General features: G+C 35.6%; 4 protein-coding genes across 12 annotated transcripts; 1 reads left to right on the top strand and 3 right to left on the bottom strand.

Annotated features, from left to right (window-relative positions):
- The first annotated feature begins 39,779 nt into the window (after positions 1–39,779).
- Positions 39,780–102,629, top strand: mld (molting defective). Of its 3 annotated transcripts, none has more exons than XM_017610630.1 (5): positions 39,780–39,864; positions 62,656–71,002; positions 79,363–79,533; positions 79,737–80,570; positions 101,311–102,629. In XM_017610630.1, the coding sequence occupies exons 1-5, from the start codon at positions 39,829–39,831 to the stop codon at positions 102,108–102,110; spliced, it is 10,188 nt and encodes a 3,395-aa protein (XP_017466119.1). In that variant the 5' UTR covers positions 39,780–39,828; the 3' UTR covers positions 102,111–102,629. The 3 variants fall into 3 exon arrangements, with proteins under 3 accessions (XP_017466119.1, XP_017466116.1, XP_017466125.1); XM_017610627.1 differs by lacking the exon at positions 39,780–39,864 and adding an exon at positions 40,241–40,303; XM_017610636.1 differs by lacking the exons at positions 39,780–39,864; positions 79,363–79,533 and adding an exon at positions 40,241–40,303 and having other exon boundaries at positions 62,656–70,293; positions 79,955–80,570.
- A 5,591-nt stretch (positions 102,630–108,220) lies between these two features.
- Syx18 (syntaxin 18) lies at positions 108,221–111,827 on the bottom strand. 3 transcript variants are annotated; one of them, XM_017610621.1, is made up of 3 exons: positions 110,768–111,827; positions 110,430–110,683; positions 108,221–110,364 (listed from the first exon to the last, which is right to left on the bottom strand). In XM_017610621.1, exons 1-3 carry the CDS (start codon positions 111,498–111,500, stop codon positions 110,176–110,178), a joined length of 1,176 nt encoding a protein of 391 aa, XP_017466110.1. In that variant the 5' UTR covers positions 111,501–111,827; the 3' UTR covers positions 108,221–110,175. The 3 variants fall into 3 exon arrangements, with proteins under 3 accessions (XP_017466110.1, XP_017466106.1, XP_017466099.1); XM_017610617.1 differs by having other exon boundaries at positions 108,221–109,958; positions 110,143–110,364; positions 110,430–111,826; XM_017610610.1 differs by having other exon boundaries at positions 110,430–111,825.
- Positions 111,828–113,265: 1,438 nt separating this feature from the next.
- Positions 113,266–140,716, bottom strand: RhoL (Ras-like GTP-binding protein RhoL). 5 transcript variants are annotated; one of them, XM_017610576.1, is made up of 3 exons: positions 140,122–140,716; positions 114,650–115,030; positions 113,266–114,525 (listed from the first exon to the last, which is right to left on the bottom strand). In XM_017610576.1, the coding sequence occupies exons 2-3, from the start codon at positions 114,881–114,883 to the stop codon at positions 114,202–114,204; spliced, it is 558 nt and encodes a 185-aa protein (XP_017466065.1). In that variant the 5' UTR covers positions 114,884–115,030; positions 140,122–140,716; the 3' UTR covers positions 113,266–114,201. The 5 variants fall into 5 exon arrangements, with proteins under 5 accessions (XP_017466065.1, XP_017466054.1, XP_017466074.1 ...); XM_017610565.1 differs by having other exon boundaries at positions 140,144–140,716; XM_017610585.1 differs by lacking the exon at positions 140,122–140,716 and adding an exon at positions 140,005–140,086.
- Positions 120,402–120,829, bottom strand: LOC108358753 (uncharacterized). The gene is made up of 2 exons (XM_017610227.1): positions 120,546–120,829; positions 120,402–120,468 (listed from the first exon to the last, which is right to left on the bottom strand). Exons 1-2 carry the CDS (start codon positions 120,827–120,829, stop codon positions 120,402–120,404), a joined length of 351 nt encoding a protein of 116 aa, XP_017465716.1.
- Positions 140,717–144,179: the final 3,463 nt, after the last annotated feature.

Below are 144,179 nucleotides of genomic sequence, written 5' to 3'. Positions count from 1 at the left end.
GGTGCGAGTTCCAACTGATTATTGTTTTATTGAACTCCATGCCGAAAGATTCACATTGCAGGCTTCTACTATAGCATAAAAGGAGTATAATGTACTACAAAGCTACCCAGCTCTCACGAGCTTCTAGTTGGAATACCTTGGCTCCAACTGGCTTCTCACTCCGAAGAAACTTTTGTGAATTCCCATTATTTGTTACTTGTATGTGTATGTATGTAGATATCAATGTTTAGGGTTTGAAGTATCTCACGAAGAATTTGTCCTGTTCAAACCCAGCAAGCAGCAACATTTTTGCAGGTGTCCATTCGGGCTTTGATAACCCTTGTAAAGGTTCGACCGATATTCGTATAAAATTTATTTTATTTTCAAAGAGGAGAAGAGAGGCTTAGAAAAGCATGTACCGTAGCACGTAATTTTATTTATTATTTTTTTCAATCGCTCATTTTTTTTTTTATAAAAAGGGATTTTTTATTCCATTGTCGTTTCTCCTCGATTAAAATATAATCATTTCCGAATCCCCGTTGTTTTCTTTTTTTGGGTTTTGTTTTTTTTTTTTCTTCTTCTTTACATTCCTTGTTTATTGCCAAAGGTATTACCCACTAACCACTTTTCGCAGCTTTTCGCATCAATTTTTTCCAATCTAATCCCGATCGATTCGTATTTATTTATTTTTGAAACTTTTCTCAATTGTTTGCACAATCCCTTGCGCATCAGTTCTCTCGCACAACTTTTTTCGTTGTGCCTTTTTCCAATCGCTTTCGTATTTATTTAAATGCTTAATTTGCAATCCATTCGTCTGCGTCTGTGCACTTTGTTGGTTTTTTTTTTTGCTCTATTTGTTTGTTTGTAATGCAAATATTGGCATTGACAAATTTTCCTCTTTTGTCTAATGCAAATTTGCCACGGCAAAAATTGTTTCAACCACCATTGCATCTTAGTGGCTTTCCCATTCTTTTAAGTTTTCACTACACGAATTCTTTGAGCTTCCGGCTTCGTAGGCTTCTCACTTTTCTTTTTGTTGACAAATGACCGGCGGCAATTGAATTAACATTTTGCGCTATTCCCTTGGGTAGGAAAATTTTTAGAAAAACAATTTTTTGTTAAAACTCTGGAGTATTCTATTGTAGTCGTCAATTTTTCGCACGCATATTGGATGCAGTAATTCACAGCTGAACCGCAAATTTGTTTTTGTGACAGGCAAATGTTTTTGTTTTTTATGAGGCTTAATTGTTGTTGTCTTTGGTTGGGCGGTGATGTGTGAAATAAGTTTATACTGGTGTGAAATACAACAGTCAAAATTACTAATTTGTTTCACTGTCAATATTCTATATTTTTGGTATGCATAAAATATCGATTAAGTTATCGATATATTTTCTCCATACTGTCAGCGATGTACATATTTATTTTTCCTGCCAAAGCTTTATTTACATATTTTGCCCTATTTATGTACCTTTTAAGTATCGATATTTTTATCGATAAATTTATCTTCGATTAATTATTTCGATGCATTAATATTCCTTTATGTAATAAATCGGTATTATTACCGATTAATTATCGATACTGCTGGTTATGCATAAATATGTAACTGTATTTTTTCAATATTGTTAACTACATAAAGTCACCTGAAATGCAAAAATGCTATAACTAATGATTTTATTCTTTTGCATAAAACGATGTGTGTGTGGAGTTGTACTTCGATGAAATGCGTCATATCAGATCAAAAAGTGATTTTTGAATGGTTTTTTAGTTAGGACTTTGGAATTTGGTGTGACGATATTGGCTACGGCTTTTCGCATTTCAGGTGACGATATGTATGTATTTACGTACTGTATTGCTTTCGATAAATTTATCAATTAGTCCTCCGATATGTGTATTACCGATATCCACATTGAATATTTATCGCTATCGTTATGGAAATATTTTAAGCAACTTTATCGATATTTTTTAATTTATTTGTAGTTATTCCCACTACGTACATATTTTTGTATCGGTATTCTTGTCTTATAACAGATGATTTTGGTGACAGCGCTATCGATACATTTTTTCGATACTTTTATCGTTTTATTTATAATGCCTTCGATATACATGCATATGTATGAATTAGCTTTCCGATATATGTTTTTATCGATAATCTTGTCTTCGGTTTCGTTATCGTTACGGATACTTTTATTGATATCGCCATCGATTAATTTTTTCCACACACTATTCAACATATTTATATTGGTTTCGATATAAATGAATTAGCTCTGCGGTATATGTATTCATCGATATAAGCATTGATATTTTTATAGATAACATGGATTTTGTCGCACTTTTATCGATAGTTTTTAGCGTATATTCGTGGATATATTATTTGATAGAATTGATTATCGACACCTTTTTTTATATGCAAAAATATAAGCGCGTCTAGTTTAAACTAAAGATTTTTCGCATCAATCAATCACCGAAACATATGTAGTCCAATCATTGGTTAACGATTTTCTTTACATTTGACATAATCCTTTGTAAATCATAGGTACTTACTGCTCCTTTGCACTTCTTTCTGCAATATAAATTTCTATAGCCTTCAAATTTTGTTCGAGTCATGCCATTGAGTATCGGTCTTTTCACACATCATCAAGTATTTCGTTGTCCTTTCTTGTCACTTTTTGCTTCAATGCATTTAAAACAATGAAAAGTGCTTGAAAATTTTTACAATCGCAAAATCTTTCGACTTCAAATAACTCTAAAAACTATGTTAAATAAATACTTAAACCCCCATTCCCTGCACGCTTTGTCACACTTGTCAACTTAGTCCATTTTGAAAATCACCAATTCGCCCGAAGCCCCATGACATAGCATCTAACACCTAACAGCGCAGCGCCGCCCAATCATAATTATAAAACCGATGCTAATGTGGCCTATCTTCCATATGAACTCATATCTAATCCTATCATCTCATAGTAATATGCATCTGAACAATGCTTCCTTTTACTCTCTCTCGCTGCTGTCAGTGGCTGGGGCTGAGATTTCGTTTTGTCATGTTTCACCCTCATTTTTGGCAATTTCTAACCTCAATCTACCAGCTGCTGCATGCATTGTTTAAGTTAAGTATAACAAACCCCAAAAGTTGCCAAAAATTTTTTGGCGAGTCATTTGTCTGTCTCCCCTTCCGTTACCTGGGCGTTAATCTCTTTTGACGTAATCTCCGGTTATGTATTTTATTTGACATTGAATTGTGCTGAGTAATCCGCTAAGTAGTATGCGGCCGCTCCTGCTCCTCCTGCCTTCCACCACACTCGCAACTTGCGTGCGTGCACGTCGTACGTCGTCGTTATAACTTAACATTCATTTAAATCGTCTTATCCGCTGTGCGTATTTACTCTCGTATGAATTTTGTATTGTTTGGTTTCCTTGGAGTTGCTGCACTTTATTGGTTTATTCGGCATAAATGAAATGTGGCATAAGAGCGCGTACGAAGTTTTCGTGGTGGTGATGTTGTCATTCCTTGTTTGTTGAGCATATTATTGTTTTTATACTTCAGTTGAGTTGGATGAACTTTTGTTATTTCTTGTCTCTAGTTTGATGCCATCAAGTGTTAGTAGTAGTTAGTTAGCTGTTCATACGAATGAAACTTCTAAAGTTAGCGAAGTGTAAATTTAAAGTATACTTACTTACATGAAGCTGCAAAACTTGCCATCACAGTTGAGATAAAATACGAAAAGAAAGCTACATACTAGTTCTGTAAAGTAGTTACATTCCCGAACTCCAAATGCCACATACAGCAGGCTTTTAGGGAGGTATAGTAGGTATGTATGTAAATCTTCGAGGGCATTTTTAACCCTTTAAAATACAATGGTACTGGCGATGGATGGTGGCGCCTAATTAAAGAGCGTTTGTGAAAGTTAGCTGGTTTAAGATGATTTCACGTTTTACATTGCATTTATGCCTGATCCTTTAAGCCTCTACTTAAATATATAACGGCCGGATGAAAAATTGAAATTCTCAGCTCATCAAAAATTATGGTGACGTAGACGGACTATATCCAGCCATATGACCTTCATTATCTGAAATGATGAGTAAAAAATCTTGACATGCGATGAACTTGAGCCTTTTGCAAAGAATTGGATATTAGAAATCCGTTTCAGCAGAGTAACGGTAAGAAGCTTGTTGGTGTTACAAAAGCCCAAGAAAGTGAACTTGGAGAATTTTGTGCCGATACTAGGGCCTGTTTTGTGCATTTATCTGATCAATGATTTGATCGTGAGGTGACAGTAGTTCTATGACAATCAGCTGAAAAGAACTGATGAGCACTCATTGCCTTGCCCGCGGGCGAATCTCTTCTTCAGAGCTTTCTATACATTTTGTATTGGCGCGTGCAGAGTAAAAGCTCTCTCTGCCCATCGCTAACTTAAAGCCATGATGAATCCGAAAAGGGCATTGAAGCTTTTAAATGGATCAATCTTTGTCTGGCCAATGCTGGACAGTGACGGAATATGCTCTGAAGCATAATCATCTTCAAGGAGCCGGCATTCCGACTTTGTGATCACACCTATTCGGTGCAAGTGGAATCGCAATTGGTTGTGGCCAATCAGGTAGCCAGAAAGGGTAGCCGAAGAGTCTGTCCTATCTAAGGTCCCCTTACCGCTCCTCAGTACTTACTGCGTTCAGCGTGCACCCGCTTAGTATTTATGTCTCTCGAAGAGAACCAACTGAGACCACAAAATGGTTCAAGAGAAGCCGTGGCGGACGTTTCAAGGGGGCGGATTTTCCTCTGTCGACTATTCTACCAGTCTCCTCGAATAGCTTCACATAAAATTTCGGTTGATTTTCCTTTTCGCAGCTGAATATTTTTAGGCCAATTGAGACAACACGATTTCTCAGCGAACCCCATCGCATGGTTGCAAACAATTTGCATAAAAAACTTTAAACACGGAAGCTCTGAGTAAATTTCACTATTCAAATAGCCATTTAACTAAAGTGGCTATGTATTTTATTTAAAAATATTTTTTTTTATTAGCAAGCAAACCAATTAGGCGTATAATTAAAAAAAAACAGGGTACGGCTGTTTAGGAACAAAAATTAGTTCATTTCATTAGACTAAAATTTAATGGGCTATAAAACTGCATACTCGAAAATCTTCTAGAAATTCTGAATAAAAAGTTGAAAATTTGGATGAAAATTTTTTGAATTTTTGTGAACTTTATATAAAGTGTGAAACTTTGATTTATATGATTTATATTATAAAATAAACTATATATTCATAAATAAATAATGCAAAAAATTGTTCATGAAAATAATTGTGAATATTATATTAGAACAAGGTGTACACTTTCATTTAATGCCTAGTGTATAACGTTTATTTTCGGTCCCTGCATATTTCCTTCCTTTTTGATATTGCTTATTCAAGTGTTCCAAATATAATTGAAAACAAAACGTAAAATCAGAACGGACTGCAAAAAAGAATTAGTGGTCCCAAACAGATAAGAATTGTCTTCGGGTTATTTATCTTTTTTTTGTTAAAAAAAAAATAACTTCCACTCTTAACTTCTTAACTGTTTGTTTAAATATCTGGCACTGGATGTTCTGCCAATGGGTCTTAATATTTTAGGCGGCTTTGAATTATCAGTTTCCTTATAATAAGCAGGCAACTCTATTCATCTTTTGCCCCCCATCGAGCTCAAAAATAGCTTAAATTTAATACCTCAAAATTGCGTCAAATAAAAGTAAATTACAGTCGCTTTGGGCAACCAAATTTTTTCTCCCTTCTCTATCAAAAGAATATCTACTGTCATTGCTTTGCATCCTCTATCGAATGGCATGACCTTTTTGAGCTTGAAAAAAAAAATTAAATCACTCCATAAGCTCCCCGCTGCCGTGCATACATATTTACAAAACTCTCGTACTAATCCTAATTACACGGATCTTTACACCTTTTCACCAGCTAAACAAATATTTTCATATAATTTGAAATCAGAGCAATCGCTTCAAATGCGCGCGAGACAGCAAACACGTGTGTTAAAACTTGAAAATTAAAAAAAAAAACTTTTTATGTTTTCTGATTTTATTTTTTAAACAACTGCCTGCCTGCCTGCCTGCAAATACGAATGAATATCAGTGCCGCCGCAAGCAAAAGGCTAATCAAAATTTATTTGTTTTTCACGCGTATTTCACGAGCAAAAGATTATCGCTTGGAACGATTGCAGCTGCAAAAACAACGAAAAACCACCAATGCCGGCGCACTCTGTTCTATTTTGGAAAAAGGAGGACAAAATCTCATATCCCAGGAACGAGAAGTGACAGCGAATTAAATTTAATGGTATTTTAAAGCTTTTGAGATGGAGAATTTAGGAAAAGAAATTCATTGAATGGAAGATTCATCTTGACCTTTTAAATTACCTTTCAAAATACGGGAGTTTTCGATTTTTTTCCTTTGCTGACCTGAAAACAGTATGCAATGAACTTTTTACAAAATTTTAATCGTACCATTGTCAGAAGAACCGAAAAACATTTAATTTTTTTTTTTTTTTAAGTTCAAAACACAAAAATCAAAAATTTTATTTTTGACCTCAAACAAACTCAAAAAAAAATCCAAAATTTTCGAATTTTCGATTTGAAAAAAAAATTTTTTTTTTGTTTTTTCCAACCATGAAAATTAATTTCTTCACACAATAACAGCAAAAATATGTGTTTAAAACTTAAATAAAAAAACTTGATTTCATACTGACTTCAGGCAAAAATAAGAAGAAATATAAAGTCTTTTATTTTTGAAGGTAAATTTAAAGGTCGAAGTACTTCTTCTAACCAAGGAGGCTATTTTTTCTGATCCCTACATCTCAAAATTACCTGAAAACATACTTACAAAAAATTCAAAAAAATTCGAATTTTCGTGTTGAAAAAAAATAATTCGTTTTTCTTTTTGGTTTTTTCAAACCATGCAAATTAATTCCTTCACACAATAACGGCAAAAATATGTGTTTAAAACTAAAAAAAAAGTTAATTTCATGCTGGCTCCAGGCAAAAATAAGAAGAAATTTAAAGCATTTTATTTTTGAAGGTAATTTTAAAGGTCAAAGTATTTCTTCTAACCAAGGAGGCTCTTTTTTCTGAATTCTCCATCTCACAACCTTTAGAATACCTTTACCTCGGCTACTTCTCGAAATATAAAATTTTGCCCCCTTTTTTCCCAAAATAGAACACAGTGCGCCGGCGGCAATCTCGACCAAATTGCAATAATGCCGTTTTATAACGCCATACAGAGGGATATTTTGGTTAATTTAATTATTTTAAAGTTTTTGTATTTGTTGTTTTTGCGCTGGTTTTCTTTCTACGGATTGTACTCGTAGTTTTTGCATTAGATTCCCCCCCTCCCCCAACTTATTTGATGAAGTGTTTCTACTCGTAGTAGCATTGTTGTGGGTCGTTTACAGTTTACTTCATTTGACTTAATCTTCCTAAAATCATTTTGAAGTTTATGGTAATTTGCAAATTTGGAAAAACCCTTTTCGACCGCACACACATAGTTTGTTTTCCAAGGCGTTTGCGAGTTGAGGGGGGGCATACATATATACATACATGCATATGTATAACCCTGTAGCCGCCTGCTTGCCAGTTGACCTTTGTTTGCTGTCCTGTGTCGAAGTCAATTAAAGCATAGCGCGTGCAAAGGGCATTCGAGGCAGCAAGACTTAGGTGGCTTTTTCTGTTAATTAAACGCTCGACTGCATGAACTGATACGCGCATTCATTGCCCTTCTGCCAGCCAATGTACATAGTTGAGCCTTTTAATTGCGTTTATCATTAGCGTGCACTCATACGCCCGCCCTGTGCCCTGTGCTGTCAGCGTGCACACAACACTTCAAAAAGTTTTAATTTTTTTGTTTCGTTTTATTTTCGTGATATTTTACTCTTGTTTTTTTTCAAATTCATTTGATGATATTTGATTTTTTTATATTTGTATTTTTTTCAATTTTGCTGCTTGCATGTTTGCTTTTAAAAAAAAAAAAAAAAACAGATCTTGCATGTACTTCAACCAAAACTCTTCATTTAATTGTCTGCTATTGTTTGTTCTCGCTGCTGCTTGCCTGCCTACTGCGAAATTTTGTTTGTTTCATTATCACTGTTTTGTTATCGCGCGCGCTGAGTTTTGAGCTCTGATCCTTCAACACAAAACAGCCAGCCAACCAACCAACCAACCAACCAACCAGCCAGTGAACCAAACAAGCACTCATATGTTACCGCTTTTGTCAAGCATTGTTGTTGCTATTGTCATTGTTGTACATACATACATATACGCCCCCGTCGCGTCTACCTTAACTTCTGATTTTATTGTTTTTAATACGTATAGTATTTGGAGTTGTTGTTGTTGTTGTTGTTGCTTTTGTTATTATTGTTCGACATGCACAACGCCTCTTTTGAACTTGCAACGCTTTTGTATTTATTTGTATTGTTTGTTTCCGCAGCGCCGCTCATTTCCCTTATTTGCCTGCCTGCAAGCCTGCCTGAGCGAGCTCCATCTCTGACTTCCTTGCATGACCTGACCTCCTTCCATCATTGGCATCATCGTCATACTCCTGCCAAATTTATGTACATATTTCCTGTCTTGCCTTGCCTTGGCTATCGTCGCCGCCGTGCGCGCACTAGGCTTTTATCCTGTTATCCTGCCATTCCATACGTCCTGTTTGCCCGGCTGACTGCCAGTCAGCCATATTGTGTGCTTTTTGCCATGCAATGCTTTTAACATATGTATGTATGTACGGTTATATTTACATATATGTTTGTGCGCTTGTATGTATTTGGGCAATTTGTCTGACTGCTGCTGTTTCGCCGCGTTTTTTGGCCGCTACGTTTCATGCCTAGTATTGTTATTGTTTTTTTCCATTTTGCAAGGGGTGTTGCTTGTTTTGCTTCGCTGGCCATACTGGGTGTACAAGTGCACGCTCATTCTCGCTCTCGCTCTCGCAATTTCACTCTCTTCTGCTGTCCGCCAGCTTTTGTCCTTTTTTTTAACTCACTTTCGGCCGTCTTGCTTGCAGGCTTTTGGCCATGTTCCGTGTTTTTTTTTTGTTTTTTTTTGGTCCCCTTACTTTACATATCTACTCTTCGCCCACTTTTTGTTACTCATTTCCCGTCGATACGCCCCTTTTTGGCACATCGCATCCATTGTTAGGTACAATTGCATTTGTATTCTTTTTACAATGTCGTTTTTTTTTGCTGCATTGTGTCCTATGTTGCTACATTTTACCGCATTTCTTCATGTTTTTGTGTTGTTGTAACTGTTCTGGCATCGCGCGATTGTTTTATGTTGCACAGCATGTGCTCTGCGCCATCGGTGTTGATGTATTGAAAAATGTTCCTTTGACATTTTTAACAAATATATACTCGAAATGTTTCCATGAACAATTATTGAAGCTTCTATATTCGTAGAGAGCGTTCCAGAAGTCCCCACCTTGTGGTATAAGCTCCAGGTTTTCATGGAATATACTTTCGTAGAGAGCGTTCCAGAAGTCCCCACCTTGTGGCATGGGCTCCAGGTTTGTAGAAATATTGTTCATTCTTTTATCGTGAGATCTTTTTCTTTTGAAAATTTTTTTTTCTGAGATCTTCTTTTGACGAGCTTTTTTTTGCGCCAGAGAAGAAGTACAGTTCCTTGAGCTGTTCCTTCTTCTACTGCACCCGTTTCGAATTTACTTCGATCATGGGTAACAAAGCTAAACCTTATAATTGTTGTTTCGTCTAAAACGTATATATTGGAACGCTCTTTCACTGCTCCAGAGAGTTGCCTAATAGGGCTACCAGCGTTCTCTATTTGAGACCAGAATTTGTGGGTTCGGGGAAATCTATTATTCGCTGCAGAGATGAAGTAGGCCATATCAATGTCCAGAAACATCGAAGTCCTCTTCGTTATCTGCAAGAGCGTCATGGTTTGAGTCAGCCCTTTGGGCGTTTTGGATTACTGTTATTGTGTACGGTGCGATTTCCATTCGTTCATTGCGTTCGTTAGGCATCGGGTGGTGCGTTAAGTCGGCCGACTGCTATGCCACTGGCTGGTTTTATTCGATCAAAGCTCAAGGCATAACAATAAACTTCCAAGGACAAGGCTGCGTGGACATCGCCGGTCCATTGAGGCATGTACCAACCACATCGCTAAAGGAGCTCCCAAATTATCTCCTCTTCATTACCCAGAAGAAGACATTTTAGTTTATGCCAATAACCGACCTAAACCTCGATAATGAAATCGAAGGATACAGTCCGGAAGGCGTCTACTTACCTTTATTGGTCAAAGAAACTTTGTTCCCCAGGCTGAGTTAGACGTCATAGGATATATGTTTATAAAATGATTCGGATATCAGTGTATTGGACTATTTAGCTGTTAACTTACTAACGGTAGGCCATCAGACTAGGGCTCCGTATAACAGGATCGGGCGCACAATGGCCATGTAGAACCAGTGAATTATCTTAGCTGAGAAACCCTATGTTTTTTACATGTGAAGAGCGCTGATGTGGCTGTCTTAATAAGTTCCGTTGTGTCGCTATTCCAGAACAGCTGACTGTCGAGAGCTACTCCTGGATACTTGGCAGTTCGCCTAAATTTCAGGCTTCAGCCAACGAATTTAGATGGTGTAAGAGCCGGTACCGTCTGGTAGAATGTTTTAACCGTAATGTTACATACAAAAATTTTTAGGCTTTAATACAAGGATGTAGGTGGTGCCATCTTGTGAATTCACTAGCATTTTCATTGTAATTACAGACCAGTGGCGAAAGGGTTAAAACGTCGCTATTTAGGAAAATGGCATTTATGACATGTAAAAAATATTAAAAAATATATGTCACAAAATAATTTTTAACAATGTCACCAAAATTAATGCTAACCGTTTTGCACCCAAAAAAAGAGGAAATCCCGCTGATAAATAAATAAATTCCCACACCCTAGGAGCATTTCCTCTATGCCATAATAAATTTAAAAATTTTCATTCATTTCCATCACCACACACAACCAACCAACCACCCAGCTATGGCTAGTGCATTTCACCGTCGTCGCACCACTCAAACACCCAGTTTAGCTCAGCTCGCAGCGGTTTCACCGTATTTTATGCGCCAGTTATTGCCGGCAAGTCATGCCAATCTGCTTTTCAACCCATTAGCTATGTATGTATGTAGCTGTGCAGGGTTATTGCTCTGCTTGTTGTTGGTTTGTTGCAATTTTGTTGCTAAATCTGTGTATGTATGTGTGGTGTGTGTGCGTGTAGTTGGAAATTTCGTGTTTTCAATTTTATGTTGCTGTAATTGTTTTATTGTTGTTGATGGTTTTATTATGGCTGTTGATTTTATCAGGGGCGCTATTTTTGGTGTGCTGCTGCACTTTGTGGCGACGTCGGCCAGCTCATGCTGATGCAGAAGACTGATTTATTTGCTGTTGTTGTTGTCATTGTTGTTGCTCATTGTTTTTGTTATTATTTGCTATAGCTGTTGTTTTTCGTAATTGTGTTAGTATCGTGTTTGTTGTTGTTGCTGTTATTGTTTTCTACTTTTCCACTTTATGCATTCCGCTTTTGTTTTTGTTTTTGTTTTTGTTTCTGTTTCCCCCATTTTTTTCTCGCTTCGCTTTTATGGCCACACAGCTGCTGCTGTTCACTTTGCTGTTGTTTACATTGGCGCATTGTTGTGCTACCTGTAAGCTGCACTAACACGCACACACATACACACATACACACTGCATGCCACTGTTGATATGCTACATGTTGCTGTGAGCGCGCGCCACACACATGCGGGTGTTGGCGGTGGAAGTTGCCTTGCATTGGGTTTCCGCAACATTGTTGCCGGTTGTTAGCAGCCTCGTGTGGCCTTCTGTTACTGCTGCTACTAACAACAGGCTTTTGTTATTTATTTTTTTTTTTTGGGTTTTGTTTTTGTGTTGATTTTGTTTGTTATTTCACTTTATTGCGTACGCGCTTATTCATTCATTCAACCATCATCGCTGACTGGCTGACTGGCTTTGCTTGCGTTGTGTTAATTAGCTAAACAAGTTGTTAGCCTTGCTTTGCTCTTCAACTAGCGGGTGTGCTTGGCTGCTACTACAGTTACTGTTACTGTTTTTATTGTTATTGTTTTTTCGCGTTAAAATTTTTTCGCAATGCTGTTATTCTCTACCAAATGTCATTGTTGTTTTAATTGTTACTCTACTCTGCTGCCCCATTGCTGTTGCTGTTCCTCATTTACTATTCATTCAATTTTTCGCCTCCAAGCGTAGACCTTTGATTGCCACTTGTCTTTGTTGTTGTGTATTTGTTTGCTGTATTAATTGAATTTATATGCTTTGCTGGCAGCGGCGACGGCGAGGGCTGTAGGCGGTGGTAGCTGGTAGCCAGTGGCCGTGTTTTGCTGGCCTCTTTAGTTTGGGTGGAAACCCTTGCGGCTTCTTACTGCCCACACGTCTTTTTCCACATCATTTCGATTTAGACTTCCTCCGCCTGTAGCGTTTTAAGGTTATTTGGCTTCTCACGAACGGTAATCGAATTTAGATTGGTCTGCAGAAAAGAACAGTTCTATTTTGTTATTCACTCACTTTTGCTCGCGGCGCCGCTTGTGTGTTTTAAGATTTAAGGTTATGTTATCAAATGGCACAGCTGAACCTCAAATTGTTATACCGAATGCCTTGGAATTGTGCTGATCATGTACCTTTATCGTTTGATACCCATACAAAAATATTTCGTTTAACTTTTTCATTAAATACATTTTTAATTCCTAAACAGGTGGCAACTCTATTCTGTAATATTTTACAAAATAAAGTTTTCTTAAACCTCTTTCGTCTGATACCCATATGAACATATTTCGTTTAACATATTAATTAAATTGATTTTTAATTTTCAAACAGGTGGCAACACTAAATAAAAAATATTTCCGAAATGATGCTTAATGCCCATATTGAAAAAAAAAAATCATTTCACTTTCTGGTTAAATAGATTTTAACTTTCTGAACAGGTGGCAACCCCCTTCACAAATATTTTCAAAATAAATCGTTTGTGATCCCCTTTCGTTTGTCACACACATTGTTGTATTCTTTTATTTATCTTGCCAATTTAATGAATTTAACTCTTGAAAGAGGGGGCAATTCTCTTCAATAAATATTCTATATATTAATCTTTGTTATAGCCTAGCTAAGCGTGAAAGGGCAACAAACATACTCATACTTTGAACAACGTGAATCGTTTTCGATATTTTTTTTTTAGCGGAGAGGTGGTGCCTCAAGGGTGGTCCCATACTAATTTGGTTTAGGTCCGATCATTGGACCAAGAAGAAACTAACGGTACTGGTAAATGAGCATACAAGTTTTTTTTTTTTAATTACTTGTCGTTCTACAATAGCGTCTTTTAACGAATTAAAGTCCATCTATGAAGAAAAGCTTTAAGTGAAATTTTTCTCTTCTGTATTATTATTATTATTTACTTGATTTCGTATTATACATATTTGATAACTAATTTTTTTATTTTTTTTTTTTCTTGCAGGTAAGTTGGAAAACTTCATTCTTACTGAATTTTTATGCTGAAAATGGTAAGCTTATTTAGAGGTCAGTTAAAAGCTTGTTCAAAAATCATCAACCGGAAATATTTTTGTAGTGCAGTTTAAATCTAAACTCTGTATAATCGGGGGTACGATTTAACTTGTTGTTAGGAACTACCCGTGGCAAATTGTAAGGAAGCTATAAGAAGGCTGGCACGGGCTTAAAACCATCTACCTATATTGGATCCCAGGACACAAGGTTGTGTGAGGTAATGAGAGAGCTGACGAGCCAGCCAAAGAGGGCGTCCTCTTAAACGCCCCACTAGTGACGGATATGCGTTAATGCATTGATTCATGGGTCGTTATCTTCGTCTATGTGTAAGCTTACCAAACCTAGGAAATTTATGTTCTTTTAATTAATTTTGGAATATATTTTACTTGCATAAAACAGAATAACTTCACAAACAAAAAATTTCCCGATAGGTGGCGCAAGAGTCGGGATATTTGGAAAACCCGCTTTTATGCTCCGATCATATTTAGAACGTGAATGGAAAGAACTAACTACACAAAAATTTTGCCCTAAGGTGGTGCTGCGGTCGATTTTTATTTTTTTAGTAACCCCTAATAACAGCTTTAAAGCCCAGTTCTCCACTTCTGAGTTTTTTAAAGCCTTATGCATATTCTACACCCAACTGGCGCAGCATAAAAGCTATCTCTTGCCAGCACTGCTTTCAACCAGCCCTCGCATACTCACCACAGTAGCTGGTGACCCCATGCAAATACTTTTTTGCATAAGTAAACATCTCAGTGACAGCATCATCAAACAGTTAGTTACTTTGTCACTTTTAATTGTAATCCGGTTCTTCACCCACTCGCCAACCAAATGATCACTCGTCTTTCAACCACTCTACTGTCGCTCTTTGCCATTCAATCCATGCTTTTTAACTACTTTCCGCCCTTTATGGCTAAAATTTCCTTTTAACTACATATCGTATTTATTTATCTATTGTGATTTTTTTTTTTTTTTTCTTTACTTTGTCTCTTTCCCCATTCTTCTGCAAATACTATCACACAACAGCGTAAATTGAAATTGAAAATTATTTGTCATTTCTCTTTCCTCAATTTTATTGCTTTTAAATCAAAAATGTAAATTTAAATTTATCTACACATAACCTCGTACATACATATGTACATACTCCTATATGGAGACTATACCACCAACTGTGGCTGGCAGCCAAAACCATTTTGTGCTCATTTCCTTTGCCATTATCGTACGCCACTCACTCCCCATCCGCTGCATTCATTTGTTGCTGCTCTGCCTTTGCTATTCTCTCATTGTCACTTGGCATTAAACAGTTTTTCAACTCCCACACTGCTTTTTATAATTTTTTCTTTCTTTCTTGTTTGGGTCCATACTCATTTTCTGCTCTTATACATACTTAAATACACATATTCATACATATAATGGGTGTTTTATGGCTCCATTGGGAGTCAAATGTGCGTTCTTGATTAAATTCAACACATACAAATTTTTGCCGTTAGACAGTGATTTCATGGCTGACTGTAGAAGAATAAGAGAGCAGATTGTCGCTGTGACTTTGGCTGTCAGCATGAAGGCTGGATCCATGTGGAATACTATTTTTTCTTTTCTAAGCGGTTTTTGTTTTTTTTTTGTCTGACAAATTACATTGGCAGTTTGCCGCATTTTATTCATGGCGTTATCATATTGCTTTTGCTCTATTAAAACTTTACTTGCTTTATTGTAATTGTTCTAGGTCATACGATATTCTTTTGTGTAGAATTATGTGTAAAGAAATCAGGAATTTTTGGGATTTGTGATAAACGTTTTTTTTTTGGTGCATTTCTATTTAAAGTTCGAAACTTGAAACTTGGTTTGGTCTTTTATATACAAATTTTAACAATTCAGCAAAAATTTCGTAGAGGTACATCCATTATCTCAGCATTTCAGAGACCTTAGTCTCCAAGTCTTAGTTAGCTTTTGATTTTATTAAAGTCGGTGGTTATATACACCTTCTTTCAAACTATATATTTGAGGTAAGGCATTTCTCGGCCACTAGAGCTACTACTGGGCTGGGCAAACTGATCATAAGTAAACTTAAGTATTTCCACAGCTTTATTAGATAAGATTGAGGTTAGAGGATAGAGCAAGTCCAAACTTGAAAAAGTCCAAAATCGATAATTTTTACAGATCCCAACCTCTATGGGTATATAGATCTTCGTTGATCCGGGTGTTATTAAGAAACCTGGGGAAATCTCTCAGGTATGGTGCTTTGAATTTCTCAAGTTTGACAACTGCTTCAATATGGAGTCTGCAATGATGGGTAAGCAGGCAGGAATGAAAGCTCATTAATGTTGAACTTTCTTTTTCATTCTAATAAAATGGTTACGCTTTACTGGGGACTATGTATACCGAGGAGGGGCTCCAAGTATATAAAGCCGTCAGCTGTTCCTTTCTTTGCCAAATATCAGACACTTCCTTACCCACTGAGCTACTGAGATGAGGAGCCCGTGGAGCCCACAGCTGATATGCTGTCCCATAACAGCTTAACGGTAACTGTATACGCTCTAAAGGTTTGTTTGTTTCACTGCTGTCTACATACTGCATAGGTAGTTTTTCTTCCCAGTTGAATCTTCTTGGAAAAAAGACCTTGAAATTGTGTTCGGAGTTTTACCTTGGAAGACATCTATCAACAAAGCTACCACATGGGCTGCCGTGGAAGTATTTGTCATCGATGTACTGGCTTTTGTACAGCTTTATTGAGGTGTGAGTTCATGAGAGCTTGTCGTCAAGGGTTACAACAAGATGTATTTTTTTCAAGGCTACCTCACGCCCTAACGACCGAGAGGCGTCCCAAACGGATCATTATAGAAGTGTGTTTTGGTGCTACAGAGAAACGGTCCAATTAGTTTGTCCTTTTATGTTTTCCTGGAGAAATTAATGATCCTGGTTATTTTTAAATTCACATGAAATAATATTCACTGGTAAAATAAGTGGTAAAAAAGCTCTCCTTTTTACCCCACTTGTTTGGCGATGAATACCTGAGTAATGATTGACTCAATTGCATAGGATCTGAATACTCTAGCAGATCATAGATTTTCGGTTGTCTAGCAGAGAATAGGAAAAAAGGAACTGACTTTTGAGTTAGGAAATTCCCTACTGAAATTTGCGACGTGTACTAAAATCAATTTACTTTATCTTAGATTATTCACCGAGGCCGCCGTTAGGTTGGCAACCAGCGCTACTGAAAACGTCATCTGAATTATTTTTAAGTGGCAACCCTTAAAAATTTTTTATGAGACTATTTAAAAGCAATATTGTAAATTTTGAATGAACTTTAGTTGTTTTTATAGGCGGCAACCCTATTCAAAAGTATTTATGTGTAGAGGAACGTACACACAGAAATATAAGCATTATTCTCACTCCCATGTGCATGTTTACACACTTTTCGGCCCAGTTTATTAAATTAGTTTTAGTGAAAGGTGGCAACTCTATAATTTAATTTTTTATTTTTTCAAGTATCTATTTAAAAAATTTGATTTCTTAGTTAGGTGGCAACTCTATTTGTTAATACATCCACAATAAACTGCACGCGAAAGTCTTGCGTTTAAATTCTGTATTGAAATATTACTCTATTTACTTAACAAACAAACTATCTTAATGCATTTCCAAGAGGCTGGCAACTCTGAAAAATACTTTGGCCGTCCTCTCTCGCGTTTTGTTCAACGTTGTTTTTTTTTTTACTTTTTCTACGGAAATGTGATATCTACATGGCATGTCAACGTTATTTATTTACCTTTTATGTGTTCCATTTGCCCCACCACTGCTACACTTTTCGCTTTGCTAGACTTGCAACATTTCACCCAATACAATGTACAGCTATGATTCTACCATTTCTGGATAAATGTAGAACACTCATTGTTAATGCTTTGTATTCATCTAACTACTCATAAGTGTACACATGCAGCCACCAGTTAAACTGGTTATACATATCTGCCAACAACAAATGCCAAGATGCCAAGTGATGATGTTGGTTACTTTGTTTGAACATTAATGGGTGGATGAATTGTTTGTTGCCTTGTAATGTTGAACTGCCTAAATTAGCCAGTAGCCAGTTAGTTCTCCGTGTATTTAGTCCAACCAGATGTCGTATGTTGTACGCACAGCATTAAAGAAGCGCAGAAGTAGCAGCAGCAGCAGTAAATACTTCATCATCAGCATCAGCAGCCGGAGAGACAGTAAATATGGTGTGCTGGTGTGCTAGCAGCAGCTTTACTGGTGGTGGCAGCAGACAGACAGTCAACCGAATTTTATTTACATTCATCAGCAATTAACACATTTTCAAAGTTGATACAACCACCACACCCCACCCTACCCTACACATACTCTTTACATCCTTAAGAGTTGCTCATTCATTAGCTATCCTTGCGTTTGTCTTAACTGCAAACGTTTACATACATACATAAATCAGCAGTCTTACCTGACATCCTTCCTTCCTTCCTTCTGTGCTTCGTTCTGCGCTTTTATTGTACAACATTTAATTTGTACGGCATTGGCTTTGAAATTTCTTCATTCCTTTGTTGATTTCATGCAATTACTTTTTTGTGTTGTAATTTTTTGTAGGGTATTTTTTCCAGCAATTTTGTGCATCTTTTGATCGCCTCCACCCCAACTCTGCTTCATTTCACACTTCTATTAAATATTTGTTTGCTTTTAACGCATTTAGTTTCTTGTTATTCGGCTGCTAATTACAGGTCTGCGTTGCATACCCGGAATCTGTAGACTCACCTTGCAGTACTGTGTTGCTATAACAATGCGTATACCCTGCAGGGAAATGCAAGAACGCCTTGTAGGAAATTCCATTAGTACTGAAGTTACCGAAGTTACACATTTTCGAGTGAGTTTTAAGCCAAGCACCTTTTGGAGTAGAGGTGCGACCTAACAAAAAATTAAAATTAGGCACTAAATAACTGTTTAATAAACAATATTTATGGGAGCAGTTCGTTTTATGAATTACGCTAAATTGCAACAAAATTATTTTTTCGGAAGGTAGCCAGCTATTAAAAATATGAAAGTGAATAAAATATTTAAGCTGTATTTAATATTAAAATATGTGTATCGAGCGACTGGTGTAAGAAGAAACTTTAATCTGGTCACCTTTCGGAGTAGAGTTGCCAGCTACAAAAATTTAAATTAGTAATTTTTTATTTTACGAATAATTTAAAAAATCTATAGTGTCACATGTTTTTTTGTTCAGAGTTGCCATCTTTTAAAAACCAAACTAAATAAGTACATATCGAGCACTAACCGCCAAAAAATTGCGAGCTACATTTTTTAAATTATGATTATTTTTTTATGCAGAAATGCTTCTAGATGCTCTAGGAATATATCCGCATCAAAAAGAAAATTTCGAAAAAATTTCGCTTTCATCTTTTTGGCGAAGGGGTCGATATTACAACATGTATGGGTGTCAAATGGAAACGAAATTTTTAGTTCGAAAATATAGAACATTTTTATGTTGTTTGAAGAAGGTTGCCACCTGTTCAAAAATTTAATTCCTAATTAACACTCTTATTTGTGTTTAATATGTGCATATAACAATATTGGTAGCATACAACAGGTTTTAGAATGGGCTTTAATCTACATAAACACCATTTGGAATAGATTTGCCATGCAGCAAAGAATTTAAATTAATTATTTAAAACTAATATTTTTCAAAAAAAAAATCATGAGAACATTTTATTATACGAATAACTTTGAAAACTTAATAGTATAGCAAAGATTTTTGCAGAGTTGCCACCTTTTAAAAATTACAAAAATTAATATTAGATACAATATTGGTATTAATTTACAGGTTTTCAAGCAATCCAGATAATTTATTCACTTAAGTTGCCACCTAAAATTAAAATTTACTAATAATTAAAAGTAACAAAATAAATTATATTTGTAAGTTATTATAGAAGGCTTATCAAAATCACTTTTACCCAACAAAATTTTGAGCACATTTGCCGCCTAAGCCAAAACTTTACAAACATTTTAATGATGGGTGAGGTCACCTACGCCGTTATGTGCGTAGGTATAGGGTCACTCGAAATACGACTTGAGTCTACAAAATATGCTAACCTCTCTTTTTTATTTTCGAGTTTACAAGTACATACTAAATTTACAGTAGTTTTTTGAGTGCTTGGACTCAACTTTTCCTTGTGACTATCTTTAAGAGGCTCAAACCATTAGTCTTTGGATGATTAACAACACTTAATAAGTTACTTAATCAACAAAAGCATTTCCCTACAGGGTAGTATTTATTCCAGGAACCTCCGTCTTGTCTGATTCAACAGCAATTTAGCCACTAAGTCCACATTTTTTAGTTGTTGTTTTTATTTTCTGCTATGCACATAAATTGGTTATGGTTCGTCTTACCAATATTCATAAAGGTAAATATGTTTACTTTTGCCCTTTTCAGCGCTACTTCAGCACCTTTTCCACGGCAAACTACTAAACAATTTCTACCTGCTGCGCTGTCTGTCAGTGAAGTGTTTGCGCTGTGGCTGCGGTGCGGTGCGGTGCGTTGCCTTTCGTTGCTTCAGTACATATTTTCATCAACAACGTTTTACGCAGCGGCATTTCGTTTGTTCGTTCGTTCGCTCGTTCGTTTGCTGGTTGGTTCCTTCAAAAGCCCAGCGGGCATTTATGTTTCTCCTTCATTTTCATGCCTTTCATGAGTCATCATTCCATCAATTCATAATCATAATTCATTCGTGTTTTCATTCACCAACACCTTTAGCTGACATAACCTGACATTAACTCGGTATCATTTCTCTCGTATCTATTAGATAGTCATAATTTGTAGCCGGTGCGTGATAATTACCACTATTAGCTTCGCTGCGGTTGCCATTTTTGCTTGTGTGGTGTGGTGTAGCTGCTGTTGCTACTACTACAACGAACTTCATTTTGGTTTGGCCGTTATCGTTGGGACAATTTAATTTGACTTTCATCGAAAAGTTTACCAATAGTCCCCGTTTTGTTTGTTGTTCATTTTATTCGGTTATTTGTTTCGTGTGGTTTTCATTAGTATCTACTAGTACTACTACGCGCACTCTTCCCTTCACGTTGATTAGTTTCGGCCATCAACATTGTTGGTATTGAGATTTCATCTAGCTATTATTATTATTAATTATATAATAGCAACTGACAAATTACAAATTACTTTTTATTTTATTGGCATTATTATTAAATGAACAAGGTGTGTAGAGTGGCCTTTGTTCGCGGTGCCAATTAAGGGCGAGCGTTAATGAACAGCTTGGTTGAGTGCCCACTTTGAGCTCGAGGGCATCAACTTGCTGGTAAGGTACTTTCTTTTCAGCTGTCAGTACATTTTGCCATACTTCTCTGTTTTAATTGAAATTTTCTTTTGGTGTGAGTTGCAAACTTTTCCGCGTCTAGCAAGTTCGAAATTCATAGTCCAGTGCAAAGAATCCAGGCCATACCAGGCACTTACCATTGAGACATTTCCTTAAGGCCATTTTTAGGCCAAATGGATTTTGCTCTTCCCTCCAACGCGGCTGTCTGACGTCATTTAGAGTTCGATATATGAATAACCCTTTTTAAAGAGATATGATATAAACGTATTGAAAGCTTTTTATTTGGCTTAGAAATTTAAATAATTGTAATGTTTTTACGCCCGTTATGTAGGAAATCGCTTAAGTTATTCATTTTATTTTTTGATAGCTGGTAACCCTGTACAAATTTCTACTTAAAAAATCTATATTATGGTATATTATTTTACGTTTGCATAATTTATATGCCAAACTTACTTCATGTGGCCCGAGTTTTCTGTAAGGTGGCAACCCTTTTTAATGAAATATTGTATAAACGTTTTGAAAACTTTTTATTTGGCTTAGAAATTTAATTAACGTTACATGAAGTTAATTTATAGCTGGATAAAAACAAATACTGGAAAAGTAAAATAAATGTCAAGGGCAACTCTGCGCAAAAAAATCGATGAGAGTGTTCTTTTCCACAAGTCGTTATTAAAAAGAAGGACTATTTAAATTATTAGTTAGGTGGCAACCATGTTTATTTTTTTTACTAGTGGATTTTTTAAAAAGTAAATGACTTTAATTAAATATAATAAATTTGCGCAAGGTTAAGAAATGTTTAGTCTTCAGTATCCCTTTTTTGAAAAATTAAGAATTTTTTTTTATATGTAGCGAGGTGTCATCTCTGTGTATAATTTAAAACTCCTTAAAGCTCTTGCATATATTACAAACCCCCTTCATATGTCTTTTCATATGGTTTTCCATGTGACAAAACACACATTTATCTTTTTTTTTTTTTGAATCTTGAAAAATGTTAACTCCATAATCCTTGCATTACTCTGATTTATAACACTCACCCATGTTTCTCCTCCTGCTTCACAAGTACTCAGCAGGCCGCCGCTATTTCTTAATAGCTTCCTCACCTTTGTAACCCTAATGCTGAATTTCAAAAATGCGTTCATTATTCGCTTTGCTTTTGCGCACCCTTCTCTAACCTTGGCTGCGCTGCTGTGCCGCCTGCCTTATACACTTCACGTTCTATGTTTGCTTTTCCTTAATCCATAATCCTTGACACACGTCGCCGCATGAGTTTGGTTTTACTCGCTGTACTTTGGCCGCCTTTTCTTCACAGCTCTTTCGCTTGCTCGCCGCAGTCTTTTCGTAATTATCCATTCAAAAACTATGTGTATGCCAGTCATCCGCACAAAATAATAATAAATTATCAAAATCAAAATTTTCAAACCGCAAAGCAAAGCCGAAGCCAGCAAAAACAAAGACTACTTACCGCTGAGATTAAACAATTATTTAATAGTGAACAAGATAAGCGTAGCCACAACAACGACAACAACAACAACGACAACGACAACGACAACAACGACAACGACAACAACAACAGCAACAGCAACTCCAATGAATGATAAATTATTGCGAATGACACTCCACCAATGTGAATGTGTGCTGTGCTGTGCTGTGCTGCGGTGTGGTGTTTTGCGGTGTGGTGCAGTGATTTTCGGTTTATTGTTATATAAAACACATTTTAGTACGCCGGCAACAAGCCACAATTTACTGTTTAAATACATATGTACATAATTGTACGTATTAACACACAAAAATATACTCATTCAATCATGGGTTCCCCTGCATATGCATATATGTATGTACTTTTGTAAATATGTTAGGGTGCCTCACCAAAAAAAGTTGCAGCTTTTCCATCGGAATTATGAAATTTATTATAATTTAAGACCGCCGCTAAAGTATTTTGATTTACTTTAGTGGGACCGTCTTGAAAATACCAAAAAAAAGTGAGTTTTTTTTTACACAAAATTAGTTTTAAAAAAATTTCTGACAAAAAAAGCACTACAGCTGATAAAGGAGTTTGAGCTGATGTGATTTTTTAGGGGTGAAAATTTTTTTTTAACTAATTTTATCTGTGTTTATAAAAAAAAAAAGATTTTTGGAAGTATTTTAAAATCGGCCCAGCTCACTCTAATGTTTTGGTAGACATCTTAAAATATAATACATTTTATAATTCCGATAGAAAAATAATACCGTTTTTTTTTTTTGTATGGAGAGTGATGCTCCCTAATGTACATATTTATATTTCTTGTTTAATTTTCCTGCTTTCATATTTTCAATTTAAATAAAATTTTGCGTAATCAGTCTTTTTGAGTTGAACTCTGCTAAGGTTAATAGTTTTTAGGGGCTACGAAAACATTGTTAAAAATAAATTTGTGTAAACATATGTTTGTATGTTTATACTGACACGCATACAAATATTTAACTACTGTTTTAATTTTTTAGCAGCACATGTTTTATTATAGTTTTTTTTTCTTTCAAAATTTTAAGGTTAAGCTATAGGTACTTCACAAGGTTTTCACTTATTCACATAAATAAAAAAAACAAACAAAATTATGATACTTAGACCTTGATTCTTAAAATTCGTTCGAAATCAGCCCAGGGTCATAATTTCATACAAGATAAGATCAGAGGCCTTCTTATCAGCCTCAAGTCAACAAAGTGTGGTAAATCGAAAATGACCCTTGGACCCTTGCTTTTTTCCAATAGGGAACTCTAACTAGTTGCTTCAGTCGTATATTGCAGTTATCTAACTTTCTCTAACGAACATTGTGCTTTCATGCAGATCCAAGCCATTGTGGGTGATAACTTTTTGTGAGCAGTACAAGGATTGCCTTTTGGAAGTTAGTTTTCCTCTTCGTCTCGACAGCTTCGACAGGAAACGTTTGTTAACAAGCCCTAATCCCATAATGCCCGAAGACATTTTTTTCTCCATAGCATCAGATTTGCACCGTTCGTTCGATTTTCCAAAATCAAGTGTAAAGGGTTGCCACCTGTTTCAAGAGTCGAATTAAATTAAATTATAGTTATTTGAAATATTATAATTTTGGGTGCCAAACGAAAAAGAAATCTTTACTTTGAGCATGCCCAATATTTTTGGAGTGGTTAAAGAGGGTTGCCACTTATTTAAAAAGTTAAATTCAAATTATTTAAAAAGTTAAATTAATTATTAAAAGATATATATCAATCGAAATAGTTTTGAAAAAGCTTTATTATTGAAGTATATGTAGGAGGGTTGCCACTTGTTAAAAAAAAATTAAATTCAAGTTTTCACAAAAATTATTTGAAATATGTATCACAACGTCAGATGAAAAGGATTTAAGAAGATTTATGTAAGTTCTAAAGTACTTTTGAAGTGGGTTGCCACCTGTGTGAATCGTCGAATTTAGTTAAGTAATGCACAAGCTATATGCAATTTTAAAATTTGAGTGTCTAGCGAGTTTAAAGAAAGCTTTAGTTTGCACAGATTTTTGATTAGGGTTGCCACTTATTCGAAAAGTCATTAATATCTAATTATGTAAATAAAATACTTTTTAGTGAAGATCATCAAATCTGCACCGTCGCATTCTTTCGAATGTCAAAAATAAGACGTCAATTTAAATAAGTTTTTTTTTTTTTTTAAGTTGGAACTTTTTTTAGCGGTTCAGAGTAATTTTAAATTTGATGAAATGACAAGTGCACACCATGTGGGACCTCTCTCTTCACTCAAAAACGGCTGGACAGATTAAGATGAAATTTGGCACAAAGACCGCTTTTAGCTATGACAAATATTTGGAGAGTTGCCACCTTTTAATTGAATTTTTGTCGTTGTAAAGCCATGCAGGTTCACTAGTAATACATATTAAGCCTCCGCCCTTAAGTCACTCATGCATTTATGTGCGCCAAAGCTGCTTAATTCTATAACTTAAAGAAATCAGTTATCCTATTACGAAAATCAAATAATTTCGTATTTTTTATATATTTTTTTCATTTACTCAAACTCGATTACCACATTACCGATTCTAGGTAACTAGCACATGAACTAATTTCCACTGTCACAAGTACGTATGTATTCCTGTGCTAATAGCCCATTCAACTAACTCAAATTAATGCAATATTCATTAAGTATCATTCAACTAACTGCTTGTGTAAACTATTAGCTATAAATATTTTATAATGATGGTAATATGAGCATGAAAAAGCAATTGATATCACAAATGGGGAGGTGCTACGCAAAAAAAAAAAACAAACAAAAAAAAGGGCACATAAATAAAGACTTAATTACATATCAAGGGACAAGAAAAGAGTGGCTACTCCTCAGCATTTATAATTCATTTAGTAGCAAAAAAATAAAATATGCCATAATATTTACACGACAACAACAACAACAACAATGAAAAAGTTACACACAATAGTGCTTCAGCACAGCTAACAATAACAACAACAGAGTCAACAGCCGTAGCTCGCACCCGCCTCCGCGACCACTGCAATTTTTATTCAATTGTTCGCAGATTACAGAGCAATTTTTGCTGCTGCTGTTGCTGCTGCTGCTGCTGCTGAATGAATGAATATTTAAGTAGAGCTGTAGAGCTCTAAAGCTGAGTAGACACTTGAACGACACGCACACACACACACCATGGGTGTATTTATTTGCCAAAGGAAAGCTGATATCCACTTGACGAGCTGGTAAAAACTCCTACGTAACCGTATTTACATATTATGTATTTACTGTACATATTTTATCGGCTGCAGTGTTGTAGTTTTCCAACAAATTTTGTAGTGTCGATGAGGATGATGTTGATAAGGTCAGCGGAAGAAGAGGCGTGAGTTGTTTTTTTTTTCTGCCACCTTTTGTTTAGCTTTCAAACTGCTGTAGAAATGAAGACAGACAGTTGAGTGACTGGAGCTGAGTGCGGGAGCGGGTTCCAAAGGAGGCGCGCACAACTTTTCCCTATACATTTCGATGAATTTGAAGCGAAATCCTGCTTTTTTTTTTTGTTGCCTCACTCAATTGTTAAGTCTTTTTGTTTATGGTAAATAAATATTTCAAGTATGCACTTATTTATTATGATTACTAAATTGGTATTCTTGCTGCTTACTTTTTTGTTGTTTTAGCTTCGAATGTAGGTGAATGTGTGTTTTGCTGTTGTTTATTATTTGGCATTCTGTTTGACGTTTCATCGAGTTGCGCAGTACGGACTTACAAACGTATCTACTATCATACTTTCGGTTATAATTTTGTTAAGCGTTATAGTTGTTGTTTTTGCCTTTGTTCGCTTCCATCTATATACATATAGCTTTCCATTATTATTCTTGCCAACGCGGTCACGCAACCGCCACAGCCCCCATAGCATGTCAATAGTAATTATAGGCCGCGAAAAATTCATTCTTGACACGGGTGCTTTTGTAAATTGCGTTTGTTTTTTTTTCTTTTTAATTCTTTTATTCAGATTGCGCTTCACTTCTCCCCATATAAAATTCTTGCATCTTGTACAGCATTGATGAGACATGTATTGTTTCCTTGACGCCCAAAAAAAAAAAAAAAAAAACAATCTGTAAATACAAATGTGTGCGTTAATAGCCAAGAATGTATTTAATGCTTACTTACCATGCACTTTTTCAAGAATCCATTTGCGTGTAAGAGCAGTTCTAAATTTGCCTTTCGTTGGAAAGCCTCCAACTACTAAAAATTTTAAGGAAATTTACTCAGCACTCAAAAAACAGCTCTGTAACTGCTCCAGCCCTTACTGCTTTCCGCAGCTGTCCGATATTTAGAGCCAAAATTGATGAAAGTCATTCATTTCTATTGAGTTTAACGCGGTTTGTTTTTTTTTATAAAGAAAAATATTTCATTGGTCTTACAATGTCAAAGCATACTAATGACCCTTTCATTTCTACAAAAATTTTACCTCTTCAATGCTACCTCCTTGAGTTTTTGTGCGAAGTGCGCAATAAAAAGTTAAAATTTTTCGGTGGAAATGAGAACGCTTTAAACAAGGCTAATTCCTTTTACACCATGGCTTTCCAAAGCAGCGCATACTTTACTCTTTTGCGGCAGCCACCTGCAGGAATCGCCGCTGTTAGGGTCCTAAAAAAATGTGTATGCATTCATATGGGCTGGTCCTTCAAAGCGTGGGTTTAGGCCTTTAGTCACTACATCATATCTCTATATACTCACTGTTTTATCCGTCCGCTGCGACCATGGTTGCTTTGATGCTGTCGAAATCGCCCTGACCATCCACAAAGATAGTTTGTTGGTCGCCCCGTTTGCACGGTTCTTTTCGAAGATTTGACGTATTATGATCATCTGGATCCCTCAGCTGACAAAGCGTGAGTTCTGACAGCTTTTTTTTATTAATTAGATTTGCTATTGATTTTTGAATTATCCAGCGGTTGATTTACAATTTTGTGATTGGGAGAGGAAGAAATGATGCAATGTCATCACCGATTGGTCTCCAAACCAAACTAAACTTGACAGGGAATTATGAAAATTTCATTCCAAAATACATCTCATTCTGTTAGTTGTGCATACAAAGGCACAAAGACTATATCATAACGAAGACCTGGACCAGTTCGAAATTACTCTAATATGGTACACCCATATTTGGATACATATCTACTTATTTCAATTACCCTTAATCCTAGTTGAATTTGACTTTTCAAACAGGTGGCAACCCTCCTGCATATAGTTTAGACATAAAGCCTTTTCAAACCCATTTCGTTTGCTGCCCATCATTTAACTTAATAAAAAATTTTAATTTCATTTTCTAGAAAGGCGGCAACCCTCTTCAACAACGCGAAAAATGTTCTACATTTTCAAACTAAATATCTCTTTTTCATTTGACACCAGAATTTCAATATTTCATACAATTTATGTATAATTTAATTTAATTCAATTTTTTAAACAGTGGCAACCCTCTTCGAAAGTATTTTCTAAATGATTAATGAACTGATTAACACTTTAACGTTTTCAACAGGTGGCAACCTTCCTACACATTGTTTAGAAAGAAAGCTTTTTCAAATCCATTTCGATTGATACCCATATCTCTTAATAATTTTTTTAACTCCTATAATTAAAAAAAAAAAAAACTTTTTAGCAGGTGGCCACTTTTCAGAAAATCAAACCTTTTGGCACATGTACAGGCTACGCGCACAACAAAAAAATTCCTTTGCGTATTATGTATGTAGTTATATATAAAAAAATAATAACTTCTGGGGCCTTCGACCTCATCTAATTGGATCTTATGTAGTAATATCCTTCTTCCACGGTGCTTGGCATTACTTAGCAACATTGTGCAACATGGCTTCGCTTTGCCAGTACTTTTTGCCAATTAAGAAATTATGACAAGCGTTACAAATTTGTGATATATTACCGTAGAAAGTTTTCTAACTGCCAACGCGCTAATACCTAATAAATTGAACTCTGACATTTTTCACGGACAACAAAACTGATTGCTCCACCCAGCCGCTTTGCAAATTGTAACTCACTCCAACGCATTCGACTCGCGGCCTGGCCTGCCTGCCTGGCTTATGCTCTATTATTTTTGATGCTTCACGGCCATTTATTTATCAATTCACTTTGAATGAAGCATAAATATGAACGATCATACGCCAGGATTAAATTTCACTTTTCGCTTGCTGAAGAGGGTCCAAAAAAATGCATGAATCGTGACCCGTGTGTTGTCGCACTTTGCATCGCCCTAATGCCTATATATTTATGTATAAGCTCGACTACATACACTTTAAAAGACAAACAAACAAACTTCATTATAAGTAATATTTATGGTGGCTGCTCACGACGACGACGACGACGACGACGACGACGAGTACGACGACGACGACGACGACGACGTCGACGTTCACTTACAGCCGTAACCACTTGATTTTTATGCGCTTTTCGACCGACACTTTTGGCGTTTTTGTTGCCGAACCACAACCAAAGCAGCAACAGCTATAATAGCACCAATAACAACAACAACAACGCTAGGGATATTTCGCAAAAAAATATTGCGCAAATTTACACTGCAGTAACACCCCTTCTTAGCTAATTGTTTGCAATATTTCGATAGAGTGCGCGCAAACACATAAAGTGAAGGTGGCAGCACAAAGTACAAACATAAGTATTACTGAAGTGTGTGGAAATGCGACCGACGTGTATATTGTAGCAATAAATCACCAATTACAGTAAAAACATACACCACCCAAGTAGCGGCGGCGATGATGATCAAAAAAAAAAAAAAATAAATAAAAATGAAAATGGAAATGGAAGGAAGGTGCCGCTTACTTACCTAAATGGTGGCTATCCTTGGGCACTTGCCACAAATGCGACTATTACGTGCTGAAACTCAAACAAACTGCTCGAGTATTTAATGGAGACATAAGTCGCCTGCTTTTTCTTCATCTTCTTTGACTTCCTTCGACAATGTAAGTAATAGTTAACGGCAAAAAGGTAAAAGAACTTCAAATGAACGTACATAAGCACGCACCACAAATCCAGTCAAGTTGAAATAAAGTGTTTCTCTCTGCGGCTGAAGTAAAAGTTTTTACGATGCTTCCCAGCCACACTTGCTCACACACACACACACACATACACAAACCATGGATGGCTCGATGGATGGACATTACTTAACCAATACCTCACGCGGCGCCTCACTATACACGTCGCACAGTGTAACGATTTCACGCAGGCTTTAGTTTGAATGGATATTTTGAAACCAGATCGCTTCTTGGCGTTTGGCGGAGGTCCCAATTTGTGCCGTAGGATCTTGACTGCAATGTTTGCCATTTCAGCTTTCAGTTGTTGCTTGAAACTGAGTTTTCCTCATGGCGACTTCGGCAAAGGAAGGCCTGTACATTCTAGCCTTCCTCGTATTATTGGACACAATTCAGCATTCGTTGAATGAAGAATTTGTCTTTATAGGTACGGTAGCTCCAGATATTACTTAGAACATACCAAAAAAGAAACCAAGAAATGTGTTTTGGAACGAGTTTCGGTCATTTATTGTAAACATTTTTGTAAAAATAATACTAAGAAAAAACAAATTTTTAAAAGAATTGAAAAATGTCAAAAAAGGCGAGATTGGCTGACGATATGTAATTAAAAAAAATGGAAAAATTGCGATACAAAAAATAATTTAAAAACCAAAAATAAAAAGAATTATCTACTTTAAAAAAATTTGTACAAGCAAAAATAAAAATAAATATTACATAAGTAAAAAAAAAACAAAAAATATATAATACATATCTAATTGAAAAAATTAAAATACGAAAAAATAATTTAAATAAAAAACAGAGAAATAAAAGAGTTTTTAAGCAAAAGATTATAAAAAAATAAAATTACTTTGATAAAATTTGTCCAAGCAAAAATCAAAAAATATTAGGTAATTAAAAAAATAAATAAATATAATAAAAAAACTATTAAAAATTGTGGAAAAATTACATGCAAAAAATAATTGAAATAAAAATGAGTGAAAAAGTGTCCCAAAAAATGTATGCACAAATAAAGCAAGAATTATAAATATAAAATCTAATGAAAAAAAATTCGAAAATATATAAAGAGCGAATTTGGACAAAAAAAATCGAATTAAAAAAACTCAAAATAAATAAGCAATGGAATATACCCAATTCTGTAAAAAGTTATAAAAATATCTAATCAAAGTAAAAAAAATAAAAAATAGTTTGAAAAAATTACAAATAAAATCGTTATATCTATTAAATAACAATATAAAGAAAATTAATTTGAACAATATTTTTGCGGTCGTTATTAAAAAAATCATATTATAATTATTAGTAAAAAAATAGATATAAAATAAAAATTAAGTGTGGAAGGTTACAATGCATTAAATTGTTAATACGAAAGTTAGAGGAATAAAAAACCTTGTAATGACAAAAAATAATAAACAAATAATGCAAATAATTGTTATAAGACCATAATTTAAAAAAAAAAAACAAATGATGCAAAAGTAATAAAAAATATCCATTGAAAAAATAAAAATGAGAAATAATAAACTAAATTATTTTGAACAAATTTTTTGCTAGCGATATAAAAAGACTAATAAAAAAAATTGTAAAAACGATAACAAAGAAAAGGAAAAAAATTAATATCTACAAAATTAGTGGCCCACTTCAAAAATTTTTACTTAGAAGTTATATTTAATATACATAATCCTTACATCATGGCTGAGTGGAAGATCGAACTATTTCGGCAGGCAGTTCTAAAATGCCCTATCTCAGAAAACTTTTCAAGAACGACCTATTTCATAACTTGCTTGAAGAACGCCATATCTCAAGGAATTGGTTCAAAAACGCCCTATCTCAAATGAAAATGTGCTTCGGTACGGCGATTTTGAATCGGCAATTAAGATAAGGCGTTGTTGAAAAATTTTCTGTGATAGGGCGTTTTCGAACTGGCTGCCGAGATAGGTCCACTCAGCCATCGATATGTACCATATGTCTTCAAGTCATTTACGACCGCCTCGTTACACTGTACGTACTCGATCTGATGTGTGTGTGTGTGCGAGTAAATTCGCGTGCCGTTAAACTGTGACATTGAGTTATCTGATATCGCGTATAAGCCATGATTAAGTAATTTGTTTTTTTCCTTTTTCCCTTTGTTTTACTTTGCTCACCAACCTCTTTGCCATTTCTACGGAAACAATTTTGCACACAGAAGTTGGGAGCGAGTGCACTCGAAAATTTAGCACCATTTGCCGCCGGCCTGCTTGCTTGCTTGCTTGCTTGCCTGTCAGCCAGCCTCCCAGCTAGTACTTGCCAAACAATCCACTTGTTACCACCAGCACATCTTAAGTTATTTATTTATTTGATTTGATTTGAGATTTCTCTATTATGTGCTTTACACTCACTTGACTTTTAGGCAAAGTGGGGAAGAAGGAAGTGGCGTGGCGTGGCGTAGCATGGCGTGACTGACGTAGTGTTTCTGCTGTGCAACCAAATGTTCAGAATTCTTTGTACAAAATTTACTACTAACAAACGACTATGGATTTGTAGTTGAAACACACACGCCACATTCGCCGTTCACAAGTAACCAACCGTGCAAAAAAAAAAAAAGCAACAACCCCCCTTGGAGTGGTCCTTTGCGTTTTACATAAGTTTGCTGTGAAGTGCAGTGCCCAAAGTGTGTGCTCCGTCAGCAGCACCGTCACTCGTTAGCCTGCCTGCCTGCCTTGTTCGAAAGTACTAAACACCCACCCACCGCTACTCACCTCAACTTATACATGCATACATACATAAGCGCCAGAGCATATCGCCTCATAACAGCTGTTGCTGTTGCTCAGCGTTACTCACTCAACGCCACCTCTGCCGCTTGACTATGCACACAAATTGACAAATCGTTCAATCATTAGGCATTCCGCGCCATTTAATTTCGGTAATGTAACACCTCGCATACAATAAAATTGTTGCATTCGTCTAATGGTTTTAACGACTTTACCTTCACGGAATTTGGCAAATGGAAGCTGCTGTAGGTACGCGTACAACTTGTTCAGGTACGTAGCCTAAGTACATAAGCCGTGGCACGAGCTGCGTCATCGTTGCTTCGGAAACGTGGCATGGCATGGAATGATTAGGCGTTTTTATTAGTATTTACTTAGTTACCTTTTATAAATTTTTTATCGTTTGCCAACGCTCTCCCCTCAATTTGGCGGCGTACATTTCGGTTACCATGGCTGCTGGCTGCCGGCTGCTTTTATTGCTCTTTATTTGTTTTTGTTTTTATGTACTTTAAATCTCACTCAGGTAACCGTGAATGTCTATATTGCTTTTAATTTGTTTTCTCAACTCAATTTATTTATTTTGATTTTCATTTTATGTACTTTACCTTTTTGACCTTTCCTCTCATCTGTCGTTGTTGTTGTTGCCTTCATCGCCGTCGTCGTCGTCGTCGTCGTCGTCGTCGTTGTTCATCCACATCTCACATCTTTTTCCACTTCTGATTTCTTTTCAACATTCTTTATTTAACTACTCTTTTGTATCCGCATTTAATCTCTTTTAATTGTTTCATACCTACCACCAACAGCAATAATGTAAAGAAAGATTTTAAAATATTCATTAACTTAATTGAAATACCTAGTTTTAACGTCTCATCACCGTCATTGGTTTCCATAATCCGTACGTTTTTATTGTTATAATTCTCATTGGGTTTAGGGGAGACGACGTGCAAACTGAACGGGCGAGGACGGGTTGACTCGAGTCGAGTCGTGTTGTGTTGTGTTGCGTTGCGTTTCCGTTTGTATTTGCGTTGATTTGAGTTCAAAAGCATACCATACGTTCCACATCCATGCAATCGTCGAGGCCGGTAATCGAGTTCTCTAAATTGCAGATTAACAACTACATAAACAAGTACACAAAATGATTAACATTTTCGTTTAATTTCTCAGCATTGAAGGGGCAAAAGAATGTCAAAAGCTTACTTAAGTATTCTCACAATCGGGCGATGACTTCAAGAGCGACGAGTGGCTTAGTAGAGATAAGCAGATGACGCTTTTGGTGGTCAAGAGTTTGTGAAAGATACCTGTATTTGTATGAATGTTTTAAAGCAAGTAGAAATTTAGTTACAAGTAACTGTAGAATGTGAGACTTTTGCAAAAAGTTGAAAAAAAAAAATGTGTTGCAGCGAACAGCATTACTACGTTGAGTTAAAAGTTCTGTTACTTTTAACTTTTGTAAGCTCAGTTTGTAAATGAAATGCGCAAAAATATTTGAAATTCAGAAAAAAAGGAATCTCAAATGTCGTACGCAGACAGAACTGTTGCAGGGTAATAAAATAATAGGATAAATGCCAATTCCGACAACTATCTTGAAAGCTCTTTTCTGTCTTTCATAAGATTAGTGGAAATATCTGCTAAAGAGGAGGTCTTAGTGTTATTCTTAACAAATAAGTTTTATAAAAAAAATATTTAGATATATTTGTTTCCTTTCAAAACGATAAAAACTAAAAATTAAATTAAAACAGAAATAATTTCAATTAAAAAAAAATTATAGAATAAATTCCTGAAAATTAAATGATACAAAAAATATGCTTCTTATTAAAATCATAAAATCAAAATTTTAAAGAAAATTACATTTTAACGAGGAAAAAATAATGATTAAAAAACACGAAAAAATTAAATAAGTCCACAAAAATTAAATGCAATTAAACAAAAATATTTTTCTTCTTTAAATATAAACTAAAAACTAATAAAGCATTATATAAAAAATTTAATAGATAAGAGAAAAATAAGTTCTAAAAACTAAATTAACCATAAAAAATATTTTTTCTTATTAAAACAATTACATCTAGAAATGCAAAGAGTATTGAACTAAAAAGACAAAATGCATTAAAATAGGAAGAAAATTGTTTTCTTAAAATTAAATGCAATTAAAAAATCCTTTTAAAAGAGTAAAATCTAAAAATTAAGTTAAAAAAAGAAAATAGTATAAATAAATTTAATTATTTATTTATATAAATACTATCTAAAAGTTTACTTAAATTTAAAAAATACTTTTCTTTTTGAAACAATAAAATCTAAAAATTTAAAGAATATTAAATTAAAACAGAAAAACATTAAATTAAAAAATACGAACAGTTTTTCTAAAAATTAAATGAAATTAAAACAAAAAGAAACATATTTTTAGTTTTAATCTTCAGATTAAAAAAAATCGAGTTCTCTAAATTTAATAAAAAAAAATATAGTTTTAACACAATAAAATCTATGAATTAAAAGAGAAATAAATTTGAGGGGGTAAACAATTTAAAAAAAAAAAAAAGAAATTTGTAAAAACACAGCATTTTCTCTGTAACAAACCAATATTCGATCTCTGAGGTGGAATATTTTTAAGCCAGATTTAAATGGAAATGGAAGTTTTTTGGTCTCGCTACAAATAGAAAAAGAAAAACGGTTATAACATAAAATAGGCAGATGAAGTATAATTTGCAATTGTGGTTGAATGTTTTCGTAATCCATCTCTGTTACCTGGGGCTACCTACCATAAATCAGGTATAGTCTGTAGGCATAGACACAAGAAATGATGAATGAAATATTCTTTGATTCTCTTCGAGGCACGCTCTAGATATGGCTATTGGTTCAGCTACCTTTTGGCGCTTCCACGAAGAGTCGTATGTTCGTTTTCGAGAAGCTGAGAGAGTTTGACATTTTCCTTCGAGTTTGAAAAGAGGGTTCCAAAAGCTTCACCGTGACCTCTTGATTACCCACTCCTGGGTTTAACTTTAAAACACTTCGAAACAGAGGTAACTATTTTCTTTTTGTTAAACCAATCTTTTAGGATTGCAGCATAAAGATTAACTTCCATTTAGTCCATTTGAGAATTACAAACTACCGGTCGTAGTTTGCTATTTTACTTCTCACCACCACATACATACATACATACTACCACATGCAACGTTGCCAATATTCTCCCAAACCTTTTTTTTGCCACTATGGATTACGCATTCTTTAACTTGTCAGCGATTAATTCGTCTGTATGATTATGGGTAACGTCACGTCACGTCACGTTTCTGCTGCTCCTCTCTGCTCACTTGTCAATCCCCTTTCTGCCGCGATGCGCTCATGTCATAAAACGACGCATTTTAAAGGCAAATTTTAATACACTCAATTGATTCCGTATGGCGATAAAAGTTTTTTCGTTGAGTTAGCATCACATTATCGTGCCACAAATTCACATACATACATACAAACATACATATGTATTAAAGATGTTAAGTTTTTCGCTTTTTACGATCTCGGGATTTTCAAGATGTCCTTAGCACAATCCCGGGTTCAAGGCATTTTCAAAACAAATATTCCGAAATTTCAAGGATAAAAATTTAAAAGGACACTTTCAAATACTTACCAGTCCTTATGCACCAAAACATTGAATCCGCTCAAATTCTACAGAATTACCTCTTTAATTTCATACCCATACTTCTTCTTTAAGCACATTTCGCTGAATTTTTCAAATCATTTTTGAATTACCGACCTCAGGGTGAAAAACTAAAAACGCAGTTTTACTACATATATTTGGCCCATGCCGCGGTCTTATATGTATCTAGCTCATTAATCCCGAAAATCCCGCAATGTTCGAGACCTAAAACAGGCTCCCGGGATCAACATCCCTAATATGTATGCATGATTGTATGTACGCAGACAAAAATTGGTGCCCCGCACACTTTGTCAAACTTAATTTGCCCTGCGAATTTTGTGGCGTAATACTGCTAATACATAGGAACATTAGGGTGCATCACTCTCCGAACAAAAAAAAAAAAATCGGTACTGTTTTTCCAAAGGAATTGTAAAAATTTATTATATTTTAATACTTCCGCCAAAATATTTCGGGAGATTATTTAAGATTTACGTGAGCTGAATCGATTTGAAAATATTTGCAAAAATCAAGCTTTTTTGTAAATAAAATAGATTTTTTAAAATATTTGTTCCTAAAAATCATGTCAGCTGATAAGAACTTTGAGCCTCAAAGGTCTGCATAAAAATGTTTGAAAATTTTATCAACAGCATCATTATAGGAAAATTTTGGAGTTATTTTCAAACCGGTTCAGCTCACGTTTCTCTTTATATTTTTTCGAAATATTTTAACGGAAGTTTTCAAATCGCATCAGTTTTATAATTCCGGTGGAAAACCGGAACTTTATTTTTTTTGGTTGGGGCACGCTAATATTCATGCATGCGCGCTGCGTTTATTTATTTTTTTTTTTTTTTGTTTTTGAGTATTTTTTTTTTCTTTTTCTTTGTATTACTAATTCACATTTCCTCCCGTCACCTTTGACGTTTTAGGCCTCTTCAGCGCTAAAAGCATCAAACTTATTCTGCGTCTTATTTTGTAGTCACCCAAAGCATGATCGCTCATATTTTTTTCCATGCCTGTAGATTGGTTTAGTGTTGTGCGCGTACCTTGGCACTTCTTTATTTGTCTTTTGAATTCATTAAAACCGCTATTTATTTGTTGAATTTTTTGTTTATTATTTCCTTTACCATATTTGTACTTTTACATTTGTCTTTTTTCTATTAATCTCTTGTCCATTTTATCGGTATTACTTGCGCGCGTCAGCAGCTTAACATTTTACTAAATTTAATAAATTGATTCGTAGTTGCTCGAAAAATTACTTGGAACAAAAACTATGGGAACGTTGGATTCGTTGTACCTGTGTATATTTTTGTTTACTCTGTTGACCGTTTACTTTTTACCGTTTTTTTTTTGTTCCTATGGCGGCTTAGTGACGTGAAAAAACTAAAATTTTTTTGTCAGCGTTTCATCGTTACGGTTTCGTTTAGTATTTTTTCTTCTGTCACTCACTACGCTGTTTTAACTTAGTTTTTTAGTAAGCTTCTGTGATTATTTTTATCCGCTACCTTTTTGGCGTTGATTGATTGACGATCATCAGCTGTGGTGCTTGCTCCTCCGATGGATTTACGAAAGATATCGTTATTTTTATTTCAGTATCATTGGTGTTTTTTTTTTTTTTGTCAAATTTACTTGTGTGGCTTGTCATTTGTTCTGCTCGCATTCCAAGTTTAATTTCTGCGTCGGCTTTTGCCGCGCTTGATTGACTGGATTCTCGTGGGTTCATCGTCCATTTAGTAATCCGTCGTTTATTGCTTTGCTGACTTGTTTAAAATATGTCTTATGTCTGTTTAATTTTTTTGCTGCTGTCTGTTTAATTTTTTAACCTATGTTTGTTTAAGTTTTTGCCTAACTTTTTTTCGAATTTTTTCTCTAAGATTCCGTTCATTTTTTATGTGTGTGTCAGAACTTATCATTCGCTCAGGTTATGATTTCTCACTGGAAATTGTTTTACGGTTGCTGGCATTCGCTGTGATTTGCTGTCGATCGCTTAAATGATGGCTAGATTGGCAGTTTCTTGGTTAGTTTTTTTTTTTTTTATAGATATGACAAGATCTCTACATAATTCTGGCTATAAACCAACATTGCTTTTCGCTCTTTGCTTTCTTGTCCTTCTTTATTTGTAAACCTTTTTTTAGCTGTGTTTCATTCATCTCCCATTTGGTCAGTTTTTGCTAGTTAGTTTGTCGTTTCGTTTGTGAAATTTTCTAAAATATGTTTATCTGTATAATCTCTGTATGAGATTTATGTTTCAGTTATCGCATGCGTTTTTTCTTGCATTGTTTCCTTGCGATTCAAATTGGATTTTACTTGCCTCGTTTTTACCTGGGAATTTGTTTTATTTTTCGGCGCCTTTTAAAATTGGAATTAAATTGGATTAGCTGAGTCATTTCAGCGGCGTCTAATTCATGCAAATTTCTTCATAATACATTACTTCTATGACATCCTTGCATCAATATCTTCTGAAAAAAATTGTCTTTCAGGCTTTCAAATCTGTATAAGACCTTGTTAGCCAACTGTAACTTTTGTTGCGAACTAAAATCAATGAAATTAGTTGCAGAAGAAAGAACACTACAACCTAAGAGCACTTTCTTTTTATCCTGACTTTAATTGCATAATTCTTTAGGCGCAAGTTACCATCACCTTACCTAATGAATATTATAAAAACTCTGATCGTTGAATGCAATGATTCTAAACGGACGGCCTAGATCGGAGAGTCAGATAAAATTTATGTTTCATTATCCTTAAAGCAAAATCGGTATTCCATCATGCCAGCTGACTTTAAAAGAGATATGTGAGGGAATAACTCTTTTGTTGATCTTTCTAAAGTCTTCTTAAGTAATTTCTGATACAATATCTCAGATACTCTCTTTGAGAGAGGCCTATAGACTTCTAGATTACTGCCGAGATCCAGATGCGCCCAAATGGCTCCAAAGTGGACATTGGATTACGATCTGGCGTCCTCTTGTAGAGCTGTTTTCGTGGGAGGCCTTTAAACTGCCAGATTACTGCAGCGTTTTCAGCCAGCGAAAATGGATTGCATTAAAAGGTCTCTACAACTTCTTCTTTAGCATAAAAACCGCTGGCCCGTGAATACAGCTATATTCCAAGTAATGATGAAGTAGGGGAGTACGTCAGGGAGGGATCTAAGATAGGATAGGATAGAACAAGACAAAATTAGATAGTATAGGATAGAAGATGGGATAGGTTAGGATAGGATGGGAAACCGCTGGCCCGGGAACACAGCTGTAATGAAGAAGAAATGATCAAGTAGACGACTGCGTAAGGAAGGGATCTAAGATAGAACAGGATGGGATCGGTTAGGATAGAGGGTCTTAGGATGGGACCGGAGCGGAATGCTTCCCTTCCAACTTCTTTTTTCATGAGTAGAGGAATGCCAGCACTGTTTCGCGCTTATTCTGGCCAGCACTGTTCGATAAACGAAGCGCGCAGTGCTCGATGAGCCTTTCACTACCGAAGATTCGACTTTTCATTAGGATATAAGAGAATACTGAGCCGCTAGTTTGGGAGCTTAACGATAACTGTAGAAGCTGCGAATGCCCCAGACTACGGAGAAAGTGACTCAAATTTCTTGAGGACGAATTTTTCGATAACTTTTTGAACTTATTTAGATAGCTTATTTGAAAACTCTGTTGAAAAGTCTACTAATATTCGACTGAAAATCAGAATGGCTAAAAGAAGACATGCAAGCACAGGTAAAGGGAAATGCTCTGCCGAGCATTAAAATTCGCTTGTGCGGCCTCTAAATTAACTTTTGGCCCAGTCGCATTTAATTGAGTTCGGTTTAATGAAGTTTAATTTAGTATATGTATGTATGTACTTTTTTATTCTACGAGTACTTTTTCCTTTTTTTGTTACCTCTTTTCACACTCGCAAAGTGACCGTTTAACTTTTCAAATAAATTTTAAAACCAACAAAGAAAAATCATTGTATGCGCACTGTCGGAAATGCGGCTCAAAACGCAAACTTCATAATTAAAAACCAAAAAAAAAAAACAAAAAAAAAATATTAAAAATTTAATGCAGCGCAGAAAATATGCTTCAAATGCTGATCGAAAAAAAACGTGAGGCAGCAGCAGCAGCAGCAAAAAATGCCGTCAAAACTTGGAACAGTAATATATCAAAAGGTAAACAGTAATTCGCAAAAGGTGAAAAAATGGTAGTGGCATGTTTGCTTTTCGGATTAACTAATGAAACCCACACCAACAAGAACCAAAGCAAAAAAAATAAAAAAATAAATCAAAAATAAAACTGGACGCTCTATCCCGTCCAGCCGCCGCACTCCGCGCCTCCGCTTTGTGGCTGTGTAGGCTCTGCCCGTGTCCGTGTGCCTTGCGCGCCACGCCGCCAAATTTTGATTTAGGTCGACCGACGGTAATTTCAGTACCCAAACGCTAAACAATTTTTTCGCTCCTCACTTAACCTTCTGCAAATTGCGCGCATGCACACACATAGGAGTACAGCGCAATGTTTTCACTGGAATTCAACGCCCCAAAAATCTGAGCTCGTCGTCCTCGCGCACACAAAATGCGACCGTTGAAAGTTGAGAAACCTACACAGACAATGGTACATACCAACATAATAGTACATACATACATATGTACATCACAAAGAGGCAGCGAATTGCACGAGAAAATTAACTTAAGTAAATATTGTTCGCACGCAATATGAATGCGTTTTTAATGGGATTTTAACTCGTTTAGTTATTATATGTATGTACATTATTTTTTGTTTTTTTTTTTTTTGTTTTGTACAGGTAATAAACGCGCTTTGGCGCTCATTTTGAAAAATGAAAAATGAAAAAAAAAAAATCGAACAAAATCGAAGTTTAAATTATGCCGAAAATGAATTGAAAAAAAAAATATATAAGAAATCTCAAAATGAAATTATCGAAAGTAATTGTCTGTCTGTTTGTTTTTGTGTGTTTTTTTCTTTGTCTTGTCTTCTGTGCGCATACATACATAATTAATGTTGTGAAAATCGCTTATGAACCTCAAAAGTCAATTAGACTTAGGTACATAAATTATTTCATTTTATTTCAAAGCAGCAGTGCATATATCCACTATTTGTACGTATGTATGTAGATATGTAGATATGGACCTACGTGTATGTAAAAGTACATAAATACATAATTTCGATAGTTCGATTCCCACGTTGTTTGTTCGCGCACAGCGGCGGCCGTTCACTCAACCTCACCTCACCTCAATGGGAATGCGACGGACTCCTTCGTCTGTGGTGGCTGCTTTGCGTCTTGCAACGCCAATCGCAGCAAATGATTATTACCGCTCAACAGCGATCTCGATTGCTTGCTACTGACTACTGTGGATCAACGATTAATTAGACTGGTTACACATGTATGTACCTACCTGTGTATGTATGTACATTAGTATGCATCAGTATTCATTAAAAAAAAAATAAAAATAAAAATAAAAATTAAAATAAAAATAAAATTGTACTGCTTTTCCAATGGGATTAAAAAATTTATTATACCCATTGAAAACATCTCAAAATCGAAATTTTTAAATGTAAATAAAAGTAGTTAAAATTTTTTTTTTTTTAAATCACCACAGCTGATAAAAGAATTTAAGCTTGACAGGTTTGCATATAAATGTTGATAAATTTTATCAGCGGAAACAAAATAGTGAAATTTTCGGAGACATTTTCAAAACTGTGGAACTCACATTAGATCTTAAATGTTTCCGAAAAAATTTAGCGGAAGTCTTCAAATACATAAATAAAAAATTCATTACTCCGCTGGAAACCCCGCATTTTTTTTTTTTTGTGACGCATCCTAATGCGCATATTTACGATGAGATTACTCTTCATCTGCGACTACCAGCTTTATGAAGCTCGCTTTGGCTTTCTAAAATATGTAGTACCTACAGATATTTACTGCTGATTATCTGGTCGTGCTTGTCGGCTGTCAAGTGGCAGACGTTGCTAAACATACATACATACATACATTTGCCGTTTATGTTTATGTGTATGTACTTAAGCGATTTTAAAATTAACTACCGCTGGTTAATTACTTTTCTGATTACACATTGATTGTTTACAAAAAAATAAAAAATAAAATCTGGCTCAAAAAGTGCCACAGTTGTTCAAACACAAACTGTTTTGTGAAGCGTGTTGCCTGATTACTTTTCTGCAAGAAAAATGTTTTTAAATACATACATACATATATATAATGCGTGTTATGCTACAATTACTTTTGGGAAATTAATTCAACACAAAAATTTCATGCCTCGTGGCGGCAATTTCAACTCTCGACTCTATTAAGTAGCTGTAATACCACGAAACAAAACTGAAAAAGAAATGAACAAAAAAAAAACAAACCACATAAAAATGCACAAACCACATAAAAAACAAAAAAATTCACAAAAAAAAAATACATAAATTAAAATTAGAAAAACCCAAGCATAAATAATTTTTGTGACTCAATTAGGGAATTTAAAATGGACATAGATATATACATATACAAATGTATTTTAATGTTCAAAGTTTAAATATTTAATAGCAAAAAGAATCACTAAAGAGTACAGATATGTGATGGTAATTATTCTGTTCTTCTGTCTTCAGTATTTGTTTAATTTTTGTGTTAATTAGGTGGATACTAGTATATGTATTTATCTAAGCTTAATGGATTTCTGGTCAACCTGCTATGAAAATAGTGCATTAGGTTAATCCTTAAAAACATCAACATCGTGGCACATCGCTTTATCTTATAAATTTGACATATTTTTTTTTAATTCATAAACCCACCCAGTCATAGCTGGTCAAACTAAAAAATTTTGGAGAATTTTTGCGATTAAAAAAATTAAACCCATAAAATTTTTTTTTTAATTTTTAAATTTTCCTGGATGTCCTATTTGGTATGTAGCACAAAATAAAGCGGTACCCCATACAAAATTTAAATGTTCATATTTTAAGGACCACCCTAATTTTTATTTTTTTTTTTTACTATTTTTTCATTGAAAGTCAAAATAATGTTGTCATTAACAAATATTTTATTTAATCGTGTAATAAGTGCCTTAGAAATTTAGAAATTATGCATACAGTAGAACCCGCTTAGGTGTCTCTCCCTTCTCCCAATTACTGTTTTACCCATTCTCCGTATTTCTGTTCCCAAAGAGCTTAAGTTGTACCACTGAAAACTAGCTTGAAGCAATGAAGCGGTGTTTACCGTAATTGTTGATTTCTTACGGCTTCTCTTTGGTCAAAATTTATTAGTATGTATTCATTATTGATTTTTAATGTGGAATTAATATAGCGGTAGTTTTTGAATGAGAGAAATAGGAAAAAATAAAAACGAAACAAATAAAAACAATTTTAGGAATTAACAACGCAAATTAATGCAAGTATGAAATATGCATACTTATATATCACTGGCGATCGCGTAATGTTATTCGCATAGCAGCAGAAAAAATATAAAAAATTAATTAAACATTTACGAAAAATATCCTCCATTACGAAAATGCCTATGAACAGAAAGTAACGTTAATTTATACAAAAAAAAATATCTGTGAACTTAATAGTAATTTTCACGATATACTCCTCCTCTCCTAGAAAAAATAGTCTGAACCAAGGCAATGATCAATATAATTCGAAAATAAAAGTATATTTTATAATTTTCTTTAAAAAAAAAATCGTACTCGTTTTTACTAGCGAAACATTGTTCGATTATCACTTCGGTTATCGATACGAATTTTACTATTGATATATCTTATTAGGAAATCGAGAGACAACAATATTTTACGTAATATATGATAAATTTTTTATGCAAAATTTCTATTTAAGAAAATATTGTCATCGGTATCAATAAAAAGGAATTTTTGTCTGAAGAAATCGCTACAAATATCATCGATATCGAAAACAATAGTTTTTATCGAAATCGTTTTTATTTCGCCACTATATTCATTAGTCAAGATATGTAAAAAATTTTTTTAAAGAATTTTTTTTATTGATATATGTTATATCGATATAGATAGACAGACGGCAATAGTTTAAAATATTCAAAAATATTGTTGTCGGAATCGATAAAAAAATGATATTGCTATCTAGCTGTATTTTTATTTTTTTTTATTGATGTCGATAACAATATTTTTTTTATAGAAATCGTATTTTTATCATTCTCGTTTTTTTAGTAGATATTATTAAGTTGCCAACAAAAAAATTGATTTCCAAACCAAACTTGGTTGTAAAAGACGACGGATTCAAAAAAAAAATAAAAAAATAGTTGTCCACAAAAATCTTCAAAATTATGTCTGCAAGATGCCTGGAAAAGCAGAATTCTTTCGCTCATAGTTAGTTCAAATTATATTTTTCATTATTTCTGTTGTGAGGAAAACGACTGTTGTAAATTTTCTGGGAGAATTAAATATACGAGAATTGTTTTTCTTAAGAGCTGCAAACTTATTTAAGAAGTCTTGATAGAAGAAAATTTCCGTTCCTTTTCTTGAGCGTCATTTTATAGGAATTTTTAATTTTTCTTAAAATCTGCAAACAGGCAGAGGTCTCTCTGGTCATACTAGTTTCAAAAGTACATAATTTTTGGCTATCAATTACGATCTAATCGCAAAGTAATGCATACTTGATCCATCGCTCCCTTTTCAAAAAACTACCATTCCCACGATAATAAACAAAAAAAAAAAAAAAAACGAAAACCAGTAGTGCATTTCACTGAGCCGAAACTAGTTTTCCACTTCCTACACAATGCAAACAAGCTCAAATGAAATGCTAAATTGAACATTTATAGCCATTCATGTACACACATGAGTCGATACAAACATGAGCGCCATGCATGCAAGACAAGTACCGGTACATCTGTAACGCTCCGCAAACATACATATGTACATATGTACGTGCACACATTTGTGTCGCTGCATTCCAAATCCGCTCCTTTATCGCATCACATAATCCACGAGCAAATGGACCGTGGAGGCGCAGAGCGACAATTTCAAAATTTTATGCATTTCGGCTGGCAAACTGGTACCACAAATTCGTAACCATTTCCCCCCCCCCCCNCCCCCCCCGCCGCTATGTACACGCACGCCTCATTCCTTTGTGGCATAGCAGCACCTTTAGGCTTATCCATTCACCTCGTTGACGACATAACGCTTACAGGCAACAGGCAACAGGCAACCGACAGCAGCAAGTACCTGTGCTCAATGGCCACTAACTACATGTGTATGCACTTATTTTATGTGCTTTTTTATTGTTGTAGTTGTTGGCTTTTTTTTTTTATATTTTGTTTACTGTCAGTTGGGCAATTGTGACTGTCAATTAAACGACTCATACACCGAAGAACGTACGAACGGAAATGACGGTCATACCTTTTGTCGCCGCCCCCCCTTTTGTGTGCGCTTACATTGTTTTCCTGCCCTACCCACTGCATCTACTAGTGCTCTGCTTTTTCTTCTTCTATTTCTTCCTCGTTCGTGTGTACCGTAATCCATTTGCATAAATGACTAGCCGTCGGCAAAGTATGCAAGTAGATATGTAGAGTGTCTAAAAGTTGTGAATCAACTTTTGTGTGTGTTTATACCCTTCACTTTGTCATTAGAAATATTTAGAAACTTACTTACTCATACCAACTTAGAGGGGAAATTATTGAGATAACCAGGTGGAATTATGTGAAGGTAAATTTTCTTATGGTAACGATATATGTACAAACCAGTAAGTCTCTCTTGCCTCGAGCAAGCTGCTTTAGGTCCTTTGAATGGATCAGCAGCATTATCTCTTCTCAATGTTTTTCTTAGTTTTTTTAAGTAGCCAAGGAATTTTGAAGCCACATCTTTATTTAGGGGTTTACCGGTCTATTGACATGCGATGCAATCCAATCGAATCTACATAACACCCCAACCTAAATGAAATTTGTTTTGGCAGAAAATTCAAGGCAAAGATCCCACAAGGATTTCATTTGTCCATATCCATTCAAACACAGACGGACCAAGGGTGGTGGATAGGCCAGAAGTAGTTGCTGTGGACAGGGCGATTCTGGCAACTGTTATTCAACTCACCGCAGTCTTTCGAAAGACAAAATTCTTTCGTAAGACAATTGTCAATTCCGGCAACTGTCGAGAAAGCTCTTTGCTGTCTTTCGTGCAAGCTCTTTACTGTCTTTCGTAAAAAGCTCTTTATACTGTCTTTCGAAAGACTAACTAAAAGATCTGCTAACGAGGATGTCTTAGCTTTATACTTTTCACCTTTAAGCAGAATAAGTTAATTAAAAATCAAATCAAATTTAAAAAAAAATTTAATTAATAACAGAAAGTTAAAATTGAAAAAGAAAAATTTATTTATCACAAAATTAAGGATTTAATATTAAATTAGATCGAAAATATTTTTATTTAAACATAGACAAAAAACCAATTAAAAACTTTGAATAAGATCCTAAAAATTAAACGAAATAAAAAACATATATTTTTCTTTTTAAAACAATAAAATCTAAATATTAAGAATAAATAAATTAACAAAATAAATTAGAAAAATAATAAATAAATACAATTATTTTCTAAGTAAATGAAATAAAAAATCTTTTTTACTTCATAAAATCTAAAAATTAAAAGAAAATTTAACTAAAAATTAAAAAAAAAATATTTAAAAAATAAAAAAAGTTCCATAAAATGAAATGAAATTAAAAAATATTTTTTTAACATTAAAAACCAAACCATTAAAGAAAATCAAATACAGAAAAAAATGTTAACAAGAAAAGAAAAAAAAACACGTAAAATAAATTGCTAACTAAATTTAAATAGAAAAAAACTCGAACTGGCTGGGATCTCTCGATTGGCACGCCTATGCTTTGCTCACTCTGTAATTCCGACTGTTGGACATGACATACAAGTGTTTTCTCTTAAAATAGCTTTTCACCATTAGTGGTGAATGAGAGAGCTTTTTTCTAAGACTTTTTTTCTAAAACTTTTCTAGGACCTAAAAACCTATAAAAAAAGGCAAAAAAAAAATAAAAAAAGAGGCAGGAAAAGGCCCGAGAGATAGCAAAGGCACTAAAAAAGACAAAAACTGAAAAATAACACTGTTTTACAGGAAAAATGTTCAACGGACGCCACTATCCAATTCCTATATAGAATTGCTCGCTGATTGAGCAACATTTTTTTTTATTGAGTTTTGAGATTCTTTTGCCTTCAATATTTTCGTTGCATTTACACCAGCGACTTATTCAAGCCTTTAAAGTAGTGAGTAGTTAGTTTGCTACAAGCACGTGGAAAGTTGCGGCACATCTAGGACACCCTTGTGAATTCAAAAAAAAAAAAAAGTTCTGCATTTAATAGCTAGCACATCACAATTCGGTAAAACTTAGTAAAATTTATGCAGAACACAGCTCCTATTTCTCAGAAACTTGAAGTGCTGCACTCTTTGTTGCCTTGGCTGACTGTGTGGGGTATTCCCGCGAAGTTACGGAACGCATTGCCATCTCACACTTTACTTGAACTATTATTATTATTTTTCCATTCTTATAAGTACACTTCAATTATTGCTGGACAGCTGGACGGACACAGTCACAAACAGGTAGACGTATATATGTATACATACATACATACATATGTACATATCTGGTTGGTATCTAAATATTTAGTCGATCTTTTAATGTTTGTTTTTAAGAGACAGAGACATTACCTGTTGGATTGGGCAATGCAGCTACGACGATTGTATGTACTTATGCACATTAGGGTGCATCATTCTTCATACAAAAAAAAATGATACTGGTTTTTCCTTGGAAACGTGAAATTTATTATATTTTAAGACTTCCGCCAAAATATTAGGGACAAATATTAAGATTTGCGTGAGTTGAAGCAATTTGAAAATAACTCCAAAAATCGATTTTTTTTTTAATAAAATTAGTTTTTAAAAATATTTTTTCCAAAAAATTACCTCAGCTAATAAAAGAGTTTAAGCTTAAAAGGTTTGCATAAAAATTTTAAAAAAATTTAGCAAACGGAATCAAAATAATATTATTTTTGGAGGTACATATTTTCAAATCGAACTAGCTGACGTATGTTAATCTTAGTATTTTTCATAAAATTTATTATATTTTGAGTTTTTTGCCAAAATATTTTAGAAAAATATTAAGATTTGCGTGAGCTGAACCAATTTAAAAATACCCCAAAAATTATCATTATTTTAACTCCCTTGATAAAATGTGCAAACTTTTTTATACAGACCCTTTACAGAACTTTTTTATCAATTAAGCCAATTTGTTGGGAAAAATTTTGTTTAAAACTAATTTTATTTACAGTGGCGGTCAAAAATGAACGAATGGTGTTTAGTTCTTAATATTTACAGTGTTTTTCAACCTATATATTTTAATGTTTTTTATAAAAATATGGTTCATGCTTTAACAAAATCACACTTTCAAACTTTACACATAACTTAGAAAGATTACCAAAATTGGTATCTAAATTTCGAGCTTTTTAGTCAGAATTTTTTTGGATATGCAGTTATCAAGCTTATAAAATTCTAATAAAATGAGTGCAAGTTTTGAGCGGCTATAAAATCGCATTGATTTTTAATATTTTTTTTTTTTTGCTGACGGATTTTGCGGTTTTTTTTATCGTATAAATAGCGACATTTAGTAAAACTGGCGTTGCGTTTTTTTATTTTTTTCGCAAAGGGTCTTGCGCATGTTCTTCCACAAGCAATTCATTTTTATATGGAAAAAAGTGCAAAACGCTGTCAACAAACAAAACAAAACAAAAACAATTATTAAAAATCATTGCGATTTTTTAGCCGCTGAAAACTTGCACTTATTTTACTAGAAGTTTATAAGCTTGTTGACTGCAAACCAAAAAAAAAATTCTTAAAACTCTGGTTAAAAAACTCGAAATATAGAAAAAAAAATTGTGGAATTTTTATTAGTTCTGCACAAAATGTTAAAGTGAGTAATTTATATAGTTTTTGATAAAGCATGAACCATATTTTTATAAAAAAATAAAAAAAAATTTCCTTGAAAAACATTGTAGATATTAAAAACGAAACACCCTAATGTAGATATGTACATATTTGTCTGTCCAAGCAATGCGGAGCAAAAGCCACATTGCATCATAGATGGAGGAGATTTTATTCTTTCAAATATTCTTCTTTTTTGGTTTTGTTTTGTTCTGGATCATATTTTTTCAGTTCAGCTGGTTTTGTTTTTTTAATTATAGGATGTGGGGATGCGGCAGCCAGCTATCAGAACCTGTTTTCCACTTTAAAAGTCATAAAATTCAATTGCAATGCGCTTCGCATAAAGAAGACAAAGCTGCAAGTGGACTTGGATAGATAGCTACAAATGTAGCGCGGCACAGTTTTTTTTTTTGTAATTTAATTTTTATCTTTTATGTGCATAGCCATTTGGTGCAGCAGCCAAAAGAAGTTAGCGGTCAAGCAGTCGCGATTGTGGCAAATGAAATTGAGCACTCAGCATTTTTGGTTGGTTTGGGGGGGGGGGGGGGGGGGGGGGGGGGGGGGGATGCGCTTGTGGAACGAAATATAAAAGATAATGAAAACATAAGAAAATTTGAGAGATAATGAAAAATTACGAGATTAAAATAAATGTAGAAGAAATTAAGAAAAATCATAAAAAAATACATTAAAAATTTGTCCACAAAAACTTTCACACATTCAAATCAAACTTTAAATTGCTTCTTTTTTTTTTTTTTTGGTTGGTGGACAGACATATCGCTGTTGATGATAATCAACGATGATGATGTTGTTGCCATTGTTGTTATTGTTATTTTGATTTCCTCGAGTGTTGTGTACTATATGCTATTGCTATGCTTTCTGCCATGTCATGTTATCCATTACATAGTGTAGATACATACATATGTATGTAAAGAGATGTGGAGAAAAAAATCTAAATTAAAAAAAAAAATATCTAAAGGTTGTCCCTTTATGTTTTTTATTTTCCATTCTGTCGTCTGGCTTTCGATTCGTGCGCGCATTGATTGACACACAGCGAAAAGCAGATGACTACACATAAAAAGTATTTCAAAAGAATTAAAAAATAATAATTGACAGTAAACAAGAAAAAGAAAAGTATGTATGTACATACAAAGCATGAAGAGCGAAAAAAGCAGCAAGGCGAGTGCAACAAAAAAATATTAAAAATAAAAAATAAAAATAAATATATATCTAAATACAAATAAAAAAAGGTACCGACGCACTGTCAAAGCAGCGCTTTTTTACCGAATCGAAACATAAATGCCGTCACGGTAGTGCCGTTCTTGGGAGGCATGTGTTTTTTTTTTTTTTGTTGATTTCTTATTTATTTTGTAGATATATTTTTATATATTTTTTTTTTTTGCTTTAGCATCTTCTCTTGTGTGCTACAGGAGCCTTTCTTCATTCAATAGTGTACCTACAACTTTGTGTTATTTTTTATTTATTTCCTTCTTTGTCATGTTATTTTCACTTACTTTCAAAATGCTTAAGTAAATATCTATGCTTTTGATGTTGTTGTGATGCTTTGTGTGCCTAAGTAAATATGTTTACTGACGAGCTGCAGATAATTGAGTTACCGTTACAGCAAATAGAGAAAATGTTTTCTGCTTATATACATTTTTTTTTTTGTATACAAATATGCAGAAATACATACATATGTATGAACTTAGTGTTTTATTTATTTTTCTCTCTATTTGTATTGTAACATTTCCAAGATAGAAATTTTATGCGCAGGCACAGGCAAATTTACACAAATAATGACATGCGGTTTGAGTTGTAGAAAAGAAAAGTAAGTAAAAGGAAATTTTTTTCTTCAAGATTTGCATGTACAAAAAATGCTTTTATCTGCAACACTGTGTGACAAAACCCAAACAAAAAAAAAAAGGAAAAAATTTGTAGATGAAAAAATAAATATTTGAGCAGTGTGTGGGTGGAGTCCTTTTAATTTCTTTTTAACACTTTAGAACTGATAATCAATTTTACAAGTAACAACAGTTTCGTGAAAATCAGAAAATTTTACTTCAACAGATTACTGCATTTTAAATTAGGGAGCTTAACAAAATTTTTCAAGGAATGAAACCGATTCAAAATAACGTTCCGGTTTGGGTTTCGGTTTCATTCCTTGAAATTTTTACCTTCAGTCCATACTTAGAGTGGAGTTTTTTATTTCATATTTTCCTATTATGTTTTTCTAAGGATTTCTCATCACTAAATCCTTAAATTCGTGTTTTAAACTTTATTTACAATTGTAAAAATTATCCGAAATTGTTTTTTTTTTTTTAATTAAAGAATGATAATTTTTTTCTTACTGCATCACTAATTTTTTTCCATTCAAAAAAAATAATTGTCGAACATACTACATACTACTTTGTATGGATGAAAATCCATTAAAAAAATTGCCAAAAATCAACGCGAATTAAAAAAAAAACTGCTCAAAAAGTTGAAAGTTTAGATGTAACTTTTCAGAATTTTTATAATTTTTGCACAAAGTTTGAGATATGAATTTATATGGTTTTTGTTAGATAATGAGCTATATAGCACATACCCGGCGTGCTTTACTGCTCCTCAAACGTATTTTCGTGTTGCTTAACACCCGCGTTGTAATATTTCATTTATTTTATTAATTTGCTTTGATACAATTTTTCAAAGAGGTGGCCACCCTCCTCAAAAATATTTTCGGCAGTAAACTTTCATAAACCTCTCCAGTTTGATACCCATATTGCAATATTTAATTTAGCTTAACAATTAAATTGAATTCAAATTTTCAAATAGGTGGCAACCTTCAACAAAACTATTTGCGGCTGTAAGCATTCTTAAACCTCTTCCTTTTGGCGGCCATATTTACTTTATCTTATCAATTTATTTAAACTGCAAATTTCAAACAGGTGGCAACTCTCTTATTTTTTTCTTTCTGTATTTTAGGTTAAACCTATAACAATACATCGATGAAAACTGTATTCAATTACATGCATTAATTTTCGAGTGATGCGCGTACAAACAGACAGACAGACAAGAAAATACAAATATTCTAAAAATTGTTGATTTGGCTTCTGTTGCTCTAATGAAGACCCCCCTTATTATACTTTATTTAATATCTATAATATACAGACATCGGCCTGTTACAATTTTATTATACCTATGTATAGATAATAAATATTAAATAAACAACAGAAAAAATTGGCAACATTTGTTAAAATGTCGCGTCCCTATTTTTTCCCCGCCGCTGTATGTATGTATATAAAAAAAACTCATATATGCAAAATCAGTGGTATGGAATCGATATGTAAACCAGTCACAGAATTTAATAGCTGTAGCTGCCTACATAAATGACTTATATCACAAAATTTTGTATCCGATAAAATCAGTTATATAGGAGATATATCCTATACAGCTCCGATCTTGTCGTTTTTCTTAGTAGACTTAATATGATTCTTTAGAAAATACATAGCTCACGAAATTGCTCGGTTTTCGCCGTCCAAATGAATAAATGGAGGAGTTATAAATAAAAAATCTCTTATCGGAACAATCAGTTGTATGGGAGCTATAGGATATAGTGGTTCGATTTTGCCGGTACAGTATGCAAACTACACCCGCGCTTACCAAGTTTCAGTCGGATATCTCGACAATTGAGGGACTAGATTGCGTTCAAAGAGGCAGACGCATAGTTCGGCCGAAGTGCAAAAGTGCGGCCAAAATTCGAAATTTAAAGAAATGATTCGAAATTTCGTGCCAGCAGGGGGGTTTCGGGGTCGCTAATTACAAATCTGCTGTCAGAAAGGCAAAATTAAAAAAGGCAAATCCAGTATGGCGTCTGGTAATTTTCCAATTTTTGGCCACACTTTTGGATTTCGGCCGCACTGTGAGACATGCAGACAGACGGACATGTCTAAATTGACTTCAGCTTGACGTTCTGGTAATCTCGATATATGTACATTATCATGTGCCTATCTCTTCTTCTGCTGGTTTTTACAAACATCGGACCAAAGTTATTATGTCTACCATTTCATGATAGGTATAAAAATATCCCTAATTAAATATTTGACAATCAACTTATGCATCGTCCAGCGCAGAGACGCCTATGCATCCGAAACGACTTTTTTTTTTTGTTTCGCTTTTATTTTCTTGTTTCAAATATTTACTTGCAGATTAAGTCTCCGCTAAGAGGCTCACAGTGATGGATGTGTTTATTATGACGAAAGAAGCAGAAAAAAAAATGACACTTAAGTATGTATTCTCCAGCTGCTTCAATGGCTGCAAAGTGTTTGGAAATTGGACGCCTTAAGTACCTGCTGATGGCAGGGACGAGATGAAATTAATGTGGCCATACATATAACAACAGCAACACGAGCTACATGCAGAGGAATGCATATTGAATTTACGATAATATTGAATTGAAAAGAACACAGAACTAAAAGAAACTAAAAATACAAAAAATTTGGGAAATTTTAAGACGGAGTTTTTAGGGACCTTTTTTCAGAGAGATGACAGCTAAATCGACTAGCTAACCAAAAAGTAGTCTTCATATTGATAGATACTCATAGTCAATAGCCGAATAGCCGGCAATAAGCAAAACTCTACTTACGAAGTACTTCCTATAAAATAATATTTTTATTTTTTTTTTTTTGAACTGAGTTGCTTTTGCTCAGTGACATTTTCACCTATGTATGTACTTTAATACCAGCAGAGATTAATGTAATCCACACCAATGCCCTTTGCAAATCACAACAAAACCCATTGAATTACAAAAATATCCGCATAAGACATTCCAACAAAAAGGCAACAACAACAACGATTACTCAAAAAGTAAAGTGTCGTCATGAAATCACTCAAATATACTTAAGTCAGGGATTACCAACTTAAATGATACTTAAACCCATAAACAGGAGCAAAGTGTCACATGGACAGATAGAATAAAGGAAAGTCACATTTTTTCGTATTTTCTTTTATTTTTTTATTTTATTTTCTTGGTTTTGTTTAGTTTTTTTTTGTCTATCGATATTTTTTCGTCTACCACAAAGTGTGGCGTATGTATGTGTGTAACTCAATAGCTGTGGTTTCCGACAGGAGGAACATCTTACGACGACGATTCACCTACTTTCATACCCGCATAAATGCTCAACTTAACGCCAGTCATTGCTTTTGATGCTACAAGCTACAAGTATGCAGCAGCTGTGAATAAGTTTTTTGGAGTGTAGGCACCACTCGTAGTATATGTCTGTCTGTCTGTTTGTTTGTTTACCGACATGTTTACACAAATTAGGTGATTTTTTGATTGCTCTATAATAAATCATAGGGGTGAACGCGCGTCCAACAAAAAAAAAACACACACACACATACACACACACGTGTGTGCTCTATTTCATGTTTGTTCACGCTGGGAAAAAATGGTTAATGGTAGTAGCCAAAGTGGAAATCAAAAGAAGCATTGAAGTCAAAAAGTGAAAAAAAGAGGATGAATAACTTCTCAAATAGACAGTTGGCCGCCCATGAGCCGCAAGTTATTTAAAAATGCATCGTTTCTGACAGCAAAGAGCCCTTAAGCGTTTTGTAAGTGGTAGGAAGTTTTGCAAGAAAGTCAGTTTGTTTAAGATGATCTTTGAAGTTCATCCAAAAAATTTTCAAAATAATTAACGTGAGTAGTTTTGATATCAAGATTTTTTTTTGGGGGTTTTAAAAAAAGGATGCTAAATTCTTGGTAAAGCTAATGTGAGTAGTGACGTTTTAAACAATAACAATGTTATCGATATTGTTATCGTGGTCGATAACGTAGCCGTTTTCAGTATTTTCATCGATGTCGAATTTATAATTATATGTAATCGATAGTGTTCTCGGTATTAATGTGGATATTATCGCTATCGAAATAGTGAACATTGTACGTTTATTAGTTGTCAGCATTTTTGACGATATTGAAAAAGTATCGGTATTATGTTGTACGTTATCGATTTGTTTTCTTTCGATATCATTGTCCACATTGTTAACTAAATAGTTTAGATTAAGAAATCGCTAAAAGTTGTGTAGCGGTTATCATTATCGATTTCGATATTTTAATCGTTATCGAAATTGTAATCCCAATATATACATACATACATGCATATCCTCAACGCTGTAGATACTGCACCTAAGAATTATCGATATTTTAAGCGTTGTCAACATATGTACATATATTGTTATCGTTGTCGCTGCCGTTATTATTCGCATTCACTTTCGTCAGTACAGTTGTTGTCGATATCTCTATAACTTCCTATATTTTAATGCTTATGAGTATCGTTAATTTATCGATTGCTACTAGAGAAAAAACGAATTTAAAATTAATTTTGTACGAAATAAAAATATCGATAACAAATCAGAATGTCTCAAAAGAAACCAGTATTAAGTCGGCTAATGTCAATACTAAAACAAATTGTAAAATATTGAATTTTCAAAATTAATCGATTTCCAAATTGCACGATTCAAAATTATCATCATTTTTTTCTTTTTTTTCGGCTAATAGCGATTTTTAAAAGTCTTTGGATAATTTTTATAGTATCAGGCGCCCTCGAGGAATAGCTACATTTCGCCTTCATTCTTTTGTAGGCTTCAAAGAACAGCTAAATTTTTCGTGGGAAAAATATATTGCTTAAATAGGGTACTAGTACTAGTAATCGATATGCCACACTCAAATACTGTTCACTGAAAAATTCATTTTTATAATATCTATGCTAAATTTAAGAGCCATGAGAACATTGGCTCTTACGTCAAAAGCTGATGATAGGGCACTCTTCTATTCACATTTGCATATACATAAATATTATTTATGCAAGCTCTCGACACACAGTTATGTATCTAAACTACATATGAGCTCAACTGCACAACCATCCAAGAAAAATAATTCTCAAATTATGCGAAAAACATAAATACATATGTATACGGTTGCAAAGCCTTTGACCAGTTGGCAGCCAGGTCTGTAATATACGCCAGCAAACACCTGCCAACTTTCCAAGCGCATACCTATAAAAATATCTTTCAATAAGCGTATTAGATGGAATATGTATTTAAATATCTAATGCAGAGTACAAGCGGTATATATGCAAGAAAATTCGTAGAAGCAAGCAAAACTAATACGATTTACATATACTCTGTCCCATGTGTATCGAATTTCCACCTGAGCAATTTCGAAACATCGAAACGTTTAACCTGTTGTGAGAAAAAAGTACATAAGTTGCACACCAAAAAAAAAAAGAAGAAACCAAACCAAAGAAAAAGCAACTGAATTTTGTCAATGTGAGCGAAAGATAAGAAAAGCACAACAAAACAGTTACACATACATACATGTGTTGGTGCAAAGTCAAAATAGCAAAATTTATGTGCTTCCGTTGGTCAGTTTGATAGTTGGATCTTTAAATAAACATAAGTTGGACATTAAGTAAACATTTGGGAGCATACAATTAATCACTTGAGTGAACTTGTTTTCGTATTTAGATACTAACCTAACAGGTTTATCAATAGACTTATAAAAGTAACATATTTAAATGTAACACTAAATATATCTACGTACAATAAAAATAACTTTCGTAGTGGTGATGGCATTTGTAGTGGCTTTGAATTGCCGTCGGTAGTTGCGCACGTATGTAGTAAAGTGATTGATTAGCCGACGGCAAAATGGCATTGTGAAGAGTACTAAAAGTTTTGGCAACTTTATGTTAAGAAACTTTACAAATAACTAGCGTTTAAAATATTAGATTGTGTCTTTGGTAGTTTGCTGAGTAATAAATATGTAATTTTGGAATTACGGGTATTATATAAAATTTATATGATTCGTGAGTTTATGGTAAAAATCTTTGATAACATGTGCATACGTTTAATTGAAACTTAGTTTATAGGAATGGCTTGGATTTTAATTCTGACTTTTAGAAGTATTAGGGTGGGCCTAAAATCATTTTTTTTTATTTGTGTTCTATTGATAATATCAAAAATACGGTCCGATTTGGTTTTGGAAATTTTTTGGTAATAGCAAAAATATTGTTCATTCTGCACTAAAAAAAAAGTTGCAAATTTTCGATCAGGCTCTCCCAACCAAAGTTCAAAGTGTTCAAACACTTTTTTCCTTTTCTCAACCTAGGTATTTTGTTCGCAAATTTAATTCTCTACAAATAAATGCTTAATACAAAATTGTACAGCAGTAATATTTACGAAGATAACTGCAAGTTTAGTAAAGAAAGTTTAAGTTTTTTACATTAATATAATATTTATGGGTGAAAAACACTTTCAATTTTGACTGACATGGGTGAGCCTAAGATATTGACCGAAAATCTTTATCATTCGGACGATTTTTTTAGCGCATAGTGAACCATATTTTTGCTATTAACAATAAAAATTAAAAAAAAAATCGGACTTTCACGCCACCCTAATGTACTTATTTGTGTTCATTACCTATTTATGTAGTTAAGTGTCAAAATTTACTACATGATTTAACAGCTGGGTGGTTTCCCAAAAAAAAGCCGAAAAATTAAATTTTTTCCATACAAATTTTTAACATTTTGGCATTGCCAAAGTTTCCAAATTTTCAAGCTTCATTCCAGTTTAAATATTTAAAAAAAAATTTAAGAAATTTCCTAGTTTTCGACATATCGACATTTTTTAAGTCTGTTTGAATATACATATTGCCCTCCTACGTTTTGAATATTGCTTTGCAACAAAATGCTGCACATTTTAAGGCGCAACAACTTAAACTACTAAACCCAATGCCATTAGTATGTGTTGTGTGTCGCAAAACGCCCGCAGCTCTAAAATAGAAGACAGTTGTTAACCGGAATAATATAAATAAATAAAATTGTCTGGCTTGCAACATCCGCCAAAACATACACAAGCAGACACACATATTTTTCCATATGTATAGCAATTTGCTAGTTTTCAAATACTAAGTTCTTGTGAAAATTTCGTATAGTATTTTTTTTTTTTGTATTTGATGGCGAGCAGGTGGCTTTTTGTGGTTGAACTATTTCTATTTTTATTTCATTTCGTTTTCTTACTTTAATTCTGTTTTTACTTTTTTCCTCGTTTTTTTGTCGAGTTTTTGCTTCTCCACAAGCGCCTATGGCAGCCTACTGTGGCTCATCGTCGTCGCCATCGCCATCGCCATCGACGTTCGTCGGTCATCATCATTGTGTTAGCTCGCTTGAGTAATAACAATTAGATGAACCCTTATACATACATACATACATACATACATATATACAGATCTATGCGACAAGCTATAATCCAAATTAGCTACGCTTGAGTGGCTTTGACATTACTTTTTACCGCATACTAGTGCATACATTCCTGCATACATAGTACATCCATGCTAGTACATATTAGGGTGGTCCTTAAAAAAAAATTTAATTAACAACTTTTCAGTCCTACCCCTCAATCGATAATACCACTGTCACAGATATCAGATATAAATTTTGGTCACGATTGGAGAGACGGTTAAGACGTCGTCATAGGGTAATCTGAACTTTGACCCCTGTGCGACACGCTCTAACCGTCTCCAATCGCGACGAAAATTTGTATGTGATGTCTTCGACTATAATAGCTTCGGCTTAGAAAATCTGATGTAAAAATTTGCTTCCCACATTTAAGGGCCACCCTAATGGACATACTCTTACTTTTACCAAAGGCATCTGGACCCTCTCGAAACTATTTTTGTGCCATTTTTGTCGTCGTTTTGTGCACTCATTTTTATTATATTTTTTTATTTTTTTTTATTTTATTGTTTATTCAACCAACTTTATACCATCGCCTCATCCTCATCGCCTTCTAATCTACAATGGCAAGCGCCTCAAATGCTGACCCTCGTCGCTACCTCGTATCACTCAGTCAGCGCTTTAGGGCTACTTGGTTTGGTTGGCTGTCATATTCGATACACCATTGTCGCCCTTTCATTTCTCATGCTAAGCTGCTGCTAATTCTGCGACAACTGGGTTCTGTGTTTTTTTTTTCGTTTTCTTTTTTTTCATATTTTTTTTTTTTGCCAAATAAAACAAAGCAACCTTAATCTTCGTGTGTGGTTTCCATTTTGTTTTGCATTATTCTCGTACAGTGGCAGTGGCCCATATTTATGTAAGTAAACTAATTTTATTTAATATATAAAAGTGGAGGATGTACTCAAGTACTATTGTACTTAAGTATTCTTCAAAGCTATACATAGGTATGTATCTGTCGTAAGTGCGTACGTACATACGTAAGCAGGGGTGTGGTGCTGTGTTGGCACTCATGTTCCAACAATGTTGTCAATTACTTGTTAAAAATACCCTGAACAAACAGCGTCTAATTGACATACAATAAATGTTTTGAATAATAAACAGGTGGCCACCTTCCCGTCATCTGCCTTCTGCTCTTTGCACACTCCAGTTTGCTTGGCCTAACCCTCTTGTTTTTTTTTTTTTGATATATTTTTTATATGTGTACATATATATTTTTTCTACTCCAATTCACTTCCCTTCCCAAGTCATGCTTGCGTTCTGTTCATCTGCCTACCTGCCTGCCTGCCTGCCTGCCTGCCTGCCTGCTTATATGTTGCCTCCTTCCACCACTGTTGCGCTACGCCATTGTGTGCGTGCCTCGTTTGCTAATCGTTGGTGTTAAAAGATCAGCCCAATTAACAACTCATAGAACAATCAACAACACGATTATTAACCCTGCCTGCTCATTCATTCATTTATACATACAAATATGCGAAGATATTTGCTCTTCTATGAACGATCACCTATTATTTACTTGAAGCAAAAAAAAAAAAATAAAAATCTTCCACCTTTTCTTCACTTGCCATTATTAAAAAAATTATGAGTTTTAAATATCTCTCTTACCAGCTACATTAAAAAATAATTATTGTGTGCGCGCTCAGCACAATTCAGCTCTCATCGAGGGTTAACTGAGGGATAAGAAATATTTTATGCATGACTAATCCGCACTGGCTGCTGCTGGTGGTCAAGAAAAACATGACTTTTATTATTCACTTTCTCATGACTACGTAAGCTGTCTACCTATAAAGCGGCAGCGGATATCCTACTTAATGTCCTTTAATAACTAACTCTTATAATAATATTTATGCAGCTCAAGCATCCTTAATATGCGGGCACTCTTTGTGCAAATTGTCGAGGGCAATTAAGTGTACTCAACTAGGGGTACTTAAATCCATCATATTCATACATACATACATATATACATACATATGTGCAACAGTTGAAAGGATATGCTTTTTATCATAATGCGCTACAAATAGCAACAAGATCGCCACTACCAATTCAAACGGACAACCAACCCAACCAGCTGTGTGGCGCTGATCATCTCATCTCGTTTAAATATTACCACCTGCGGTTATAATCCTAGCTGATATGCGCGTCCCTTACGCTCAGCTCAGTGCGCCGGTTTTTATAGCGCAATTCCTTTGAAATCAATTAGCCAGCTATTATAGTTACAAAAATTTATTTACCTATTCAGTTGATCGGATTATGTCTTTAAGTATTTTCAAGTTCATTTGTTTAATCGCTTAGAAAGCGGTTCGATAGCATTGTTCTTTCTGCACATAATTCATCGTGACATATCATTCAATTTTATTTAGTCATTTGGTTGAAGAACGCCCTATCTCAGCACATTTTCATTTGAGACAACAGAAAGAAGTTCTGCGAAAAAATACTTGCACCCCTCTTTTCGGGCAACAAAAAAAGGAGACGTTTTTTTGGCGCATTTCGGAACTTTTCGGGGTTTGTGTTGTATTTTCGGAATGTTTCGAGCTTTTTGGGATTTTTGTTCGGACTTTTTGGGATTTTTGTTTCGACTTTTTGGGATTTTTGTTCGGACTTTTTGGGATTTTTTTTCGAACTTTTAGGGATTTCTTTTGATACTTTGTGTTTTATTTTCCGTTTACTTTTGAAATTTTTTCAGACCTCGAGATGTTACAGCACCTTTTGGATTTTTTAAATTTTTGCGGATTTTTTATAAATTTTCGGGGTTGTGCGGAACATTTTGTAACTCTTTTTGCCTCTTTTGGGAATTATTTAGGAATTTTTCGAAATTTTCCCAAGTCCGCTCGAGACTTTTCGGATCTCTGTATTTTTTCGTGGAATTTTCGAATTTTTTCGTGTTTTTTGTTTCGTAATTTTTTTTTATATCTTTTTTTTAAGACTTTTTCGAAATTTTAATGGCTTTTTGCGTCACTTTTCGGTATTTTTCTTTTTTTCGGTACCTTTTTGTGATTTTTTAAAGTTTTTTTTCGGAAGTATGCGTTCTTTGCCTTTTTAGATTTTTTAAACTTCTCACGATTTTCTACAGATAATTTTCAGAATTCTTCGTGCTTAATTGCCTCTGCATTTTTCGTGATTTTTGTATAGATTTTCGAGATTTTTTCTTGGCATTTTTTAAATTTTTTTGCTCTTTTTCGGCATTTTTTTCTTGTTTGAATTTCCGCAATTTTTCATGAGCTTTTTGAACCGTTATTCCCCTTTTTGGTACAGTTTGGTATCTTTCGCGATTTTTTTGAGACCTTTCGGAGCTTTCAAGTCTATAATTATTAGGTTCATCTGAATGAAATCTTCGCCTCTTATGAGTACCTAAAAAAATTATTAAAACTTATTCGTCATTTTCTGTTAAATGCAAATATCAGGGAAATATTTTTTAATTATAAAATGCATTGTCGGAGCGTTTCGGATTAAAACATCTGCATATGTTATAAATTTGTTTTTTTTTTTTTTTATTTATTTATGTAGCCAAAGCGAAATAGCTTAAATGTTAGGCGATTATTATTTTTTTATTAATTAATATTTTTAAGCGCGAAAATCGATTAAAATCTAACTAAACTAAATTTCATGCTTGATTTCAATTACAATGAACGTTCGGATCACGCTTCAGCAAAAAGAAAAATCAACAAAAAAAAATAATAATAATAAAACAAAAGCTGTCAAAAGCGCTTGACAAAGCAAAGCTGGCATAGACAACCACCGATTACCAACAATAGTCTGGTCCTCTCGGTGGCTGCTGAGATATTAGCGATTTGTGTACATATCTGCTCCGCCATGTACATATGTATGTAGCTACATAGTATGTAGTCAGTCGTCGGTTGTCTTTTGTCGCAGCAAATGCATACATTTTAGACCGTACACAGCTTCTGCTTCTGTTTGATTTGTCACGCTACCAGTTAATTTTCAATTTCGTTGTCACATTCGCTGAGCATTTGTTGTATATGTAAATAATGTTTGTATGTTTATGTACACTGAAGTTAGAGTATTTAGCTAATACATATATGCAGGGATTTGTGTAGGACTGAAGCTGTTGAGAGTTGTAAAAATGGAACAGGCTATTAACATAAACCTGCATTAAACCGTATAGCTACTAATTTGTAGTCATGAAAATGAAGCAGAAAAGAAATTGAAAATAAAAATCTGAAAGCAAATCAGACCAGACGCGGACAAAGTCGAAAGGCGACGTGGACACAAAGGCTGGCAAGGCGAGAACCAGCAGCGCGGCATGGGCGGGTTAAAAGTAAAAAAAAAAAAAAAAAACAAATAAAAACCAGACACCTTCGGCAAGCAGAGTCCGCTGTTGGTTGTGGTCAGCCTTTGACGTCATTTGTTTACACTCGGTTCTGTAGTTCTCGCCTTTTGCGCCTTTTGCCATCCAGCATCACCTCGAAGTGGTGCAGCACAACCACTAAACTGAAACTGGGTGTTGCCTTGCATTCTTTTATTATACGAATATTTAGCAATTTTCAACACCTTCGAACGAGCGAGCAATTTACTCAAAGCACAAACAACAAACAAGCAGCGCCGAAGAATCAACAACCAACCGCAAATCACTGCCTACCAACCGACCCTCTTACCTATTATCCAAATGCAATCGCTTTTGAACAAACTGAACATTAATAAGCAACCATTTTTTTTTGTTTTGTTTTTGCTCCTTTACTTACCGGCAATGTTCCTTCATTTATTTTACTTCTTTTTTGCTCTTTTTTCTACTTTCAGATAAAATCGAATGATGGACTGCCACAACGTATCTGTCCGAAATGTACCGCGCAATTCTACATTATCCACAAGTTTCGCCGTAAATGCCTCAAGGTGCAAATCAGATTGCGCTCCCTGCTGGACAAGACGCGCGGTTGGGAATATGAAGAACTGTTGGCGCGCGCAACGGCTGAGCAAACGGAGGAGCAGCAACAGCAGGAAGCGCAGCAAAAGCCAAAGTCGTCGAAATCGAAGCCAAATAATTGCCCAAAATGGCAAAAGAATGAAGAGACTCAAACAGATGAGACCAATAGCAGCAGCAACAGCAGCAGTAGCAGGGTCGAGGAGACCACAGCTGAGGCGGCGGCGGCGGCGGCGGCGGCGACGACGACGACAACGAAGACGAATACCACGTTGAGCGTGAATCTGCCACCGGTGTTGGACATTGGCAACGATTTAATTAACGATAACTACAGCAAATCGGCGGCGCGCGAGAGGTTGGAATCCGCCGCTGTCGCCGCCAATGCTGGCAATGCCGCTGAAGTTACCAATAGTCGGCGCAGCAGGACGTCCAAGATGTCTGTTACAACGCCGACGACGACAACGACGACGACGACGGAGGCAATAGCCGCCACAGTTACAACTACGCCCTGCCGTACGAGGACACAAACGCAATCACAAGCGCGAAACCCATTACTGGCCGATGAACCAACAAAACCCAAATCGAGAGTGCCAAGCAACGATTTGTTGTGCAAGCCGCATGTTGAAACGACTTTGGGACGAGATGTAAATAGGCGGCGCAGCGGTGGCAGCATCGATCAAGAGTCGCTTTTGGCAACGCACATCATTTTCAAGCCAGCAACGCCAAGCAAGCCAAAAAAAACAGCAGCAACAACAACAACCGTGATGCGCACAAGATCGGCGCGAATGAAGAAGCTGGCAAGCCAAGCGAATGAGCAGGAATTATCCTTGGCGGCAACAGCAACAGTAACAAAGGTGGCGCAAGACGGGCTGGTGGAGGAGACGCGTGTAGATGATTGTCTTGCCGTTGCTGTTAATGACGGTGATGATGATGACGACGATGAGGTGAAAAATGAGGCGTTGGCACGGGCAGGCAACGACGCAGACGGTGGCGAAAAAGAGAAGGCAGCAGCACAAACAGAAGATGTGCAAGTGGCAGCCGACGCCGTTAAGTCTGTGGAGTCTGCAGCCAAGACGGCGTCGTTCCCAATAAACATTGAGCCAAAGTCGAGATCCCAAAGCAGTGAGCGACGCGGCAAACGCGCACGACGCGAACGCGGAGGAGGCGGGGACGTTGCGGTACATAAATGCGCATGTGAACGACGAGAAGGTGAAGTAGAACGAGAAACAGAAGCGGAAATCGCGTCAGCAGCAGTATTTATGGATAAGCGACACGCCTACTCCAACGAAACGGACATGTTGGCGGCAAAGGAGCATGCGGTGTTGGCGGCGGCGGCAACTTCGTGTGATGCTGCGGACACTTTAATAGCGCGCTCTGGCCGAGATGATTGCGGCGGCAATGTTCTTAAAGCTATCGCTGATGAGGCTACAAATGAAACGTTGATGTCGTCGTCTTCGTGCCAACAACACAACAAGGCAGAGGGCGACGGCGGCGACGGCGATGGCGATGGCGATGGCGATTTGTTACGACGGCCAGCTGTTGTTGTTAGTACCGCTGCTAAGGCAAAACCAATGGACGTTGTCGATGACGTACAGCAGAAACTGATTAGCGGCCAAGAGGTGACGGCGGCGGCAGCCGAAATAACAACCACAGCTACGAGGGCAACGGAGGCGGCCAGAGCGATAAATGAAGCACCGACGAATGATGTACAAAGCAGTAAACAAACAGTGGAAGCGTCTGAGATTAGTAATTTGCCAATTTTGCCGGCAACAACGAGAACGACGACGTGCAACAACGAGACTGTGAAAGATGGTGTTGCGACTGCCTCGCAGATAATTGCCAGTGAGACGGAGGCAACAAGCAATGTGGCGGCGGCGGCGGCGGCGGCAATCGAGCTTAATAATAGGGGAGTTGCTGGCAACACTTTAAAGTCAAGTTTGAATTGGAGTTCGAGTTTGAGAAATGTAAACGGCGTTGACGGCGATGGAGCAGAGAATCGTTTGCCAACGGACGAACGTTTGGTCGTTGAAAATGTGCCTGTTGTTACTTCTGATGTTGATTGTGATGATGAAGGCGTTGAAACGCTAATGGCAACAGTTGAACTGCGGCCGCAAACAAAAACAACATCACCAACAACAACAACAGCCACAGCAACAGCAAGAACGCAAAGCCCAACGAACAATGAAACTATGAACTCTGCTGTAACTGAAATGATCTCAGAGGAAGACACCGCGCTGCTCGATAGCACAAACTCCCTCACCACCACCTACCATGCTGCCTCCTCCTCTTTCGTAACGAAAGCCGCGCTCAAAGCGTACAGCACCTCACCCAAATGCCGTTCACTGGCACGTCGTCACATGCAGCAGAAAATGCGACGCACACTGAAAGGACCCATTGCCCAACTGCTCGCCGCTTCGCCGGCCTCCACATCGGCAGCAGCTGCTGCTTTCACAGCGTTGCATTACAAGAAAAAGCAAATGCGACGCAGCCTTGCACAATTGGCGGCAAGCGAGCGTGAAAGCGAAACAGCAGCAACGGTCATTGCGACTGGCAGTGACACCAGCGCGCCCGCGGCAGCAACGATGGCGATGACGTTGGGAACGGAGGGCACTAACTCACCACCACCACCGCCACAGCCGACATTCTCATACTATGCAACCGCACGCCGTGGTCGACGACGACTCAAGTGGCGTGCACGTTCACGCCTGCCATGTTTCGTCGATAAGCATACGCACGTTGATGACAACAAAGCGACAAACGAATGCGATGTAGTAGATGATAGTATAACCACCGAGTCGATGGCGCATCAACAGTTACCCTCATGTGTTGTGCGTTTGCGACGTTTAGATAATAGTGAAGTGAGCGATGAGGTCACCAAGAGTCTAGCAGTTACGGCGACAACAGATGAAGACGACTACGCATACCTAACGGACGTGCATATGTCCACTGGTGTTACAGATAGTGAAATCGAATTCGAAGCAGTACAGAGCTGTGATGCACTTTCGGAAGCGTGTAGCACACGCATAACGCTCAAACGTAAGTTGCCAACGGAAGTGATTGAAAGTTCAGCCTCGTCGACGCGCTCACCTTGGCGCACGAAAGCCGAAATGAAGGAAGGTCTCGAGCAGCAGCAAGCCGCGTTGGAAGCGGCCGAACAGCTAGATGAGCAGCTCGTGCTATATGCGCCGGATGCTGAAGCGCAAAATTCCACAACAGTTATGCGCACTGAAATCCAACAAAAGACTGAGATGAGCCATGCTGAGGCTTACACCACAGATGTAGATAGCGCGACGACGGCGAGTACTATGTGCACAGAGCGCCGCAGCAAGCGCATCAAGAAGCGTCGCAAGTTGCTGGAGGAGACAAGTAAACGTAGTGCGTCCAGCGACGGCAAAGTGATGCCCATTATACTGAAGCTGGTGCAGGAGAAACGGCCAGCGTCCTGTGCCGCATGCGCGCCGAAAACTGCTGCGTCTAATGATGCGCAGAGCACGCGTGGCGCCACAATGGGCGCTTCGTCGTCGGCAACAACAACAGGCATAGCAGCAGCACGCTACCATGTAGTGGGCGGTGTGACAAAGCAGCAACAGCAGCAGGGTGAGGAAGCTGCAGCTGACCTATCCCAGAAGCGACGTCGCGTACGTAAACGACGTTCATGCTGTAACGACTGCTGCATGACCGACGACACGACGGAAGACGATTATATGCCAAGTCTTATGCGCAAGCCGGAACCACCCAGCCTACCAGCGCAACTTGTCAGCCAAAACAAGGGCAAGATGATTAGAAATAATGTAAACACTTTGAATGTCAAAGACTACGCGAAGGCGCCCAAAGAAAATTGTGATCGTAATAAGGAAGAACGCGCACCAGCAGCGACATCTAAATTCACGAACTCAACCATGTCCTTACCCACACAGCTTGTACCTCTGTTGCCACTCCTGCCAGCGCTTTTGCCAACTACTGCTGCAAGCCATAAAGATGAGGCGTCCACGCCGTCGCCAAGCAAAGTGTCGCCAACGGCACCTATGTCTCTTAAGACTTTTTCCACGCTCGTGTCCGGTACATCGAAGATCTCAATACCAAATAAGTCACCAACCAAGTCTACTGAAATGCTCTCGCCAACTAAGGCTTCTACACAGACGCCACCCATCGCCTTGAAATCGTTGGCTCCATCGATGACGCCATCAACATCGTCTACTTCCGCAGCTAAACCAGTGTCGGTGCTGTTACGTAACCAATTAATTGTGCGCGTGCCACTCTCTGCACTATCCGCAGCCTTGCAAAGAAGATTCCTAACAACAGCCAACGCGCAAAAGACAACATCACCAGGCAAAGCGTCAAGTGATGAGACCGCGAACAACGTGTCAGCGCTGACAGCGAAAACGGCAACAAGTCCCCAAGCGACAGTGCGAACACAAGACGTGGAAAGTGTAGATGGTAAGCCACCGATGCATGGCAAGCATATTAATGCGCAATACAACAACAACAACGATAGCAACAGCAGCAATAACAACACCAGCGTCACAAGTGATATGTGTCTTGAGGCGCCCTCAAGCAATTCTGATGCAAAATCAACTATGGTTGCATCTCAACTGCAGCACGCTGGCGACAAGCAGTCGCTTCAGCCAACTGGCGACAATCAAACATTAAAATGCAGCACGCAATTCGTCACAGAGGTGGATGCTGCGAATACGCAATTAATGCGCTACGGCGGCTGTGCCATCGCAAGCAGCCAGTACGAGAGTGAGCAAAGTGACTGTATGGGCTTCAGCGACGGCACTGGGTCAAGCCCCAATGGACGCATAACCAGCAACAGCGTGCAAGCAAACACTTTGCCATCAGCAGCAGCCACAGCGAGCTTAGCAGGCGCCAAGTTGCATGATTTCATAAGCGAGTTTGCGCCCGAGCTGGCCGATGAGTCGGAAGCGCCACAAGCCAACGAGCTGCAAGCCACTTTGCCGGCGGGCGATGTCACCGCCGCCTTGCTCGCCGAAGCGGAGGCCGAAGCCGAAACTGCTGCACCCTTCCGCGGCGCGCCACACACAACCATACACCCGACCACGACAACGACGTCGCAACCCACAACCCAACTGCTGAGCGAGTCAAATTTGAGCGAGATGCAGGACGTGGAGAACACACTGAGTGGCATACTCAACGAAATGCAGGATCAGCACATCTACACGCCAGTGTCGTCTAGCGCGGATGATTTCTTCGCGCAATCGGTGTACTCACCACTCTCCGAACCGCCCACCACGCCCACGCACAGCATGTACGCCGAGAGTCCGCTTGGTGGCGTTGGCAGCGTGGGTAGCAGCAGCATGGCCGGCGGTGGCGGCAGCTTATCGGTGGCCTCGAGTCCCTACGTCCAGCACATGCACATGGAACCGGCGAGTGTGAGCAGCGGCCAAATGTCAGAGCCGTCTCCTTTGCCTGCGCCCGGGTCTGTGGGTCCACCACCACCGGCGCATCATCATCAGCAGCAGCAGCCACAGCAGGGCCAGGGACAGGGGCAGCGCGGCTATGGCAAGCAGTACAGCAATGGCCACGGCAACGGTAACAAATATGGTGAATGCTTCACCGAGGATAGCACGCAATCGGAGTTGATTGGCTTCCAAAATGACATACCCTGCTTTGAGAATATTGAGTTGGCGGCAGCAGCTGCTAATAATTCATCAGCCAGTCCAGCCAGCAGCCACAATGACGTGGAATTACAGCCGACAGGCGTGGCCGCAGCGGTAGTGCCGACGGCGGTAAACATTGAACAGCAGTCTAATTGCGAGGTGGCTGCCGCGGAGTCGGCCCCTGTGCAGTATTTGGAAATCGCGCAGGGCAACGAGGTCAACACCAACGAGTCGGCTGTTGTTTTGGCATGTGCAACAGATACTGGCGTGCAGGTGCATGCGCCAACGCCTAGTGTGCCTGTTGGGCACGCCGATGGGGCAAGCGCAGCGAAAGAGTACGCGGTGGACAGCGAGACGCTGGATCAGCTGCTTAACGACTTCGAAGCGACGGAGCAGGCCGAGCGGGAGCGCGAGGCGGCGGAGAAGGAGGCGGCCGATGGACAGCAGCCCCATTTGGTGCCAGAAGAGGTGGTACCAGTGCAACAACAACTAATAACTCAAACGCAGCTGGCGCAGCAACAACCCGCCCAGGCTGAACTGCTGCTGCAACAGCAGCAACGAGAAGAAGAGCTGCTCAAGCAGCAACAACTGCTGCAACAACAACAGCAGCAACAAGAGCACCTACTACAGCAGCAATTGCTCGAACAACAGCAGCAGGAGCAGCTGCTGCATCAGCAGCAATTGTTGGAACAACAACGTCAACAGCAACACTTGGAGCAGCAGCGCCTGCAACAGCAGCAACAACAACTGCTGGAGCAGCAGCGCAAACAGCAGCAACACCAGCAGCAGCGTCCACAAGTTATACATCACACCATGCTGGCCACGCCTACCGCCAAGCAGCAGCATCAGCAGCATGGCTCAACCGGACAACAGAAGCAACACTACATTGCCTTGCCGCCCAGCTGCGCCTATGAGGCTGCGCAGATGCAACTGGCGCAAGCCGCAAATCCCATACAGCCGATGACCAATGTGGGCGTAAACCTCTATGCTCACGGCCTCGGCACCGGGCAAGAAATCCAATGGACATCCGATTTGGCGAACCTCTCGCCGGCCATCATCGAAGCACCTACGGCGGGTGGCGGCACCACCACCTACTACATAAACGCCAGCGATTTGTATCAACCAAACTTGATTGCAGCGACCGCAATGCCACAACAGCAATCGCATGCACATGCGCACCATCACCCCCACCAACAGCAACAACTACAGCAGCAACAGCAGCAGCAGCACCACCAACACCAACGCCATGCGCTCGAGTTGGATAAACGTTCGGTGGTCGATGCGAATGAGAATTACATTGACGGCATGACTGGTGATGGGCCTGCTATAACACAACAACGCCAAGCCTGCCATCAGCAACAGCAGCAGCGACAGCAACAACACCAACAGCAGCAACAGCAACAGCAACAACAAATAATGATTGTAATACCACAAGAGTATGGTTCACCAAGCGCTGGTGGCGCCACCGCGCAACTGTATGCCACAGCGGCCGGCACATCTGATCAGCCAACCACGTATCAGTTGTCACAGCCGCCGCAAGCAGTAATCATGCAACACGCGCAACCACAACTACAAGCGCCAGCACTGGCACCTTTGTCTGCAGTGCAGGTGAACGGCGTCAACTTAGCTCCACAATTCATCAATCCACGTACAGCTGCGCCAGGTGCAGCGCATCACACGTCCACGCCGCGTCACTTGCAACATTATCAGCTGCACAATGCTACGCCACCGCCACGTTCCGCCTCGGCGTTGGCTGGCAATCGACCACCGCGCTGCGCATCCACACCATCTGCATCGAACTACCAACATCGTCAGCAGCAGCTACAACAGCATCACCACCAACAACAACAACAACGTCAGCAGCAACACCAACAACAACAGCAGCAGCAGCAGCAAGCCCTCCCAGCACAAGTACGCATGTTTCAACATACGCGTGCACGTCAACCGACATCACTGCAGCAGCTACAAATGATTCAACCGCATCCGTCGCCAGTGCAGCCGCAGCAAGCGGCCATTGCTCGCGCCAACGCGACCACACAAAAAGTCAATCTCGTCTGTCGCTTCTGTCACAAGCGTCCCAAATTCACCAGCAATCTCGACTACAGCAATCACATCATAGCCATGCACCCGGTGGAGACACCCTTCAATTGTCCCCATTGTCCGATGAATTTCATGCGACGCGCCCAGCGCCAACAACACATAGTCGAAGAACATGGCGCACATCGGTTCCAATGCGCTCAGTGTGGCCAAAGTTTCTGTACGCAACGTGCGCTCGATCAGCATTTGCAACGCGCACATGCATTAGACCCGGCGCCAGCCGTAACAGCCTACGCTCAATCGCGACCATCGGCCACACAACCGGTGGCTGCTAACGCGCGACAATTGCTACAACAACAGCAGCTGCAGGCAGCAGCACAACGGCGCAAATGTTTCTTGCAACAGCGACCCACTTGGCTGGAAAGCCGCAATCGCAATACAGCAATTTCTTCGGCGGCAGCGGCCGCTGCAGCAGCAGCAGCAGCATCCAATTCGCAAGCGGCAATGGTGCGTGTAGAGGATGTGCACTTGCAAGTGTGTGACGATACAGCCAACAGAGGCAAGAAATGTAAGTAAATTTGAAATGTTCCCCTTTTTTATTGTTGTCATTGGGTTTTTGTTTGTATTTTTATAATTTTTAGTTCTATTTTTTTTTTTGCGCAAGGTTTATGAATAGAACAAAGCGCAGTGAAAATGTTGGGTAAATTATGAGAAATGTCTTTTGAATTATTAGGAGCATTGTGCGTGCGTCTAATGCGAAAATATGACGTTGCATAGGCAAGTGTCGTCGTTTTGCATTGCTAGCTAGCTAGCTAAATAAATATACCCCAATCGATTGGAGTTTTGAATGCAAATTTTTACAGACAAAATTTTATGTTAGAACATCGATTTTACTGCTCAAAGTAGGCACTTCGCGCGGCTAATGCTTCATTGAACTTAGTAAATTAATCTAAAGTTATACGTATGTCTAAGGCGCCATTATTTCTGGGTTGTTTTTGAAGCATTCTTACGAACAAAACTATGAGAACGACATTAAGTTTTGATCATACATTTTGTTCTCGGTCCCTGAAAGAATTTTAACTGAAGAGCTGATATAAGAACTTGAGAATTATAACATTTAAACAATTTTTCCGCTCCGTTCAGTAACGGTTGATATAAAGCACTTTTAAAGAAATGATAAATTGGAAGATATCAACTTGAGAGTTTTAGGTTCTGAGAGGATTACGGATGCAGGTGAAATGGGAGAGAAATATTAACTCTTTAAGGGCAGTTTCCTGAAGTAACCTGTAAGTTAAAGGTTACTTCAGAAAACGGTCCTAAGTACAATAAATCAACCGTTATCTTAATTCATCGTCTCTTATATTGAACAGTGGTACAATATGTAGGCTTGTAGTTAAAATGCGAAGTGATTTAATTTTTTTTTCTTTCCTTTGCCGAAATATACTTCAAAACTATGAATCATATTTTTTATAATAATTTGAATTTTTTTTGTAATTTTTTTTATGTAATTATTTTTGTTTTCAATGCTGTTCACTATCGACTATTGTTACACTTTCCCTTTAGTGAAAAAAACACGGTCAAATGCATCCCGAAATCACAATAAACGGAACGCGGTAAAGAAGAATGATATGATTATCTCAAAACAACTGTTCTTTTAACAACTAAAGCTCTTATTTAGGAAAAAAAGAGCTTTAAGCACAAAAAATAGTCACTTATATTGAACGCTTGTACTGAAGGGGTTAAGGTTCCAACTATATCAAAAATTTAAGACGGTTTGGAGGTGGATAATGGCTGGCCTGCCATTATATGTATAATGCTGGATTTCCACTAGGCATTCAATGGAAAAAATTGCAATAACAAAATTGCGCATTTCAGAATATTCGTATCATTACATTATAAAAAATAGTCCATAAGTTCATTTCCCCATGGCATTTATTAAATGGCACCAATTTTTTTGTCACTCAATGCCTATTGGAAATTCGGCATAATAAATAATAGGTATAAAAGTGAAAATTACAGTTTTCGAAAAGTTTTCATATAAATTGGTATTAACTCCCCACTCTGAAAACAGCCTTGAAAGACTTTGAAAGAAATTCGTGAAAATGTTAAAATTTATTAGAAATGCTAGACAATACATGCTTGCTAGTTGGTATCCTTTATTAATTTTCATATTTTGTGTTGGACATAGGCGCCTCACACACACATACACGCTTACCCACACCCACTTCGAATTGCGCACATTTGAAGTTGCTTCCCGGGGCATTGTGATACACAAATTTTACTCTAATGAATGAGGATATTTATAAATTACTAGGCAGTGTAAATGCAATGCATACACAAACAAAAATATATGGCAGCAAGTACATTCATACATACATAAATACATACGTATGTATGTATATAGATTGTGGCTTTTGTGAAGAATCGCTCTTCATAGCGGAAGTTTAATTTTAGCGACGACTTCACGGTTCATAAATATGTTTGTACAAATGTGTATTGCAGAAAACAAAAAGAAAAAAAAAATAAGTATTTAGTGTGTATTGTGTGTTTATCCAAGCGAGATTTCCGGTACAAGTACCACGAAAATACACTTCTAATGCGAAATAATGCTCTGCCTGGCGGTGGTGGTGGTGGTGGTGGTGAAGTTATAAATATGCTGGTGGTCGTCGACGATTGCCGATTGCCGATGGCCTCACCAAAAGCGAAATGCTTTGAGAGCGCTACAATAACCGCAGCAGAAGAACGAAAGAATGGATGGATGTTGACTTAGGTCACCAAAAAAAAAAAAAAAAAAAAAAAAAAAAAAAAAAAAANCTAGGAAGACACGCATACACGCCCTTTGCCTATTCTAACATCAAAGGCTGCATGAAACTTGTAAAGAGAGAGGGTACTCATCAACTTCAGCAATGCGCGCACCGCACTCTCTAACTCATCACAGCTGCTCGGTTCACAATTGCTTTGCAGACGACGACGAGTTCATTGACAATGCAACACTCGTTAATTAACTGCCACCTCTAAAATTGTCCATTGTGTGGCATACGCCCCTCACTTCAATTGTTGCAGGGCGCGCTCAATTGTGTGTATAAATAAAATGCTTGGTTGCGTGGTATGAAAGTGCGAAAATAGGTTGTCACCCTCCTAGTTAATTGTGTACTTATTCTATTTACGTGTATTGAATGAGATTTCAACGAAACAGATATTTCCAACCTCACTTTTAGACACAAACTAACAAAAGCAATATTCAATATTTATTCATCAACTGGCAAATATCCGGCGTCATCGGCGTGGCCAGAATGAAATTTAGGGGGAAGGGCGGCGCCCTCTCACTATATCCAAAACACTCATGGCTATTCATAAGAAATAAAGTAGCTTTAAAAAAGGTTTATAAATTGAAAAATATATGAAAATGTCATTTTATAAAGCTTTTTTAGTCTACTTTATTTTTTATGAATAAGGTCATTAGTTAATATTGTTCTTAACAGAGCTTCGTAGCAAACCTTTTTTTCATCGCTTCACTCTAACTGCGCTCCAGTATTGCATTTCGCCCCGAGCTTTGCTCTTAGCTCCGCTCCCGCTCCCAAAAAAAAAAAAATTTTTTGTTTAGTTAATTACTTACATATTGAGCCCCAACCGCCAAAAAAATTAGCCGACATTTTTTGAAATTCTCTTTTTAATATGACCCAAATGTATTTTATCTTGTAAATAAAATGGCATATATTAACCCAGGCAGCAATAAATCTGAAAATAGATCCGAAAAAGGAAAAAAGTGGATGAAATGCGGATTTTTGCCAGTTTACTGATGCCATTTTCGGATACTTTGACGATACGAAAATTGTTTTGAAACGGCTACGTTTTTGGCAATTTTTCTGCAAATTTTCTTCACTTTCGAATGTTTTCCGGATACGAAAATGAGTGAAAATTTTAGTCGTTTTCTGGTCAGTTCCGGATACGAAAACCGCACTTTTTTAAGGTTTTTCGATACGTAAGTGAACGAGAATTATAGTATTCCGTTATTCATTAAAATTTGTTTAATGTTCAGCTTTTGAATAGGTGGCAACCTTGCGAATTTTTTTTATTAAAGCTTTCTCAACCACTTTTCATTTGGTACCAATCCTGTATTTAATTTAATTTATTATTTTTTGTTTATATAGTTGGCAATTCAGTTGAAGGTATTTTTACGTCAAAGATTTCTCAAATACCTTTCGTTTGATACCCATATTGTAATATTCAGTTTACCTTATCAATTTAATTAAATTCCGTTTTTGAAATATGTGGCAACCAACCTCAAAAATATTTTCTTTAGTAAACTTTTTTTTTTAACTTTTTAGTTTGATATCCATATTGTAATATTTAATTTATCTGATTAATTTAATAAAATAAAATGTTTGTAACTGGTGGCATCCGCCTCAAAAATATTTTTGGATGGTAATATTTAGTTTACCTAATTAATTTAATTTAATAAAATGTTTCAAACAGGTAAACTTTTTTTTAAAACTCTTTAGTTTGATATCCATGTTGTAATATTTAATTTATCTGATTAATTTAATAAAATAAAATGTTTGAAACTGGTGGCAGCCGCCTCACAAATATTTTTCGATAGTAATATTTAGTTTACCTAATTAATTTAATTTAATAAAATGTTTCAAACAGGTAAACTTTTTTTTAAAACTCTTTAGTTTGATATCCATGTTGTAATATTTAATTTATCTGATTAATTTAATAAAATAAAATGTTTGAAACTGGTGGCAGCCGCCTCACAAATATTTTTCGATAGTAATATTTAGTTTACCTAATTAATTTAATTTAATAAAATGTTTCAAACAGGTGGCGTTTGCCTCAAAAATATTTTCGATCGTAAACTATCTTAAACCTTTCTAGTTTGATACCCATATTGTAATATGCATTTAATTTATCCGCTCTATTGATTAAATACAATTTTTCAAGCAGGTGGCAACACGTCTCAAAAATATTTTCGATAGTAAGCTTTCTTAAACCTCGTTAGTTTGATACCCATAATGTAATATTTAATTTATCTTTTCAATAAAATTTTTTTTTCAAACAGTTTTCAACCGTACTCAAAAATATTTTCTGCTGTGAGCCCCACTAAATGTCTTTCTTTTGACATGCATATTGCAATGGTTACTTTATCTTATCACTTTATCTAAACGGAAATTTCAAAACTGGTGGCAACTCTCTAACAAATGAAGAAAAAATTATTCAAATGGGTCGCGTTTTTGCTTGCTGAATAAACGAAGTTATTATTTTATATACATACATATGTCTATATATCTTCCAATGAATTTGACCGATTTTAATAAAATGTGTATAACAACTTTTCTGGGTACTTCCCTACAATCCTTTAAAATTTCGTTTAAATCCATTCAGTAGTTTTAATGACATGCGCGCACAAAGAAAACCGCAACAGTTTTATTATACTCGTATAAAATGTATGTATATAATATAGTAGATTGCATTTTTTGTGTAGTTTTGTCTACTCAATGCCTTTCTAATTTCAATTTTTTTTTTGTTTTCCCCACAAATCATTGAATGCTTTTGGCGCCTCTGGTGCTTTAACGGCGCCTATTGACTTCGTCTGACACTCACTGCCTGCCGTTTGAGGTCTGTGCAACCACTCTTACATTTTCACCTAACGGAATGATAACAGTAATATATTGAAAATGCAATATGACCACCCATAACATTTAGTATTTGTTTTTTTTTTTTTGGTTTTTAAAAAAATAAACATTTTTCGGTTAACCACAAATGTGAGCGCCATAACTCGCTTTTCGACTTTTAGAACGCCGCCGGCTGTATCATTTATTTACATATCTTTAAAAAAGGTTATACTCCGTCCATAAAATGCATTCAGCTTCAAATGTATCATCAACTTTTCGAGTTGCCTGCCACTTCTACCCCCATGCGCTTTGTATTATCACTTTAAATTCAGCGCTGCTGAATATTAATGTCATCTCTGATTAGATTAAAAAGTAGACAGTTGTTATTGTAATGCTGTAATGCTTGTAAATATACTGCTACTGCGGTGGCCTTGAAAATCAAAGCTGATGTTTCAATTGCCCTTAATGGCGCTCTTAATTGCCACTTATGGAGTCATAAATAAAAAAAAAAAACATTGGCTGGTTGGATGGATGCCTGCCTGGGTGACTGGCTGACTGTCTGACTGTCTGACTGTCTGACTGTCTGACTGTCTGGCTGGCTAACTGACTGGCTGGTTGAGTGAGTGACTGGCTCACTGTCTACCATTGAGCATTATCACTTTGCAGTAATGTAGAGTTTGCTGAAAATTTCCTAATTTGAGTATTTCCGGTTGAATGAATGCTGAATTGTGCTGGGAAATTGAATTACATACACACGAGTACCTACTTATTTGTGGCATGAAAATGTTTATATACTTATAGTGTCCAAATTAGGAAATTAACTCAAATGTGGTAGAATAAATATATTATGGAAAGTGGATGTTAGAGTATACTTAATCAAATTGGCAATATATTGTAGATTTGGCTAATGATATTTGAAAGGTATTAGAGCATCGAAATACTACAAAAGTTTTTGTTTTTTCGAGGTGGCATTTGGCCAAGTTTTTTGGCTTTGTCCCAAACCGACACAAACACAATTGTAGTGCCAAAATAAGATGAAAACGAGTTGTAAGTTGTAGGGCCGGATGCGGAAAATAGTATAACTTCAACCCAAAAACACAATTGTCTATTGGCTTATTGCCAGTTGTATAATAATGTGCCGGATGGCCGTATGTCCTTTGAAATGCTCATTTTAAATGGGTTTCTCCTTAACAGAAGTGTGTAAATATGTACATATACGAATAAAAAACTGATTGTGCAAGTAAGCGATTGTTTTTTACGTCAAATGTAATGGAATAAAATCCAACAAGTGTATGGTTTTGCTAGAATAGTCTTTGTTTTACATGAAAAATGAGCTCAATAAAGGAAACTATATTCGTTCATAAATTGTGCGCAAAAAACCAGAAAATCGGAGTTAAATCACAAAACCATTCCAAAAGCCTTAATACATACAGTGTAAAGTGTTGCAAATTGAACGATAACTTTTGTGCTTAAAATATTTGATGAGAGATTGTGTGCGGAAAGAAAAGTTGGAAAGAATTTGTTTGTACAAGAAAAGGCTCGAGGAGTGGTAGGAAAATAATAATAAGAGAGTTGCCACCTGTTTGAAAATTTCAGTTAAGAAAATTTAATAAAATGAAAATGGCTGTCAAAGGAAAGAGATTTAAGAAGGCTTTGAGTCAAAAATATTTTGTGGCAGGTTGCCACTTGTTTGGAAAATTTAATTTAATTGATAACATAAATTAAATATTGCAATATGGATATCAAACTAAAGAGGTTTTGTAGAGTTTACTGCAAAAAATATGTTTGAGGAGGGTTGCCACCTGCTTTAAAAATTTTATTCAATTAATTAATTGGAAAAATAAATAAAATATTACAATACGGGCATCGAACTTAATAGGTTTACAACCGAAATATTTTTATACCTATTTGAAAATAAATAATGATTAAAAAAACCTTTAAACAAAGTGCAGGATATGTAGAATCGAGTTATACGAGTATATATTAACTAACACCTTATTCATAAAAAAATAAAGTACTATCTATTCATAATGCTCCTCAATTCTATTTTATTTCTTATAAATGCAGCCATAAAAGTTTTAGGAGGAAGTAACAATGCAAAAATACTTTTAAGACATAGTGAAGCACGCCGCCGGGCATTGGCTAGTAAGTAAAATAAACGTATACATCCGCGTAAATTTTAGATAGGGAAGGCCCTGCTCGAAGGCATGCGGGGAAGCCCTTCTTGGGTGAGCCTTCTAGAATGGCTTCACTTAAGAAGGCCTACCTGCGGTTACTTAGCGCTGCCTAGAACGGATAGTCAGTCCTTCAATCGTTGTTGTCAAGCATAACTAACGGTAGGCTCAGGAAATGAGATGTTTCCATGGGGCCGGCCTGGAGACAGAAGGGATGTCGAAATAATCGGCAAGCATGGCTCATTAGTCGTCATCGGAAAATCAGAATGGTATAGCTGATTGATTGGCTATAGTATGGGGAGTTCCGTTGACTAAAAGCAAGGCTGGGACTTCTGGCTTCTGGACAACTTAGTTCAGCAGGCGTTGTACAGACATCTGTTTGACGCTCGAAATAATGTTATAACCCCAATGCGGCACCTATAAAGAAGATAGTGAGGTGGAAAATTTTCAACATCTACGCTTTAGTTGTCCTGATTGCGCGCGAAAAAATTGTATGTGGTTATAGTATTGGATCTCACTGCTGAGAACAATACAATTGGTGAGCTTTTAGAGCTGGAAATCAGTTGCTTGTATAGTTGTATTATATAGAGTAGAGCGATTATCAAATAATCAAATAATCAGTTGCTATTTTCTTTCTCATAGACCAACTTTTAATGGTACTACAAAGGACGGCTTATGATACCCGTAAGTTTGCCTACTTGTTGCAAGCAGCTGCCATCTAACCTGATATATGTATCACATCATAGGCCGCTAACCCCATTCCAAAATATGTATATTTAATGCGAAGCCTTCAAAGCAGCTTTCTTCATTTACTTACACTTTAAACACAAAATAAAGCATCTTACAAAAGCAGTGTTGTCCAAAAACAGCCAAGCGTACGCCAAGCTGCCGAGTCTACTTACTTCAAACGTATAGAAAAGATTTTTCTCTTATAAAGAAAAATACTTTTCCATCGCTTAATTCTTCACCCAGCTCCTCCTCTATGTGTTTATTTAATTATAAGCCTCTTTTTGTGCTACTCACTCCTTTGTCCGTAACATATCATTATTTATGCGCTAGCACTTTTTTTTTTTGCTCCCAAGCTAATAACTAAATTACACTATAACTAATTTGTATGCATTGTTTGTTCTCGCCTGCAGCGATAGATTTGCAACTGGACACCACGCAATTGACGGCCGAGTCGACAACGATGACAACAAATCAGGCGGCGGCAGCGGCTACCGTGGCGGTGTGCGGCAGCAACACATCAACACCAAGTTCAAGCGGCGGCAAACCGCAACGCATACTTTGTTGCCCCGATTGTGATGATCGTAAGTTGAAAAAAATACATACATAAATACTATATAAATAACATATTATACAACAACAACAACAACAACAACAAGAACAACAATCGAACATGAAAATCTGTATTGCGTGTAGAAAATGAATGAAAATTAAATAAAATTATATTAAATGCAAACTAGCTAACTAACTATTTCAATTAACTGCCACTTTTTTCTATTAACAACAGCTTTCAATGCAGACCATTCACATGCGCAGCCATGCGATGCGCTGCAAACGCAACAACTGCAACAGCAACAACACCATTTGCAACAGCAGCAGCAGCAGCAGCAGCAGCAGCAAGAAGAATATCTGCAACAACAGGAGCAGCAGCAGCAGCAGCAGCAGCATGAGCAGTTTGACCAGCAAGAAGAAGAGGAAGAGGAAGAAGAAGAAACTGCCTACGAGCAGCAGCAGCAACAGCAACACGAAGATCAATTACTTGAGCCCGTAGCAAAGAATGCGCCACATGTCACACTCCCCTCGCCAGAACAAACCGAACCCGATTCGACCTCCACCAACAATACAGCAACACTGCGACATTTCCGCAAACGGCGCGCCAGCGCCAAATACGCCAGCATGGCAGCCATGGGTGGTGGGGTGATGAGTGGCGGTGCCGGTGGTGGTAATTCAAATGCCTCCGAAGATGAGTTGCTGCTGATGGAGCGCGTCTTACGCAACAGTCACAATTGCCTCTTCTGCGATGCGCGTTTCACCAACGATATTGCGCTGCGCAAACATCATCAGCTGGCGCATAGCAATCAAGCTTCAATGCCGTTTGTATGCTCGATCTGTAAGCGCGGTTTTCGCATGCGCACCGCTCTGCAGCGACACATGGAGACGCACGACAGCGAGGGCAGACCGTATGAGTGTACGTTGTGTCATGTACGCTTTCCGCGCCCATCTCAACTCACGCTGCACAAATTGACGGTGCATTTTCTACGCAAGCCACACGCTTGCGAGGAATGTGGCAAGCAATTTGGCACGGAGGGTGCACTAAAGACGCATTGCAAGTTTCATGCAGGTAGGTGCTTTCGACGCAGTCTGCGTACGGTATTTATGTATTGTGGTAGCTTAAAAGCTGCCAGCGCCTAACTGAGCTGGCTGGCTGGCTGGCAGCGTAGGTTCAGTTGGTTGGCTGGCAGCGTTTTGCTTGGTTAATAAATAATACTACCCTATTAAATAAAAAAAAAACAATCCGTTAACAATGTACATACAACAACATTCATACACATAACCCTTAAACTCCTCTTATAGTAATGGCGCGGCGGTTAAATTAACGCATACTATTTTAAGCCAGCAAATGAAGCCGCCGCCAATTTCCTACATTTTTTTTTAATTTTCTTTATAATTTTGCCTTGTGGTGACGTGTGGGAGTTATGCTCAAGTCGTTAAATGATCAGTGTGCTTTTAGTGCCGTGTATTAGTACTAAGTACTCTTTTAGTACTATTTTTAGTAATTATCTACTACATATTCTACTTGTTTTCCTACTCCTCTACTATGACTATTATGGAAGATTGCGTCTACTAATACTATGTATAACTGTTACTGCTATCCCACTACTATTCTGCTGTCATACTCGAACTACAGTTTTACTGTCATACTACCCCTATTCTGCTTTGACACTACTACGCTATTACGCTACTATTTAACAACTAAAATAGTTGTACTATTATACTACTATTTTACTACAAACGAACTGCTATTCTACCATCATTCTACTAATAACTACGATTACGGTACCATATTTCAACTACCATTTTACAACTAGCCAAGGTACTATTCGACTACCATTGCGCTCCCATTATTCTTCTATTATACTCAAACTACTATTTAACTATCATACTTCCTCGAGTCCACTTTGACACTAACCTCCTGATACTGTTCTAGAACTAACGAAGTGTTACTCTACCACCATTCTACTGCTACTTATTCCTACTACTATTCTGCTATCATACTCGAACCATATCTACTACTTTTACTATCTATGGAACTATTTTTAGTATCATACATCTATTATTCTAAGTAGAATAGACTTTGACACTTTTGCCATTACGCTACCATTTTCCTACTAACGAACTGCTGCTATTCTACTACCCTTCTACTACGAATCCACTCCCATTCTACTGCTCTTTTACTACCAACCTACTATTACTACTAGTACTAATACGACACTTCTACTGCAATTCCTACTCTACTTTCTTTACAATTCCAGCTTCTCTTTCCCCCCTCATTCTCTTCTGCCTCTGCGGCAACAGTACACTACTCCCTTTTTATTGCGCCACCGTCACTGCCGTCGCGTTGCATGCATGCTCCAGTTGAGTTAATGCGCGAATCGCTCTGGCTACGCGCAATTTGCGACAAATTTTTATTGTTGTTTTAGTGTCTTTTTTGTTTTGTTAACGACAAATACTTATTTACATTTATTTTTTTTTTCAAGACTAGCAAACACTTTTTATCTCATTGTAAGTGTGCCGCTTTTTTTTACACAACTGATTGCTTCGTTGCGTTTTTACGCTAGCGAGTATGTTTGTTTCAAAAACATTTTTTTTTTCTGTTTTTTCTTATTTGCGCTTAAGTATTATGCTTTTGTTGCTTTAACATAGAAAATTTAAAAGCTACAAGTACATTGAACTGTCGTATCTCATTTATTTCATACATAATACACACTCAACGCATAATTATTTCGCTATTTACTTGACAACACATGCCGCTTAGCGGAAGTGTATATACATACCTACAAACAGCGGTACTGAAAATAGAACCCAAAAAAAAAGACCGCTAAGAAAAGAATATTCTCAATGCGCGTGTATGTTGCGCGGCATACGAGCCTTATAATTGCCTGCCTAATGGCCTAATGAAAATGCGGTAATCGCTAGCTGCGTGTGCCACCCGCATACATAAGCTAGTACTACTATCTTCGTCATAGCGCCAGCGCTACCGTAATATGTATTTATGCACCTCTTCCGTTCAGTCGCAGCACTCTTTTTTTTTTTACCTTTTTTTTTAATTATTTTAATTCCTTCATGCTTTCTCGCTTTTATGTCACTCACTGATCGTCTAAAAACATTTGCCAACGCTTTCGTCTTAATAGAGTTGTCGTATCTCCCCTAATGTTGTAGATACACAATGCTCTTGGCGTGACTTCAACGAACAGTAGTGGCACTGCAATTTTTAGCTTTTAACTATTAAAGTTTATTTAATGACTCTTAAATTACTTTGGAAAGTTATTTTTGATTAATGCGCCTACGTAAACACTTTACGCTTAGCTGAACTAAAGTGCTTTGCCGGAGAACCATATGTATGTACATCCAAAGCATTGGCATAGAATCCAATTTTCATGTATACAGTTATAGCGATAGCTGCCTTCTCTACAAAGTTGGCTTCTCTTTGCTAACAATCTTTCGGTGCCTTATTAGCCCAATCGTATTAAATAGTAGGGAGAGCACAACTTTTCGAAATATGTAGGCGTATGAAGAAATTGAGCAGGCGAGCAAATCTTTATATTATAATGAATGTTTCTGATAAACATAACTCAGTTTCAGTAGAAACCATTTAATTAGTAGGCAGATTCTATGAAAAAGTATTCATCATCTTCTCTGAATATAATTCGGAGAAGTCAACTCTCTAACTACAGTATTACCCGCTTAATTAGGCTTAATTATCGCGTGAATTCCATAAAACATCATCGCTAAATTGCCCGAATTATTGTTTAAAATAAGCTTACCAAAAATCTTTCTACTTTGATGTTTAGAATGAAAGCTTTTTTTTGGAAGTTGTCTGCTAAAAATACTTAAAGCTTTCTAGTAAAAGAAACTTGCGCTGGAAGCTCATACAAGTTTTTGCTCAAACAGTAGAAATATAAGCTTTCCTCGTATTTTTTATGATGAAATGATACAAGTCAAAATGAAAGCTTTCTAGTAACAACAAATGATTCGAAAACCTCCTTAAAAATTTACTTAAATAGTAAACTGAAAGCTTTTTTGGTGAATGCAGCGTTTTATTCTTTGAAAATAGTGAAAGCTCGCCCGAGAGACTTGAATAGGAAAAGCTTTCTGGTAAGCGAAATTTGCCCTTAACTTGCTTTCAAGTAATTCAAGTCAGTGAATTCAAACTTGCATCTACTCAGTTTCTCTGGTTTAGGCAGAGCGTAACATCGCTCTCTATCCAACTGTGCTTAAGTGACAATTGGAAAAAGCTATTACTCTCGGAAAAGCTCTTTTAAACTTTTTATACATTTTGTATAGGTGCGTGTAGAGTAAAAGCTCGCTGCGCCCATTGCTGCTCTATGTTCTTCATCACAAAGGCCTCTCCCGAGCTGTCTTTATACATGTGTATGTATATATGTTATAGTCGTATCTGATTTAGCGTTAAATGGCCTTGCCTGCGTCTGCACAATTTTTGATTTTTTTTGTATATTTTGTACAGTCTAAAATCTCTCTTTACCGATTACTGCTTTAGACCAGTAATATACTTCTTCAGCTTCTTTAAGCTATGTGTATATAGACCAATCACTATTGAAACATATGCGGCGGGTGCAGCTTTTTAAAGCTTTATATAGATTTTATATGGACAGTGCTCAGTTGCTGATATAGAAAAGTAGTATGCACTTAGAATTTACGTGCTCTATTGCCATCACTTATTCAGACATTCTTGCTTTGATGCAAGAAAGCTTTTTTGAAAGCTTATTAGAAAACTTACGTTTCACATTTCGGTGACTACTCCGCTTCTTAAGCAATTCAAGCATCCTATTGCAGGTCAAAGCTTTTATGAAAGCTTTTTCAAAAATATTTGTTTTTAATTAAGCTTTTTTTTTTAATAAGGGCGCTCCTGTAAGCTTATAATGATATTATTTTATATGTTAATTTTTTATCCATGTTGACCAGGCAGCTTAAGAAAGCTCTGCTAGCGTGCCTATTAAGTGGTCTACTTTGTTATCTATGATTTCACATAAAAAAAATTTTTTCTTGTTTTTTTTTCTAAAATGCAAACATATTAAACTTCATTTTCACATTAGGCATTCATTAACAGTCAACTATATATTTCATACACAAGCATACATTCAAACACAAACGAATTGCATAAACAATTATATATTATAGTAAAAAATCTTTCTATACTTCTCTATCTCTGTTCTCCTATCCTTTCACGCGAAACAGCATCAAATCAGGCTGCTTACTAAATAGCTTTTTTCTGCGAATAACTTTGAAGGTAAAAAAAAAAAAATGCTTTAATTTTTCTAACACCCAGCATTTGATTGCACAATTTGAATACATTCGTTGTTTACGCGTTCCACCAAAGAAGTGAAAGAAAGTCAAGCACATTGTCACACTTCAATGCAAATTTTGTTGACAACACCAAAATGTTTGTAAATTTTGTTACCCTGTTTTTGAATGCTGCGTGGAATTGCAATGTTTTTTTTTTTAGTCTACTTTTTTTTATGAAATATTTAATTTAATTATTTTTTTTTTGCTGCGTGGTTTATACAAACCATGCGTTCAATACCTAACTTTTCACACTTGCCACACAAAAAGCAACAAAAAAAAACAAGAAAAGAAAAAATACAAATGTACATCATACTTTGTAATGCTGTAATTCAATTATCAATTTGCCGTATCAAATAGCCATTTATTTTGCACCCGAACACCCATTAACCATGGTTCACCCCTTTTACGACGCACTCTAACCTACATACATATATACGACCCCCTCAGGCAGCAAATAAGAGCAAATAAGATATATTATTTTCTTATTACTTCAAAATAGAAAAATTATGTGTAGTTACATATATACTAAGGCATACATACATCCATACATACAAGCGAGTTATTCAAATACACATTTATACATGCAACCATGTCTATGTCCGTGGCTCGCCTGAGGCTATAAGTTATTGGGCTGCAATAAAACCCTCTTCTATATAACAAAGGACCAACTGTAAATATGCATATGCTCGACTACCTTTAAAAAGTGAAGCATACTCGTACGCATACACATACATACATAAATATGTCCATAAGGACGAAATGTTGACGCCCTCCCGAAAACAGGAGTGAGTGTGCATAATAAAGTGCCTCCTTTGCTTGTGGTGTTTGTTGCAAACACTTGAGAGATTACTTAGATATGTAGATATATATGTGCATATGAAAGTGTTTGTGGCTTTTAGCCCAGTAAAAAATGGGATCATCTAAAGATCGCTCCTTTGCGCACAGTTTTTAACATTGTTTTTGTATGTCCTTACGTTATGTTTTGCGGGATAATTTCGGTACTAGTTCGATACTAATTCAAGCCTTTTGCTGGTCTGCTTCGGGACTTCGGGAGTTCAAGACTTTTCCGAGTCTAATTTAGGAGGGTTTTCGGACTTTTTTCGGTCGTTCTTTTTTGGGATAATTTCGTAACTACCTCAGGACTTTCTTGAAACTAGTTCGGGACCATTTTAGGTCTACCTTTTTCGGTATAATTTCGAGACTAATTCGTGAAACATTCAAATTTCTTCAGTACCCAGTACTTTGCGCCCCTTTTGCTGGGAGCTTCGTACTGCATATGTACATAAATATAAATTACCTGCTGCGGAATGTTTACATATGTATGTATGTATGTATGTATGTATGTATGCATGTAAGCGTTGGCGGGTAATTTATGTAAATGCGAATTAGTGTAAAAGTATGTGCATATTTGTGAACACGCCCTACAGGCTCAGATAAGGACATACTTACTTACCCACTTAGAAACATACATACATACATACATACATACATACATACATACATACATACACACGTCGCACACGTACATTTGTACTACACTGAATTGATGCGTTGCAACCCGATATATCCTTGTTGTGTGCTTGTTTCACAAATTTTTGGCGTTTGAAGTAGTTTTTTTTGTTTATTATTATTTTTTTCCTGTGTTTTCCTTCTTGCATAATTTCTTTTTGTTTCTTCCTTTTTGGAGTTTTTTGTTTATGCGCATTTTCATTCACTTGTTCGCCCAACTGAATATAAATCAGTTTTATGGTCCTTTTTTTTTATTTACGGTAGCTACAAAATAATAAGAAATTACCGACGCGTAGCACATTATAATTTTTTTGTACCGTTTTTTAGGTGATTCAACGCTTAAGTGGCTGGTGTGTGTGTGTGTGTGCTCTTTTGAGTTCTTGTAAACACTTAACTAAATATGATTAGGTAAGCGCTTAACCTGGTTGGGAAATACATATAGGAAACGGTACTTGCGGAATATTCAGCGAAAAGAGTTGAATGAAACTTAGTTGAGATGAATAGAAATGTTATACATATATGTGTGGGTAGATGATGAAATACTGTTAGATTAGGTTAGGTCAAGAAATGAAATGAGAGTAGAACTTCACACAAAGCTTTTCAAGCGGCCAGCGCTTTTGGAAGATTTGGAATGGCATTCAAGCTTTACTACATTACGCACACGGCACAGTTATAGTGCCAGCCATACTTTCATAAATGTAGAGAGTTGATCTGGTGGCACGACATGTCCTGATCCTGGCCAACGGCAGCTAGTAAGCTTTTAGCTCGTTTGATATTCTTATAGGAAATTCAACTGATTCCAGCGCAGGGACCTTAACGCAAGCGTTTTTCATGTCCCAAGTTCAAACATTTCGGCAGGATATTTCAGAATGCAACCGTTTCACTCTCTATCATGTATATACTAAAACTTCATTAAAACCCCTCAGGGGGTAATAGGTTTGCGAGTGTGTGTTGTTTGAAAATGGCAAAATTTTCAAATTTGCTAAATACTTGTCGCAAACTAATCGAACCAAACAACCAACGCCTGTGTGCTTAAGGTTAGTTCTCACTACAAGTATCATATTTTGACGAAAAAACTTTAAGATTTTTTCTTTCTAAACTTTTTTTCAATAATCCTTGTAGAAAGTCTTACACCTTTTAACATTTGTAATCTAGGATGTTGAAAAACCACTCTGATGGTCCCATTCGATTTTTGTCTGTAATCATAAAACTTTAAAATCGTTTTTTGATTAGAGTAACATAATAATTTTTCCAAGTTCCCACCGATGTACAATTGAGCGCATGTCAATAAACAATGGCGATGCTATTACCATACAAACTCAAAAGATGCCCACTTTTTCTTTATTTTTTGATTTACATACATATTTGTATGTATTCAATTTGCATTAGTTTTATTTTAGTATTGCACCAGCATATTTTGATTTTACATTAAAAAACTAATCCGGCACCAATCTCATTGGCACTTAAATTTAACTGCAGTTCTGCTTGGTTATGAATATTAATTTTAATTTATTTTAGTTGCACGACTATCGCTTATCAAATATTTAAGTTATTATTCGTAATATTGAAAGCATATCAGAAAAAAGTCTAATTAAATTAAACCTCGTTTTAAGCTCTAATATTTTTTCGTAATTTGCCAAATTATTTATAAAACTACTAATTAGAATAATGGTTAAAAATATTACTTATGTAAATACTATTGGCTTTATAAATTTACATTTTCATATATTTTTCAATTTATAAACAATTTATAATTTTATTAAAGCTACTTTATTTTTTATAAATAAGGCAATATAAGTTTAAATAAATAGTTAAAATTGTATATACCAAACATTAAATTCAAAAGCAAATGCGTACATCTAAAAAAAAAAAATAATAAATTTGCTAAACTGAATGAGGGAAAATACTAAGCCAAATGTGGCTACAAGCTCAAAAATTAAAATACATTTTTTTTTTATTTTATATTTGTTTTCTCAATTTATAAAACAAAAAAAAAAATGCTTAAAGATTAAATATAATTCGCAAGACCGACATTTTTAAAATAACTGGCATTAAAATTTCAAACTCAAACTTTACTAAAACTAAAAAAAAACTGTCTTAAATCGTAAAACAGGGCGGACGTACAGCCAAAAAAAAACAGTTAATCAGCATCTCAAAAACAAAAAATGTAACCCTATAATGCCGGTTTTTACAATTAAAAGGCCTACTTGATATTCCAATAGTTTCATGCGAAAAATCCGATTGATTCCTTTTCCTAAGTGGTAAAAAAAATTTCAAAAACACAATTTAAAAAAAAAATAATCCAAACATTTTGAGTTTCAAAACCAATTTAATTTATAATCAATAATAATATATACATCAACATATTTTAAACAAATTATTTCTCCATTAAATTAAATTTAAAGTCTTAAATGGCGCATAGTGTCACGCTGCCGTGTAGCCAGACTCTTGTGGCCCTTATACAACCTCAAAAGAACACACAAACTTTTGAATATTCCAGACCTGAAGTTTGGAGGTTTGTATCGCTTCTTACTGGGCATTTGGCAGATTAGCACCCACGCCAGTATTATGAAGCTGCAGGCACGAAAGCGAACAGGCACCAGTAGACCTTCTTCTTTATAGTTGCCCACCTTTAATTTATATAATTCATATAATTTTTAAGTTTAAGAGGAGAGAGAAAACAGTTAAAAAAATAGACGTTTTTTTGGGGATGCACCCTAATGTACATATACATGCCACTAAAAATCTAGTCTAAAACATTAAGGTTATGCATATGACGTGATAAACTGACGATAAAAGTGATAAAATCATAAATTCCATAAAAAATTATAATTTTAGCACGTTTATCTGCCGCTTCTGACGTTAGATGAATACTTTTATTGAAAAAAATGTAAACACAAAAAAAAAAAATTACTGCTAACATACAATAAATTTTATTTTTTTTTTAACTGCAACTAAACGGAAGGACTTATAATTTGGTAAATAAACAAAACACAATTTAATAAAAAAGTTAAACAAATTAAAAAAAAGTATTGCTTTCTAATTCGCTTATTTAAACACAAAATAAACTAAAAAACACTATTTCTTCTATTAAAACTAAAAACAAAAACGGCTTAGGAGCGAATTTTTAACTCTAAATATAATTTTGGAACTCATTTTTAATTCGCTTTTTATAAACAAATTATTTAAAAACAACTTAAAATGTCATAATAAATAAATCTAAAACTTTACCAAGAACTTGGCTCATTAAAAACCGATGATTAAAATTTCTAAAAAAAAATATTTAACACCAGCCAAATAAAAAACAACAACATGCTATTTGCCTTCCAAAAAAAAAAAAAAAACGCAATACCAAAAAAGATGCCCACCTAACTATTGTATTTCGAATTCTTGCAAACACTTTTCCCCCTATGCTTTGCAGCGCCCAGCGTTGAATGTGATGTGTGCAAGCGAAAATTTTTTCTCAAGAAAGATCTGCGCAAACATATGCGCATACATACCGGTGAACGTTTTTACAAATGTGACTTCTGTGGTTCCTCGTTTATGCACCACACGCGTCTAAAGGGTAATATTCACACATATATAATTATACATATACAGTTTAGTTACAGTCTGTTCAACAAGAAGGTAGGCGAGGTTTTTGATGGTAAATTAAAAGTCATTTCTTTCTCTTTTCATCGGCACCATTGTTACCATAAAAAGATCTAAAATAATCGTATGCTGCTGCAGCAAAAGTTATAAAAAAAAGTTGAAAAAAAACCGTTGAGAGATTGCTGGCGCTGTATAAAGAGTCGAAAAACGTTGATGATCTTCCAGAACGCGAGAAAACGCGAGCGACGCTCTGTAACGAGGACAAAGTGATTGTGTGAAGGAATTTATTTAGGCGTCATCCGCAACTGCGCCTTCGTGAAGCCAGGGCCAAACTTACGGGGAGAGGGATTTACAGTCAGCGCCAAAAATATGCACACCCCGACGTTTTGACGATTTTATTTATTTATATTTTCCATTATCAATACTGCTGGCGGTTATTACACCCTAAATTTTGAACACAAACAAATCAATATACACCCGAAACTAATATAGTAAAACTACGTTTTCAGTTTATGATGTGAGATTTTTTCTAAATATGATTTTTTCAAAAAATTATTTAAAAAGTTCAATGCATTGTAGAATAACATTATGGGTGTCAAATAAAACAGAAAGTTATGTATAATTGAAAAAGATAAAAAAAAATTTGGTGCACAAGGACGAATAGGTATTGAAAATATAATTTTAAAAATGTATCCTTGAATATCCTTCAAAATTTACAATATTTATCTCAGAAAAAATAATTTTTTGAGGATATTTTTAACTTTAAACACATTTTCAATATCTATTCTTCCTTGTGAAGCAAATAATTTTTTTTATTTTCAATTTTAAAGAATTTGCGCTCTCATTTGACAACCATCCTTACATTCTACATTCTACAAAAAAATACAATATTTTTTTTATATTAATCATATCGAAGTTTCAAAGTATGTTCGGTTACTCACAAAATTGAGCGTACGGCTCTTTCTCTATTTATAAAAAAATTCAGGTATGCAGTTTTGTTATAGCCCATTAAATTTTAGTATAATATTGTGCAAATTTCAAATGTCTAAAAATTCGTGATGATTTCTGAATTTTTTTTTTGCTGACTGTCCTACGCATTTTTTTCATATAAAATATAAATTCTGAAAATATTTTATATGTCAAAAAATGCGTAGGACAGTTAACAAAAAAATTTTCAAAAATCATCGCTAATTTCTAGACATTTGAAATTTGCACAATATTATACTAAAATTTAATGGGCTACAAAACTGCATGCCAGATTTTTTTGTTTTAGAACTTTGTATTAAAACGTTTGCAATTTTGCTGAAACTTTGCAAATTTTTCCTAATTTTCGTAGACAGCTTCATTCTTGGATTTGAATGGGGTTTGCTAAAATATAAGCCATATATACAAAATGCATAAAAAAATTTAAGAAGTAAACATTGCGAATTTTAACAAAAAAGAGCCGTATGCTCAATTGTGTGAATAACAGTATGTACTTAAAAAAAAAAAAATCTAGACGTAAGAGCGAAATGCCAAAAAACTTAATTTTACTATAGGTACTGGGCCACTAAATAGTTTCGCGACTATATTGACTGTGTCGTGTGTTTTGAATTGTTTTGGTTTTTGTCACACAGTGTTATACATTTTATTAATAGATTGCGCCATTGCATTTGACTTGTATATTGATGAAAAAAATTTGAAAAAAAATGCCTTGATAATTTTCGAAAAAACCTCGTCTCCTTTCTTGTTGTACAGACTGTATATTTTTGAAAATATAAACCATTTAATATCACTTACAAACATACATATGCACAAACATCTTTATCTACATACATATATATTTACATATATATTCATAAGCTCTTTATACATAATTAATATATAAGCATACTTAGTAATAAGTCTATATGCACATACTGTACATTTGTATTTTATATTTGTGTTTTGTATAGTTGGAAGCATGCTTGCTAAGACTTGGAGTACACGTATTTAATTAAATTAAGTTTTGTTTTCATAGATACATACTTGACTTTGGTTGACTGCATGGCTGAATGCCTCCTATGCACGGCCTATTGACAAAGCATGAGCCTATTGACAAAGTATGCAAACCTACATATGTATGTACATACCTATGCACATATTATTATAACCACAGAGAAATAAATAAACGCCTATGAATGTATGCTTTTAACTTGAGTGAGCGTCGTGTGCTGGTGTGTGCTTGTGTGCTTATGTGCGCCCATCATCATTGTATTTATTTAAATGCTGTATTTACTGTACTTAAGTTAAATGTGCTTTTTGTGAGGACCTTTTTAAGCAGCAATTCAAGCATTCATATACATACATACATATGTATGTACATTCATATGTACAAAGGTACACAATAAGGAGACAAACAAAAACCGCAGCGCAGCAAAGAAAATGTGCTGCTGACAGACAGGCGAATCGACAGATAGATTGAAGCACACAGACACATTGCTGCGCTCAAATAAGAAACAAAGCGTGGATTATGCTATGCGACCCAAACCAACTAACCAGGCAACCAACTGTCCGACCAAGCGTCCCGACATTTAGTCAGCTGCAGGATGAGCTTACCTCTTGAAAGTCATATATGTATGTATGTATTTAGTCATATGTATAGTTAGTGTGCTATAGCAGCGCGACCTTTTTGTTTTGTAAGCTTCGTTAACTTTGTGCTACTTTTTTTTTTTGTTTTACACTGTCTGTGTCAGTTAGATTTGACTAACTGCTTGCTTGCTTGCTGCCTGCGCGGACAGTGTCGAACAGATGCACTGACGAAAGTTGTTGCTGATGGATAGTCTGGTCGCTCGCTCGTCCTTGGTTGATTGGTTGGTTGGTTGTTTGGTTGTTTGACTGTTTGGTTGAAGGCATTTGTACCTCTTGGACAGGAGGCAGTCACTCACTCATTTGGACGCAAATGGTGTTTGTGGTTAAACAATTGCGTGGACGACGTCTTTCAACTTTGCCTGGAAGTTTTGAAGGTTTTTAATTGTTTTTGTTTTCGTTACGAGTCGTATTTGCTCACGTCAAAGCGCGTGAAGAAGTCAAGAAATAATATTGTCAGTGGTGTGGGGGTTTTGTTTTTTTTTTTTGTTGTAGAAAGTGTTGATTACTATTTGGTTGCATAGTACCTACTTTGTTGAATAACCGCGGAGCGCTGCCTGTTTCTATCTTCTGCTATACAATTTTTGTTTTTAAGTCACGTATTATTTAAAAGTTTGATTTCATTTTGATGATAATTTGTTGCTAATTTGTTGCTTTTACTATTAGCAAAGTTGGAATGGTTTTTGCACTGAAGTTACATCCTTGGCAAGAGTTTTTAATTGATTTTTCGAAATCAATGTTGATGGGTGCGCTATTAATTTCATTGTTTCGAAAGCGGGGAGCTTTTAAAAGAGTTCACTCGAAGGCCAGGAGGTTTCCACATACATTCATGACCAACATGATTCTCTAGCGTGTCCTGGTTTGTCCTTGTAGTAGAGCTTTCCCAGAGATAACTGGGCTCTCAGAAAAGTGGTCCCCAAAAAATTTTAGGCGTTTTCCTCGGATGCTATCCCCGCCTCATCTCTACAGCTTCTGCAGAGATCGTTATACGGGGCTCCAAATTCTTTTTGTAAATATTTACCCAGTCGCAAATAAAAAATTTGCTCTGAAATTAATAATTACCCGTAGTAGTTGTTAGACTAGGTTTCAATTGAGAAGAACCCGTTCCGAAATAGCTGGAATTTCGATGTGGTTTCTGTGCGATTTAAAAATTTTTTACATCCACATACATACATAAATCCAGAGCAGTTTTTCCACTTAAATTGCCTAACTTTGGTAATCATTCTATTCAATTCATTGAATGAGGTATCGATTTATGCAAAAATAAATGTACTTTGAAATAAATACTACATATTGGGCAACTTTCACAAAAATTTTTAGAAATTAGCTTTAGTCGAACTTGAAAAAAAAATCAGAAGAATAGGTCTATAAATCTTCTTTTCAAAGCAGATTTGGTTTTTAAAAAATCAGATGAAAAATACTAAAGCTGTTAAAAATAAGTGCATCAAGTATAACTTTTTTTTTAAATTAAAAATGCAGGGTTCAGGAACTATCAGAAAGCTATTTTAAGTTACAACCTACACTAGGTTCTGTTTCGGGAATATTTCGTGATTTTTGCGTCGCACTTTATTATCTTTCCCATTTTCTTAATCTTCCCCTTTATTATTGATTAACTTTATTTAATATTTTTTAGAATTTGTACTTTTTATTTCAAATAGAAATGCATCAAATATATTTCTAGGAATACTTTTAAATTAAATTTGATGCATTTTTAATAAAAGTAACGAAATATAAATTTAGAAAAATAACTGGAAAAAGAAATATGGACAGAAAAATATGAAATTGGGCCCAAATGACCCCTGTCCGTCTTTGTAGTGTTAACTCGTAAGATAGTATGAGACCTTGAGAGCCAGAGCAGCCTCACTGACATTGGAAAAAAAAATGTTGAGGTACAGCATGAAATGCATTACTGGAATCGAAACGGTAATAGCTATACTATTTTACTATAATAGGTATTGGCACAGACAATTTTTTACATTATAGGTATGCAAAAATTTTTATTCTAATTTTCCGCAAATTTTTTATTAAAATATGGTACATTCTACAACAAAAAAAGACATAAATATAATTTCTAAACTTTGTGCAAAACTCGCGAAAATTTAATAAATTTTCATGCAATTTTTCAACCTTTTTAATCAAATTTTTTTAAATTTTCCTGAGTATGCAGTTTTGTAGCCTATTAAATTCTAGTATAAGAAATGCAAGTTTGAAGTTAGTCAAAAATCCCGTTGATTTTAGGTATTTTCTTTTTAATTTCGTCAAATAAAATGACAAGTATCGTTTTCTCGAATAGGTTTTAAAATTTATCTGCCCTCAAAAACACAGTTTTGCAGAACAAAATTTTGTGTTTAAAGGGCAGATAAATAATTCGTTTCAATTTAATTCTTACAGCCAATTTCGCGAAAGTAATTCTAAGTGAAAAATGATTTTAATTTTTTTTTAATTTTATATGGGCATTGACAGAAAATAAAAAAATAATTTTCCATTTAAATTGCTGGTGAAACTGGCTGTAGGTGTTAATTTTTATTGTTTTCATTAAGTGATTTTTTTTTTTAATTTTTTATATACACATGTACGTTTGATTAAAATGTATATCATTTTGTATTTCCCTTTAGTTTTTTATATTCATTTTAATTAAATTTTACTTTATTTCATTTTATTTTTATTTTTTCCCTCCATTTTACTTAATTTTTTTGGTTTCTCATCTCTCTCTACTTCTTTTTATCGCATCTTATTCTTCTAATTTTCTTGCACCTACATACATTATTAGCATCAGGCACTAATTCGTTCATCAAAGCACATTTTCTTGCAACTTTTGCACCTTTATTTGACGCACCATATCATTAGCATTATTATACTTCTACACATTTGCTGGTACTTTAGACATTTGGCAAAATCATCTGTCTATTACTTGCTTAGTTAGCAACTCAACTCACGCTTCAAATTATCACCTTTGAAGTGCATATGCTTGGAATTTTTCATTTTTATTTTTATTTTTTGTGAGCTTGCGCGCGCTTGACTTTACAAATTTTTATTAGCGGTACGTGAGGCTTTTTTAAGCTTTGCGGCTTTTCGCATATATGTATGTATATTTTTTTTTTTTACATACAAAGTTATTAATAATTCTAGTAGTGCGACGAAAATGCGAGCAGCTGCTCTACTAAATAACTGTTGCTTTTTACAATTTTACAAAAGGTTAAGACATACATATGTAGCTAGAAAAAAAAATTGACAATCCTTGCGGTTCTACCATTGTTACAATCTAAGGCAGCTGCTGCTGTCCGTCACACTTCATTCGTAGTCGCAGAGGTTGTGGTATATTTTTCTAGTAAATTACACAAATTTTTTCCCCGTAAGGATCTGTGCGAATGCATTGTGAATTTGTAATTTTTCAAGGAGTAACCTCAAGGTGACAAACGAAGTAAAATTGTGGCAACAGAAAAAAAAAATATTAACTGAAAGGCAATTGCCTGCTGTAATTGTGAAAGGCAGTTGTTGCAGTTAAATATTCTGCCTTTCAGTAAGTTTGCTGTTAATATGCAATTCCATGTTCATTTCCTTTGTGCACATTAGCAACCCAACAACAACAACAACAGCAGAGCAGAGCAACAGAGGTGTGATAGTAATCAATTGCTTGTTGCTGTGACAAACTCAGTGTGTGTCTAAAATTCAAATCACTTTAAATAAACATTCATTTTGTTTTTGGTTTTGTTTTTGTTTTTGTATGTTGCTGTTTACCAACTTTCTTCACGCAAATTTTCCAGCAAACTGCAATTAACGAAAATGCTAACAAAACAGCAGCAGGATACCTTTCATACGGTGGTTAATGCGTGTGTGTGTATGTCCTTAAATTGGCACGATCGATCGTTTGTTGTTAGTCACACACACCCAAATGCAAACTAATTTCACCGCCTGCTGTGCAGTTATCAAAACAAACCCATCAGCCGACTCATCAAAGATGTCCTCCGATAGCGCAGCGCAGCACCACACACAATGCCACACACACACACACACAGCTCCCACCGTTGCGCTGCTGCTGCTCATCAACCGCGCATTAATGAAGTTTAGATTCTGCTAGCATGTTTGCAATTTTAAATACTCGTACAGCTGCAAAAAGTCACACTATTCAGCTGCTAACGCCTGTTTTTTTTTTCTACCAAGCCGAGTGTCAGTGCGTCCTTTTAGTGCGTCGATGCTCTACCGCGCCGCGTCGCATCGCATTGTCTCTGTACCCCATCGCATGTCGACTGTCGACTGTCGCCTGTCGCCTGCCACCCGCCAATTGTCTCCTGTTCAAGCAGCTGTTCGCTTCCTTTCACAGTTTATCATGCTCCAGCGCACGATTTTTGTAATTACATGCTTTGTTGTTGGCGTGTAAACACACTCCTCCAATACTTGATGATTATTCTTTCTTTGTTTATGTGCTTACATACATACATACATACATGCATAGAACTAAATGTGTCTTTGTTAATGTTTGTCTATATGTTTGTGCCATCCATAAGTTTGCAGAAACTTAATGACGCTTTGCTTCCAACTTGCTTGCCTTGCCTTCCTTCATTTATTTCTCGCCATGGTTTGCTACATTGGAGGCGGCGGCTGCTGATTCACAAATCCAAAAACAAAAACAAAAAAACAAAAAAAAAAGTTTCACATTAGCAAATAGCTTTACTGCTGCTTCTCACTTCTTTGACGCAGTCTGCACAGTCTTTCATCTGTTCATTAGTAAACTATTTGTGTAATAAAAGGATAAAAGAAATTCGACTGCGCCAACATTTCAAAACCACGTTTGTTGTAGATGCTAACTGGAAAATGTTGATGCTTTGCTGATTGGAGTTGAAATTGAGTTGATTGAAGATTTCGTCTAAAGGAGAAAAATTGATACACACTTATTATTGTAGCATTGATGAAAAGGGAATTTCGCGTTTTCTAGAGCAGAAATATTGCACTTCAATATCCGTAACAAAAATTTACTTTTTTACATCTCGTTTATTAAGTTAAAAGTAGAACTTTGAACATGTTTCGTTAGTATGAGGTATTTAAAGGTCTTTGATAAATGTGTTGTCTAATAGAAAAAAGGAATAATGCCGCTTATATGAAAGCACAATTTTGGCTTCTTCTTTTGCCACTCTGCATCTATTCTCATTACCGATATAGTGGAAGACTCTTAAATCTTTAGAAGCCTCGTCAATCGACCCGTGGCTAGAGCGAGCTCGATACTCTGCAGGTGTGCAGATTTTCCCACCTACTGTTGGTGGCTGCCCTAGTAAGTTTCTCGAATTCTGAAGACAGAAATCGCAGGGGAGGTTTCACGATCTGCATCGCTTCCCCGAGCCCCATCTCAGATCCCTGTCTAGCACATTCGTCGGCTTCCTCATTTCCCCGGAGTTTATAGGACTCTAACAGAGATAACTCCTGAGAAAAAACGCCAGATCCTGTTCCGATATCCATTTTGAAGCGGTCCGTGAATATGGGTATTTCGTCATCGCTCAGAGCAATACTAAATTCTCAGTCACTTCTGTTAGGAAAATGGATCCCGAAATTTCGATTGAAGTCAATTTCCGTGACCTGAGAGTCACAGTTGCTGTACTCCACCCCCACTTTATTGAGGATTGTGGCGTGACCCTTGAAACCCTTACCTTAACGTATGGGTCTACTACTTACTTTAAACATATGGGTCTATGGATGGAATGTCCAGGAGAGTCTCTAGCGCCGCATGAGGCGTTGACTAAATCGCCCTCGTTGTCCATAGGCATGCTTGTCGTTGCACCTTTTGCAAGTTGAGTAGATGAGATTTGGTGTCAACCGTCACAGGAGAGAATAGGTCTAACTACCGCCGTATACATCCATTGTATTATCGGCGGTCGCAGCCCCCAGTCTTTTCCAATCGTAGCTTTTACAGGAGTAGAGCGCATTGAGCGCCTTCTTTCTCCGCTCTTCGGTAGTTCGCTTAGTCCAAGAAAGCTTAGAGTCGCGAATAACCCCCAAAAACTTTTCTTCTTTCGACAATTCGAAGATTTGCTCTATTTAGGGACAGACTTCGAAATTTGTCTATTTTATATCGCTTGGTGAATAGAACAAGTTGAGTTTTAGTGGGCTTAACCCCCAGACCGTTTCTTTCTGCCCACCCTGCCAGATCGTTAATTGCAGATTGTAGAATCTCGCTGGCCGTGGAGAGGAATTTCCCCACGACCAGAATGACTAAGTCATCCGTATAAGCAACGACCTTAGGATAACACACCCACGTCGCGTGATCTGCCTCTCGATTATTTTGAGAAGACATTATGAGAGGCTGATTGGTCTAAAATTGTGTGCAGTACTGTGGCCCGTCTTCCCCGCTTTGGGAATGATCCATGGCTCCAGTCCTAGTCTTAAAACGGGTTCCCAAGGCCCACTGCCTTACGAAAATGGCTGTTCGGTCGAGACAAATTCCTATTCATTTTCACATGACCTAGTGATGGCAAACAATTCTCAATAACTTTCAGTACAGCTTGGGTTTCAACGAGCATATTAGTAAGGTTTTCCTATTGAGTCGTATTGCTCTGCGAGTTTAACAAAGTTGTTGCCTTCTTTATGGCAAACATCGCTGTTTGAAAGACACCGCAGCGGTCAGGGAGCCGCACAGGACTCCTAAATCTGAAGTCCTGAAATAACGCAATTTGCGCCTCTACTAGCACCAAAATTAGCTTTGATTTGGTTAAGTCATTTTTGCCTAATTTGTATCGATATATCTGAGTACTCACCACTCTATGCATACAGCCTAAAATTAGAGCTTCACCCCAAACTTTTCAGATGTTGCGAATTTCAGCGATTTTGTGACTCATTAAACTTACAGCTGAATACACCGTGTAAACCACTGAGTGCTCAATGTTGAGTTCTAGCTTCAATCCAAAGGCTTCGATAGCGGCTTTAGAAGTGGTGTTCGCTGTTTACACCATCCCTTATGCCGAAACATGGAAATATCTGAGTATACCCTATGATTTTATAATTACTGCTTCTGTTCAGTGCTTCTCACCAGACTAGAGCTCCGAGAGCTTTTAAAGCGTCGTCAAGTCGGCTTTATCGCTGAAAGCCACAACATCCTAAATGTTTGGTATGTAGCTCTAACATTACTTTTGAAAGTATTAGATCCGCTTTCTCAAGTCGGTTTTAAAATTTATCTACCCTTTAAACACAAATTTTGTTCTAAAAAAAATGTGCCTGAAGTGAAAATAAATTTTAAAAGCTACTTGAGCAAGCGTAACTTATACTTTTATTTGATTTCAAATCGACATTCGCTCTCAATGTTAACTTGAAGTTAAGAGTAAATGTTATGTCGCCCCGGATGAAAGATTTGAAGAGGCAAATTTCGAATGAGAGTTAATTTTCCACTTTGAAAGCGGCACTCAGTAGGAGTTAACATAGGTTAATTGAGTTGATATTAGCTAATTTCAAATGCGCTTTAAAAATAATTTGCAAATCTAAAATCAAATATAGTAGGTTCACAAATTTTTCCAAAAAAAATCCGAATTAACTCGCTACTGTGAAAATAAGTAATAAAAAATGGAACAAAATATTGGCGAGCTTATAACTTTATCAGAAATATAAAACAAATCAGTATTCAAATTGTTAATTCTTTAAATGCAATTGTAATAGTTCGTTTCCGCCAAGCCTTAACTGCAGTTTACACCTATTGGAAAAACTCAAAGGCCTCGAAGGAGGTAATTGCTCTTATGAAGTACAAACAAACGAGGGGAAAAAATCAAAAGTTGAGAAATAAACCTTTCCGATCACCTCATGTTGAAATTCTTGGATTTAAATGAGCTCTGAACTGCAGTTAAGCTTTTCGTTGTAGTATTTTAATTTATGTTTGGGGCTTAAATGAGAGTTTCACTATGTAGCTATGGAAAATACTACATTATAAATACGTAGTAATTTAGGTATTTTATTTTGTTGTATTTTTTTATTTATTTTTTTTTTCATATTTTTTCCATTTTCCCTACACTTTGATTGAGTTGATTGGAAGTAAGCCTACTTGGAACAAATTGTCCTATAATATCTATCCGCTTGATCGGCCCAACCAAGTAGGAGTGCCTGATTGCCATTCAAGGCGTGGCACTTTGCCAATTCCTTTAACATCTGCTTGCCTCCTTTTGTACTTACAACAGCTTATTTCAACTCTATAATTAATTGATTACATTTGGCTCCTGTGCGGATAACCTATAATTTAAGGCAGATAATCCGCAATGTAATTCATAATTAGTATTTAAGTTAAGTCGACCCACTCAAATGTACATATCTACATAGTTGAATGCATACATACATACACATGTATGTATATGCACATAAATAGCTGCCTCTACAAATTTTGCCAGCTGTTGGCTTCTAGCTAACCATACACAGATACATATATCTTCTTTATGTCGCTGTTGATGTCTACATTTGCCTACTATATGCATACATATGTACGTACATCTCTGCAGTTTAGGCGCTTAGTTTGTAAGTTTTAAGCTCCTACGCCATTTGCTTGCTGCTTTCTTAAGTAAATGTGTACTTGCATGTACTAGGTTGTACTTTGTGTCAAGCCAAACATACTATTCATCAGGCTTACTGCTGCTCTACTATCTTAATCTATACATATAATAAAATTGTAACAGGTCGATGTCTGTACATTATAGATATTAAAGAAAAATTAATGTGGGGGGTCTTTTATAGAGCNTTATTACAACATTTACATTCTTCTAATTTTAATTGAATTTCAAACATAGTCGTAATTACTAAAAACGCATTTACTTTTCCATTTTCTACAGCACACATGAAGACACATCTGCCACTGGGCGTTTTCATGTCCGAGGATGCATTACAGCTGCAACATCATGAAGAAGACCAGCAGGACGAGCAGCACCACCAACTTCAACCAGAGGCAGAGGCAGAGGCAGAGGCGGAATATGAGGAGGAAGAGGTGGAGGAAGAGGCAGGCGCAGCCATGGCTGGAGAAGAAGAACTACACCAGTCGCACGTAGCAGAAGCAGAAGCAGAAGCAGAAGAAGAGGAAACTGAACAACCGCACACAGAAGAACACGATGAACAGCAAGAATTGGAGCAGCTGCTTGAAGACGATTCGCCACAAAATTTAGATTTAGAACCACAAACAGCCGAACCACAAGTCTATGATGATGAAGATGTCACAGCAATGGCGTTGGCTAGTGTCGACGACGACGACGATAATGTAGCTGCGCATCAGCAAGAGCATGAATTTGAAGATGAAGAAGAAAATGCAGAGGCGGAAGGGGAGCACGAGGATGTTGAGGCGCACGAACACGACCAGGAGCACGAGCAAACACAGGACGACGAACAGGAGCAGCAAGAACATGAGCTACATCAGCAGCACCAACAGCAAGAACAGCATGCTGACGATTTAATGTTCGCAGCCAGCTGTAGTCCTAGCACCACCACTGGCGCCAGTCCATATGCCTTTGCCGGTGATAGCAATCATGTGAATCACTCAGATATTAGCACAATTACCAGCAGCAGTAGCAGCAACAACATCGTCGTCAATCAAAATGCCACTGAGGTTAGTGGGAATCGTTGCAGTAGTAGCGCCAAATAGTCAAAGGCGATAGCGTACATTGTAGGCCAAAAGCCACCCACAATTGTGCTCTACTACTGTGCGGAAACGTAACAGCAGAAGGGCACCCGGAGGGGAGGGGGCGGGGGAGGAGAAGAAGGTGGCGTTAGGTAGTTAGGTGCCGAGGCTGAACATGCTCGGACTGTGTGAGGCGAACGCGAGGAGAGCGCAGTGTGTGTGTGTGCTTGGGAAAACTGAAAATTGCGTAATGGTCTGCCGCCACAATGGACAGAAGTTCTATGTAAATATACACAACGTTGGACGATGACTTCTGAAAGAGAATTTGCAACAAATATTCCAAATTTTAACTGCATACGTGCACATGTACATACATGCATACATACATAAATGCATACTATACCAACTATGGACAACAGAATCAATTTATATTCATACTTGCATGAATTTCTAATTTAAACAAGGCCTTTATTAAACGCTTATATGACGTTGACCACCAATTCCATTACAGAAGCAATTAGTGTTTATTTTAATATGCATATTTTTTTTTTTTTTGTAATTGACTTGCCATTAAATTTGTTTCTCTATTCGATGTTTTACTAATTTTAATACTTTATTGACATTCGTTTAATGAATTTTCTTCTTTCTTTGTTAAAATACTAAAATAGTTAAAGTTGTGTTTTTGAAAAACACTGTTATAAGTTAATTGTTTCTTAGATTATTATTATTAAATTAGACGCTGAAAAGGAGAATTTCAAATAAAAAGAAATTACATAAATACATACACAGTCTCGTACATATGTATATATTTTCACGTTCTTGTATTTATGCCCAGCTTATGCTTTTAGCTGTATACTTCACATAGACATTGCTGAAAATAAATATCGATTTTTAAAATAAGGCAATCTCTCGACTTAATACCTTGACGGTGCAAGTGTAAAAGTAGAAAATGTATAAATAAATAAAAAAAATGTATATATACAAGTACAAACAGTTGGGAGAAAATAACAAAATTTAATATTTGGTAAAATGCAAATGGTAAAAATAAATGTTTAAAATAAATAAAAAAATCATTTACATTAAATAAAAATATAAAAAAAAACACAAATCAAAATAAAATAAATAAAATACAAAATCGAAAAAATAAGATATAAAATTAAATTAAATAAAAAAAAACAAATGGCCTTATTCATAAAAAATAAAGTAGGTTTAAAAGCTTTATAAATTGACGTCTTCATACATTTTTTCACCTTGTAAACCTTTTGTAAAGCAACTTTTTTTTATGAATAAGGCTATGTATCTATAAAGTAAAAAATATTTTAAAAATTTGATCCAATTTAATTAAATAAAAACAAAAAAACTATCAAATAGAGTTCAACAAAAAAACAATTAAATCAAACTTAATAAAAATAATAAACATTCTTTTAAGGAAAAATTTAATAAATTAACACGAAGCTAAATAAAATAAGAAGTAAAATAAAATCAAACAACATATCTAAAAATAAGTTATGAAACTAAATTAAATACAAATTTTAATAAATAAAATAAGATTAAATAAAATAAAACAAAAAAATTAAAATAAAACCTAAATAAAAACATAAATATATAAAATAAAAGAAAATTAAATTAATTAAACAAGCAAATCAAATAAAATAGGATGGAGTTAAATCAAAAAATAAAAAAAAAATAAAATAAAATAAGGCGAAATTAAATAAAACAAAATATAAAATAAAAATTAAATTAAAGAAATTGCAACAAGATCAAATGAAATCAAAAACAAAAAAAAAAAAAAACAGAAATAAAATATATTAAAACTAAATAAAATAGAATAACATAACTAATAATACAATTTTTAGGTTACATTTTTTTCTGTATCCTTAAGTTAAATTCAGATTATTTTGAACACAAGAAATTGCAAACAAGCATATGTTCATTCTACATTTTCTTTTTTATTAAAATGAATTTGATAATAATAAACTTTCAACACTTACTATTTATATATAAGAATTAACTGCGTTCATAACATAAAAGTCGTAACTGAATACTACATATTTGCATTTCAGGTGACGATGTGTAGTTACATACGTACATATATATAGGTTTAAAGTGAATTAAAACGAGATCATACTTGAATTTCTTAAAATGAACTGCGTGTGTACTTGTATTCACACACACAGACATATAGATGCATAAGCAACTTATACATTCTTTATTAGATTATCCCACCCACCAAAATGCAATTTCCATACTATAAATATTTTATTTACATATAATTGATAAGTACACTTCCATTCAATGAAAACTTTGAGCTGTTATTAGCCATTGCGCCAAAAAAAAACAAACAGAACATTAAATATTTAAATATTTTAGTTGCACTCAAAATATATGTATATGTAAATATAAGGTATGCTTTTTAAGAGATTTCATTTAAAAGAAAATAATAATAATAATATTAGCTTTTAAGTGACTTACATTCATGAATCTTTGTAATTTATTTTAGCAAAAAACGCAAACAGTTAAACTTACTAAAAAAAAAGACTTTTGAATGAAATTTCCAAAAACTGGTCGAAAGAGAAAAATAAGTACTAATAATTTAAGATTTTTACTAGCCCGGGGTGTAATCAGAGGTCCCTCCCCTTTTTGTGGCGCATGCTACAAATCGGCGGAGAAGCTCGGCGTAACACTAACATATGTGTAAGCGCCAAGCTATTATTAATAATTAGAGATTAAGATTTTTTTTGTTTATATTAATTTATTGATTTACCTATAAAAATTGTTAAAAAAAAAAAAACGATAACCTTCTTCTCATGTACAGAAAGGTTCATAGCATTTAAGAGTTAATCTTCTTGTTTTTGTTTTAACAGCATACAAAAAAACAACCGCAAAGATCGTTTGAGGACGACTGCTGACGTGTGTGACAGTCCTTTCCAGATATAAGTCTGAGTCGTTACGCCTACGTAGACCCAACTGTCGTGGGAACGTAAGTTCCGTTTCGCACGTTTAAGTTGTCGGATTCGCCAGCGCGAAATGGTCTATGTATGTACATGCACGTAGTGTGTGTAACGTCACTAAGTCTTAAGCTCAAGCGCCCTGCTGATATGCTTAAATTTTGTATGCTTTCATTGCTGAACTCATTTAATGGGACTTTTCGTGCAACACTTGAGAAGCAATGTCAAACAAATTTTCTAAAATATCAAATATTATCTAGACGTACATACATACATGTGTATATAAGTAGACAATACAAATGTGGAAAACTACATACATACATATGTTTTCTTTAAAGAAAAAATATCTTGTTACTTAGCCACGAATGTAATATTTTTTTTTAGCTGCGTTGTTACAATAAGATTGTATCTTAAGCTAAAATAACTAGTTTCAAAAAATGAATTTTGAAAATTATATAAAACAAAATCAATTAATATTTACTTTTTAGTATTTTCAATTCAATGTGTTTTAATGTAGCATACACCCTGACCTCGAGCCGACATTAAAAAAAAAATTGTTTCATTAAATTCCAAAAAGAAATATTGAAATTTTAATTTCTTTTTTGGTAAATAGTTTTTTTTTAATTTTTTATATCGCTGAAAATTATTTTTTTTTAGTGCTTTCACTTCCATTTATTAAAATGATTTTTGTTTTAATTTGTATATTTCACCTTTTTTGTATTTTTTATGTAAGCCCAAATTACACGATTGCTACATTTGTAACAATTTGTATTTTTTTTTTACCTATTGGCATAAAAAATATCAAATGGCCGCGACAATTTCTTGAGTAGTGACACGATTGGTACAAAACATTGTCTGTATACATATATACATAAATCAATTTTCAAAGTCTCTTAGATAATTTATGAAAAATTTTTTGTCATGTTTGGGCCAAAGAACAAAAATTTGATTATGCTATAAGTTTCCACGCCAAATTTTTGGGCAATGCCCTCTCATCTGACACGGCTTTTATATTAATTAATCAAATTACATTCACAAGTGGATAGCTCGATTGAAAAAAAAAAAATTAAATTATTGTGCACACAATGATTTCAATTCTATAAAAAGTTTTTTTTTTGTTATTCAAGCGAGAATTTCAAGCTAACCGGTTCCATAAACGTATCTTCTTTATAAATTTATGTTTAATATTCATTCCACGACACAAATTTCTTAGCTTTCCATTTCATTCAGTTTGAATTAAAATTAAAAAAGCATTCTCAGTGAAATTTAATATTCCTCTAGATAAATTTAGTTTACTGATTTAACAAATTTAGAAATATATATTCATATGTACATATACATATCTACTTATGTATCATTTTCTAGCTCATTAACTCGCTACTAATTTTCCTTTCTTCCGTTGGCTGATCCAAACACAAAAGTCAAAACACAGTTACATACATAAATATGTATGTATTTCCACAGATGCATGTAATTGCATTTTTTTTTTGTAGGTTAGGTTTGCGTATAACAAATTAAAATAAAAAAATGTATGTTTTCTTTTTTTGTCAACATTTTTTGCACAAGTATTTTTTGTTATAATGCGTCAGATGCATACAAACATATGTACGCGATAATTCAACGAACTCTAGTGCCTAAATAATTTCATTTTTTTTTTTAATTTTTTTGTTATTGCAAAAAAAAATAGTAAAAGATTATTAGGGAGCACACCCTTAATCTGAAAAGTGTGCCCAAAACCGCGAATTCTTGAAACTTTTACGCACATAATTGTCAAAATTTGTGTGAAATAGTTTTCGAGTTTTCCAATCTTTCGATTTCAAAGGAATCGCTAACTGTAAATAAATACATATGTACATACATATTCCTTAACATGTAACACGATGAAGTTATGTAGATACATAAATTGAATTGACTTAACTAATAGTAATAAATGGCTTTGTCAATGCTTAAAAATTACAATGGCTAAAATAAAATAAAAAACTCTTTAAAAAATAAATTTAACTAAAAAAAAATGCCAAATGAGTCAACTCTACATAAAAATATTCCAAATGAGAAACAAATATATTAAAAAAAAAATATGCATTCAATACCAAAAATTTGCACCGCACTCCGAATGCATTCTAAAACTTAGCCTACTTTCAGGCGCAGCACTTACTAAGCACAATTTGATCGCAAATTTGCTTAAAAAATCGACGCTTTCATTTTACTGCATACCAGAAATTTATTATTTTGTATGCTACTACATACATATGTATATCCACGAATTCGATTTTTTTGTTTAATTTTCGTTCGCATATGAATTAAAGTTTTATACTATTTGACTTTTTCAACAATTAATATTGCAATTTATAACAAGAAAAACACATTTCTTTTATTCGAAATATTATAATAATATATTCGTTTATGCTGATTGGAAAAAAATCACTTTTATTTCGTTCAACAAAACTAATCATAATTTTGTTGATAGACGCACGCTGATAAATCTTCAAACGGCATTTTTGTCGAAAAAATGTAAAAAAAATACGTTAAGCATGAAAATCTATATTTTTTTTTTATTTACAATTTATTTTTATTTTTTTTTACATCCTAACTCAATTTAGTCGTATGAAAAATGCGCTGCCAAGTGGAAGCAAAGCAAAAAAATATGTGAAAAATTCGCTTATGTTAACAAAAACTTCTTTATTATGTCGTAAGTAGGTTAGTAAATAAAAATATATACATACACACATATATACATACATACGTACATTTACATATATATATGGTATAAGATGCTCAAATGTACATAACCATGTTATAATTGAATTTATATGTATAAAAGTTTATACCTACATATTTATGTACATACGTACATATGTATGTACATATACATATGTATATGAAAATTATCATCAAAAATTATCAAACTTTTTAATACGAATGTTTATTGTATAATAAGTTATTTTTCTTTTTTACTTTTTATGAAAGCGAATTATTTATTTTATGTTAAAAAGCCCAATACAATGGATAATAATAGTAATAATAAGACAACAAATCAAAGAAATGCTGAAGCAAAGCAATGAGCAAGAAAAACACACAATAAATACATAGGCACTTTGTTGTTTGTACTAAATATTTGTATGCATGAAGAAAATAAAATATGTAACTTGAATCTTTGTATACTGTATAGCAACTTTATTAGTTTAAAAAAAAAATATCTGAATGTATTGTGAACCGCATATGGCTACTCTCTAAGCCTGGCGCTTTTATTATAACAAAGAAAAATATTAAAAATTAGAACTAAAATTTTAACATGTGAAAGCAATAATTTATATGCAATAACAATAAATGAAAAGAACGGTGTTTTCTTCTTTATAGTAATAACAATTTAAAAACTTGACTTTTGATTCTAAATGCCTTAACTTGCGGTGGTTGTTAGCGGAAAAGTTCCACAAACTCTGTGTGATGGTAATAGGCGTGTCCTACTCAACTTTTTGCAACGGATTACTGTGTACCAAGTCTAAACTTTTCAAATAGATATATGTAGTATTTCTATACCAGGTAAAGAATTTAGGTATCTTCCTCACCCGGCAACCAGAAGGCGGACGAACTTGTAAAAGGGAGCACATCTCTTCCACTTGCGCATATGGAAGGGTTTAGGCATACCGCTCGCTGCCTGCAATCGCATTCTAAGGGACGTATCTCTAAATACAAGCAAGTGATAGGTGGGCTAGTATCCCCACTTGCAGTAATACAAAACTCATGTGGCCGAAATGGAACGAGAAGCGATCGAAAGGTATACCCATGCTGAAGAGAAGCCAGAAACTTTTGCGGCAGCTGTTAAGCAAATACCACACACTCCGTAGAGGAAGGCGAAAGTTCATGGATTCAAATTTTTTGAGGGTTTGACTGACATAGCCAAAGTAGGTAGGAATTCCTCAATCAAGGGTTTAAATTATTCTCATTTTGCATTTTCATTGCAGAAAATGCATTCGCTTATTTAAACCAGAAAAGTTCTGCTATCGATTCGGGTAAATAGCCTGGACAACTGAATAAGGGTATCTCAATACACTTAATTAGCGAATTTTTGTTTGTTCTGTAATTGCTTCGAGCCAATAAACTTCAATAGAAGAATCATGGGTGTGGTATCAAAAGCTACGAAATCACCTCCGGGTCAAGAAACTTGTCCCATAGTCACTCTAATTTGCGAGGTTGCGCAAGTAAGTTTCTCACAGCAATTGTAGATAGGTCCTTCTGCGCTTGGTAGATCCACTGTGTTCTCGCGCGCACTTCCTTCCATTATCCATGCATGGCTGGTGAAATGAAGGTCATTTTCACCGCAGCGTCCTTATTCATTCGTACAATTTGTCCAACTATGCCGGTGTGCTCATTGTATTTCTATGCGTTGGACTATATCCGTCCCATTAAAAGTTCAGTCAGCTTACCAAAAAGATTACCTTTTTCATTGGTATCCTCTTCATGCGACTCGCAGATATTAAGACCAAGGATCTTCATTGAGTTGGATGAGCCTGTGGGCCTAAAATGAGCACAAGTTCGATTTCAGTTGAACCTCTTCATACCATCCACTTCGGTACCCATTGCGTACGCAGACATCGTCATATATGTATCTTGCAGTGAATAGTTCTTTCGCGAGATCGCCACTATGTTGATCATCATCATCCACGTTACTGTGCTATATAAAAGAAAAACTAGACTAAAATTTTCATTTACCCGTAAGTTCACTAAGTGCTGTAAAACAGCCATTTATTATTGCAATGTTACGATACAAATTATATAGTTACTAGTTTATCATCTTGTGATTACTTAGGCTAAGATTGGTACAAAACTTATTTTTCATGTAGCTTTCACAAACTAACTCCGTTATTTTATGCAAATGTGACTAAATATAATCAGAAATTCTTGAAGTGAACTTTAATATTACTACCTGTAACAAAAAAAATACCATAAATAATTTCATTCCCAAGAGTACAAGTACATATTACAATATCTTAAAATTCACAACAAAAATTATCAACGTACAGCATTTTGCTTATAGATTTCTTTCTTTTTTTCTTTTGTGTGCGTGTGCACTCATTTGCTTAAATACATATTTAATACCGCATGCATACCTATTCATAAATTAATCCACAGGCACTGCGATTTTAATCGTAATACCAGTCGAGGAAGAGTAAGGCAAACGACATTACTAAAAGGAAAAACAATGACCATACACGTAGGCCAGCATTGCGTTGTATAGCTTGCTGGATTTGTTCATTGGCGTCTTTGACGTTCTCTGTTGCGCCAACCACAGCGCTGGCAATGCGTTCGATGTTGTGTTGTTGAAGTGAGACCTTTGAAGAAAAAGTATGCGCCAATACATTAATATCAAATACGAAAAATTAACAATTATATGCACCTTTTCAGTAAAGATATCCTGCAACTGCGCTATGTCCACCACATTCTTCTCGATCTGTTCCACCTCTTCCACCAACCCTTGCAATTCGTGATATAGCTGCACATTTTCTTGCTCGTACATTTGCACATCTTCGGGTGAAAGTTTCTTAGCCTCGTCCTCTAATTGCTGCGATTTTTGTATGTCCTCGTCTAGCGCCACCTTTTGCGATGATTGTGTCGTCTTTAGCTCGCCACCGCTACCAATGTTTTCTTCATCTTCAGCATGTGGATTTCGATGCCGTAATTGCGGTCCACTCACTTTTGTGCTTTTATCAACGTAACTATAACCATTCAACTTACCATCGGCTGCATTATTAATGACTTTTTTGTTGCCGCGGTCGTTGTCACCGAAATCATCATCATCTAGCCAATCACCTTGCAAGTCTAAAGCTTCATCACTCAAGCTTTTTTGTGGTCGTAAATCATCAGGAATATCTTCATCGTCGGTGGTACTACTTGGAGAGTGCCGTATCACGCGTCGCCCACTGTGCTCACCAGCCGGACGCACTGGTATCTTCTTTTTATCAGCTGCCAATTTTAATAACTTATACGTTTCCAGCTCATACTGTACACGATAACGTTTTTGATCCAAATAGATTTGCTGCACACTGCGCAAATAGCGTTCTAATAAATCTAGTACCGCCTCCATATGTTGCTGCTGTTGTGGTTTTCTTTTTGCACGTTTCCAATCGGCACGCATTTGTGCCAAGTGTTGGGTGTAAAATGTAACAAACTTTTCCGACTCGCGGTCTATGAGGTCGCGTTGTTCGTCCGTCATGTGTGTCGCACTCTTCAGGTGTTGACCGATGCGCATGTACGCCGCCCTATTCTCCACCAGCACATTACGCAATGTGGTTATTTTGTGGCACACATCCTTTGCTTGGCGTGAGAATTCGTCACGTTGTCCGACAGAAAGCCCAACGCCGCTTTTGGATAGAATTCGTTGTTTGTCCAATGGCTGCGGTGGGAGCTCACCTTTGCGTTGCAGTTTCACTGTCATTACACCGGCTTTGAATTTTTGCGTTATGTCCATTTTATTTGGTGGGTACGTACTTTTGGAATTGGTTGCTACATTTACAAAAGTCGAATTGGAATAGTAAGGCAGCCACTTTACTTAATGCAATAATTAATAGATTTTTTTTGTATATGCTAAATGCTAGGAAACCACGTCCGCTGTTGACACATCACTGGTTGATTTGCGTTTGACAGCTGGCGTCAGCTGTTTGGCGCAGTGCTGGTAAGCGAAGCACATGAATTGGGCTTAGTGAGCGAGTCTCTAACGAGTATCGAGGAAAATCCGCCAAAAATAGTGTACTTTCCGGAAGTTGAGTAAATTCAACTTAATTTTGCAGCTTGCAAATTTTTTTAATGGAACTTTTAAACAAATATGAAATTGCAACTACACATGTGTTTATGTCGGAAGTGTTTTGTGTATTTATTTCAATATTTTAGTGAAATACATTTTGCTAAACAAATGCCCACAGACTGACAAGTTGTTTGAACCTTAGCGTAGAAATTTGTTTAAATAATTTGATTAGTTTGCCAGAAATCCGGTAGGCTGAGCAGCCTTTTCCGGTTATTTCGACTATATGGAAGATTTTTATACTTGAGGTTAGTACAAAATATTTCAATGAAAATAACCTTTCACGTTAGGAAAGTGTGCAAATAATATGTACATACATATGTTTGCATTTCAGTGGCAAAAGACGGCATGAAGTTTTTTTTTGCATTCGTTAAAATATAACTTCTGAATATCTTGGAAAGCCAATGAAAAGCTGACCCTTTATGTGACGTTCAATAAAGGCCCACCCCTCTCGGCGCATACCAATGCGATAAGCAATTATATGTAACATTATGAGCTCCACCGCCAGCACACCCAAGAGGGCACCTAAGTTATCTTGAATACGGAACCAAACAGCACCTCGAAAACCCATTGAGCTTTGATTTACAGCTGGAAGGCATCAAATACTTGCACCGCTATTCTTACACAACCGCCAACAGCGCTAGGCGTATTAAGAGGACATTATTTTAGGGGAGGCCGTTTGACAATAAGTTTTTGCATTGCCCCCTCTTGTTGTAGCACCCCATATTTTCATCTATTTCAAAGCTTGGATATTTAATTTAAATTCTTAAAATTTTTGCTACGAAAAAAGTCAAACGGCCCCATGGTGCGTTGATGTTCTATGCGAGTAAAATCTTTTACGGATGACGGATTTAGCTTTCCTGCTATCACTCTCACCTCCCTCCAACTTTTGGGTGCATACGCCTGATTTTATAAATATGCTCATCAGATGGGGTACCAGGCTTTCACAAGAGTGTTGTAAGATGGCCGACAGCCGGAAAACTTTATTGAATATTCTATGACAACAGATACATACATACATACATACATATTAATCAAAAGTCATATATTTATTGACTAGTGTAAAATTTTTATTAAATTTATGGGTAAAATATTTTAATTTAACAATATTTGGATTATTATTTTGAAAAAAAGGAAAATATTTTAATGAACTTTAGTTATTTATGTACATACCTAAATATATATGTACGAGGACTTTAATGCTTGTAGTATTTTTATATAAAATTTGCTAAGCCCCAATTTAAAAATTGTACAGGAGAGGAAAAAAACTTCTTATAGCCATTTTTTCAAGCTTTTCGCAAAATTTTCAATACAAATCTATACGAATCCGATCTTTATTAATATTTTATATGGGGAAAATACAGTTTTTCGTAGTATTGCTATAAAATCATTTAAAATTAAAATTTTTGATCAAATAAAAATATGATTATTTTCATTTTTTTTTATATATCTGCGATGGCAGCTGGAAACTTTCAAAAATCCGATTTTGATGGACATTTTTGGACCACCGTAATGTACATATCGACACAGCTCAAAATTAAAAAAAAAAGACAAAAAAAAAATGTTAAACGGCTTAAGCCTCTAATCCTTGTCTAAACCCTATCTACTGTTACTAAAATAAGTAGTAACGATTAAGAAATTAAGTGGCAAGGATTAGACATGGATTGGTTGAGGATTAAAGACATTAGAGGGTAAAGAGTTATAAAGGTTTCACTTTTGTTGAGTTTTGTGTTGCGTCGTTATGGCAGAGGCCATCGATATGTACATACATACATACACAAGTATTATTGTAAAAATTTATTCTTATTTGTATTATTTATAAAATTTTCATTCTTCAAATTCCATCAAACTTAATACGCTGGTGGACTGAACCCTTGATATACATGTTCATACATATTCAAATTTTATATTTTTTTAATAAAAATAAATACGTTTGTGTATACAATTGCATGCACTTAAAATACTAAAAGTAAAAATAATTCATTTATATTTTCAAATAAAATATTTTACATTAGATATTTTTTAAAAAGAATACAATAATAAAAACAAATTTTGAAAGAACTCAAAGTTCTCTCTACCCGCCCTGCTGTATTTACGTACTTCCTAGACTTGTCTGCGCGCAACAACAACTTCAAAAACTTACTACACTCCTCACTCAGCACGCACTTGCGTCGTCGTTGCTTGAAAAAAGTAGTCGACTTTTAGGCGCATAAAACGCAACACGTGAAACAAATGCATTGCCAGCAGTGAATCGAGTGTTTTGTAGTGGGCGCATTTTTTTTTTTTAGTTGTTTTCTTTTTTCTTTTTTACTCCTATTGCAATTACTGCTTCAACACTCTAGCGTTTCCATTTGCATCTCCTAACCAACGCTTACAGCAAAATACACTGCTTCGCCTTAGTACTTGGTTTCTTCTCAACCGCCCTCACGGCCTCCTCGAACACCTGATTCAAACCGATCTTCTTCTTAGCCGAACACTCCACCAAAGAATGCGCATGGATTTCCTTACGCAGGCGACGTCCCTCGCTGGTTGTCACAAATTTTTCCGAATTGGGTACCCGCAAATCCAACTTTGTGCCGATCAGCACAACCGGCACATTATTGGAGAAATGCCGTATCTCGGGCCACCATTTGCTCTTGATATTCTCAAATGATGTTCGACTGCTTATCGAATAGCAAAGCAGGAAGCAATTCGTCTGTGCGGGAAAAGATAAAAAAGGGAAACACAATCAATGAAATGCATGTTTTAAAGGAATTTATACAACTTCAATGGAATGCTGATGTTTTATGTTTTTTTTTTTTTTTAATTTTTTTGCTTACATTCGGATAACTCAGCGGACGCAGACGCTCGTAATCCTCTTGCCCAGCTGTATCCCAGAGTGTCAGATTGTATTCATTGCCATCGACCGTAATGTTGCAGGCATGATTATCGAACACCGTGGGTATGTATTCTTCGGGGAATTCGTTTTGTGTGTATGTAATGAGTAGGCAAGTCTTGCCCACCATACCATCGCCGACGATTGTGATCTTAAGGGGACGTAAACTTCGCGCCATGTTGTTGTTGTTGCTCTTGTTGTTGTTGTTGTATATGTTTCTGCTGCAGTTGGCACTAATATTTCACTTAGCTCCGTGTTTTCCTAGTTTGTTCGTGTTGCTGTTGCTGTTGTAATTTTGTCGGAAAATGTATTGCACCGGTTTGCGCTGCAAATTAAAAAACAGAAAAGAAAATTCATGAAAAATGTGTGCATTTCACTTGTTGGAAAGATATTTATGTATGTATGTGCATGTTGCGTGATTGGGTGCATAGCTGCAAGTGCGTAAATAGCTTATGAATGAGTTTCCCAGCGAACATTGTATTGTAAACAAAGTAAATACTTAAATAATAGCCAATTTTTTCTCCGATGCTCCACCCTGGATGCATTTTTTTTTTTAAGTAAAACCACTTCGGTGGGCCAGAATAGAGAACTAAAAAAGTCCGTCCAAATTTCCGTCATCTCTCGTCAAAACAACAAACCAAACTTGACACCGCAATGAAGGAAATTCGTTCCAAAATAAAGTTAATTTTTAAAATTGAACTAAAGAGGAAACCCTAATTGTTTGCTGGGTATTCAAACAATTCCCCAAATACTTATTGCAGGTCTCGCTCGCATTGCTCTTATTCTTAGGCATGCTCATGTTCTCAGTGTTTTGTGGTCGATGTTTTTGTTAATTTATTTTTTTTTTTTTTAAGTTTTATCGATGTTCAATTGCTGCTACTGCTGCTATCGTTGGCACACTCACACACACCACACTCCCGGCCAAGCTACATATATGGCTGCACATGCGTATCATTCCGGTAGCAGCTGCTAGTGCTGGCGTTGCTTCCTCCACAACAGCTGCGCCAAATCAAAGGAGGGCGCAGTGGAATGTCTGCCAACAACGCCGGCGTATTTACATACATACATACATACATACGCACACATGCATAGACACCAATTGGAGCAGCAACTCCAAAATACGAGTAGGTACACCGGCAATGCGTTGCCATCGACACCGGAAATGTTACGCTAAATTGTAAACAAAATTATCGTGCGAGTAATTTGGATGAAAGGAAGGCAGCACTGTGTGCTGAAGAGAAGAGGAAAGAATACAGTTTTGCGAAATCGAATTTTGCTTTGTACATATTTATACACATATGCATAAATAGTATGCACAAATGTATGCTATAAGTAATGGAAAAAATGTCACCGTTGAGTGACCTCTTTCTACAAGCAAACTTTTGCCAATTTCAAAATCGAATGATAACACCGTTCGACAAAAACAAAAAAATGTCGAAACACACGAAGTAATCAATATACTTACGAAACTATGGGTAAATTATAGTAAAACTGCGTACTTAGTTTTTCTCTCTGACGTCAGAATGTTTTTTAAAAGACTTTGTAGTTTCAAATTCCAAAAATTATTTAAAAAATTTAGTGCAAATAGAATAAAGGTATGGGTACAAAATGAAAGACAAAATTCTGTAGAATAAAAAAGCAAGGACGAATAGGTATTGAAAATGCCTTTTTAATTAATTTAAGCTAATAAAGTTAGAAGCATGAATTTCGAAGATGTGGTCGAGTGTATATTAAGTCCTTAACGTATAATTTTTTCAAAAATAATTATCGAAACATTTCAAGGATATTGAAGGATAAAATTTTAAAAAGACATTTTCGATACCTAATCGTCCCCATGTACCAAAAAATTTAACCGGCTTTAAAAGAAAAAATATATATTTTTTCATTTAATTTAAAGAACATATTTATTATTTTTAACCGACTTCCAAAAAGAAGGTTATCAATTCGTCGGAATATTTATTTTTTTTATGTTACCGCATAACTTTGGACCACATTAACCGACTTGTGCAATTCTTTTTTTTAAGAAAGGTCATTGGATCATGAAGGAATTAACGGTACTCTTAAATTTTTATGTGAGCATGAGGTCGGTTTTGTTTTTTCGCTTAAAAATTATTTGTTTTAATTTAATTTTCTTGTTATTTAAAGATTAAAATATTTAAACGGGAAATATATTTTTGTTTTAATTTCATTCAATTTGTAGGAACTTATTTTACTATTTTTTCTCTTTTTAACTTTTTTTTTTTTAATTACATTTTCTTATAAATTTTGGATTTTATTGTTTTAAAAGAAAAAATATATTATTTTTAATTCAATTTTTTATATTTTCTCTTAATTTATTCTTTTCTTTTTTTTTACTTAATTTCGAGATTTTACTGTTTTAAAAACATTTTTTTTTAATTTAATTTCAGCTTTATTTATTTTTTCACTTAAATTTTTTTTTTTATTTATTTTTATTTGAGGAACCTTTTTTATTTTTTTATTTTTTAATTATTTTTTTAATTTTTAGATTGCATATAGAGGGTTTATATTCAATACAACCTTTATGCAATTTTGAGGAAAATTTTATTTTAATATAAAAAGCCACCTAAAACATAACTGTCATCTATGATGATAATGCTGACCAAGTATAATTGCTTGTTAGAAGAATTTATTACTGAATTGCAAAGTTAAAATTAACAACAGCGATGACGGTTAAGTACGTGATGGTAGTTTTTGTGAAAATTGTAGATAGGTTGTATTGAATACAAACCCTCGATATATTATTTTAAAAATAAAAATATATTTTTCAACTATATATTTTTCAGAAACTTATTTCATTTTTTCTTTTTTTAAATTTATTTCTTTTTTTCCTTTTTAATTAAATTTACTTTTAATTTATAGCCTTTATTGCTTTAAAAAGAAAAAATTGTATATTTAATTTTTAGAAAATCCATTGCTAATAGACAAATATTGCTATAGGTAAACTGAATGGGCTACAAAACTATTCAGCAAAAATTTTTCTCAGAAATTGAATTACATTTTTTTTTTTTAACATTGTACTTAGATTTATACGCATTTTAATAAAAAAAAACGTTCATTCATATTGAATTTCATCAAAAAATAATAACTGAAAATTCTCGTGGCTTGCAGGAATGGTTAAAAAGCTTTGTGAAATTCTTCATAAGTTGATTACGAAATCAAAAGTCGAATGTGCAATAATGGCCCTCAACCAACCAACATCAGCTGCGTTAGCAACTACAGAAATTTAAAGAATTTATTTGTTCAAGATAAATTCGCTCTTTCGCAAATAAAATTTTGTTGGTTATTTATTCGTTGCCTTTATCGGTCTTTCTCAATACAGTTGCATACACATCCGTGTATACATGTACATACACATATGTGCTTGTGTACATATATCTGTGTATATAATCAATTTTCATAACTTTTCAGTAGGTAGCGGTGTTAATATGCGATAAGATAAGCGCCGCGAATCATATCGTAGGTACATATTTCTATTATAGGTTCTCTTTCAATTTCGAATGTAAGATAACTTAAATTATAAAAAAAAAAAAAATTGGGAAAACATTTTTTTTTTATAAAAACGACTATGTATATACAAATGTACTTTAAAAATATTCCATGCAGCAGAAAAGAAGTTCGCCATACACCGCTGAGTCTAAAATATTTTTGCAAAGCAAAAAAAAAATTCTTTTTGTCGGAACGTAGGGGTCGCCTTTTTACATTTATCGCCAAATCCTCGGCTTGAAGATTTTTTTGTTCCAAAGTTCATTGACCTCAAGCACACTGTTCTACTAGTACTTGCCAACTAGATCTCAGTTCCTACCATCGTCGTATTACCCTAATGTGAGAAAATGAAAGCTTACCAAAAACCATTAAACTTTTGCCAACGAAGTATTTTGATTACTCCAGTAAAAAAATTTCGTAAAATTTAATTATTTATTGCCAAATGTAGGTGGTGTCATTGAAAAACTTTGAAAAGCCGACCCCTAGGTTCGACCAAAGAAAAAATTCAAAAAATGTTTCGCTATTGCAAAAATACTTTAGACTCGGCAGTTTTTAGATTTTTTTAAGTATTTACTGTAAATATGTATGTACAAGTGCATTTATCTACATAAGTACAAATGTATGTTTGTATTTATTTCAAAAATACCAAATTCAACATTTTCTCGCCAAGTATATTTTTATTATTCAACAATTTGTCTACACTTGTACATATGTACATACATATATACGATTGTAGTAGCACAACATTATGGGCCACACTTAACCCGAATCACCCTAAAACATCCAAACAATTAAGGTTAATTGAGGCCACTTCATCTTGAAAATGATTGAAATAGTTTCGTTTTTATATCAATTGCTTAAGTATCGAAGAGTATTTACTAATGGGGAAGGGTGAATGAGCTGCAAGAAACTGTGGCGAGTAAAAGTAAGCAGCTGCAAATTTCATAGCAACCAGCGAACAAAATCACGAGAGTACATTGAGCAAGTGCCCTGGCACTGGGGCAAAAGAGCTGATTAGAGCTCAAGCCACTACTTTAGCAACTTTCGTTAATTTGAGGTAATCAGCTCTTTTGTGCGAGTGTGAATACCCCTGTTGCCAGATATTGAACACTGTATGAAATGGTAATATGTATGTATATGGCGAATTCTTTTTCAAAAAAGGCCACCCCACCTGCCCATTTTTCCTGTGGTGAAAAAGATGTTTTGAGCCCATGAAAAAACTTGTCATGAAGTGTAATTTTTGATGCTTAAAGGTGTCTCAGCATTGTGTAACCTCAAAATAACTGTCTACGGAAAAGCGTGACGCCAAAAATGTAGGTTTTCTTCAAAAATGATGTAAACAATATTCAAATAAATGCGACCAAATCCCTATTTCAGGGATTCCTGGGGTCGCTGCACAAGAATTCAATTCCACTTTTTAATAAGGAAACACGCCCTATTTGTTAGAATTGATGTCTACCATATGATCTACATACATATGTATATACGAGGGACGTTCAATGTATTCTCGATATCGCAATGAAACACAACTCGAATTAAAGCCAATATATTTTTATTTTTCAATATAACTCCCCATAACCTCAATACACTTATTATTTCTTGAAATTAATTTTTCAATGCTCTCAAAAAAATATATTTCCTCCTTGTCCGAAAAATGAGCATTTATTGCCGCCTTGAGCTCTTCACCATCAGAAAATTTTTTTCCACGAAGATCCTTTTTCAAATTCGGGAACAAAAAGAAATCACTAGGGGCCAGGTCTGGGCTATACGGTCGGTGATTGATTTCTTCGAAGCCACAATCTCGTATAGCGGTTTTCGAAACACGCGCTGTGTGAACCGGAGCGCTGGCATGAAGAAGCAAGACACTGGCAGCCAGTTTTCCCCGTCTTTTTTCTTTGATTGCTTCCCTTAAATTATGCAAAGTGGTAGCGTAAGATGCTGCATTGATGGTTTCACCCTTTTTCGTGTACTCAATCAATAAAATTCCTCTCGTATCCCAAAACACTGTGGCCATGATTTTTCCGGCGGATGGAGTGACTTTAAATTTTTTAGGGGGGTCTGCACCTTTCTTATGCCACTGCATAGACTCTTGCTTACTTTCAGGGTCATAGTGATGAACCCATGTTTCATCTCCAGTAACAAGACGGTCCAAAATTCTTGTAGAATTTTCCCCACAAAGCTTTAAAAACTCTCTACTGCACTCCACTCTCACGTGCTTTTGGTGTGATGTGAGCATTCGCGGTACCCACCTTGCACTCACTTTTGAGAGATTAAGATGATCATGAAGAATAGTGTGTATAGTACCTACGGATAGGTTAGTTCTCTCTGCTAATAACTTAGCCTTTATTCGGGCGTCCTCCAGTACAAGTTTCGCAACTTCTTCCACATTTTCTTGTGTAACGGCAGTAACGGGGCCGCCTAAGCGAGGGTCATCTTCAATACTCTCCCTGCCCCTTTTAAATTCACTTGACCACTTTTGTATTGTAGATAATGAAGGTGCAAAATCGTGATGGACAGCCACCATTTCTTCGAAAATAGTTTTTTGACTTTTTCCTTGTTTTGTGAGGAATTTAATCACAGCGTGGTGTTCGATTTTCTTCAACATTGTCGCGTCAGCCATTCCGGTCTTCTTTCTCCGAGGACTACTAGATAAAGAACGTCCGTAATTATGTGAAATATTGTATTTGTAAAGCAGTGTTTGCATTATTCAACTTTGCGTTCAACAATTGCGTTCAACTCAACGCAGGGTTGCACGAAAAAAAAGTTGAATGGCTAAATGTTGGCTGGCGACCAACTTTGTTGAAAGCGATTAGTTGAAAGGCCATTCAACCAAAAGTTGAATGCAAAGTTGAACAATGCAAACACCTTTTTATGGCGAATATTTTGATATTTTTTCATATTTTGATATTTTTAGCCATACCACTTTTTTGAGTTGAACGCAAATGTTGAACAATGCAAACACACTTTAACATGAAGTAATGTAACTATTTATTGCAATTATTAAATTACCAACATGAATAGTAAATAACACCGATACCGAGAATACATTGAACGTCCCTCGTACATATATATATATTGTAAGTCACTGTATGTCTTGCAAGCAAAACTTCAGTACTTCAGCGCCTTTTACCGACAGCACCCCTTTAGAAATCTTCTGTGATTTAAAATAACTCTGTGACTCATATCCTTAAGAGTCGGTGATGACGCTGGCTCTGGCGTAAAATGCTTCACGTAAATATTTATTAAAAAATTGTTTGCTGAAACTTGATGACGATGCAATTGTTTTTTGAGAAATCGGTTTTAAAGAGGAACTAACCTATGTTTAATTAAAAAATAAAATAAAAATTTAAGCTGAAAAACAACTCGAAGGTATTCCGAAGAAATTGATTAAATGAAGTAAATGAATAAATGCCCATTATTTTTTTATAAAGAGTTAATTGCAAAACCAACATGAGCACACAAAAAAAGTGTCAACGCCGCTCAATTTTATCACTAAATATTATGATAAAATTTCGGCCGCTTAAATAAGCAAAAATGTGAGAAAGGCAGACGAAAAGAGCGAATATGGAAGTATTTAGAGCAAGCGTTATAAAACAAGTTCTCTACACGCTTCATATTTCTTCACTCGCAGCTCAATTGAAAATGAGTAAGCTGTACTCACAACGACAATGCCCAGCTCTCAGTTCCAACTCATCTCCAAGTGGCGCTCAAACCTGACGAATGTTTACCAATATATAAAAAAAAAAAAACAGAAGTTATCAAAGCTCTGCTTTTGGCCGCTGGTGAGTGCGATCAACCGCTACATTTTGAACCTCGCATCCCTTGCCCCTTGCCCCTTGCTGTGTTGGTGGGTGATTCATTGCCATAATTGGCTACGTTTGTGGCTTTGTTGGGGCACGCGCTTTACACTTTGACAGCCAGCCAAGCTCCACAACGTCCAAGCGGTGAGTAAATGCTAAAAGCGTTTTGTGGGCTGATGGAGCGCGCGCGCACACACACAAAGGAGTTTTAATCATATTCATGTTTCCAAGAATTTTCATGATTTTTAGTGGAAATATTTTGGAGTGCAGTAGCCGGCATAACAACAATAAATTCCTGCAGACAGGTTTTCTTCTATTTTTTTTTTAAATTTATTTTAAGCTTTACTCTCTTCTTTTCGTTCGTTAAAAACTTGTCACAGCTGTTTTATGTTGGCTTTGGCTGTTGACTGTTTAAATCTCGTCTCGTCGCTTACATTGCGTCTGCTAAGCTGATCAACTGGTTAGCCATCTGTATACAAAAAAAAAAAAAAAACATACATACATAAACAGCTAAATACAAACTTACTTAGATATTTATTAACAGTGGTCACAGTCACATAAATAACTACGAGTAGTTTGGTATGTAGGTCACGCATATCACTTTGTGTTACTCGCAACGGCTTCTAATGTGTTGCAACAGGTTCTTATTTCCTTTTTTTTTAGTTTTTTGGGCTAACTACTTTTTATCACTTGTGGACAAAATGAATTTCACTCTTCGGTCTGAACAAATTTAATTGAATGTGTCTCAGTTGTGTTGTCGCTTAAGTTTATCTGTAGCTTCAGCAGAGTAGAAAATATGGAAATTACATTTGTTTGTCTTTAGCGTAACTGAGTAATTTAATGAAGTCAATTCATATAAAAAAGTTTAAGGCTTTTGTTCAACAAAAAAAAAAACGAAGAAATTTTACACTTTATTAAAGCTAATAAGTCGCTTTCTCCTTCATCCAAGTGTGGCACAGAAAGAGCTTTACTGTGGTCAACTCGGGTCTAAAACGTGTTACTATGGCAGTCACGACCAAAACATATCCCATGACAGAAGCTTTTCGAAGTTTGCTTTGCGAAGTGGTCGCTCACAGAGTGAAAGATCTATTTAATCGTCACCGGTCCATATACATATGTAATTCATAAAAAACTTTGAAAAGCGCCCCTCGTGGAATTTGATGTTAAGCAGCGTCTTGTTGACGTGCAGAACTCTGCTTAAGCTTTATTTTTGTAGAGGAAAGCACGCTATAAAAGTTCTAAGTATCTCCTTAAAATAAGTCTATATCAGCGATAGAAAGCTTAAAAGAGCTTTGCCCGCAGTCTATATTTACATATATTGAGCAGAGAGCTTTTATCGTTGCATGTCTATATAAAGAGAGCTTTCACTTCGTATGTAAGCGCCTTTAGAAAGCTTTGAAAACGATCTCTTTAAAAAATCATCTTGCGCGTGTTACGTTTTGGTAGTGAAGATTTGACATACATAAATGCGCACTGAGTGAAAGCGTTTTCTGGCCAACACTGATGTAGACGTACCTTAGTAAAAGCGCCTTTAGAAAGTTGTTAACAAACGTAAAACAGTGGTGTTCAAAACGCCTGCTGCTAAAGCTTTCAAAAGCTTCCAGAATACTTAATGAGTACGTACAGAGTAACACCTTTCTCTGGTCACAAAACACCTAAAGAATAACCAACTTTCTAGAGCTTTCTCTATATTTTATATGGACGCATACAGGGTTTCACTTCAGCTAAAGCTCTTGGCTTCGCTGCAGCGGTTGGGAAGGGCGAAAGATTTCAGTTTGCTGGAATTAAGAAGATTAATCTGTCTGTGTTGGTGATCCTTAGGCAGAAGTATTTGCTTCCGCCGAAGGCTGTAAGAGTAAAACTTCAAGACAAGGTTTTTAGGCATTCAGCGCTCTACTTAGCTATACAACGCTTGAAAAGCTTGTTGTGGAGTTCTACTCTAAAAGCTGTGAAAGTATAGCAGCTTACGCACCTTCAAGGCGAGCGGGTCACCATCTTTCGCGATAGCCGCGCAAAGCTGATTAAGGAACTCTTTAAAAGATCCTTATTGGTCAGTTCTAGGTAGTAGTCGGGTTATCACAACATGCTCGGAGTGAGGCTGATGATGGGATAGCCAAGGAGTATTCGGCCCACTCGAAACTATGTTCAGGGACATTTTTCAGCACAATCTTTGGCCAGGCGATCGGAGCGAGTCAAATTCAGGTGGCACGCTAACAACCCTAAAAGAACGTACATCCTGTTAGAAAAACCTAGACCTTACGTTGTGAGGTTAGTAGCGTTTCTTACAGGGCATTGGTCGTTTGACTTCCACGCTGTAGTCGGCGGGTCATCGCCTTAATTGAAGTCTATAGAAACTGCAAGAACGAAAACGAAAATCAAACCGTAGGGCGCCTTCTTTACAGATATCCTACTGCAATGAGGAGCATTGTAAGGACTTGTGACCCAAATCAATTTTCATCACTTTAATCGAGAGGTTGCAAATGGACTTTGTTCATTTCAATTTAAAAAAAAAAAATTAATATGGGCATCCATAAAAAGCAAAGAAATATCTACTCGCAAATATTTACGTTTTTATCGTCTCATAAATACGTGTACATTAGGGTGGTCCTTAAAAAAATCAAATGAGCGACTTTTTCAGTCTCACCCCTTCAATCGGCAATTCCACGGTCACTGATATCACCGACTCCAGTCGGGCCCAAATTTAATATGCGATATCTTCGACTATAGTAGCATCGACGTAGAGGAAATCTGATTTAATAATTTGCTTCCTACATTTAAGGACCACCCTAGTATACATAGATGTGCACATTTGGGTGCCTCACAAAAAAATACGTGATTTTTCCGCCGGAATTATAAAATTGTTTTTAGACTTCCGACAAAATATTTCGGCAAAATATTCAAATTTACGTGTGCTACACCGATTTGCAAAGGCCACCCAAAAATCGAGTTTTTTATAAATAAAATTCTCTGGTTTTATAAATATTTTTCCAAAAAATCGCCTCAGAGGGTAGAAGAATATAAGCTTAAAAGATCAGCATAAAACTGTTTCACAATTTTATTAACGTAGTCAAAATAATGAGAGCTTTTGGAATTATTTCCAAATCATTCCAGTCCACGTAAGATATAACACATTTTAAAACCCCGATGGAAAATCCGTACCATTATTATTATTATTATTTTTTTTTTTATGGAGAGCGATGCACCCTAATAAAAATAATGTACTATTTACATATATGTATGTGCGGTATTGTGGTTCAAGAAAAATAATGCATTAATAAAGTTATGGTAACACCTTTTGATCTTCAACCTTAGGGCTAATTTTATTGAAACTTGCCGTCAACGAGTAGCACGCAACTAACATTTAATGAAAATTTCCAACTGCTATGTGTTTGAAAATAGAGAGAGTATCTTCTTATTAAATAATAAGCAGTTAAAGCGGTCTACATTTTATGGAACTACAACTTTATATTCGTAGTTAATTAAACAAGTATTTTCGCTGGCAATGTAAATATGGAAGAAAAACAAAAACAAGTTTTTTTTTTTTAGGCAACCAAGTGACTAAAAGACAAAACGGCAGCACAAACTTGTCTTATTCATCATTGCCGGAAAGAAATATGAGTACGACAAGTATGCTTTTTATGGCGCGCATGGACACTCTCTGTCAATGAACAGCAGCAACTTAACCGGTCGATATTATGCGCTGATATTCATGTGGCATTTATGACAAATGAAGAAGTAATAAATATGACTCTTAGACTATGTGCATATATGTATATATGCATACATATGTAAATACATACATATGTATGTTTGTATGACATAAATATAAATTAAATAGTGAGTTTTTGTAGATCGCAGGCTGGCTTATGTTATATGAACATACGTATGTAAGTATGTACGTGCAAATGACTCGGAGGTATTTCAAAGTTATTGTAGAAAATTTTAAAAATATAAATAAGAAATCCAAAATGACTCAATCACGTCAAACTAATAACACTAGTTTACATGCAAAAAATCAAGAACGAGACCATTCAATCCCCATGTAAATAATCGGTGCAGAGTCCGAAAATCCGTAAATTTTTTTTTTAGTTATGTGTTGCATTTTTTTGTAAATATGTTAGTTTAAAGAAATAACTAAACACCCAAAATTCTCGGAATTCGTTTTCCTATATATTTTTTTTTTTTGTAAAATACGAGTAAGTCGAAATTTGACCATTTTCGCAAAAAAACTCCCTTTCTTAATCTTTGTAAATATTTCGAAAACTTGTAATTTTAATGAAAAATTTGTTATAAGCGAAAGATAGCAAATTTAATTACCATTCATTTGATATATCAATCGTGTTGATCGGTTAAAACATTCTCCAGATGCTAAACAATTTTATAATAGACCTTTTTGTCTTTAATCAAAAAGTGTTAAGCGGCGATATCTCCGATTCAGAAATTGTTAAATGATCTTTTGTTCCAAATAAAATTAATAACCATAAAATTTTCAGTTATTAAACAGAGTCCTATTTCAAGTCGGATTAATTTCAGGCTCTTAGGCAAAAACGCAGAGCACCATAGAATCTGATTGGTCAAAAATCAGTACTCAAATTTATAAAATATATATATGGATGGCACAAAAAAGTGAAACTACTCAAGTATGCCGGCCGGTTTAAATACATACATACATACATACATACATACAAGGTTCAAGATAAAGTTCTTTAAAAGCATAAATTAAAGGAAATAAAATGTAACCACATATTTCCCGCCAATTCAATAAACTATGTGTACTAAATATACAACTCACAGAAGCAAAGGGCAGTCAATATCCCATCCAGGGTCTCAACTTCAATGCCACTTCATTGGTTGCTGGCACAACGAAGCAAGCAACAAGTGTATGAAAAAATTAGTGCATGAACCGGCAACCCAGACGACGAGACACATCTCAAAAAAAAAGCAACAAAAAAAGAACAGAAAGCACAAATAAAATTCGAGCAGCCAACAAGTGTTCCTGTTGATTGAGAAGAGAAAAAAAAAATTGATGGCAAACGGCTAGCTGGCCTAGAATACCATTTTAAGATGCCTTTCTAGACTGGCCGCACTGCTGATTGCCGACTGTCGGCGGAACTATTGACGTCTAATGAGCTGTGATTAAAAAGCGATTACGCCGTCAAGTGCCATGGATGGTTTTGTTTTCCAAAAGCTGAGGCTACTGATTTATTAGCCATCTATTTTATGACGCGTAATGAGGACTTGCGTGAAGTTGTTGATTCGTGTTTTTTTTTTTGCTTTTGTTCGTTTGGAAAATAAAATGTTTTATACGAGTGCTATATAGTGTATATATGTATGTAGATGTTTTGCTGGATATCGAATGACGCTTTGTTGATTGTATCAGCATTGCCGTAAATAGCTTTCGCTTTTATCATACAAAAATTCCAATGAATACATTTCAAATATGGTATGAGCTGTCAGAATTCTTGTTGGTTCATGTTGCAAGCAGAACTGGAGCACTGATAAGTCGGCATGAAATAGCATTTGAAATATGGGTTTTACCCTTGGAAAAAGTGACAATACACGTTATACAAATGTATATGCGCGACTAAATGAAATCAATTGTAACAGCCGGTTTCACGAAAAATTTAAGTGGGAAATGATTTTTTTTTATTTTCTGTCAATTTCCATATAAAATTCAAAAAATTGAAATCATTTTTCACTTAAATTGCTTTCGTGAAATTGGCTGTAAGAGTGGTTATTGATATCTACAGCAGTGTTGCCAGATCTATTTAAAAAAAAAAGCTGTAAAGTTCCGCAAAAAATAGAATTTTCGACCAAACAACTGCAACATTCCAAAAAACAAAGAGAGTTTCTAAAAAATTAAAAGATTTTAATTTTATTAAACATAGATAACAAAGAGCGACTCTTTTAAAATAAAATAACACAAATTACATTTAACTGAACAAGAGAACGTTCTCAACGGGAATTTTATAAGAACAAAACCCAATGGAACGTTCACAAAGAGAACAAAATGCGAACAGTACTTTCGGGAATGTTACTAAGAGAACAAAATAGGAAGAAGAGTCTTCGGGACGTTCTCGAAAAGAACAAAATGAGAACAAACGTCTAAGGAAATTCTCTCGAAGAACAATTTGGTAACTAAAGTTTCACAAACTTTCTGACGGAGAACGAAACGGGAACAAATCTTCTCTGAACTATTCGCAAAAAATAGAAGCGGGAGTAAAATTTCCATTAGTTTGAAATGTTTGAATATTAAAATTAGTCAAAAAAGAACTGAAAGATAATTGTGCAAATTAAGTCAATGAAGGACTAAAGATGCGAACTTTTCTTGCACAGAAAATGAAAATTTGTTCCATAATGATAATCGTAACTGTAATTCGTACTAGGAACTCATTTAAACAACTGTAAGCTTATCTAAAAACGGCAATTCACAGTTAAAACGGTGAATCTGGCAAACATTGATCTACACTAATATATACATTGGAGTGCATCACCAAAAAAAAGTCGCTGGTTTTCAACCGGAATTATGAAATTTTTTATATATTTTAACCGCGAAAATATTTCCGAACAATATTAAGATTTGCGTGAGCTAGTTTTAATATGTCTGTAAAAATCTCATTAGTTTGACTTCGTTGATTAAATTGTTTAACATTTTTTTTTCTTTCAGATTTAAACTCAGATGATAGATCTGAAGCGATTTTTTGGAAAAAATATTTTTAACAATTAATTTTATTTCAAAGTATTTTCACAAATAGGTCCAGCTCTTACAAATCTAAATATTTTTCCTATTATTTAGGCGGCACTCTTAAAACTACATACACCTAATAAATTTTATACTCCCAATGGATAAACCGTACCGATTTCTTTTTTTATAAAAAGTGATGCACCCCAATGTACATATGTACATAAGACTCCTTACAAATATTTTGATTGTGAACTGTTTCGCCATTTATTTAACAATCAAATGGTGTTTTTTTTTTGTAATTTTTTTGTTGTGCCACTGCAGGCATTTCATTATTTTCACAATCAACAAAACCAGTTGAATGCACTTTGAGTGCCAGCTTACAAACGAAACGCGGCAACACCCAAGCTGCAGTAACCCTGGCCGGCTCGCTGGCTGCTTTGCAGTTTATGGAAATGTCAAAGACGTCAGTGTCGTCGTCGGCTGCATACAATGCGTTTATATATAGTAATAAGTGTCACAATAGTGCTGAAAATATGTAAAATACAAGTAATGCGAGATAGTCACATAGTCCGTCCGCGCAATATTCGATACAGCAAGCTGATACGGCGACACCAAGGCAACAGAGTACTCTGACTTATCTACTGTAGTGTAAGAAGGAGGAGGAATAGCTGTAAGTAATGCAAGAGAAAAGCGTGAATGCCGATTCCAGACCACTTGTAAGTTGTAAACTTGTATTGTTATATGTTTGTACAGAGTACTGGAAGCCAAAAAACGACGGGTATAAAGCAAGTAAGAAATAAAGGGGCAAGTGTTAGCGGTGGAAAAATCAACAGTGAATTATATGGCAGATAACAAACAGCCAAGTGTCGCGACATTTCACGCACACACAATAAATATTTGCATATTATCATTAAAAAAAAAAAAAAAAAAAAAAAAAAAAAAAAAAAAAATTTTNCAGAAATTGAAAGTACGATGCATGAAAGTAAAACAACTCTGGTTAAAATGAAATGCAAAAGATTGCTATAAAAAGCAAATTTAAATAATACGAGTTATATGTATGCATTGACGAAAGCACTTGCACGAAAGATTTAGAGAAGTGCATGAATATGCATAGTGGTGATAAGATTTAATTTACGAATGCAAGTTTGTGGAAGCTTTTCTCGCACTTTACTGCAGTTGTTGTTGTTGCTGGATATTCAAGTGTACATACTACATATGTACATCTGTACCATTAACCAAATGGCTTAATAATAAACAGCGATAAAGGACTTCCGTTACCACTGCTATTAAGTAATGTTAAACGAATGGCAAGAAACAACTGGTATTATAGAAAACCGGATAGCGCAAATAGAGACGCTCGAATGCGGCGGAAAGAACAGCTGTTGCTGAGTGTGCAGAGATGCTTGCTATTATTTGCTAACTTCCAGAAGGTCTTGGTTCAAATCTCGTCCGACAGATGCAACGTGTTAAAATTATAATAAACATTTTTGTTTTGTATCTCCGAATTATGGAAAAGCATCATTGAAGTGTAGAAAATAAGCGAATTCAAACGAAAAAATCGGCAGCAAAAACTTTTGTTTAATGTAAACAAAAGTGTGGTTAATAAATATTACCAAATCATTGTTGAAAATAGCAACAATGGCATTGTAATATTAAACAAAAATCACATTGATTCCTTCGAAAGTTAGAATTCGGTAATATGAACAAATTTTTTGTTGATTTTTTTTCTCAGTGTATGTACAAACAGGCGGACAAAACCCGACAGAGCATTGACTACTTCCTCCAGAAAACAAAGAGTTCTCGTCTTTATTTATAGTATTTTTAACTCGTTCCACATTTGCTTCTTCGAGGTCAAACATTATTGATGAGTCAAGAACTAACCCTCGCATTTTTTTGCGTATGATCATAAATAAGATCTTTACTAGGTACTAGGTACATACTTTGTAACTAATTTGTTCCATTTAAATAGCTCAAATTGCATTTGCTGACCTACTCTTGGAAAATCTCAACTAAGATAGCTAAATTTAAGAGAAAAATACTTGCGCTAGAGTATATACACTTGTACATTAGGGCGGGTAAATTTTTTTATTCTAAGCAAATTTGCCGAAGAAACTATGGGCCGAAAATTAATTTGGAGTTTGTCAAATTGCGAATATAGGTTTCGAAGAAAATGTAAAATTTTCAGTATTGCGCCCTCTGGTGGAAGTTTTAATAAAAACAAAAGCGCTGAAATGGATTCATCATACCAAAAACCCCCTTATAGCATGTTTTTATACAAAATTTAAGCGCTTGTTTACGACACTACAGCAAAAAGCTAAGAAACTTATTTTCGGAATTTGAAAAACTCTACATTGATTTATGAAAAATTTGCTTAAAATTACACGTAAAATCCGCTTGTGCTATAAGCGCGTATTCGAAAAAATCTCAAGCATTAACTGACCCGCCCTAATGTACACATCATTTTTATAAACACTAAATAAAATAAACAATATTATATTTTCAGCTCTGACGATTTCATTCTTCGTACATATTAACAAAATATGCGCTGATTTACGCACATGAAACCGCAAAATCGAAGCGTATTTATTAAAACAAAATTCTATATGAAAAAAAAATATACATAAATCCGCCACTTTCGCTACGTATGATGAAACATATGGGATATTGAGTGTAACAAGCGAAATTAACTCTCCACAGGTATTGAAAAAAGAAAAATACAAACCACATGGAGGAGAAACCGAGAGGCAATGGAAATTTATTCTACAATACAACACAACGATTTCAGGGTACTATTTTATATATATATATAGGGAAAATTTGAAAGTTAGAGAGGGCTCGAGCACCACCTGCCCCTACCTGGCTACGCCCATGCGTGGGCAGTCACATAGAATATGCCCTAGGATTTTCAGCCCCCAAAACCTGCAGTCTGTGCCTACAAAAAGCTGGCAGTGTCCTGCCACGAAGTTTCTAAAATCCTGTCGGCTAAGTTCCAGGTGTCTTTCGGAGTTCCTCCTGGAAGAAGCTATGCATTTCTTTGATTGTCTCATTCCCTTTAACTTCCGCCAGTGGGAAGCAATCTGAGGTTCTTTCCAACTCCTCTAAGTGGTACTGCAATTTATGCTTTAGATGTGCCGCACAGAGGCTCGGGGCCACGCAAGCGTATTTGGGCTCCACGGGACAGTCAGCCCTTTCTTGCTTTGGACCTCTTCTTATCAAGGGACCCACCACAGCGTTACTCTAATGTGGACTCCTAGGTGGTTCAAAAGAGTTTTACAAATGCTCACAAGACTACATAATATTTATTCTGACCCCATTTGCCCTACGCTAACACAGACTTCGATTGCCCAGACTTTCGCCTGAAATATCGTTGGGTCTTGGTCCAAGTTGGCAAGCCCAGAAATTAAGATTAAGATTGATCTTAAGATTAAGATTAAGAATAAATTCTATTGAGCCTGGGTCCGTTATTAATGAAAATGTTTGTGGATAAACAACAACAATTTACGAGGCGAACTTAGCTCAGTGAGCAAACCAATGGCTTTGTAATCCGAGGTACCTGGTTTATATCCCACGGACCTCGGTTGAAAAAGTCTGATGAGATGTGCTGATCTCCGAAATAGCAAAATGTATATTATTGCTGTTTTCCCACAAACATCGAGCTTGAGGCTCGATAAAATTGTTGAAGATAAAGAATAAAATTAAGATTAAGATTAGGAATGAGATTAAAAGTACGTTTACATACAAATATAATCTCAATCAAAGCTCGTTTGTTAATCACCCCATTTACACAGGCAAATCTCAGATATTTTGTCATCAAATTTGTTATGATTGTTGTTTTCACAAGGAAACGTGAAATTTTTTCTCAGTGCCACTGTGATAATTTTTTTTCTGAAATTATTTAATGATTACATATTAACGAAGAATGAATTTTCTAATTATAGATTTAAGTTAAGCTCGAAAACGAGGATAATCTACTTATATGTAAACCGGTTTTAAGATTACGATTACGATTAAGATTAAAAAGAAGAAAATGACAGAGGCAAAGCCGAAGACAAATTGAAAGACAAAGGCACATACAAATTTATTTTGTAACGGGCGTAGTATGTCCACGCGATGAATTTTCGTTTTCAAATAAAAAGAGCAAGCATAAAAATGCATTGCCAATAATATTCATACAGCTTCTATTTTCGTCAAAATTGATTTTAGTTCCGATAATTTTTTATCATTTCATTAGTCAACTAACCAATCAACCTGTCGATGCTTTCAAACTCTCCGAAAAATAATTAAATATGGGTTCTGTGGGCACAAAAAACAAAAAAAAACACCGGTTTTATCTCCAACGCAGATTATGCAAAATAGGGTGAAAAACTGGTACACTTGAAGCAGTGGCGTCGGCGGCGGCGGTGTCACCTACACAAAAAAAAAAAAAAAAAAAAAAAAAAAACNAAAAACTGCCACACAAACAAGCAGACACACCCATAAACATGATCAGCTACCAATAAAGGCACAAAAAAAAAGCAAATTAACCCAGCAATAAAAAGTTATATAACCACCTTATCTTCTACATACTATTTATAAATGGAAGATAACACCGGCTAGTTACTTGTATTTTGTTCGCCTTTACAAGGTTAAGTTGGCAAATGTTTGCATCTCTCTTCTCCAGCAGACAGCCTTGATTTATCAAAAAAAAAAAAGCCGGGGAAGTTTTGAAGTGCTAAACACAACTTCCAGACATGCTTTAAACCGCTTTCTATGGGTTTAAGTACAATGCCTGGCTACGGTGGGGTGTTTGGGTAAAAAAAAAACTCTTATGCGGTCTACACAAATCGATTTAGCCATTAGCTGCCAGCCTCAGAGGCACTAGTTCTAAACCAGTTCTAAAACAGCAGTGCCTATATTTGTATAATTGAACTTTAAATGGCTTTTTTGTATTGTCGCATCAACAATCCAGAGACAACCAAATTGGTTGGTACTAATACATAGAACAACATACACAAATACATATATAAATACACACGCACATACAAATGCCTAAAAAACCTACATACTCGTATATTTAATACCTGTCTGTATATGATCAGAAACACCTTTTGAAATTCCAGAAACGACGCATTTGCGACGTGAGTTCGATACAAATAGCCAATAAGCCTTAAATACAATACAATAATAGGCTACTTGTTGTAGCAGAAATAACAACAAAAACAACAACTACAAAAACAACAAAAATGACAACAACAACAACAACAACAACAACAACAACAACAAGAACAACTCTAGGCTCAGATAAGTGGAAATGAGACAAACCGGTGGAATGGCTTTCTATTTTTTGTTTTAATATTGATTCGTTTTGTTGGTGTTGCTGCTGTTGTAGTTGTTGTTGTTGTTGCAGCTGCGGTTGACTTAATTAATATTGTTGTTATATTGCCTTGGTATTATTTTGCTATTATTGTTTTTATTATTATGGCTGTTGTTGGTGTTGATGTCGTTGATGATACTGGCAATGGTTGACATCTCATATGGTGCGATTAACTATCTACATATGCGTGCGTTTTTTTTATCTTTATTCCTATAACTTGTCATTCAGTTTTTTATACGGTTGTATTTTATTTCGTTTCATTTCGTTTTTTTTTTTTTCTTTTTAAGGCGGAAAACTGTGTGTATGTACAGTAGTGGGCAAAACATATGGAACTAAATCTATGTTTTTAAAACTCTATCTATGTACATATTTCTTATCAACGGATTATCTGGGAAACGCTGCTCCCATAACTTGCTTAAAAAAATTGTATTGAGTTGGCTCATTGCACTTTCAAATGTTCAAAAATTACTACATTCACTTAAGAAATATCCTCAAGTTTACTATTGAACCCTGAACAACGTATGTATGTAACTTTGCGTATTTTTCGCCACTGCCTGAAATAACAGTAATGTTAAATCCGTATTTTTGGCTCGCGGGATCTAATGTTCGAAAAAAAAAAACATTTGTTTTTTCTTCAAAGCGTAAAAGAGACTTTCACTGAAAGATCGCAGGGAACTTCTGAGAAGAAGTTCTTACCGTACAGACGACGGTTTCGCTATGCAGAGAAAAAAGGACTTAACCTTTAATTTTTTTATTTAAATTTTTTTACAAAATTGTTTCGACTTTTTCGAAAACTACTTAGGCATAAGTTAAAAATAAGAGCTAACTTTTGGACGTCCATCGAATGTTTTACTACTTGTATTTGATCACGAATTTTGTGTTAAACTAAAACTTTGACAGTTGAGAGCTGTCAAATGGACTGACATTTTTCTGAAAAAAAAAAACAATTCTTTATAATGTTTATTATATTTTCAGACACGCCGCTTACGATTTTTATGTCAAACTAAAATTTTGACAGCTGTCAAATGAGTTGTCAATTTCTCTAGAAATAAGCAAATGTTTTCAGAAATGAGACCCACTAGGTTATAATCAGGGAACGGATTTTATGGAAATTGCCTTTTTTTCTGCTAAAGAGATAGAGTATATTCGATTAAGAATGTCCACGATTTAGCTTTCCCTGATTACATATATACACATTTGATGTTGCCTTTTTTTGCCTTTTTTAAGATATTTGCCTTTTTTTTGCCTTTTTTAAGATTTTTGCCGTTTTTTGCCTTTTCTACCTTTAAAAAAGTGATTATAGCATTTACAATTTTTTTTTTAAGATTAAAAAATATAAACATGCCCATGCGGCTTATAGAAGCGCAGGGACCTCTTGCCAAACTGGTGTTGGAAAAATGGCTAACGTAGGCTTAGAGACAATAAGGGGTGTGGATAAAATTGTAAAGGGCTAGGAAAACGCCCTTATTCCTGATAATATGAACGTTTCAAACGTTCCATATTTAAATTGGGCTCCACTTGTATCAACTTACGTCGAGCGCACATTTAGTACATTCAAGGCTTTTCTTCGCGAAAATCGAATGAAAATGCTGCCAGAAAACTTCAAAATGCATCTTGTGGTTCAATGTTACTACAACTATACAGATTAAAGTTTTATGAGTTAGAAACTCGAAAGGATAAAATAGTCAAAGATTCAAAGTACAAATTTTTCATATAATGAAACTAGTTCATAGTTTTTCTCTTTTTACTTTTAATATAAACATTTCTAAAATAAATATATTTTTTGATTGTTCTTCGTACTTTCTGTCTTTTTTTTATTTTGCCTTTTTTGCAATACCTTTTTTTTGCCTTTTCCTGCCTTTTTCGCTATTTCATTTTGCCTTTTTTTGCCTTTTTTCCAATACCTAGTGCCTTTTCCTGCCTTTTTCGCTATTTTATTTTGCCTTTTCCAGCCTATTTCGTTACTTTATTTTGCCTTTTTTATAGGTTTTTAGGTCCTAAAAATCCGTTCCCTGGTTATAATATATATCAAATAGTATCCTTTGCTGTTTTGTTCCATATTTTTTTTTCGCCATTGAATTATTGACTAGGTATTTTAACTCTGTGTTGTGATAAAAATGTAATTTTTGACTAAGAATATCTAAGCATTTTTGTCACATTCACACACACACAGTTTTTACCTTAAAAACTAATATTGGTTGGACTTTCACAAATTTTGGTTGTAGTTCCATATGTTTTGACCATCAGTGTACGCATGTAAGCATATACTATTGTAGTTATGTCGGTTCCGTCTAGCGGTCGGCGGTTTGTGTGACTAGTTAAGACAGAAAGGTTTTTCCTGTTACTTAGTTGGCTCCGTTAACTGCTTAACATCGAGTTGCTTCTTTTTGCGGCACCTACTAACAGCTTACATAAAAATGACTTATTGCTTTAATGTGGAAACTTGGGACCTACATATTGTATATTGGTATACTTATACTTTATTTTATTGCATTTTATTTATTTTTACTTAATTTATTTAACACTGCCAAGCGACACCACTCACTGGCAATGTGTCTAAAACAGCATTTAACACTTTTTCACGTCTTACCCAATTGCGTTTTTACTCAAATTGCCGACAATGTTAAGTTTGTTTTATTTTGTTTTGTTGAAAGGCCACAAAAGAGACGCTAATAAACACACCGTGATAATTAATATGAAACTTAAATATTTTTCGATAATATTGGCTAGGTTTTGAGACACTCAGACATCGTTCTAATCACCTACTTTGACGAAGGACTGCTTATTCAAACGTGACGGATTTCCATGTTCAGTTAGAGAAATTATGATTTCACGGTAATAAGATCGCCAGTAGCTTATTTTATTTAAATAAAATCTTGATTGAATGCCATCGCTATTATAAGATTAACTCTTCAAACTTCTCTTCTTAATGAATTCGAAAACCCAACTGACGTACGGAGAATGCGGCTGATTCATTCTCAGAACATCCGACTCTAAAGTGTAATTTCTTTGTTTAACGAATGATAAATGGTTCGGTACCGCTGTCCGTCTACATATGCATCGTTGTGTGTTAGATGAGGTCTGACATCGACACAAACCGTTTAATCCTAATGACCTTGTAATCTCACAATAACCTCGCTTAATCCAGACTTGGATGCGTTTTCTTGATTGAAATTGTGCTTTTTTGGGTTTGGTCCGAATCTGTCATAAATAATCTGCCCCTGGCTATATTTTTTTAATAACAATTTTGTTTCTAAGTACCCGGACTAGGAACAATGGACCTCGAACAAATCCTTCTCCGCACACATCCCTCAACGAGGCGAATGTGAGAATGGCAGCTTCTGCAGTAGAGGTCCAATTAATATCCTTAACGAATGGATCGAAGCTGAATAGCAAAGTTTGAGGTGGTGTTTTCTGTCGGTAACTCTCAATAAATGGCATGTTAAGGCTGACGCATTTCTGCTGCGTATTTCAGGCAAAGAGGGTCACTATAAATCCCACAAGATGCACCAGCATTTTGCCGATTAGAAGGTTAAATATCTACTCTGATATCTGAAATTGGTCGGGGGATGCCTCATCTCTATCTCAATCGCCACGAAATTTAGGGCAGATGATTTGGCTAGACAGGGTTCACCTCGGACAGTGAGGACATAGAAGTTCCTTTACCAACTTTCGGTCTTCTCCTGGACAGATGGGCTTACAGTCGGCCAAAACCCTCTTACACAAAGTTACAGGGTCCTACTGACCGTTGTTGACCGCTGACAGTCCATGTGGATCGTTACGGACTCCTACTGCAGCAGCTGCTTGGAGGTCGAGGTTTAATCATCTCAGCACTTGCTTCTCATTCGCTAGACTAAGGTTCAAACGCCTCGGCGCGTATTTCATCAACACTTCTGAGGAACTTTTCGAAGTAGACATCAGCTTTAAGCACCCAGCGCTTCTCTTAACCCAACACAGATTACCTGTAGCTACCGTTCAAGGAATTTTACAATGGAAAATTTAATTAATTTCAAAGTGAGCCCTTCTTTGAGCTCCTCCCAAAACTTAACTTAACCCGGACTGGATGTAACATGCGAAATTTTGTGTTGGCTATTCGGTGCTGGTTTTCGGCAAAAAATATCCTTAGTAAGTGTTATTTAGAAACCCCTCTAGAATATCTAGGATTCAATGTACTTACAAGGTCAGTTATCTATACGCTAGCTCCCAAATAATGTAATGACCTATGGCGTTAAAACAATAGCCTTACGTTGGTAACTATTTAGGAGCTAGGAAGTTCGTCGACCGCTTTAAAAGTTCCTCTGTCTTTCATTTGCCATAATGAGCCCATATATATCTCGAAGTTTTGCAGGTTTGAAGGTTGTTCATTTCCGGTTTGATGAGTTCCTGCTTCGTAATCATCAAGAGATGATCCGGTTTAAACCAATTCATTAGACCTGTCAGTTCCGTATATCTTCCTATGGCCGCTAACCTATCGTACGTATTTTTGTTTTTCTCATGCTTTCCTCAGTCACCGTTAAACCAATTTTCTTAATTCTTGAGTAAGGGCACGAAAAGTTCAAATGTAATTGACTTAAATGTGAAATAAGTGCAAACTCATTTTTAAATGGAACGAATGAACCTCGACACATTAGTCTTCTCAGACGGTCTGTGCAGACTAACACGCGAAAATACAGTAGTATTTTCAGACCGTCTGAAACCGGTTTTGTACTTGTGGACACATACGGTATATAGTTGGGTTAGTAAGAGATTTTGATATGTGTTCGCTTCAGACCGAAGTCAAACCGCGTCCCGCCAATGAAAGCCCGATTTCAGGCGGTCTAAAAGGACTCAATAAAACTCAATAAATTAAATTAACATTTTGGCGACATACGAAGAGACCACGCGTATGCGAGAGCCTGGCTAAAATACAAGAATGATAGAATACATTTCTCTTAATCGTTTCAGAAGCATAGTCAAAAGAGCTGCCAGTGAGTGGTTGCACCACGTAGAGAGGGGTTGAGGCAATAGAATAATTCACCTTGTCCAAAACTTTGTTGGGCCCCGAAAAGTTCTTCCAGTTTGAACAGAGCTTAATGTATTACAGAAGGTGAATTCCAAAATCAAGCATGGCTGATTCCTGTTGTATTTTTTTAGGAACACTCGTCAGCTTTTCGGTACACTTTTTCCTAAAATTAAGTACAATTTGATGTTTTGATTTTCCATCTCCGCTTTGCAGGCCCTCCCGATTTTCACGACTTCGGAACGAGAGAGAGACATTCAACATCTTAGAGAACACCTACACTGCAGTCCATTTTGGACCCGTCAGTATAGATTTTAGTGGAATACTCCTCGACTATCCTATCCCTACTCCAATACCATCTAAAAGGAAACTTCAGCTCATTTTTTTTTGAAAGCTATCGTAGGAGTTTTATAGGAGGCTCATTGCTTCGAAAATTCGATAAGCTTGTCAAGAATACCACGACAACCGTGCGGCAGTGCTCTCCAACAGCCTGACTCTTTGAGTCTAATTCCATGTGCGCAAATTTTTTTGCTGGCAATTTGTTTAATTTTCGCGAATTTTACACAAACTTTGATGCTTTGATTTATACAGTATAACATAACGCAATTAAACTATACTAAAAAATAAATGAATGGAAAACCATTTATAAAAAAAAACATCTTTATTATTTCGTACAGAGGTGTACATAATACCGAATATTGATAACTCGAAAAGTTAGCGAGACAGCTGCATACATAAAATTAACTTTGATAAATATCTTTATACCAATTGCAAACTAATTATTTATTATACTAAACATACATAGGTACGTATTTACATGCAAAAGTAAAGAGGTAGCAATGACAGTGACAGTCGACGCCGCATACAACGGCAGCGGTAATGACAGCACACAAGGTCATTACGTCATTTGCACGAGCGCAAAAATAAACCATAAAATATTTATATGTACCAAACTTACAAGACTGCCGTGTATTACACTACTTTTACAACAACACAATTTCGCTCATTACCATACATACTTGCATACAATAAGAACAAAAATAAAAATAATTTTTCTTTTTTTTTAAACAACAACCAAAATTGTATATAACACGTACACAATAATTATCCAACGCCTCGATTTATGCGATTTTCGATAAATTATTTTATACGCTGTTGACCGCTGCTGCTCAATTGGCTATACGCTTACGCTTTTTTTTTACTTTACTTGATTTCAATTCGCTTTGGTGTATGGCTTATCGAACACTTTCAACTTGAAACAATTTTTATTTACTTTATTTATTTGTTCAATAATTTTTATTTTTAATTTTTTTTTTTTTTTGCACGTCAGCTGCTTTGAAAACTAAAAACATGCGCGCACATAAACACCAACACTACTAGCCAGGTACTACCAGCACTGTTTTTGGTTTTATCCGCACTCTGCTGAATCGTTCTTTTCTACATACATAGATATATTTTTAGTATGCAACGATGTATGGACGTTTGTAGTTTCTTATCGCACACGTCTAACGCCCACACCCTCTCGTTCGTTCTATAGCTATTTGCTTTGCTGTTTTTATTTTTGGTTTTTGTTGTTGTTGCGTCGTTTTGCCGCAACGTTGAAATTCATATAACCGTACCGAACCACCGATCTCCACGTACTCAGATACTCGAATGAATAGCCACTTGGTGTGTTAGTCAGTGTGGCGGCCTGGAGCCCCACTGCTGGCTGGGCGATACATGCACACTCACACCCACACAGATACGAGCAATGGAGGCAATGTGGAGAATCACTTACTTGATCGTAAATTGTTGACTGGAAACGGTTGATAGCGCAAAGCGTGTGTGATTGTGGCATTTTTAAGAGGCATTCGTGAGTTGAAGAGTTTTGGCGGCGGCTGAGTGCAAGAGAGAATGCACTCAAATTTTTGATGAGGTTAGATGAAGCCACCGAATTGGCCACCGACCGTTCCTAAAACATGAAAGTCATTTTTAGGTGGGCAGCCCGAAAACAAAGCAAAGAAGGAAAGTTACCGAAGTAATTAATACCTTGCCTCCAGTTTAAGCAGGAAGCCGGTAATACCACCAGTAGATAGAACATCTCCGATTTGGTAGATCATATTTTTCCGTTATTCAATAAAAAAAACAAATTTCCCTACACTTTAGAGGGTTGGACGGGTGGTCTTGTCCACCCCGTATACTTATGCTCATTCTCCAAGGCATCCGGGGCATTCAGACTCTCTTCGTATTCAGGATATCCCGAGACCACCTACTCAACGTATCTACCGCCTACTCTGCGGCATAATGTCATGCATAGAGTGCTGAGCGTCTCTATCTCGCATAGGCACTTAATGAAACCCAGTATTCTGCCAACGGTATACATACATATGTATATGTATTACTTGCTCGCAGAACCTTGTTCACACTATGCAGAATTTCAACATCGTTTTGGCAACACTAGAGACAACTTTCCAATTATTTCAACTGGACAATCCGTTTGTCCAGTTAAAGATCCCCCACAGAGACAGGGGGAGAACTTATCAATATGCAATATGCTTAATTTGAAGTCATCTCACCCAGTTTATAAAGGCCTTCCTAAACCATCTGGACCATTGGAAAACCACTGTAGAGAGAGCTCTTATTCTCCTCTTCTTAAATTTTCCGGAAATGAAGCCATTGGAGCTGCTTTATAAGGCAACCATGTAATACCGTTTTGCATAAAGAATTTACCTAAAGTTTCATGTCTTCCACCTGCAAAGATAACACGGCAGCACCAAAAAAATTCGAAAAATTGTTGCAAGACCCATACTACTCGTTACTCGTTACCATATATGAGTATGTTCCACGATGTAGAGAAAAAAAGGTGGCGCTCATCTCGGTACCGCTATTCCGCTCTCAGTGAATTTGACAGAATCGCTGTTTGTATGACGTCGTCACACTTGTGCAACTTATTTACGTTTTTCTTGCGAAATTTCATCTCCTTCTTCCATTCTTGCTCGCGGTTTGGCATTTCTCTCTCGCAACTGCAGCAGTGTGACGTCGCCCAAAAATTATTCTCAAAAATCCTCTCTGATGGGCGCAATCTTGTATTCTATTATTCTTGAGTATGTTCTATATGTAGCTGGGAACCCAGATGACTGAGATTAACGTATACTTGCAATCATTGTGTCAGAAGTTCCGCTTGGCTATCTCGGAAAGTGTATACTTCTTATAGTCATTCACGGTTTCTTTTCAGTACCCTATAGCCCTCTCAATCTACATCACTTCTGCTTGGAAGATGCTAGCAAATTTAGGTAGCTGCAACGAGAGAGATATGTATGTATCTCCAGCATTTCAGGGAATAGGCCTGCAGTCACACCACAGTCTGTTTTGGACCAGTCGGTATAGACGTCAGCAGAATTCTCCTCAATTAGTACCCTTCCTCTACTCTAATCCCGCCTAGAAGTTGCATCATCTTACCATTAAATCGTCGAAAAGTGTTTGCCGAAACAGAGAAGTTAAAATTGATAAAAGCTGCAGTTTCTCCATTAGACAACCAGTATTCAATCTCAGCTTGCCTGACGTTTTCTTTCAGAGAACCTAAGTAGTAAGAATTTTAATCAGAGCAAAATATGATATATTGTTAAAAAAAAACAAGTAATTTTTAGCAAAAAAAAACCGACTTAAAAAAATATGTATATATCTATATATTTCATGATCCAATGATCGGATCTAAACCGTTGGGACCACCTCTGAGACACTACCTTTCCGTTGCAAACAGAATTATTGAAATCGGTTGACGTGGTGCAAAGTTATGCGGTAACATACATAAAAAAAAAAAAAGAAAAAAAAATATTCCGACGAACTGATAACCTCCTCCTTTTTTGGAAGTCGGTTAAAAACTAGAAAATATTCTTTTTGAAAGTATGCAGGCCAAAGGGTAAAACAGGTGAAAAAACGAAAAAAAATTCCATAGCTATTCTTTATTGGGTTTATTAATGAGATTGCACTGTGCGACAGTAAAAAACAAGACACAAAGAACTCTAGAATATTTAACTCGAGTGGTTTTTTCCTAAACGTCACAGTTTGTTTTACAGTGTTTTGGGATTTACCTAATTTGGTATCAACTTGGGACTCTTGCGCATATTTATGTGAATCTTTTAACCTACTATTTCTCAGCAGTGTGGATCGTTTTGACCCTTTTTTGTGTCTTCTTCCCCCCCAGCAAGCATTGCACTCATTTTTGGATTTATGTAGGTTTGTTCCATTCAAGTTTCCTTACTAAGATCCTGCGGCTTATGATTGGCGGTCCGAGTCGCAAAGAAGGAAAAAAGAATTTCTCTTCAGGCATCCAGCAATTCTCTTTCCTTTCTTTTGAATTTACTTAAGCTCTTTCACTCATTGCCTTCTCCTAATCATTGTATTTGACTAGACCTATGAGTTTTGTATGAAATAACAACTAATCACAAAAACAGTTAGCAAGCAAATGGCTGAAAGCAATATTAACTTTATCTTTGGAATTGTTTTTGATAAGATTTCTCCTTTCAGTCTAGCTATTTAAGTATGTACAATAAATACTTGCCAATACCACAGCACTAAAGCGATAAGCCAAGCCAAATGATGGAAAACATACAGAGCGCAGCTGCCGAAATTAGTTTAACCTCAATTTTTTTTTTTCAAAAATTAAGTTATGTAATGCGAAATTATTGCTTCCATAAATTATTTAATAATTTAAAATTAAAATTAGTTCCTTTCGGTAAAGAGAAGCGCGTATGATTCATAGTAAGTAGTAAGTTTATTAAAAAAATAAATAAATTCGCTACACAATAATGTGTAATTTGGTTAATTTAAACATTTTGCCTTAGTCACACCTACTTTGCGCTGGAAGCGAAGCTTACTTAATAACCGCATAAGCAGATAAATATCTTAATTAAGTGTAAACTCGAAGTGGTGTAGGCTGGAATATGTATGTATGTATGTGTTGTTGGCACTCCCTTGTACATCACATCTACGATTTTTCAAACTGCATACTTATGTATGTATGTATGTATGTATTTAGTTACTTCTTGTGCTCTAACTTAACTTTTGATCTAATTAAATAAAACTACATTCAGCGCATTTTACGCAATTAGTTGGCACTTTTGTAGCTTTCATAATTAAAACATAAGCTACTGG

This window comes from Rhagoletis zephyria, unplaced genomic scaffold (genome assembly GCF_001687245.7).
Source record: "Rhagoletis zephyria isolate East Lansing unplaced genomic scaffold, Rhagoletis_zephyria_1.1 Rzeph_scaffold_00012, whole genome shotgun sequence".
NCBI lineage: Eukaryota > Metazoa > Arthropoda > Insecta > Diptera > Tephritidae > Rhagoletis > Rhagoletis zephyria.
This window is presented reverse-complemented; position numbering and strand designations above follow the sequence as displayed.

What these genes read in the sequence shown, in the direction of transcription:
- Syx18 (XM_017610617.1), bottom strand. Translation starts at nt 111,500, where the DNA reads ATGGACATAACGCAAAAATTCAAAGCCGGTGTAATGACAGTGAAACTG. An exon ending in AGGATATCTTTACTGAAAAG is followed by an intron (nt 110,365 to 110,429) that starts GTGCATATAATT and finishes TTTTCTTCAAAG; the next exon opens with GTCTCACTTCAACAACACAA.
- LOC108358753 (XM_017610227.1), bottom strand. Translation starts at nt 120,829, where the DNA reads ATGGCTGACGCGACAATGTTGAAGAAAATCGAACACCACGCTGTGATT. An exon ending in GACGCCCGAATAAAGGCTAA is followed by an intron (nt 120,469 to 120,545) that starts GTTATTAGCAGA and finishes ATCTCTCAAAAG; the next exon opens with TGAGTGCAAGGTGGGTACCG.
- mld (XM_017610627.1), top strand. Translation starts at nt 40,265, where the DNA reads ATGCGACCGTTGAAAGTTGAGAAACCTACACAGACAATG. An exon ending in AGCCAACAGAGGCAAGAAAT is followed by an intron (nt 71,003 to 79,362) that starts GTAAGTAAATTT and finishes TCTCGCCTGCAG; the next exon opens with CGATAGATTTGCAACTGGAC. An exon ending in TTGCCCCGATTGTGATGATC is followed by an intron (nt 79,534 to 79,736) that starts GTAAGTTGAAAA and finishes TATTAACAACAG; the next exon opens with CTTTCAATGCAGACCATTCA.
- RhoL (XM_017610576.1), bottom strand. Translation starts at nt 114,883, where the DNA reads ATGGCGCGAAGTTTACGTCCCCTTAAGATCACAATCGTCGGCGATGGT. An exon ending in GTCCGCTGAGTTATCCGAAT is followed by an intron (nt 114,526 to 114,649) that starts GTAAGCAAAAAA and finishes TTTCCCGCACAG; the next exon opens with ACGAATTGCTTCCTGCTTTG.